This window comes from Nesoenas mayeri (assembly GCF_963082525.1).
Source record: "Nesoenas mayeri genome assembly, chromosome: 2".
Classification (NCBI taxonomy): Eukaryota; Metazoa; Chordata; class Aves; order Columbiformes; family Columbidae; genus Nesoenas; species Nesoenas mayeri.
In genome coordinates this window covers 116404344-116548522 of record NC_137543.1, presented here as the reverse complement: position 1 = coordinate 116548522, position 144179 = coordinate 116404344, and the positions used below count along the sequence as shown (strand labels likewise).

Here is a 144179-nt window from a genome sequence, read left to right as displayed (position 1 = left end):
GACAGAGAAGCCTTCATTGCTACCTCATGACTGGCAGTACTTGCAAACAAGGTCTCCATTAGCAGCTCTGCAAGAGGCTGTTGGCAAAAGAGAAACATCAAATCTCGCATCCCTCAATCTGAACAGTAATGGCTATGCTATCGTTTCAGTAAGCCAGCCAAGGGAGAGTGATCCATGAAAGACTTTCAACAGCTGGAACATATTCATCAGTTTTGAAATAAAATGCAAAGAAATCGAATTATATTACACAAAAAGTGAAAGTAAGTATCTCAAGATGAGGTAGCTACTGTGGAAGCCTGTCACACCACCACCTGTAGTGAAACAAGTATGTAACTCCACAGAATTACGCAAAGCAGCAAACTTTGGCTGCCAAGGGAACCACATTTGTTCTGGGCAGGATACAGAACCACACCACCAAAGAGACATGGTTCCAGCAGCTTTTCTTCCTTCTCTTGGGGAAAGAATGTCCACAACACTCTGAACTGAGATCTCCTGCAGTCAAAGCTCTGTCAGGAGCCTGGCAGGCCTGAGGTGCCGCACTGCAGCCCCTGGGACACAGCAGCCTCCTGGCTCACCTGCAGCAGAGGTGAGGGCGGCACAAGGCAGAGCATCCCCTGGCGAGTCTCCAGCCCCTCGAGAAGCCTTCACTGGGGGGTACCGGCCACCCCCCGGTCCAAGATTGCCCTCAGACCCAAGGCCTGTGGCGGCGGGTCCGTGAGCAGGGCAGGGGCGGAGGCCGCTGAGGGGAAGGGGGCGGGCGGCTGACTGCGCGCGCCTCTCACAGGCGGGGCGGAGGGCCGTTAGGCACGTGCGCGGCCCGTCAGCTAACGGCCGTTAGCCGTCCGCGGGGAGCGGGTGGCAAGCGACAGCCGTACCTGTGTGGCGGGGGGTGGGCAACCAGGCAGCGTTACAGCCGCCGCGCCGCCGCCATCAACCGAAATCGGCGGAACCGCGCCCCCGGGCCGGAGTGTCCCATGGCCGAATAAAAGGGAGGAGGGATTTGGAAATGTCGCGAGGGGAAACTCGTCCCTGCGCGCCATAAAATACACCCAGCGGGAGGGGCATCGGCACAACAGCCAAAGTGGCTCCGGGAGCTGTTTTATTTTCCCTTACTGTAGCATCTAGACACCGCCAGGTTCCACCGGGGTCTATACCCTCTCCCCCCCACGCTGTGCTCGGATGGTCGCAACCCCGCGCCCGTATCCAGGAGACCGGGGGAGACGCCGGAAACGGAGCGGAGCCGCCATTGGGCCAGGAGGTGGATACGTCAGAGCGGGTCCACTCGGACCGGGCCAGAGGGGAGTTCCCGGATGTTGCGGGGCGCGGTCGCTGGGGTGGGGGTGAGGTGGGTGGGGTGGGGGGTGGGGGTGAGCAGCATGTGCCCAAGTGGGCGGGGCGTCAGGGGCGCAGCCGCCCGGTTGCCAGGCAACCGCCAATGGCGGGCTAACGGTCGGGGAGGGCGAGGCGAACGCCTAATTGAGAGACACTTTGTTATGGCATTTTGCCCTTGAAATAAATGTTTTCCATTTTTAGCAGTGGACTTTTCACTTTATTTATTATCCTAGGGTGGTCTGGTTTGGGTTTTGTTTTGGTTTTTTTTTTGGCTGGTTTTGGTTTTGTAAAACCCTTGAAAAAGTCAAGTATTCTTTTCTCTCGCAGGACAAAACATTTAACGATGTTTGGTCTGGCTTTCTAGAGCAAGTTGTTAAAGAATTACATTCTACCTATTGCCCCACCTTCACCTTGACCTCCTGACAGTTTTGAACCCATCGATCCGTTGCAACCATATTTGACTACAGAAGTTGTATAGTTAACAGGAATGATTCAATGTTTCTTTAGGCTGTGTGATAACAGATGGTCAGGGGTTTTAACCGCACTGGAGGTAAAAATTCAGTATGAATGAAAAACAAACATACACACATACACTAACACATACACATCCTGCGCCACACGCACACACAAAAAAATTCACCACCACCATTACCCTATTTGGGAGAGGGATGTCAGAAAAGTGCTTTCTGCAATAAGTGCTTCAGTTTTCTTTCATACCTCCTCAAACAGCAAAGGCTGTAGACACAAAGCACAGATCTGGAGGAAATGAAGCTTCATTAGTTAACACAGGCTGTCAAATATTTTGTCACTGTTCAGCTGTTGAGGGGTTTGATAGAGAGTCTGCAAAAAGTGGTAAGAGATCAGTGCTGCACACAGGTATAATTTCTGCTGGTTTATTGGATATTCCCACAGAATTGACAGGGCTCATAAGCACTGAAAAATACCATGTGCATATGCATGGCAAAATTACTTACTTTTAACAAATTTGGACCCTGTTTATTTTGGAGCATATGTTTTCAGCAATCGCAGAGTTGATCTGTAATTACCAATGAAGCTAGAGCTTTGAAAATGCACAAGCAATATAAATTTTCCATTTCTTATTCAATGTAAATTAGTAGTTGACTAGATATAAATAAACAGAATGCGTAAGTAGGTGTCACCTAGTTTCTTTAAGTAAGCACAAGAAAAGTATGCTTTGAAGCAACATTTATTTAGATTTTAGAAAACAGTACATTTTATATTTGGTTCTGATGAGGGTGATTCTTAGCTCAATCGCAGAACAGGTGCTGACAGCAGTTCCATGGCAGACCTTAGAAAAGTCACTTAATTTTGTTGTCCCTATCCAAGAGGACAAAACTAAGGCACAATAGCTACCAAATTACTGCTTTTGCTTCCAGATTTCTAGTGTTTTGTCCTATGTACAGCTTTCTGTTAAATTAGTCCAAGTTAGGGATTTTTTAATGCAAGAGGGGTAAATATCTCATTCTGGGGGAGTGAGATGATATGAACTCTAACAAAGGCTGTTGAAATCTTCATATAATAGTGACAATAACATTACAAAGTGCAGGGAGAGAAACACAAAAATGCTTTAATAACAAACAAGCCAGAGATTCATAGCTTTTCAAATTAAATGTCTTTGTGATGAAGAATTTCAGTGTCATTAAAGGCAGACATGGGGATATGTTAACTTATACGCCTCTTTTTTTCCAGCACCTCTTAGTTAGGAACTATGGCAATTTTTTTATTCCTGATACACACTTCACTATGTGCCTGTATTTTCTTACCATCTGTATACACAATTTCAATACACTCCAGATGGGTAATTTTTCCCTTTGATTTGGTATACGAGTCAGGAATTCTCTCTTCAAGCATGTCACTTGCTTTCAGTACAAGAGTAATCTTGAACTACTAATTTAAATACAAATACCAATACCAATACCAATACAGATACAAATCAGGGCTGTGATTATGAGACTCTTATCTGTGGCCATTTTCTTGCTGTTTTAGTCTTTCAGTCCTTTAGTCTGTTACTAAACATGACATCAAGCATTGTACTCAACTGCAGTAAACTTTTCTGTGGGAATATTTTCAACATTCAAGAACGGAATGCAAGATATTCTCTCTGCTCTTTGCACAATTTCAATACTCCTAGCAATCTGTACAGCAAACTCAGCTTTGCTATTAGCCTGGCTATTGTATGGGACAGTCAGATGTAATCAAATTCTTGTTCTCAAATAAATATATGATCTAATTTAAGGTAAACTAAGATCTTGTGACTGAAACCACATAGTTCAGGAATGTTTAAACACTTTGCTGCTCTATCCTCAATGGACACTATGGAAGCCTCTGGCATTCTGCATGGTTCCCAGAAGTCTAACTAGTAGCCTATAATACTAACGTATGTTTCCATGTTTTGTTTTCCTTTGGTAAGAAGATCTGTTCTTTAGTTTGCTCTAATGCCTGTTGAAGTTGCTATACACTTGTTTTATTTTGCCACATGTATTGTGTTTTCTCCCAGCTATCATGATTACTCATGCTGCAGCCCGTCTTGCTAGTACATCATGTTTCTTTCTATTCCAGACTGACCCCATTCTCAAGAGAGTTTCTATTCTCAGTATCCTGAGTATGGTGATTCAGTCGCTTGTATATACTATTTTTATGTTACATTTGCCTTGACAATTCTGTCATTCCTGGGAGGCACATGGGGCCACTTTTCTTGTCTTCGATCTTTTTAGCGGAACAATGGACATGAACATAAGCACATCTTTATCTTGTGCTTTTTATTCTCAGATTCTTGTCCAACATCCTCTTGAAACTAGCACATCCTTTCATTGTTTGAGTGAAACTTTGTGTGTTTTTCTTTCTGGATTTCTGTGGTAACATTACAGTTCTCATACTGTGAGTTAGCCACCTTGTTTTTCTGGTACAAGGCTTCTGTGTTCACTGGTCCTTCTCAAAGTCATTACATAAATTCACATGTTACAGTTTCAGTATCATATGCTGCTGATATTTGGAATAGTAGTGATTTTTCAAATTATTTTTGTAGCTTCTGGGATTTTTCTGTTTGGGAATTTCTCTTCTCAATCATGGAGTTGACCTTTTGACTGTGGAAACATTATTGCAAAACAGTCCTTGACAATGTGTTTCATCAGGTGATGCAAAAACTACCAGTGGTTTCTTTTGTAAGAATAGGGTCCCGATCTCACCTCACTGGATCAACTTGTCACCAATAAACACTGCATGCATAGCATGCTTCTGTTGCCTCTTCCTCCATAATGTTCTCAATGCTTTGCATATGTCAAAGGTTTGAAAGAGATGTGGTAAAATACTCTGCAAGTCTTAATACTGACTTAATATCTTTAAAGGCTGGCATACTACAAGCTCCTTTTACCTTCCCAAAATCCTTGTGGTGCTTTGGGAAGTCAGCAACTGCTCTGCATGTCATACTGAAGTCAAAACCAACTTCCTCTCTCTTTGTTGTTTGTATTTAGTTTTATTGACTAATGAGATGGGGTTGTTATGGACTACCACAGTTTCTGCCAGGCGTTCTTCTTATCACATTCCTAAGTATCATCAGCTCTGATGCTGATTGGTAAGGCTGGCTGCCAGAGCTGATATTCCTGTGCTGTAAGGTTCGCTAAGAGCATTCCTAATGCTGAAGTGTCCCTGCTGGCTTCCCAAATACAATGACTACATTGCTCATCCAGGAAAGAAGGCCAAATAGGCCTTGTAAAAAATCTTGCTTTTTCAATGACTATCATACTGTTTATGTAATTTTTAGATTATGTAAAATTCCTAGTGATGCTTCCTTTACCTGAGTATTTCAGTGTTTGAAGTTATTTCTTATTCTAATGCAATAGATAGTGTGTAAAGCAGATGCTGTACTATTTTAATTACTTTCCTCTGTTCTAGGTATAACATGTTGGGAGGACATCCCATTTTCTTCAAATACCTACAGCAATTTCAACTCATGTAAGAGTCAAATGCTCTGCAACTGAGTATACAGATTCACTGTTTCTGTAGAAAGCAATGGCTTTTCTGTTGCATATTCTGAAGATTCAGCCTGTATACTCAGGATATCCTTTGCATCCTGATTAGAATTGACAATGTCTTGAAGGTATTATCATCATTCCATAGCGTAATTTTCATTTGGCTTTGCTTGATTGCACTTTTTTTTTTTTTTCCCTTTTATTGCCAAATGCTTGCCTGGTACATTTATCATTATCTCACTATCTTGCATTTAATTTCCTCTTTGTTTGTGTACTTGTCTTCATCTGAGCTTCACAAACTCTTTATTCCAACTTGCATGTCATTAATATCAAATGTGTGCAAAACCACATCCTCTGAGTCACTGTTTGCTTTCTTCATGGTTTTTCAGACTGTAAGCTCTGGAATAATGCTTTATTTTGCCATAATTATTATATGTGATCATCTCTGTACAGGACATTTTTAATGAATTTTCTCCTTAAGACCTTTTAACCTTCACATTATTTGTCTCCTCTGCTTGTATTTATGCATTAGCTTGTCCATAAACTTTCACTTTCTGATTTAGCCTCTCATTTTCCTTGTGTTCTTTTTCAAGTTAAATGTGTCTGCTCTCCTTAGGTCACAGTTGCAATAACACTTCAGACCAATGCCTTAATTGCTCCTGAAAGATGCAACTCCTTTAGATGAATGAAATTTCCAGTAGAGGAGCAGTTGAAGAAGTAAAAAGCATTGGTGCTGGCTGATGCTCACTGAAGGAAGCATAGAGCTCTGAGCAAGAAAAGCTTTTCTGCTGATTTGATTCTTCCAGAAAAAGGCAACATTGCATAGCCTGTTGTAAAACAAAACTAAAACAAAACCCACAAAAAACCACAAAAAATGATCAAAAGTACTCACATTTTAAATTTTCACATGCTCAGTGAGACAACTTTCAAGATTCTGTGTTTTGATATACAAGTAAAACCAATGTTAGCTTAACAGAAAACACCATTTAAACAAGAAAATATGTTGTGCAGGCAGTGTTATACAGACACTTCATAGACCCTTTTAAAGGACTTACAGCATTACTTATTCCACAGTGATATAAAAGTGTGATAAATGGGGCCAGTAACACCAGGTATCAGCAGGAAGAACAAAAACAGAAAACAGCATAACTCCTTACTTCTTAAATCCATGACCCAGCAACTCAGAAACACATTCATAGGATATGTTTTAGTGATTTTTTTTTCTCAGGTCATTTATTCATGCCCATTGGAATTAATTTATTCTCTGAGACTAAAACCATCCTACTGTACAGTCATAGCTGCAAATGGGATCTTCAGCTGGTAAACTAACCAGAGATTTCTGTAACTGGTTTCAAATGCTTTTAAAGCAACAATGTATTCTTTGATTGTTTTACAGGGACTATAAAAGAAGTTCTAGAGACAGCAAGTGAGGAATATGCAAGAAAAACAACAGCATGCTCACTGAAAAGTATATTTGAGAAGTCTTATATTTTAGCAAGGCAGAAATAAGGTCTCTTCTACAGATGTAATCAAGGAAGCAAAATTGAGAATGTGATAAATATCATGTGATAATCAAGAAGAGAGAGGAAATGGAAGGGATAATGAAAATAGCAAAGAAATCTACAAAACTTTTTAAATTTAGCTGGTTACCATGTCAATTGCCAGCTTTGGAATTACTAGGTGGACAAAGTGAGATAGCAGTAGGAATGCAACAGAGTATGTACTACAGCACCATGCAACAAAAAATCCTAAGGAGGATTTGGTGCAGCACCCACCAAACAACTGCTACCATATCCCTTGATCAGCGTACAGACATGGCCCCTGCACGCGAGGGCTGGCAGTCCCATAGCAGCGGGTTCTCTCCCCAAAAGTACTTTCACACACTGTGTTTGTGTATTAGTGCAGGTCATTGCCATTTGTCCCACTGTGAGGGACTTCTGCTCAACAAGAAATCTCTGGTCAGACTTGTTTCTCTCTGTTGTTGGTGTGGATCTTCACTTTTCTACTTCTTGGTTTTCTTTCTGCCTGCAGATCATCTCTGCTTTCTATTTTTCAACACTGGATTTTCTTCCTGGGCTCTGATTCCCAGATGCCTCTGTTGTTGTCTTCCTCTGTTTCTGTGGAACTTTTTATTTTTTTTTTTTTTTATCCTTTACCAGCCTATCTTTGCTTTTTTCCTGCTTCTCACTGACATGCTGTAAAGCACAGAGCAAACTTGTTCCTCAAAACTACTTCTCCTTCACTGTACAGACCCTTCCTCCTCACTGCTGTCTTGTGCTTATGTTACACATTGTAACAAGTGTCTAGCTACTGCTGAAAGGCTCCATTCCTTGTTTGCAACCGCACACGCTTGTTCCTTCGCTTGGGCAACCCCTGTTACCCATCTGACTCCGTTGTTAGCTATTTTGAGAATTAATCAGAAAACTATCCTTTTTTAAAGCCTCCTAATTTAACTTGCTCACCGGCTAGCTTCAGCATCACATGTATACAAGACTGGGCACAAAGAAAGCAATTGTACGACTCATCCGATGGTGAGAAGTGGAAGAGACCAACCTTTTTAATGATACCTAAGTGCTAGACTTCCTAGCAGCAAAATTAAGTTTCTATTTTAGGCAGGCGTTAGAGGAGACTACCAAGATGATTTAAGAGTGCAGTGTTACCAAAGGGATGGTCCTGTTCCTCCCAGACATATGGTTTCAACTCTTCCATTGTGCTCCCTCCTGATACTTTTATGACCTTACAGTGAAGCTATTTAGTTCACTTGATCTGGCAGAAAACTGACATAAAAAAAAAAAGAAATTAGTTCTCTGTCAGATTAGTAACCTGAGTCACTCACTGAGGAATCCGAAGCACCAGAGGAACCAGCTCCTGGGAAACCCAGGAGTGCCTGGCTCCTCCATGGGAGAAGTGGGGAGAGCAGCCTGCTATTTTCGGCAGCAGCTAGCTCCTGGGTTGACTCACATGTCCCATCTAACTGCACCCTTAGTCTCTTCCAAAGGATCTGCCCTGAACACACGCCTGTTCGGCAGGTGCCTGTGAATCCTCTGTTTCCCTTGTAAGATGCCTCCCCTTTTCTCTGTCACCCAAGCACATCCCCATCTGTGACTCTTTTGTTTGCATCTGAAAAGTGTTGGATCATTTCTTCTTATGGGTCATTCAGGGTCAAGCCCTCGTTTGAGGTTAACACACATCCCACACTTCCGGAATTCTGTCCCCAGCACAACTGCAACTTTTTTGTCTTACCAGCTGTAATCTTGGACACAATTCTGTTCTTCCCTTGGTGATAAACAAAAACAATCAAAGCCTCCTCCAACAACTAGTTCTCTGAGCTGCAGAAATAAGAAGTTGTGATTTCCTCTGGCCTTTTTTTTTTTTTTAAATTAGATTTACTAAGAACCCAGACTGAAGCCTTTCTCTGTCAGTGAGACATTAATGACAAGTCTTTTCTTTTTGGGATTTTCTGGAATCTAATACATCTTAACTTTCTTAACTTTCCTCTCCAGGAGGCCATGGGTAAGATTCCTCTCCACCAAACTTGAAGAAACACGTATTTTGAATGCCTAACTTTCATGGCAACCCTCTCCCTTATTCCCATGTCGGTGTTTCTGTCCACCAGCCTCCCTGCAGCCTGGCTGGGTGCTTGGCCGCGGTGTTGTTCAAGCTCTTTTGCCCAGCTCAGGCAGGCAGCGCTCTGACATGCACCGCAGCAAACCCAGGAGCAGCTTGCCGGGGCAGTCAGCCGGCTGCACCAGCCCGGGTCATTCAAAAGCGAGACGGCCAAGGTAGCGCAAAGAGTAGGGTCTCTCTCCGGCAGAAATCTCAACACTTGGCAGAAACGCAGCGGGGCGAGGGGACGAAGGGCTGGACATAGCGGCCCCTGTCGCCCGGCGAGGCCCGCACCGCAGCGGGTCCCCCTGCGCCTCCCAAACCGGCCCAGGTCGCTTCGCGTGACCGCTACCGACCCAGCTACACCTTCCTCAAGCCGCGGAGCACGGCGGCCGTGTCGGGGCGGCGGCAGCCCGAGGGCGGCGCGGGCCCAGCACCCTTCACCTTGGCTGCCGTGAGGAGGGGTCCTGGCGCAGCAGCCACGGCGCCAAAGGCCGGGGGGCGTTTGGCCACGGGCAGGGCGGTCGAAGCAGCGGTGCGTTACTTGCAAAGCGAGCGGTTCGCCGCCGCCCGGGACGGGACAAGCGACAGCGGGTAGTGCTGCCCGCGGCAGCCTTCAGGCTGCTCCGCGCCTCGACAAACGCCTCCCGCTGCGGAGGGTCCCGCTCGGCGGCGGCGCCGGGCAGCCCGTCCGGGCAGCCCGTCCCGCCGGCCCGGGCCGCGGCAGGGGGCTGGTTGCTGAGCGACGCGCGGCCCCTCCCCCGCGGCAGGGCTGGGCCATGAGGTAATGGCCGCCGGGGGGCGGGGGGGGTCGGCGGGGAGCGCTGCGACTACCGCGCTAGCGGCCTCCGAGGTGGCGGCCAGCGGCAGCTGTCCCCTTCCTGCTGCCCCCCCGGCGGCGGGCGGTGCCGCAGCCCCCTAGGTATCCGCGCCGCCCCGCCTCCCGAGGAGGCCGAGCGGCCCGGGTAAAGAGCAGCGAGGAGCTCCCGCGCCCAACAGCGGCCGAGGAGAGGGACCGGCAGCCGCCCCACGCGTGTTGCTGCCCGGCCGGCGGGCGGGGTTTGTGTCGGTCCCCGGGCGTCGTTTGAGAGCGGGGAACTGGAACGGCGGCGGCCCAGCCGGAGAGACCAGGGAGGAGCGCACATGAGGCGCTGGCAGGAGGAAGGAGAAGCAGCAGCCAGCCGGTCACAGCACCCCCAGCGCTCTGCCTGCGCCGCACGCCGCGGCCCCTCAGCGGCGCGGGCCGGGGGCGAGCGGTGAGGGGAGCAGCAGCCCGGAGGTGGCCGCCGCCGGCAGCGAGGCTCCCCCGGCCCGCGGGGGCGCCGCCGCCCGCCCCCCGCTGCCGTTGGCGGTGCGCGCGCCCGGGGGGCCCGGAGCGGGGTGAGTGGCGGGGCTGGGAGGGGCGGGCAGGGCGGGCAGAGGTGCCCGCGCGTCGCCCTGTGGCGCGTAACGGTTCGGTGCGCGGGCAGGGAGGGGGGACCGGCGCGGCTGCCTCTGTCCCAGCCTGTCCCTCAGGTGAGCGGGACGGGGGCGGTCTGGCCGCCGTGGCGTTGCGCGGGCGAGGCCTGCTCCGTTCGCCGGGGAGCGAAACGGGCGGGTGAGCAAGGTGCAGCGGCTCCTCCTCCTGGGGCCGCCGCAGCCCGGGGGCAACGGGGCGACCTTCACAGCCGGCTTGCTCGGGGGCGGGCGGAGCGCCGTGCCTCTGGTGCCTGCGCTGCTTTGTCCCTTCCTCCCCCTTAAAGGAAGGAGGCAGTTGGGTCTAATGGTTTGCCGAAGGTCAAGAATCGCTTGCAAAATTTGCCCCGTGAATTATTTACAGGTAAACTGCTGCTGCTCTTGTCACTTAGAAGGAACTCTGCTAATAGGAATAGCTTTAATAGCCATCAGGGAGGGACATAAATATATTAACTTGGTTTCTTCAGGATCAGGGATTACAGATAGCTTTCGGAGGTATAGTTTTATTTAAAATGACTAAAATTTTCCTTTTTATTTTTTTTCAAGTTCGAAATGTTAATGTCTGCTTTGGTTTGCAGCTGATGGTTTTGAACTTCATGTTTAGGTGAGCTTTTTTTTCATGCAAAATTAGGGAATAGTATGAAATGTCCAAAAATGGAATATCTCTTAGAGGGTGGGAGGCCAGGCTTCTTTTCCTTCCTTGCTCAGACTTTGGGAGAAGTCTCCTGCATGGACACATTTCTTGGTCTCACAATCTGTAACCTTATTTGAACCTTTCAGTCCACCGAGATTAAATCGTGGGTGTAATGGTTTTAGCAATCAGGAAAGCAGCAACAACAAGCTGAAACAAAAACAAAATAAACAGCAGTTATGATGACCAGTTTGCCATATGTGCGTGTTTTACTGCTGTGTGTTATACAGTTTTATATACTGTAAATAATGCCCTGGCTTCTGACCATACTGGAAGTGAAGCACTTTTAGATGTGCTCGTTCCTGGTAGGGCTCCTCTGGAGTTTTTTAAGAAGCTTGGAGGAAGGAGTGTTGTCCCCCAGCCCTGGAACCATATTCACGAAGCTCTGAGGCACTGTAACCTGCTTTAACTGGGCCAGAGCAACCTATGATGACAAAAGATAAGAAAATAATTTTAGAAGCACATAAGAAAATTATCTTAAATCATGATTATAGCTATTATTTCTCTGTTTTTTAATGAGCATTGTTATAAGGGAGGAAAACCAGAAGGGTACAAATCCTAATGGAAGGCAAATATTTTCAACTTTTAAGATGAGCTAGTGAGTTAAGACCAGACAGCTGTATGTATGGATAGAATTTAAATTTCTGTTGAAGTAAAACTGAAGTTTCTGTCGATTGCGTGAATGAACTACCACTTGCTAGTGGTGTTAACTGTATGGTGGATGCCAGTAGTGGAAATAAGGGGAATCTCTGGATCTAGTGGAAGAAAAACAAAAACAAACAAAACCAACACCTCCCCACCCCCCAAAAAAAAACCCCAACAAACAAACAAAAAAAACCAAACCACCACCACCACAACAAACAAATGCAAACCCCAAAAAAACCCAACAACTAATCAAAAATCTTGTAGTTCTTAACTGAGCTTGGTGCCTGTTCTACAGCACAGAGTAGGACATCAGTATGTTGAGGAACCATTAACGTGGTTAGGCACGTACAATTTATATATGTAGTGTTCCGTGTTTGATATGTGTATGCGTAAAATCTCAGTGAAATCTGAAGTTGTTTTTACAACCTCTCAGCCTTTGACTGGTTTAATCCAGAGTCCTGACTAATGAAGCAGTACCAGCACATGACCTGCAAGTTTTATATTAATGGCTGTTAACTTGGCATTGTCAGTTTGTGCAATGCAGGTGAGAGTTGGTGCGAGTAAGTGAATGTTCATGTACCAGAAAGCAAGATCAGATGGAAAATATTTGTATGGAACTGCTTGGAGCTACTGTTGTTCCTCTCTGCTGCAGCTCACACCTGAGCTCCTTGCTGCTTCACCCGTTCTTGTCGCCTGTAGCAGATTACCAGCTGCCTTTGTAGAAGTCATTTGATCCTAACCTTTCCCTGTCCTCTGAGGATTTTCTTTTGAATTTTGAAATATTGTAGCCAATCTACTTCGGGATAGAAGAATGAGTGCAAGTTAAATATTTGTTTGAAATGTGCATTTGATCAATACCATTGTTTCTTACTGTTGTCACTGTATAAACATGAAATTAGTACTGGGGAAAATGCTAAAACTTCCCATTTTGTCTGCTATGATGTCCAGTAAGCTAAATGCAAGATACTTTTTTTTTTCTAATAGTTCTAATAGAAAGAATTCTCAGAATGAGTGATATTGAGCCAGCATCTGCAATATCAAAAGGCCAGAAGTTAAAAACAAACCTTTCACCCTTTCTAAAAGCTGTATGTGTTTTTCTTCTTAACAGTTTCCTGTGCTACTTAAAAATTCCCTTGAGAAAGGGGAGGTAATAAGGGGAAAGGCAGTGTATGAGTTTTGTTTATTTGAAATCTGTTTATTTCCAAAGTCTTTAAAATTTTCTTTGATTTGCAGGATTGGGGTAGTTCAGTGCTCCTGCTTCTAGGGTCAGAAGTAGCATTTGTAGGACATAATTTGTTTTGTGTTGTTTGGATTTTGTATTTTGTGAGTGACGCTCAAGTCAAAGTTGGTGGAGTATTTCTTGTTAGTTTGCAAAAAATGTGTTCTTTGTTTCAAATTTTGAAACAGATACCTCTCCCCCTGCCCCATTAATGACTGTTCTGTTTGCAAAAATGGATGCCCCATCTAATAAATCTCTAATGTTAGGCTGGGTACTTCAACTGTGTAACTTTTTGAATAGCACCGTTTCAACTCTCACAGAACTGTCATTTGACTTCATGCACTGCTTATTTCACAATACTTCCATACTAATGCAAAAGCTGACAGACCAGTATGATGTGGGAAGTCCCCATAACTAAAATATGGAATTGGCAGCTGTGTTTTAGCTTGTTGGTCAGAGAACTATTATTACAGCTGTGTTTTCCTTTTGAACTAACTATCCATGTATCCCAATGTATGCTGCAGTTCTGCCTCTGTAGGAAGCTTAGTGGTGCCACCAAGATCAAGATTAAACAATAAATACACTTAAATTGCATGGAAAATGACCAAAGGCCTACTGGCATCTTCCTGTGTGACAGTCATATTGTTCCTCGTTTCTGCTGTGAATGAGATTGTCACTCATGTGTTGCGTAAGGGCTGCTAAAAGGGATACATTCCCAGTAGCGGCTACATGCCAAGTGGCTTTCAGAGGTATCATAAAAACATAGTAAGTAGGAGAAATGCTTTCTGCTCACTGGATAACAGCTATTGCATCTCATTTGTAGGCAGCTCACTTAATGTACTGAGCTTTGTAATACTGGAATTCTGGTATGGGTTTGTGATCTAGTGTTTCTTTATCATGTTTGTATCATTAAAACTCCTTAAGCAATGCCATTGCCTTCTTGGAATGCTGCACTTGTATGGAGGGCTCAGTTTTGTGGATTCAGTGCTACTGTGAGAGATAAAAATCTTGCCAATTAACTTCCTGTTAAGGTTGGCTTTCCAAGATACCAGTTGGTGTGTGATTCAAAGCCTTTCTGCCTATTCTGTGGTTTGACTGAGATAGCTGTGTGAGTTTACAAGTATTCTTATTATACTTTGTAGTGAGTAATGTGATATCTCCTAAATAAATTTCATGAGTTCACTGCTAATATTCTGTCTAAAACTGTCCTTTATTTGAACTTTGGTTCATCAATGTGTCTCTTTTTATTGGAACCTATTGATTACGGTGCAGAAAGTCACGCTATATAGTCATCCTGCTTATGGCTGTCCAGCTAAGAGGCTTATTGATAGCACAAACAGATTAGCTCGGAGATAATTCTTAGATTCAATTATACTGGCAGATTTACCTTAGTTAAATCGGTTAGTGACTGTCCTGAAGTAGATTCTTTGCCTTATCTTACTCTGGACAGGATTGTCTAACCTCACAGTCCATCAGATGCGGGAAACCCAAATGGTGCTGCTGCTCTTTAATGGTCCTATTTCCTTGTGTGCCTGTTTTTGGTTTTTAAGTATTCTGGTGGATTAAAATATACTAGAACCTTGTTGCTTTTACTTGCTTTGTAACAGGAGTTCAGAACATTGTAGCAATCAGAGAAATAGAAAGAAGGAAGGAAATGTGAGAAGAGTTTAAAAGCTCTTGCTAAGTTTTATTATTGGCTTGTTTTGATATAAAACTGTTGCTGCCCAGCAAAGCAAATATTTACCTGGCTGTGGATTCCATCTTCTATCCCCTCCTGCATTATGGTGCCGGGAATCAGCTCCATGACTTAGCCAAGAACTGTTTTTAAGGTTAATTTTCAATCAGATTGTCTGTTCTCTGGGTAGTTGAGCAGCTGTTAGCAGTGAGGCGAAGGAAGCAATAGGAGTAAGTGGCTGAGGCTTTGGTGTCAGGAGGAAAAGTCTTCAGTGAGCTTAAGCTGATTTTGAAATTGCTGCTCTCTAAGCTCTGGTATAACTGACACCAGTTGTGTGTTGGTGGATGAGATGCTAATGCCAATATTAGTGTGCCTATGAAATACTCTTGATTCCCTGCACCTGTATGAACAGAAGACAGAAATACTGAGTAGTTGATATTCTTAGGCTATACACAGACATTATCCTTTATGATACAAAATGAGAATATGTTTAAGAATAGATTTGAATAGTTTCATTTTGCTAACTTTTGGTTCAGACTACATTTTTTAATGTTCTTTCTTGAGCAAGATGACCACAAAATATGGTCTCTATTGCGCATAATGCAATCCTCAAAACTTAATATGTAAACCAGAATGATTTTAGATTTATGAAGTAATGTGAACTAACTTTAGGGGGAAAAAAAACCCCAACTGTTTTCCTTGAACCTTCTTATTTTTTCTTAGCAGACTTCTTTGTGGTGTTGGCCCTTCACTGGACTCTCTCCAGTATGTCCATGTCTCTTACACTGGGAAGCCCAGAACTAGACAGAGTGCTCCAGGTGTGGCCTCGTCAGTGCTGAGTAGAAGGGAAGGATCACCTCCCTCATCTAATTTCCCACATATCTTGCAGCTGTTAAAGGAGAAAATGTAAGAAGTGCCCTCCCACTGCTCCCGTATGTAATAATTCCAGTGCTTCAAGCAAAACATGGAAAAACTGCTTATCGTTAATTTTCACTGAAGTTTAAATAACACTGAGTTGATTTGTCCCATCTTTTAATAGAAATCAAAGGTTAGGAAAATGTTCATACAGTGGAAACATTCATAGCCTAGAGGGGAAGAATGAAAACTGTGGATACATTGAAACAGTTACGTGCATCTCTTTGAGGAGATTAGTTGGTTTCTGTAAATTTGAACCAATTAATGCACTTCTGTATTGTATGTTCACATAAGTTCTCCTTTTCAAAAGCAGGTGTTGGTAATGTCATATTTCACTTTAGTTTCACGCAAGTCAGGACTCTGCATGAATTATGGTCTGACAACAGCCATAACTTGGTGTCCTAGAGAATACTGAAGGACAGTTCTGTTTGAAGAGAGGGGTATTTTAAAAAATTACATAGATGTCTGCTGTTTGTGGGAAATGGAGACTTTTACACTTACTATTCTCTTTAATGTTTGTGTAAGTGGAACTTGTGTTACTAACAACACCGCTTGTCCCAGAAGGCCTAGTTTCACCATCAAATACTGTATATTTGCATTATTTGCAAGGGGCCACCAGCCGCTCCTCTGCAGTAAGCAGAAACTTTGCAGTTCAAATCTGTGCAAGCCTGTTGCCCCAGTGGTTCCTGTAAAATGAGCAGAACTGGAAGACACTGGAACAGTGTTAAAGTCCTTAGACTGTCCTTTAGACCTGTCTTGAATGGAATTTTTCTCTGCAGCTGTGCCTGATCATGCTAGCTGTATTTCTGAGGAGGTATGCACTGTTGATGTAAAGTGATGATGAGGAAATCAATCTTTCTGGTGTTATGGTTTCTAATTATAGATCTTGTTCTGTAGTCACAAACTGTGCTGCCTTCAGAAAGGAATGGTTGACTTTTCTTGTGTTGTGGTAATACTACAATAATGATCACTTCCAGGAATTTATGGTGGGGGTGGAGATCAATGTTTACCAAAGACATTACCTTCTTAGAAGCTTTGGTCCTATAATGAATTCTGCAAATGTGCATGTGTGAAGGTCACAGCAAGATCAGTGCTCTTATGGCTGTATTTCCTGAGGGTTATTCAGTCTTGTCAGGTGGTAGGCAAGCATATTACGGTTTGACCCAATGACTTGTGGCTGACCTGAGCGCCATACATTTCCAATGTAAATCAATCTGAACTGAAAGTGTTTCTTTTGATTGTCTGAAATGTTTATGACCATTTGACCTTTGATTACTTTTGTAGTTGTTCCCTAGAATTTTGCTCCATAATGGCTTTCTCAAAAATCTTATTTGGCAGGGCATCCAAAGCTGTTAGAATAAAAAGACCAAGAAAGTTCAGATACTGCACTTATCTGGCAGGATACAATCTTGTCCCAAAGTCCAAAGTGGTCTCTACTGTCATGCTATTGCATGTATTTGTCTGTAGAGAACATAAGAGTTCTCCATGACATGCACTTGTGCTGCTTTTATCTACTCAATGGAATTTAATTTAGGAATTGTTGTACCTCGGGCAAATGCAACTTTCTTAAATACTTTGCCCTTTTGCATTGCAAAGGTTACCAAGCATTCAACATAAACTTCTAATTAACTGAGTCTATTAACATTTGTGAGTGACAAATTCTCTTACTTTGCAAAGGATCAAGAGAGTCAGCAAGATCAAAACAATTGACTGAGGTAATTCAGGAATTGGTGCCACTACTAGAATTAAAGCTGTTTCTTGTAAATCTCTGTTGTAAGCCTATCAGTATCTTAGGATCAGTGGATTGCCACACTCTGTGGTATTAGATGTTTAAGACCTGACAGGGTAGAGTATCTGGCTGAGGCAGCCTCCTCAGTAGACATGAATGCTACACCTGTGCTTTATTTACAGTAGTAAGGTTGATAATGTATGCTATTAATTCTCCTACAACAGAAGAACTCCAGGTGGGCCTGAAGACTCTTCTTTCTTCAAAGAGTGTATGATTTGTTTAAGTAATTTGAGTGCATTTTACGAAAGGTTTAAATACATGTCTGGCAGACAGGTTGTTCAAGGTAAGGTGGTGCTACTATTACGGTAGTGATTTCAGTGAAATTTCTATGTTCTTTTTGCCTTCAATAAAACTGATGGAGTATTAAGCTAACCATGGGGTATTGCTATGAAAAAGATCAGTGTTCAAAATGGGACTCTGGGGTTTTCACAGCCTGGGAACACAGCTCATCCAAGACACACAGTGCTGTCTCGCTTTGCTCACTGATGACTGTTCTGGGTAAGTTGGAGCTCAGAGCTTCTTGGGTCTGACTTACTTCCTGCCTCCAAAAGTAAACACTGCACCCATTTTGTACGATGTATCAACTTTCAGAGGATACATGCTGCATGTTGACATAAAGGAAGAAAAATGGACAGCTGTGTTATTAATGTCCCACTGTACTGCATAGGAGGAAAGAGAGGAGGGAAATAATATTTTTGACTTGAAATGTCCCAATGGGGAAATAAGCCAGGGAGGCAAATTGGAAAAGCCTGTTTTCTTCTTTGTTTGTTTGTTTTTTTGATTTGTTTTTGTTTGTTTGTGTGGTTTGTTTTGTTTGTTTGTTTTTTTGTTTTATTTTTGTTTGTTTGGTTGGTTTTTTTTGTTTTGTTTTTTGCCAGTTTGTGTTTCTCAGGGATTTAGATGAATGCTAGAGATGGCACCAAAGACAAGGCGGGAGTGTGCAGGCAAGGTCAATAGTGTTTAGTTTGCTTTAGGTGTATAACACCACACCTTGTATTTAAATGTGTGTATTAAATTATACAGCTCTTTTTAAAAGTGAGAGTTAATGTTATCAAAATTGCATCATTCACTAGTTGTGTGGGGGTTTCTGCTTGTTGCCTTTTTTAATAAAACAAAGCGGCAAGCAATTTTAGTAATCTTGGTTAGCAGAATTGCATGGGGAAGATTGAATACCGTGTTCCATTTTTGTTATCTGAGATGGTAAATTAGCACTAATTACCTCATCAAGAAGGCTGAGAGGAAATGCCTAAATGTACCTAGCAGCAAGCCTATTGTTTTGATCTGATGACCAGCAGGAATAAGTTAAAAGATGAAGACATGATATAGTATTGTAGCGGGAGAAATGAGTAAGAGGAAATAGGAGGGGCTGCATAGTCAGGAAAATGATTAGCTTATAACATGACTTGTTACAGCAGATGTAATGCTGTGTTCTCCTGTTTGTTTCTCAGACCTTTCTCTGGAAAAGACAAGATAAACAAGCAGTTGTTATAATATGGGCAATAATATTTTTTTAAATTATTATTTATTTAGCAAACGTTTAGGCTGAACCGCTGTAGAACACTTATTTCAGACTGCAGAAATTGGAAATGGAATGAAATTGGAGGGCTTTAGCCTGTTCTGGCTCTAATTTGGATTCTACAACAGGTAATTTGTTTCTCTTCTGAACAGGAATTGGTGATTCTAATTGCCTTGATTTCTAACTGGTAACTGTTGTTTGTTTTGTGATAGAAAACTTACAGTACAGCAATGTGGCGACTCAGAAGTGAGTGTACCTGAAGCTAAAGAACAGACTTTGTGGGGGCAGCATTTTGAACATTGCATTGTTCAATGGTATTGTCAGTTACCACTGGAGAAGTGGTACTCTTGAACTCTTGGGATCTCAGAATATTAAGGCATTGGATGTTCTTAAAGGGTACTAAGGGTACTGAAGACATTTGCAAGTATTTTTTATGAATTCTGACGTTTTGGCTCATCTCCCTGCCTTTTTTTTTTTTTTTTGTAAACCATACTGTTTTATCCAGCTTTGTTTTATATGTCAAGTATTACAGATTTTCCTTTATCTCCTCAGTTAAGAGCTCAAAGAGAGAAATTTTCAATCTCCTTTCCTTTATGGGGGGGTCAGATGATGATTTGTAAAGGTCTTGGTAGCAACTAGTTACACCAAGGCATTTGAAAGAGAGAAATTAACACTGTTAAATGGAATTGATAAAATGCAAGTGAAGATATTATTTAAGATTTAGCTCTTCAAAAACCACAAACCTAAAGTGGAAATAATTATTTTCTAAATTTCTTTTCTAAATATCTTTTCACAAAAGATACTGAGAAGTTGTTGTCTATGAAAGCTTATGCAGGAGGCCCAGATTTTGTGATAAGCCCCAGAGGTGGCCATGATGGTCAAAAGAAGTTTTGCTACCTAACTGTATTCCATGTCTAACAAAAACTTCATAAAATGCCTTGTTAAAACTGATCTGAAAAAGGCATTTCTGAACAAGTGGACTCACTAACCTCTTGAAGAACAGAATTTAATGGAGGTTGAAAACTGATACTTACAAATATAAATGCCTGTTAATTATGAGAAGCAGAATATGGCCCTGTAACTCAGGAATGGTTCTTTGAGTAAAGTCCAAATTATGAAGTTATGGATTACTGATACTTTATTTATTTTATTTTTTTAAGGGTTGGTTCATTTGGGTTGTTTTGTCTTGAGGTTTATCTTTGCTCTTTTGGGAAATAATTGTAGGAAGCAACAAACTGAGTCTAGCTTCAACATATTTTACCATTTACATGCTAGAAAAGCAAAACAAGCCTGAACCATAATGGTTAATCAGGTTCTTACTTACTGCTTTCTGTGTGAAGATCACGCTTAGTGTGCCTGACATGGAAAAGGTGAAGAAGGAGAAAGGAATATAGTGATAAGGTGGGTCGGTGTGTTTTTGGGGAGGGTGGAGTAGAATTTGGAAGGATCCATTATATTACAAGACATTATGTTAGGTCCCAAATGGCTAGCATTTTGTATTTGGGAGCCTATACTGATGTCTCTGCTTTTTAATTAAAACAAAAGCAACCAATCAGCCAAAAAAAAAACCCAACAAACCCATATTACTGTTGTTGGATACAGTAGTGCACGTTACTGAATGTAGTTAGTATATACAGTACCTCAGCTGTGGAGGTAGAAGAGTCTGAAATCCTTGACACCTCAAATGTGTCTCTGAATTATAGTCTCTTGGATCTTGTGTGCTGCAATATATGGACTATGTCAAAATGTCAGCAGCTGTTTCTGCATTTGCAGTGCTGACAATATGACCTTCAGGTTAAGAGATCTTTGCTGACGTGAGCTCTGCCCAGTGTATCCTTGTTTTACACTGCATGGAGCTTTTGTAGTTGTGTGCTTCTAAATGATCACAAAGCAAATGAGAGCATGAATAACTGCGCTTGCAAATGGCTTTTGTAATACTTAAGAACTGATGCTTCCAATTTTTTGTTGTGACCTGAGGTATTATACTTTGTGGGAAAGTACATTTGCATCTTAAATGAGAAGAAGGCATGAAAAGAAGCAAATGTATTTCTTAGTAACACTGATGCTATCTTGGGACCAGTTTCCATTTGCACCTAGAAAGGTGGGTTTGTAAATGAGGCAGTTTGCTTGGGAGATGGTGTAAACAGGAGGGCAAGGTTAGTCTTGTTAACCTTCTCAGCTCAGTGCTGGTAAATGCAGGTGGGCACACCGATGCTGTCTCGGGAATTTTGTCCAAGTTTTGCCTCTTGTCTACCGACCATGCCCAACTCAAAAATCAGTACAAAGTTGCAATAATACCAGTGTGCTATCCACTATGTTAATTATTGCTTTGATACTTTTTGAAGGCATGAGGATGTCAACTATTGCAAGATTCAGACATAATGAAATAGCTGATTATTTGAAGGTGTGTGCTTCTAGGGTTTGTTATTCTTTGAGCTAAGTTTAGACAAGTGATTTTTTCAGCAGAACCTATCACCTCTTTATATAAGTGCTCAGCTGGTGTGAATCAAACCGTAACTCTTAATATTAAGGCTGTGTAAGTTAGGGGACTGTCTTGTTAACCAAGCATTAATTGTGGTTTGAAAGGCCTCTAGGCTACTCTGTGGTTGCATATGTCTGTGATCTGATGTTATTTATGAGCTTTGTGATTACAGTGTTCAAACAGCTCCTTCATCCACCCCCGGTCTTCTGCAGACTGTGTTGCAGCAGTACTGTCAGAGATGTATGGGAATCAGGCCAAGCAGGAATTGTTACAGGTTGTGGTAACTGTGTCTGTCAATTACTGTACTTTGCAGTTATACAATGTTTGCATTGTGTCTGTCTAATGCACTCATCTGTTTTACACCCCAGCTTGTAGTTTCCTGAATAGCAGAATATAAGTTTTACCAGGACAGCCGCTTAATGTTGAAACACTCGGGGAGGGAAAGCTGTTTTCTGGTTAAGTTGCAAATCAAATAGTTCAGAGGAAGGACATAACATGCAGGTGGGCTAGAAAGCACACAGATTAAAATTCCTGGTATTTTCACTATCAGTAGCTTGATCTTTTAAGTACTTGTAAATTGTATGCAAATATTGCTGTATTGCATGAAATAGGGCAACTGTGGTGCAGCACAACTGGGGTCTGTCTCTTTGAAGTGTGGAAGTACTAACCCACTTATAAGGACTCCTTTTCTCTACCTGATTTCTGCCACATGAGACTTGGAGATACAGCATGTGGCACCAAAGAGAAGAGGAAAAGGAGTTCGGGCATGTAGGAGGTGAGGAAACAAAATCTGGAGACAATAGCAGTTGTGTGCCCTCTCTGAGCCAGCAGTTGTGAGCTGACTTAAGCAGGAGAACGTTGTTAGTTCCGCAAATTGTTTGTGCCTCAGAGATTATGCTTGTTTTGTGAACGGTGGTCTTTTCTGCCAAGTTGAAGGGCATCATGTGTCTTATTTGTGGTTACTGTATCTGTTACACAAGCAACAGCACAGCAACAGAAGACTTCTTTAATGTGTCTGATGTCAAATTTATTTTTAAAAGGTAGCGTAATTCATTGGTGCCAGCCCAGATCTTTGCCATGGAGAACACTTGTGACACGGCTGTTGCTGCCGTTGCTTGGTTAGCTCCCCAGTTGCAGTTTAAGGTGGGAGTGAGGCGCATTTGCTTTATTTGCAGAAACCTGCAGCCTGACCAGGTACATCAGCCTTCTGTAGGAATTTGTGTTGCACAGTTTTTAGTATTGCGAAGAATTCATGATCAAACTGATGTTGTTTGAGGCTGTATCTTTTCTTTTCCATAGGCACTTTTCTGCTGCAAGTCTTTGTTTCCCCTTTGATCTAGCTCTTGTTAATGTTGAGATTGTGGTTGAAAAGATGGGACAGTTTACCTGGTTTATTAATTATAGTTTTTTCATTGTGAAGTCTGATATGAGAGCATGTGTGTAGTTTAATAGCCTAACTGTGAGATTTGATGGAAAAAATGCTACCTAAAATGTATCTATATCTTGTAGCTCTGAGAGAAGTTACAGATCAGATAGAGGACTAGCAGAGGAGTAAGGTGCATAACTGATGCAGGACTGCAAGTATGTTTGTCACAGCTGAATTGATTACTATAACTGGGCTAATCTTGTGTATTAGCCTTTCTCAGACTTAGGTGCTTTTATATAAAACTAAAAAGTAACTTGCTCTGCATTTTCTCTTCTCTTTCCCTTTGTAGTTCACTGATGTGGTGCAAATTAAGAAAGATTATCTGCTGAATGGCTCTTATTTTAAAGTGGTCCAACTGGACAGTGTGGGAAATTTACAAAGTGTTGTCTTTATCTGCTTTTGGGTTTTTGTCCCCTCTGTCCCTTATGAGCAACAAGAATGAAAACATTCTTTGAGAATGCTAGTGTCACATATTGGTGTTTTATAGCAGACTGATTAAATGGGTTGTTCTTGGAATTTGGAGCTCTGTATTCAGTCTGTTGTTACTGTGGATACAGTAATTTGCTCAAGTAGCCACCCGTTCATGCTCTGCCAGTGACTCAACTTGGCTGTGGAATGCTTGTCTCTCCTGCCTCTGCTAGGGATGGTGTCATGGTTTAACCCCTGCAACTAGGACCACAGCAGCTGCTTGCTCACCTCCCTGCCCCCCAAGTGGGATGGGGGAGAAAATTAAAAAGGAAGGGAGAAGCTTGTGGGTTGAGATTAGAACAGTTTAATAAGCCAACAAAAATACTAATAATACACTAATACTAATAAAATAAGTGATATTCAGTGCAATTTCTCACAAACTCTGTCCGCACCAAGCAGCCAGTCCTGAAGGAGGGCACCCTGGTCCTGAACGGCCGATCCCAATGAGTGAGAGCAAAAAGGCAGAAAGGCCAAAAGCCAGCTGCAAAATGGCAGAATGGCAAAAGGCTGAACTAACACCGAGCTGTGAAAGGAACTGAACCATAACGCGTCTGAAAACCTAAACTAATGGAACCAACTAGCCTGAAAAGCATGACACTGATGGTAGGGAATATTTCATTGATTGATCTGCATGTCAGTCTAGGTGCTGTCCTGTCTGTAGCCCCTCCTACTAATTTGCACCTGCAGCTGAAAAGCCGAGAAAGTCCTTGGTTTCCCTGACAGCCGCCAAGATATCAGTGAATTCTTACACTCTTTTCGTACCAAATCCCAAACACTGGAAAGCTACTGGAAGAAAATATTGACTTTTATCTTGGGGAAGAAGCAGTGTTATCTCATTATTCTCATAGTAAATCTAAACAAAGGATTGTGCTAGCTGTGAGGGAGAAAAGATTCTAACTGCATGAAGAAAATTAACTCAATTTCAGCTAAACCAGCACAGATGGTTGGTCAGTGGGTCACGTCTAGCCTTTCATGGGTGCATCTGCACCCATTATATTAAATAATAAAGTGTTGGTTACTGGAAGCTACCTATGTTTTTATGTAGATGAAAGAGTAAAGAGAGCTGAGAGTGGACTGAAGTTTAATGAAAGTCTTGGGCACCTCACCCCCACCAAAACATTGCTTTCTTTGTTCCTACCTTCTCACAGACCATTATGTCATTTTGCTAGCCTCATCCTTTGAGCATGGGAAATCTCAGACGTTCTTCTAAAACATCTGCGTGATAAATAACTATTAATGTTCAATACGGACTCTGTGTGATCTAAAACACAGTTCTGTTTCCTGAATTCCTTGTTCTTCTGCTTTCTTACCCCCTGCCTTTAAAATAAATGTTTTCTCCTATATAAACCAGCTTTTGTACATATTTAAAAGAAAATGGGTAGAAACATTAATTTGTAAGTAAACTGAATGGAGAGGAATGGAAGATAGTCCATGAGTTTAGAAAGGCGGGTTGGGGGGAACCCAACACCTCTGTAATACATTTAAGTACAGTTAAAGCACTTAATGTTTCTAGCCCTGAATCACTAAGGCTTGCAATTATTTTCTTGAGTTATCTTCATTTTATGGAATAGGGAATATTCTGCTAAACTGAAATTTAATGAGAGGAGCATGGGGAAATCCTGTGGAAACAGTGACTGTTGAGCTGCTTGAAATGTAAGCATTCCAACCTGCTTTCTGTGTTGGTTCTTTTGTGAAATGCAAATCGAGTTGAGAATGAATGAACGTGTCCAACCTTTGAGTGTTTCTGTGCTTTGCCTGAGTTGGGGTCCAGAGTCAGGAGTGGTCACATGGGTATGTGCTGAGGTCATTAGACTGGGGACACCAGCTGTGCTATTATTAGGGGTTTTAAAGGTCTGTGGCGGAAGTTCTTAGGCTCTCTTCCAGCCCCCACATATGGTACAGTGGAGAACATGGAAAAAGAAACATCTGAAAAACTGTTTTTCCACACAACAAACAGATTCCGTCCCCCACCTCCTGTAACCAGGCAAGATATTTAATGTTAGCTTGCATGTATCAAAAACCAGTTTGAAGTATCTGAAATACAAGAATGAAAAAAGTGATCATATGATAATAAATACAAGTGTTTTGTTTGAAAAGCAGGACTTGGGGGGGCTAGCCAGGACTCAAGTATGTAGGTGCACATGTTCTGCCATTCATGTGGGGGTTTTTTTCTAGTGTCTTTGACACTGCTGTTTAGACAGGGCCCTTGTTTTATTACTTTCTGTGTATGTATATGATGTAAAGCTGTTCCTGCAAAAAGTTTGAATGTATATGTTGAGACATAAGATGAGATGTAATAGAGAGCAAATAGGTATTTAATAGTGTGGTGGTTAAAACCAGTGAACAGAACTACTGCTTGTTACATTGCAGTGATATAGCTTGTAGCACAGAGAAAAGCATGTTTTTTCTTTCTTTTTGTCGTAGTAGGAAAAAAGTATGTATGTCTTCTTTTGAATGTGTAATCTGTATCTCCTCTGGAAGTTAGTTAACCAGTTTCAATATCCTCAAAATATAAATCACAAGGTGCTTAGTGTTCTATGGACTTCCGATATGCTCTGTGTTGTACAAAAGGGAGGTATCTACCAGGAAGATGTAAGACTGACTAAATGGCAAACTAAAGGTACATGAGGAGCTGAAGAATGTGAACTTTTTATAGTCGGTAACAAGTATGTCTCTGTATTTCTTGTGTTACGGGTTTTTTAACCATATAAGCATGTTGTTGCTAAGCAGAACAAGGAATGTTTAAACAATTCCCTGTGCATCATCTTTTCCTTTCTGTCATTAAAGTCTGTGGTGGTTTCTGAGCTAAAGCAGCTGAGATGCTGTATGAGTTGCCGTGTGTTAAGCACAAAGGGAAGAAAATGCAACACTTGATAAGTTTTTATTTTTGTATGTCTGTCTTTCAGCTTCCTAACTCTAATCAGACAGCTCTCTCATACAGAGCTTTCAAGTATGATTAAACAGTACCCAAAATAAGTAATCTAATGTGCAGTTCTTGTTGGGGCTGTCATGCTTTTCCTGTTTATTTTTCTCTGTCCATGTTCCTTTCTGGATGTTACAGGTACAGACCATACAATTGATCAGAAATCTGAATACTCATTCTCTGTCATTGACACGAAAAAAACCAATGTTGATGGTCTGAAGTGTTGTTGTTGTTTTCATTTTAAGTCAGTGAACTGGGATTTTAGTGCTAGGACCCACTTGTAGGTGTATGTTTCTGGCAAGAGATACATCTCTAGATCTCGTCTGAATGTGGTGTCTCCACATCCGCAAACTGTTAACCTTTCTACTTTTTAGTAACGGTAGTGTTTTAAACCACTGGAGACCCATATAGTTCTTTGGGCTGTTCACACAATACAGCGTAAAAGAACTAAGTGCCTCCACTTGTTGCAATGTGGAGAGCCATGAGGTGTGACCCCACAAGTCATTGGTGGTTCATGTGGATGAGTGCTGTTTTGTAGCTTATACTCAGTCATTTGAGGGTGCTGCTGCATGCTTGTACCCCAAGTAAGCTGGTCTATGCACTGAAACCTGAGTGTTGATTACTCACATTGATAGCTGTGGAGAATCAGCTGCTGCATGAATAAGATTTTGACAGTCCACATAGTCACATAGCTCCTATGAAAAGAACAGTGCCTCCTGTGTTACTGAGATTACAGTACAAGACCCAGAGAATATTTTAAGAGGATTAGTCATGGCGTCTTGCATTAAGCCTGACTGCTTAATCAGGAGGATTTTTCCTGAAGATTATTTTGTTGGCAAAACTAAGAAAATCGGGACTGTGATGAGATCCAGGGGCTTGCTCTGAAGGCTTAGAGCAAGTGAAGTCCTACTGTGCCAACAGGGCTGGTGGTTGGAACATGTTTTTCCTGTGTAAGAGATGAACTGTTGTGTCTGCGTGATGTGAGGAGGCTATGGGAAATGTGCTTGTGTTATTATACTTTCCTTAGCAGGTGGCAGTCCTTTTTTGACTAGAATCCGGTATTTAATAACTTCTTACAGTATCAACAACTTTCTGACTGGAAAAAAATTGCTTGGATTAAAGTGGTTGAGTTTTGCACTGAGAGTATTAAGCCCCACTCTGCTCCCCTCCTCCTCTAGTTCTGATTTTAGCAACCTCTCCGATTTTCTGCGCATGAGGTAGGAAGAGTGGAGAAGAGGATTTGATATAAACATGTTACAGAAATGCATTTTCTCCAGTCGAGGGTGTGCTAGAGGAAGCAGTTGTGCTTAGTAAATCTTAACTTCCAGGATTCTCTGCAACGGCAGTGATGTCATCTTCACATACCTCCTTTGGCAGAAAAGGCTTCCATGCAATGGGTTTAAGCTAAGCAGTTGCTAGTTAAGTTTTAATTTCTCTATAACTCTAGAATGCTTTCGACATGCAGATTCTCATGTGGGTGTGTATCTTTGTGGGTAGATGGATCAAAGCTTGACAGATGAAAATCTCATCCTCTCGCTGAACATATGTTCCAAATCTCTCCTGTGAGAATGCACAGGAGCCTACTAGCCAATTTCACTCCCTCTTCAACCTTAATCAATATATTGCAAATAGTGTGGGAACTGCCATGTTAGGGGCATGTGTGTATTTGTTTTATGAAGGTTCATTTTGCTAATTGACAGATTGAGGGATTAATGTATAACCCTGCTTCTTGGTTATAGTAAAGATGGGCTATGATTTTATTTATTTTTTTTTTTTTTTAAATATCACCCCGCCTAAGCTTGACACTTCTTTTTATTGATATCTTACAGTACTGAGCTGCAAGTCAGCAATAAAAACAGAAACTTAACTCATGTCATAAATGAGCGAAGCTCTGAAGAAACAGATGTCCCACTCTCTCTCCCTCCTCCTAGCTTAAAATTAGATCTACTGGCCCAACAGGAAGGGACTTACATTTCTTGCTTATTTTCCAACTGTCAAGCAAAGCATGTAGTCATGCTGAACAAAGCAGCAGCATTCCTGGATTCTTTTAATGATGTATTCAGAACTCCAGTGCCTCCTGATTTAATGAGTACAGTGAATGTATTCACAACTAACAAGAGCATGCTCATTAAACAGCAGTAAGTTAACTGTCCTATTCTCTTCTAGCAATCCAATTCATAATTAACGGTGCCATATCTGAATACAACACTGGGCTGTCAAATGGAGAGGTTAGATGCCTGGTTAGGGAGGATTGTTGGAGTATAACTAATTTAGCTTAGCTTGCTTCACTGATAGGGCTACTTCTCATGGTGGGGGCTTTGTGCTTACAAGTCCCAATCAATCAACCAAAAATTTTAAACCTAAGCAGTTGGCCAAAATGTTAATTTAAATTGTCTCTTAGTTTTTAGCTTTCAATTTTGTATTCTACTGTATTATACTGTTGCTGTTGTGTAAATACAAAGTAGCACAGCTGTGCTAACTGGTATTACAAGAGCATAAGGCAGAATTGGACCCCTGTTTGACTTGACTACTGCATAAACTCAGTCTTACAGTCCTGATGGTTGGGTGGTGGCATTTGAAAATTGAAGAGATCATTTTAGTGTTTTGGATTGGCAGATGCAAGCTGAACAAAGGGTTATGCTGCCTAGAAGCATACAGGAGCTTCTTGGAATTACTTTCAGTGATGTTAAAATACAAGCAGCAACTGGGTTCTTGTGTAAGTTATCTGCCCTCAAAAACACACTTGCCTTAATTTTTCATGGAACTATGAGTGAAAACATGAATATTGAATATTTGTATTTGCTTTTAATCTGATGTCTGTTCTGAAATGTTTTGGTTTTGATAGTTACAAGCACTATTTAATAACAGATTTGGAGACAGAGGAATGGGCCTGAAGGAGGGATAGCATGTGTACTCTCTCTGCTTTTCTACTGGCAACCTCCTGACACTTTTTTGGGGGCTTTTAGCATAATCAGGATGACACCAAGACAATTATAATTTAAAACCAGCTGGCAATCTATTCAGTTTGTGCTGCCGGTCTTTCTTTAACATGATTTTGGAAAAAAAAAGCCACACAGTCCTTAGTACCTGTTTGCCATCTGGATCAGCAGGCTCCCGTGTGGGTAGAGGCAGATGTCCCAATTGTCTGGTGCAGCTTCTGCAGCTGCTGCCTCTTGCCACAGGCTGTACCTGGCTCTGATCTCAGCTCCTCAGCCAGTCCCTGCAGATCCCTGGCACGGGCACCTGGGTAAGTCTATCAAACGTGCTGAATTTTCAAATAATCATTAAAGATTCCTTCTTTCCTCTTTAAGAGCCATTTTCATTCGGATACCCTGAGTAGACATCATTGCTTGTCTTCTATATCTGTCCTTTCACATTAATACCAAATGGCGAGGTTCCTTTTAAATGTGAACTTACTGCTTTGTTCATGCTGGTGTATGTTGTAAAACCTAAGAACTGATTGTTTGATGAAATTCAAAGGAAGAAAGATTGCATGCTGCAGAATAAGGAAGAACTTGTTCTTTCCATCTTTAAGCATGAAGAGTGAGCCACAGTTGGTTGATTCAAACTGGAAAGCACTTACTTGGGGCATCATGTGGAGAGACACTTGCAGTTATTAGTGTCTTGTGCAGTGAGCACACTGTAGGTAGAGAAAGAGAATGGAGGTGGAGGGGAGACTTCAGGGTGTCTTTGTTTGGTTTGTTTTAATCCTCAGTAAAACTTTCTCTGCTGGTGTTTTCTGCAACAGGTGAATTCTGCTGCATGATCTTTTTGTGTAACTTGTCAATGGAAGTGAGATAGGTGCTATCATAGGAATACCATACACAATTGAGGCATGGAGTGATGTTTTGTAATCACTTGCTTTCTACTTCCAACCCCAGGGTTTTTTCTGTCTGTATTAGGCAGATTGGTAAAAGGCCTGAGTGTTTTTCCTCTGTGTGTGTGTTTGGGGGGTGGTTGCTGGTTTTGTTTTGTTTTTTTTGGTGATGTAGGATTGCCAGGGCAGAAATGGACTCTTTGGGGAGGTAGCTGCTTTTCTTTTATCCTTATTTCTGAGGTTGAATTGCTTTAAACTTTTTTTAATACTAGACCACAAATCTGCATTAGACAAGGAGGAAAGTGGAAACATTTCCTGTGTTACAATGCTTAATCCTATTTTGGCAAGATCGTAAATATTTCTAAAATAATTGAAACTTATTCTTTATTGTGAGTTATAACTTTCTTATAGTAGCCACATAACTTATACTTCTAATATGGTCTACTACTCTGCCCATTCGCTGAGAGAATAGTGTGCTGTTCACTGACTGTGACTGGGTATCTGAAAAACTGAGACATGTTCCAGATATTCTAGTTCTGAATAATAATTTACCCTGCCTACATACAGTATTTTCAGAGAAGCTGCAGGGGAAGGATTTTGTATTTAAGGCATATTTGCTCATGTGGGTGTGAAAGGGTGGTGTAGGGGGTATTTTCACTGGAAAAATGACCCACAGTTTTCTCTGTAAACTTTCTTGGCCCATCACTTCAGTTTGGATCTTTACAGCCACCTTACTTAATAACAGTAACTACAAAGGACAAATTTTTGTTACCTTGCGGTAGTAAAGCAACCCTGCTTATTAGCACAGACAACAACTCAGTTCCTCCAACCTATCTGTAGATTATTTTTAAAGATGACAGTGACCTTTTCCGTTCTGACCTCAAGCTAAGATGGTAGTGGAAGTCATATTACAAACTTTTCAAATAAAAAGTTTTAGAAATGCTGAGTTGAAGTACCTTGCAGGTCAAGGAAGTCAATAAATTTTGTGCTTCGCATGTAGGCTTCTTCTGAGGGTGTGGGGTTTTTTTGCTAATTGGGTTTTTTCCCCATTGCAAATGGACTAACAAGGAATAGATGTGCCAAACTGTAGACTTGAGCAAATTTGAATACTGCTGCAGTGCTACCATGAAGCAGACAGTCTTGAGGATATGCAGCTTGAGTAGGTGGATGATGTAGGTCATGCAGTACTGGATTGTTTTTACTGGGGTGGCAAAATGTTTTATGGGTGTGCAGGAGACACCTAGGTAGTGCCTTGAGGCTTTGGAGATCTTATTGTATCAGAAAGGTGACCCTTCATAAAAACAACAACAAAAAAATCAATGTTTAAACAGCACCAAATGACTGTTTGCTTGTTGCTTATAAGAGTCCTATGTTTATATTTTGCAAAACCTGGGGTAATGCTCAGGTGTTACTGTTCTCCCTTTCGTTGATATCTTTTTGTCTTCCAGTCCTTCAGGAGCAGAGCTAATAGCACTTCTGTGAGAATTTAATCTCACTGCATGTACTGCAAGTATCTTAAGTAAAAGGTGCTTCGGAATTTGTAATAATTTTTTGTTTTCCTAAATAAAAAAAAAAAAAAAAAAGATGAGCGGGTGATCATTCAGTAACAGCTTACCCAGATACTGCTCAACAGAATGTCTTGACAGAAGCTACTTTTTGCCTGTGAAAGTCAGATGAATACTTGATGAATCCTTTATTTAACAACAAATCAATTATTTAAATTGGAATGGAGTAGAATGCCTTGAAGGTCCGAGGTGTACTGACCTGGCAATTCACATCCACAGCTGCATACAAAGCAATGACTTGAGATTCATAATAAACTTTGCTAAATAATAAACTAAAGCAAATCTATACAAGGTTTACTATCCAGTCAGCTGTAGAGTTAAATCCTCATTTATCTCGCTGAATATTAAACAGTGACTGAATCTGGCAACGGATAAATAATCTTACTGTCAGTTCATTCTTGATTACAGTCTGAGCAAACCTTCCTGCTAAAGATGCATATGCAAGACAGATGGAAGATGGCAATTACATGGACTCACTGAGAAATCGAAAAGAAAAATGTTGGTTGAAAAAAATCTCAATTCTCAGAAAAAGTAAATTTTAAAATTGAAAAATTAATGAAAACAAAAAATGGATTTTCACAAGATACATTATATGCAGTGATTTCAGGGAAATACCTGTGGAAATCCCAACTTGTACACAAAGAGTATGAACAGGAAAGCTTTCTTAGTTCTGCATGTTGGTGAAAAGAAACATTTTTTCTTTAAAATTTTAGCCTTTAAAAGAATATTTTATTCCATTGCCTCACCACTAATGTGCTGTATTTGCATATTGCTGTGAATGTTGCTCCTGGATTGTTTTTAACAGATACTGATTGCTAAGGGCCTACAGCTGTATTTTTTTCCTTTTCTTTTTCTTTTTTGTACTCCTTGGGGAGGAAAGGGAAACTTTTCTTCTAAAAATTATTTTTCTGTATCTCTGCCTTTTGAAATTCCAAGGTATTGGAAAAAAATGTATCTCCTTAACAGTGGAACTAATTGATATGAATAACATGGGAATGGGAAGATGCATTCTTTGAAACAGGACAGGTGCAGTACTTTTCTCAGTGAAAAGTACTATGTGAAATATTTGATTTGTTATTACATTAAATCTTGCTACTTCACTATCAGGCTCAAATTTAATTTCTTCTATTGCAGGTGTTTGTGTTCAAGCTTAAGACAATGCATAGAAGTACACAAGGGAATATAATTGCATTTGCGAATGTAAATCACCTCATCAAATCCACCGTTCACCATATGGTGAATTTCAGTCTTCTGTAATCACAGCCTGATACTCATAATGGTTCTTGCACTTTAATAAGTTAAAACTCTGTGACTCAGGACTGTTGTGAAGCAGGAAAACAGTTGTGTGAAAAGGCACTGGCAGTATCTGCAGCTCCACTGATGAAGTACATGACTGTTATGTATCTTAAAGGCTGGACGTTATCCAGGCATACAGTTACGCTCAGTCTTGAACTGAAGAATAACAAGATGATTGAGTGCAAATCAATCTGAAAACATGCACAAGTGTAAAGGATTCATGTAGGAAGGAAACAGTCCAAAATGAGGAATCTTCTTTTGATCGGAGTTGGATTGTCAGCATCGAAAAGCTTGTTACAATAGGCAGCACTGTAAATAACCATGAATGTAGGTGTGAGCCTTTTGAATAAAAACAGTTTTGAATAAATACAGCTTAAAAAAATCTAGACAGTTAGACTTGAGTAGGAAAGTAACTTCTAATATGCAAGATCAGATGAGAAATGCTTAAAATTGCATTATCCTTTATTTTGTCTGAAGGAGCATCTGTTTTTGGAGAGGTTTTGCAGGGAGGGAGTCACATTTCATATCTACAAAGATTCAAAAGCTTGTCATTGGTACAAACTTACCCTTGGAAGACAATATTTACACATCCTTTGTTTTGACATTGAGTTGGATCAGTCCACTAAGGGAATTGCTACTAGGAGAACAGGTGGCTGCAACTACAAACTCATTCTGCATGTGAGGGGACAGCAGGCTGTCTGAGCAGAGCTGTTGTGATCTGTCTTGGAGGAGAAATTTAGAAGGAAAATTGCACAATAGTTTTTTTGAGGAATGATAAATTATTTGCAAATTCTTAGAACTCAAGAGTTTGCTGAGGTGACAGCTCATGGACTATATAAAAATGCCATTTTGAGGAGGGCAAAGTTTGTGACTGGCCTTTCTTTGGAAAAAAATTTCAGCAAAATGGGGTTTAATTTGTGGGAGCACTTGCATGATTGCCAGATGAGGTCATAGCTTTGTTTCCTCATCAATGTTTCAAGATTTGCAGCAGAGAGCCTTAGTCTTTTGAAATGTATGCAGTTTAAAATACTGCTTGCTTTTGATCTGTAGAAAAATCTTACTAGTTTTGTGAAGACTCTGGAAACATTTTATTAGTGTTTTCATGATGGTATGCATTTCCCAGTTTATGCTTTCTATGGGATGTTAGCAAATCTTTTAAACATCTCTTCTGTCCAGAGGATGATTGCATATACTTGTCTATGCTGCTCTGTGCTCAAACTAGAAATTTTTGACTTGGTTAAGAATGTAGATGTTGTAAAATGCGCTGGAAAGATAAAAGTTTTAACACAGCAGACTGGAGAGGAGTGGTCTAACTCTTTCTCTTTGACTCAGTTTGGTAGTTCGTGTAACTGGTCTGCCAAGAGAGGGCGAGGAAACTTGTGCGTGAGCCAGAGCTACAATTGCATTCAAATGACCTTACAGCATCAAGAACTGTTCATGTGGGAGAAACACAAATAGAAGTGACACTTAAAGTGAGCCTGCTAGCCAAATGGTGAAATTCTGGAGGGGAAAAGGAGGCCCAGGAAAGGAAGAATGCTTTGCAGATGATCAGGAGCAAAGAGAGTTGAAAACCAGGTACAACAATGGCTGCTGCGCAGCTGTAATCTCTCAATACTGTTTGTCGTTCTTAGAGCTTAACTTTGAATGTAGTATGTATGTAGAGTGTGTGCAGAGGCATTGCTGGCTGTGTTTTAAATTAATGCAGACAAAGGAGGGGGAACATGGTAAATGCTGCTTTAGTACTTTTCAGATTCCCTTACTCTGCAGTTTAGTTGAATGCTGTTTTTCAACTGTTGCGCTGCATAACGCTGCCTGGGCTTTCTCAAATAATGCTGAGCTGCTGTTGTGTTGTCAGATACAGGTTTTGTTCTAGTGGGGCAGGGGGAGAGACTTACGCTTTGCCTTGTGCAAAAGTAGGACATTGACAGTGCACTATGCTTGAATGGGTCAAGGATCACTGTTTATTGTGACCGCTTCCTCCCTCCTTCACTACCTTAAGATCTGAAGTTAGTCCTAGTAAACTGCCATGTTATTTAAAATGCTGCAACCACGAGCTGTGTGTTTGTTTTCTTAGAATAAAACATAAGGAATCTGAGTCAGCTGATATTTTTAAGGTTACAGATTAAACTGCTTTGAGCATCAGGTATTTTAAGTTGTGATATTGTTATTAAACAAGTCTTGTGATGGGGCAGGCACATCAGTACAAGCTGAAATACTTGCACAGTCTTGCAGGCTTTTGGCTGCAAGGAAATTTCAGTTATTTGGGATACTCATATTGTATTATTCATAGGACAATTCATTTGTCACTGATTTTTGTTGGTAATCCTGGAGTATCAGAGGCAGGAAAAAAGTTAATGTTTATCTGTTGTGTATATTAATCTTTATATATGCTGATAGATACTTTGTAAACTTGAAGCCTACTTACTGAAATATGCTGTTAGTGATGGCTGTCTAGCTGGTATCATGGGCTTCATTTTGTTGTTAAAATGGAAATTCCTACAATCTAAGAATCTTAGACTTGAGTGTTTCCTTTGAAACACCAGATGAGTTGTGCTGGGGATGTCATTGTTGTATTAAGCTCATTTTCTGGATATGATTTGAGTTTGCTTTTCTTACTGTATTTAAATTTGAAACCAGAAGTTTAAAATAAAAAAGAAAATGGGTAAACATTAATGCATGAATTTTGATGATATGAACTATTTTCTCTGTATAACTTCTTTAAGAATTTTTTTTTTTTTTTTAATATATCTTGATGTCTTTGAAATACTAGATTGCTTGTGTTCTGGTGGCTGGAAGGTGGGAAGGCTCTTTAGATCTCCCTCAGCATTATTACTGTGAATTTGTTTGCTTACCAGTTAATCAAGTAAGGAACAACTCTTTATAACTTACTAATTTGTTTTACTACTCCATAACTTGGCTGTGTCTGCTAAAAGAATGTGTACATTTATTGTAAAAAAAAAATTTCAACTGCTTCTAATGAAGTTAAAACAAGAAATCGAGTTTAGCTTTATTTTTCACATGCTCTTTGTTACAACACCTGTTTTATCTCAGAGCTAAAGTAGTTTAAATGGGCTTTCCATGGTTGGGAGCTTTTTAGCTTTGGAACAACAGCCATACTAGCTGGTTTTTACTCTTCGGTTGACTTGAAGGAAGCTGGCATTTCTTAATCAAAAGCTTTACATTTTATAACTTTTTAGGTATTGCAGGTAGTGCCAGTCCAAAGCGTTTCTATAATCCTTAACGCTCTCAAAAATCTCAGTGCTACAGCTGTTTTTAGCCTATTGAAGGAGGAAAGCAAATTGATGGAAATCGGATGTTTTTGTAGAGTTGTTAGCATCTGTAACACTACTTCGCAAATTATGGGAGTGTAATTGTAGCTGGACAGAGATGGAGTTCATATCAGGCAGAAAGAATACCCTTCTTGTTAGCTCTTTTTACTCTTCTCTTCTGTTTTTACTAGTTCAGGTAGGATCACATTGCAACCAAAGGGCACTTAAATTCTAGTAGGAGCACTTGTCCATAGGGATTAGACTAAAAAATCTGAAGTGTTCTTGAGTGAAATACTTCTGAAGGATTTTTCTTGTTCATTTTCACATGACACACTTTTTCCTCTTCTAAATAACTGTTTTACCCCCCTGATAAAGAACATAAAGGTAAAGTGAAAACAAGGAGTTTATATTCTCCCTATTTACTTACCCACACTTCTCGTTTCTTTTTTTAAGTCTTCTTCCAGTGAGGCACTTAAATTTCAAGCCACTCTGTAATGAATATGTCACTGCTTTTTAAAATTATCTTTAGAATACAGAGGAATACCCGCCTTGCATAGGTATTGAGCAATTTTCAGTTATTATGAAGTTTTTTTGAAGGAACATGTTAAAATCAGAAATGTTTTCAACAGACTTATTTCTTGTTATCGCCCTCCCCCTGTTGTGTATCCCAGGTGTTGCTGTTTAATGTAGTTACTTTTGTGGCATGGACTGTATGGAAATCAGTTTTCTGGTGAACATTGTCCCAAAACACGGCATTGACACAGACTCTAAGAAGAAAAGTTTGAGGCAGAGGAAAGCATGTGAAAAGTGCTGTTAGAAACTGCCCTGTAGTCGGGGGTCTTGTTCAGAGAGCAGTCTGGTGTGAAGGGAGCTTGGATAAAAGCAAAGGGTAGGCCTGTTCTAAAACTAGCAGTCTTTGCAGACTAGCAACAAGACAGAATAATTTAAGATTAAGTCTTTCAGCAGAACTGAAAGTATTTAGACCAATTTATAATATATTTACCAGCCTTCCTAATTAGGATTTTAGTTGAAAGTATTCTGAGACAACTAGTTTCAAGTAGGAAATAGATGGTCTTTTTTAGAGCAGTACACCTTGCCTTCATATCATCACTAGTCATTGTGAGGCTGTACAGGAATTCCTGGAAAAAGCCCTGAGGATTAGAAGTGGTGGGAACATATTTCAGCCTGTGGTTTCCAGATTGTTAGATTTTTAAATACTGAAACTATTGCCTCATTGGCTGTGGTACTGTTCCCTTTGATCCCACCTCATTCTGAAATCCTTTTGCTCTAAAAGAGATGGAATGTGCTTCCTGATGTCATTTAACTTCACACGTATAAGATTTCATTAGAGAGCTGCAACTGAAGTTGAAAAATGTAGCTGGCAAAGAAGCTTTCAATACAGGAGATGCAAAAGGAATAGCTGCCTAGTTAGGCTCTAAAAATCATGTGAACTTTAAGCCACTCAAGAGTTTAATTTAGTGGAAGACTGTCCTGAGAGGCTTAAAATAGATAGCTCGGATATCATGTGGAAACTCTAATTTAGGCATATATTGATATAAGAGACCTTGGGCTTATTTTTGTTTGTTGCTGGCCAGACTGCTTGCTTTCCTCCCTTAACCTCGCTCTGTATTGCCAGGATGCACAGTACACTGGCAGTTGTTACTGTACAGCTACACCTAACTGTACCAGGGAGTGTGAAGGAAAATCAACCTCCCAATACTGGCGCTTGTTCTGGTTTAGCCGGTTTCCAGTGGAGTCTTCAGTAAACTTGTCTGGTTTGGAACTACTCCTGGTAACACTGGCTGGGAAGGTAAAAGAGGTAGTGGCTCTGGTCAGGATATCCTTCTGCTTGCTGAGAAGCGTTAGTGACTTTTGAACCTGGGTTTTCCTTTTCTTCCCAAAAGTGAAAGTCTCGAAGTGGTGAGTGAGACAACTGATGTGGTAAGGAAAATGCTTGTCTCAAATTTGAGAGGAAAGCAGGTAAGTTAGTTCAGATGGATTACTCTCTCAGTGCTTTCCTTCCAATGTAAAAGAAAATAAAACAAATTTAAATTTAAGTATTTATCTTGAAATAGCGAAGGCTTTAGATCAGGCAAATTATTTGCTTTTCTCTGCCTTTTAAAGAAAGATGCAAGTTCACTGGGATTTGTACTTTTTCTTTTTTTCTTAAGTTGTGCCTAGGAACTAGTTTATTTGCATGTTACCCAATACTGTAAATTCAAATTATAGCTACTACATCAACAGTGCAGTAATTTTTAAATTGGTTCAGAAAACTTCTTGTTTCTGGCATGATCATTAACATCAGTAGGAAGGTCCCAGTGTAACTAATGTTATTTGCCCTCTGAGGAAAGTGTCATGGGAAAAACAAATGGACAAATGGATTTGCTATGTTTACAGTAGCCATGGAAAGTTCTGCATTGCTAAAATCTACCTTAAGCTTAGGAAAAAAACCCACCCACACTCTAAATCTTTAAAAAAATGGATGCTTTAAAATATCACTTCAACTCTGCACAGGAATTTATTTGAGGTAAAAATCTTACTGTTGGCCTGGAAGTATCTGAGGATTTTTCACTGTACAAGAAAAAATACTTCTGAAGCATGTGCTCTAAGCCTGGAGTAGGTGGTGTTGCTATCACTCCCAGGCTTAATATTACAGCCCTTAATGCAATCACAGTTTTTATCATGTAACTGTACTTACGGATCTATAACTTCATAACCAGAGATTCAGTTTGGGAGGTATCATTATGAAAGCTACTGTTGTCTTCCATGTGAAGAATTAAAATACCTCAGCATCCTTACAGAAGCAGAGATGGAGTAGATAGGATACCTTCATATTTAAAAACTTTACAAGTTGATGGTGAATGTTTCACTACTTGAATTCTCTGTGAACAATGCTAATTTCTGTGAACCGTATAGAATAAGGTTGGCAATAAGAGTCAGATGAAGACTCTTTGTGATGGCAGAATTTTTGCTGTAATGACATAAGACCTCTGTTCCATCCACTTTGAGTAAGCCACAATACTGTCTTCTGATAGCAGTGTAGTGGTGGAAGTTGCAGAAGTCTGTGGTGTATGCAGGGAGGATTGATTTGTATATGAGATTTCAAAGTCTTACTAACTTTTTCTGTGTCTTTCTGAGACATGGCAAGTTCCTTTTGAGTTAAAACATCTCCAATACAGGTGATATGAGTTGAGATGATTTTTTAAAGGTGTCTTGAAAGTTTTGGATGGCACTTAAGCATAGTTATACAATGCAGAATGCCATATTGACAAGAAGCATCTTGTCCTATTTTGTTACATTTGCATTTATCATAGCTTTAAGACCAACTTTGAAAGGGGGAAGAGGGAAATATTTATATTTTGTCTTTATTGCACAATATCACATTGCTTTGTTACTGACAGGAAATCAACATCTCAAGTTTTTGAGTGAACATCTCTGAAGAACAATCTCAACTTCTATGATTTATTTTTATTAGAAGTAGGTTTTGTTCCAGCTACTTTCCAAAATGCAAACCAAATGTTTTCACATACAACTCTTTCGAACACCAGACCAATCCCTTATTCATTAAATTCTTGCTGTTAAACTGGAGAACTCTGTTCTAGAGATAGAAAGAAGAACAATCAACTGAGTATTTTTGGTGTTAAAACACTCTTTCATTTAATGGAGTGCTGTCAAGATTGCTCTGCCTTACCAAGGTTTGATGGGAAACATGCCCCGTCCACCTTTTTGAGACTCTAACTGGCCTTTAATTCTGTAGCTCTGAGCCTTGGATAATGGAGTATCTCATGTGCATTTTTCCTGTAGTGATGCAATGAAGCAACAGTATCCACACAAAAGTGACCTGGGCAAGTCTTTTAATTCCTCTGTCTGTTTAATTACTGTAATTTTGAGTGTTGAGAGCATTGCATTTACCTACAAAATGTCACGTACGTTATTGCATGTTGCTTATAAAGACTTCCAGAGAAACAATCGTGGAAGACTGCTGAAATGCAAACTAAGCATACTTCAGATTATCACCGTCTTTCTGGCATATTCAGATTTTACAGTCAGTGTTGCTTATAGTACAAAAAAATTACATTTTCAATCCAATTTTTTGAGATTGCTTGTAAACTATCTGTCACCTGGGGGGGGAGGAATATACATATTCTCTGTGTAATGGGCATACAGTAAGGGCTTCCCTAACTCAATCAACTGTACTTTTGTCTGCCTCTTTAGTCTCTCTTGGCATCAGACTGAGCTGTGGGGCTGTTACTAGGTCTTCAGAAATGTTTTCCACTGATAATATACATGTCTTTTAGTTGAGAAGCTATTTTTAGCAGTCTGGTTAGACTGTTAGAGTCACTGGGGGACTGGGTCCTGGTGGAGAGCTGTAAAAGGGAGATGTCAATGGTTTGGAATGGGAAGGGAGGGGGAAAAAGGATACCTTTCATTCCCAACTGCTTCGCCTCTTTCTGACTGTTGTTACTTCCTGGTAACTTGTAAAGAAAAGGCACATTTCTCAGGATTGCTAGCTTGTGTTCAGCAGCTAGGAATATGTTATTGAAGAAAAATTGGTGGAACTGTATGGAGGAATTTCCTTTTTCACTGTGGTGATGTTCAAAGGCTGCCTGCATCTCAACAAATAGACACCTTTTAATTAGAGTGAATCTGAGAAGTGCTGCTCTTCACTATGCATTAGTGGAATGGCTCTGACCTGGGGCAGTTTGGATGAAATGGGAGTTATATTAATTTGTACACTTGCTTATATACAAGACTTTTTTCCCTATTGCACGATAACCAGGGAAGAATTATGCAGGTAACAATGCCACTGAAAAAAGAAATTGTTATAAATTGTGGAATCTTTAATTTGACCATTGTACTCAGCTACACCTAGCTTTTTAATATTTAGTTTTTTATATTTTAAAAGAATAAGAGCTTCAATTTGATCTGTTTTATTCACAGAATGATTGTACAAAAAGACAGCTGAGGTAGAAAAAAAACACGAGGGGCTGCTGTTTTAAGTGATGATGTGCTACATTATGGACTTGGGTCAAGAAAGCTGCTGTTTTTTCTTGGTGGCAAAATAACTAGTGAGACTCCCCTAAATACATTGTTATGCTTTCCCTGCTTCTTCCTTCCAACACTTTATTTTTAACATGTGTTTTGTTTTAGTGCTAAGTCAAAGGTCAGGTTAGTGTTTGTCTCTATATGCCTGGCTGAGTAAATGTGGTTTTCTTCACTTCCATGTTTATCTTTGCAAATAAAATCTGCAGGTAGGAAATTTAAAATGGAATTTAAAACTGTTTGAGGCATCTCTAAATGACATACCTGGGAACACAGCCACATAACAGAAACATTTCAGTGATGTGTATTTCATTGCTGTGGGGACACCAAAGATAAAGTAAGGTGTAGACTGTCTGATTTGCTCCAGCATTTCATAAAATAACATTCCATGCAATCAAAGGTTTCCAGGCATGCTGAAGTGAAAGATTAGACCTCTCTCTTTTTACTCTTTACTGTTAGGTTTTATATGTTCTTTCATACAAACTCTTGATGTTGGGGTAGTGTTGTCTACCTGATAGAGGTGTGTGTTTTGTTTGTGTTTGTTTTTTTTTTTTCTTTCCCTTTTCTCTCGACTGAAATTATCTTTTGTAAAGTATATATTTTTCTTCCCTCCAGCCAGTCGGAATCAGTTCATGCTGAATCTCATCTTTCCTCATTTTGACTGGTGGATGTTGGTCCTGCCGAGACCATTGTATGGTGGCTGACTTTTGTGCAACATGTGCAGTCTTGCAGATTTTGTTTGGCTTAATTTGGTGGTGTAACTTCGCCTATGTAGGATGTTTAGCTATAGGAAAATTTTGCATACAGCACTTCAACTTTGTCAGGTCAGATATTTTCTGCCCACTGTTATGTTTGTCATGTAGAATGTGTGATGTATTCTGGGTAAGTTGCAAACTTGGTAAGCTAAAGTTCAGTCTCGTTTTTACAACCGTCTGCAATTTGTCTGAAAAACACTGACCCACAGGAGTTAAAACCTGGTGGCTATGGTGGTGCCCTTTGTCTTGTAGTGAGGGGCACTCATGGTGAATGCAAACTGTCCTCTGGTAGCTAAGCATTAAATATTTGATTTTAAAGACTGATGGTATGCATGTCTCTGTCACTGGGCCTGGGAGCTGTCCTGGGAAACATAAGAATGATGTGGTTGATGTCCTTTCTAGTTGCCTTTTACTTTATGCTGTGAATGACCAGGCAGCACTGTGTAGCTATAATGTACAAACTCTCTTACTATCTTAATCTGTAGTAATATAGTTTACCACTGTATATTACAAAAAACCCCACAATAATCCAAGAACTGATCATTATGGATCAGAACAGATCCATATACCTTTAGTGACATATTTGTGATGCATGACTGCAAAAGCAAGGTTCTTATCTAGTAAGAATACACTTGTGCAAGGGGAAAGAGGAAAACATCTATCTGATCTTGGAAACCTACTGCTGCAGCTAAACACAATACCAAAAAATCATGTGTCCACTCTAGTAGCAAGAAAAAGAGTGGAAGTTGTCAAACACCTTCCTGTTCCATATTGACATGGCTGTATTGAGCATTCATGTGACAGTAGGGTTCTGTAGCAGACTATATGTGTATGCCGTGGTGTTTCTGTGCAGTTTCATGGTATGTCCTGGGAAAACCAGTCTCCTATCTGGCCCTCCTGGCATACTGTGCAACTGACCTTAGCCTAGAAAGTTGTGTATCCAAGTAAGTTGCTGACCTTTTCCTCCTGCTTATTTATAAACCTTGGCGTTTCTGCTGCAGACGGGGTAGGTGGAGTGAGACTGAGGAAGAAGAGGGCATTTCAGCACTTGCTTATCCTGCTAAGAAAGTGGCAGCATGCCTTGCTTGAATTGCACAGACATCCTCTGGGCTCTGGGCAGGGGCTGTGCAGGCAGCTGGTGTGGATTTTGGTGGCTATGGAATCTGGACTGAACAGCAGCTTTGAAGCAAGGGTGGAACTGGAACAAATGGTGGAACTGCAGACTTAAAATGAAAGCATGTGGATCTCTTAAAAGAGCGAGCTCTGGGAAGGTTCTGATGCAGCTTGTCACTATCAAGACATTCATCCCAAAAGGGCTGTGCTAGACTTAGTGCTGCTTAAAAGCTGTCTGCCTTTTAAAACTGTAAGATGTGACTTGTTTTAGCCTTGAGGTATCAGGTGCTGTTGGTGATGATGATGACGGAAGTTTACAAGGGAATTATTGCTAGATCTGAGTCAGGGCAAGTTTCCTGTGCTTCCTGTTTTGGCCATAGAGATTCTAGCCTCATGATGAGTATCAGTAGGATATTTTGATGATGAATTTTTATTTAATAATACAAATGAGGTATGTCCACACTGTTTTTATTCCTGTTTCCATGGTGAGGGACAGGTGTGTGAAAACTGAGCTTCAGTGCTGTGTCCCATGGGACCTTGCAGAGATAAAAGAGCACAGGAAAGAAGAATGGAGTATTATAAAGCAAAAATTTCAAAGTGATAGCAGAATATGTAACAGAGGAGAACAGAAGTTAGTTCTTTGTAGAAATCAGGAATCATGTCTTCTCTGAACCCTGCAGTTGGTACAGTTGAATAAACAGTATGTTTCTGAAAACAGACTCTGGATCCAGAACAGCAAGGGAAGTAGGGGTGGTCTAGTGTGCCTACATCGCTACTCTGCAGGAGCAATAACTACTGTGTTTAATTTCCTGCATCCTGGTATAAGCGATACTGCAGTTTTCTCTTTAGGATACAATCTTGTCTTTGGCTTGAACTGCTGCATGAACTGTTTGAACTGTTATGTTCTTGTGACTGAAAGGATGACCAAGAATTTGTCAAAGATAAAACTGTTTATTGTATGGGGCAATGATGACCTGGTCTGGAGATCTCTACTGCTATTTGTCATGCTTTTTAATGTCATTTCAGCATTTCTTGGTGAAAATTCCATTGGCCCCAAATCCTCAGGCAGATACAGTGTAATATGCCAAGTTAATTTTGCTTAAAGCTTGACTAAATTTAAACCAAAAGCTTTTCCGTATGAATCATAGAAGGAGTTAAATAGGTTGACTTCATTTCAGGGAAGTCAGTACCTATATAGAGTATAAAAGTATTCATCTAAAAATTCTCTCTTCTAGTGATGTGATGTGCGGCCTTTTCCAAGCAAGTTCATTTTTCTCTGTCTGCTGCACTAAGTTGCAAGAAGTGCTCTTCAGGCCTTCTTTAATAGCAAGGAGGGTTTCATATTCTCTCTTGACAGTAAAAGAGATGTGATGAAACTTTGAGGTCTGGTGCTAGAACATACTGGATAGAGAATGTAAAATTAATTAAAGCTAAATAATGAAGTTGGGGGTGTGCAGTCTCAAAGCACTTTTTAGAGTTACTGGCTTCAGCTGTCATATCTTGGCTTCTTTTTACCTCTTTTGGCTCAGGTAAGGGTTTGTGCGTAAAACAAGCAATCTACACAGGGAGTTTACAGAGTAGGTAAGAGGTCCGTTCCTTTCAGGAAATCCTGTGTTTATATTCAGGATTGTACCTGTAGGTCTTGCTTTCCATTTTCCTTGTTGATCTAGAAATTTGAATCTTCCACAAGTCCCTTAACAGAATCTCGCTTCTTCATGCACAAGCAAAAAGTGTGAATGTCTTTGAAACAGTCAGTCAGTTACTTTGACTTTAGTGATACTTTCCAATGGAGTCAATGTTTATCATCTTCTTCCTATGTAACTGTGGATACTGAAAGTCCAGAAAATGTTCCAGCCTTAAATCTGAGTAAATGTTATTTTAAAGGAACTGAGTATTGAGAATTGTAACTTTGCTTGTGATAGAGTATGTAAATGAGTTGAGGAAAATCAATCCAAATTGTGGTTCTGAGCCTGATAGGACCTTTGCTCTGCCAAATTTAGATTGTGGAAAAAACCCATTCTGAAGGAAGACGTTTCTAAGTATCATAATATATTTGTATGGAGAGATGCTGTATTTTGAACTGGGGAGGGAACATTAGTGATTCTTCTATATTTTTTTGGTTGAATTTAAAAGTTCTTCAAATGCTATGTTTTCCAACCTTGTACGCCTACATATTATTCTATGTACTTTCATCTTTACCATGCATCTGTAATATTTTATGAAATTTGTCCAATTCCTCTTATTCCCTGAGCAAGGTTGCTTATGATACTGTAGTGAAAAATTTCAGAGAAAGCTTTGAGAGAAATGTTAGTCTACCAATTAAGTTGTAGAGTATGCACAGAAAAAAAAATCCTCGACATATAGGAATAAAGTTCAACAAAGAACTGTTTCCCCTTGCTGAAAGCTGGCTTGGTTGCTTGCCTGAGGCTGTTGGTATCCTCAGAATGCTTTCTGGCTGCGTGCTGAGATATGAATAAGTCACAAGGCATGCCGATAAGTGGGAAACTGAATTGACTGATTGGTGAGCAGGTCGGCTTGCCTAGTCCCCTTACAGTAGTTTTAGCTCTCCATCACCAGATATTTACAATAGAGCTCATGGGGGGCAGTTTGGTCTCCTACTGTCTGGGCTGTGACTCTAGTTAGTAAGTGAAGTTCAGTGTCCAGTCCTATCTGTTGTGTGCTTTGGAGAATATATATGTGCATACAGGAATTTATCTGAGGATAACTTAAAGAAGCACCATGTTTAAAGGTTAGTGCAATCATTTTCCAGAATCAGTTTCCAGATAGTTTGGAAACATTTGATCTGTCTGTATTGAGTGACTTCACGCTTTTATTTTTGTGATCCTTTGGGGATAGCCACAATGCTGGATTTCAACTTCATTGCATAATTGAGATAGTTTAGTCTGCAAATGAAGCAAGAAAATAGCATGTATTACATTTGATTTGCATTTTTACCCCTTAGCTTGTGCTCTTTTGTAGTTCTCCTTTGTAAGGAGATTTTGTTGTTGTTGGGCTTTTTTTGTTGTTTAAAGACTGTATCATAGTCTTGCTCTTGCCTTGCTCATGTTGATGCCCCTGAAATTTTCTGAAAACTGTTCCAAAATCTTTGCTAGTATGACTTTGACTTTAATGGCACTAAGCCATGGATAATTGGCTCAGTTTCCCAAAATTCCACTGCCTGTTGTTAAGATAAACATTTCTAGGTTCCCAAGAACACAGATGCATGTATATGGTAATACACTGGGTATACAGAGCAACCTTTAAACAGCATATTCTTGTTTTCCTATTTCATTTTTGATGTTTACACACAAACTTCATAAGCAGAAAAATGACTTGACAGAATAATTGTGCCAGTTATTAAACTACAGGATAGCATTTTGAGAAGGGCTATGAGACTTCTCTCTTGTTGTAGCCATTAACTTCTATGGAAGCAGAAGGGAAGCAGTCCTGTGTTGGAATGGTGTGTGTTGGGATGTGACCTTGTTAGTCAGCAGTTCGAGTCTCCGTTACTGGAAGTCCATGTGACCAAGGCTTTGGTATAAGGCCCAGAATTGCTGCTTGTTTAGGAATTTGTAGTCTTTTTATGTTGCTCCTCAGCACTGGTACCTCAAGTGACTTGTAAGGCCCAGATATCCATAAGAGTTGGTTTGACTTTCTCTTTGCCCCCAGTCCAAAGCTTTGGAGAGAGTCTGTGATTATAGAGCTTGTGACAGAGCTGGGTTCAGTTCACTTATGTCCTCTCAAATATACTAGTGTATGGGTGAAAGCATTTTTCCCATACATAACTACTTAAAGACGACAAAATAAAATGGATATGAGGCCCAGGGATGTTAAAAGCCAGTTAAGAAATTGAGGAACAGGTTCTGAGGAACTGTGCACGTTTAGGGTTGTAAGACAACCTTGAAGAGTGAGGGATATTCTCGCTCCATTATGCCAGTTGCTGGAGCACAGGGGAGGCTTGCTACCAGGGATGCTGTGAGCCAGAACACATCTTCTCAGCATCTTACTCAGAGCAGGAATTGGTGACCTGACTGTCCTTGGAGGTCAGCTTCCTAAAAGTAATCTTTTAAATTGCTTCTAGCAGCAATAGCGAACTTTCAGTTCTTACTATCTGCAAAAAAATGGGATGTTTTCTCAACAGATTGGCTTTTGATTTGTTTGGGTGTGTGTTAATATTTATGTGTGTGTTTCATTTTGGGGTTTTTGTGTGTGTGTGGTTTGTGGATTTCTTTTTGTTTGTTTGTTTTTGTGTTTTTCTTTCTTCATCATCTCTTTACTTGATCATTCAACTTGATCCAAAACAATAAACTGTCTGACAGTAAGTGGATCAGGACACAGCATGTATGGTGTGTGGGTTTTTTTTGGGAGGGATGTGTGTTTGGTTTTGTTTGTTTGTTCTAGGGCAGTTTGCGAGGAATTTTTTTCCTTCTGTCAGCTGGCTCCTTTCACCCCTACTCTCACTGTCTCTGCAATAAGAAATAGTAAAGAAAACCAGTGGTCTTAGTTCTGTTAGATGATATTTTGTGTAAATGGTTTCAGAAGGACAGCTATTAAAAATTGAAGTAATGATACTTCTCCAATGCTGTAAAACAGCATTTTAAAAAAATCTAAATTATTCCAACTCTATGTAGACTCTTAAAGGCTTTGTAGAGGGTGGGAAATTCAAAAAATCCCCCTGTAATAAGAGCAAAACATTAACAATAGTAATGCAAAGAAAGATTCAATTTCCTCCTTCCTGCTGCCCTCCTCTGGTTTTAAATCGTGATAAACATCTAGTTTGAGTCAGTGTGGTCTTTATTTAGGGCTACTTTGACTAAAACTTTTGGCCCTAATTTGCTGGCAGTTAGATTAATTGTATTTTTGTTTAAACAGTAGTAGTGTTGGGGGGAACCACCATTCCAGCATGGTCTTTCAGCTGTTTTCACTGGTTTCCCTTGCTATGTAGTATTGTCCTGAGGAAGAAGGTATGGCTTTGCTGGCTGATCAGGGATTTGGCTTGGAATAGTAACATATTTTAATCTGAATATCTTTACCTACTGCATACTATCATAGGCCCCAGCACTGTTCACTAGGGTGGTTGTTTTGCTTGCTTTGTTTTCCCCTTTACCTAGCAGCTGTTTCATGTGTGTCTGATGCCGTTTGTGCCTCTCTGTTCTGCTTCTAGTCAAGAGCTCTTGCTGGTTCTTCTGTAGATAGGAGATGACCTGAGGACTCAAGAGCAGACACAGTGCTGTTACCTCCTCTGCTGATTTTCAGAGAAATTGTGGTCATCCCACAGCTTTTCCCAACTAGTGGAAAAGCAATACCAAGTACTTACCTATCTTTTGAAAGTCTTTGAGGCTTAAGGAGAAATAAAGAAGTGGGGAGTTTCATGTTCTTGTGGTGTGTAACCAAACAACTCTTTGCAGGTTTCTTTCATCACCGTTTCCATACATACTATTTGGGGACCTGCTTTGCTGCTGGTATAACAGTTTCCCCCATGCCTGAATTGTTTGACAAATCTTTGATACTTGCCTTTGTTTTTAGTGGTATGAGAAGATATCCTGGAAGGCAGCATATGTGTTGATGTACTGAAGCTGACATTTGCGTTGTTAAGCTTGTGTATTGGCTGCGTAGGAGGCAGGAGTTCATACATGGCAAATACAACAGCAACCTAATCTCAATTTTTATTTTTATTTTTATTTTATTTTATTTTTAATTTTTAAGTTATTAGATCCTTTCCTTCTCTTCAGTAAGTATTGAACCATGCCCCCTGGACCCATCTTATATTGATCTACTTTAGTGAGCACCTTGCACATGCAGGGGTGTGAACAGAAAGTACGTATTTGAGGTATTTATAGTTTGCAGTGTGATACCTCTGAGCTTTGTTACCTGATGAATCCCTTATTTGACTGCTCACACACTTCTCATACACTCTGTACTAGCTGTGATGGTCAAACAGCTTTTCCTTGCCAAGACAAATACACAGCATGTCTAGCTCAGATCTCCTAGCCAGTAGCGTGATGCATGGCAGGAAGGAGAACTGTGTTCAGGTTTATTTGTTGGGGGAGAGGGAGAGGGGCAGGGAGAGGAGGAGCAGGCATGGAGGGCATGCTTGATGGCCTACATTAAATAAAAGGAAAGAGAGCTGTAAAAAGCTCCCAGTGTAATGCAAGCCTTACAGAAGGAAGAACTATTTATAGGATACTGCAATATTTGCCTCAAGGAACTTTAGAGCAGAGAGGGCAGCGTTACACAAAGCCGGGTGAGAGCACACTTGTGCGCTCACAGCTGGGAAGGTCAAAGCTGGGGCTTGTCTTACAGTGAGATTCCACCCTGCCTTGGCCTGACGGGAGAAGAGGCTGACGGCTCCTTTTGAAGGCCAAATCCTAGTGGTGAGAAACTTTGGTTTGTGGAGAACGGTGGGGTGTTTTTCTTTCTTTCTTTCTTTGGTTATTTATTTGTGATGTTTTGATTTGCATTACTTTTTGGAAAAATATGACTCTATCTTGGTTAATGACTGGTCAAACAAGGTCACAGCAGCAACTTTAGGGGACCCTGGGAGTAAGGTTTTATGCTTTACATGTTTACACTGTTACTTAAGGATCTTTTTGGTTATTGCTGCTGTTACTCTAGCTTTTGTTCTCTAGTGGTGACTCTTTTAGTCTAAATGATGTTGCCATGCCACTGGCAGTTTGCCATGTGGTGTTCTGGTTTTAGATGTATTCATCTGCTTAATACTTGTTGATTATGCGGCTTCATAAAAAATTATTCTAGAAACCGTCATCTCTAACTCCAAAACATTCTTTAATGCTTTTATAGGCAGAAAAGCCCCTCATTCGGGAGGCATATACTGAGAAGATCCTTCATAGCATGTAACATAACTACTGCGTATTGGTACTTCTCTGAAAAGATTGCATCTGGCCAGGCCAAGGAGTTCCTAATCACATTATGAAGAAAAGAAAATAGAGGAGGAAAAAAAAATGTTGGCACGGACTATAGTTTAAATGTAATAAAAGGCTTGAGTAAAAGGGTCTGCGACGTTGTGGTAGCAGCCAGCTACAAAAGCGGTTAAGAAAGTGAGGCAGTGTTTCCTCCAAGGTAGTCTGGGGAAGTTGTTTGATTAAAAAGTTCTTAAATGTTTTTAAAACTTTGGATAAGGATGTAGTTTAGAGTTGTCCAAGTTACTTGTCTCTTTAATTTGCTGTAAAAATAGTGGAACTCTTCTAACATGTGACATACCATAGTTGTTTTTATGTAAAGTGTTTGAAGGTAAATAAACTGCTTGTCACACTCTGTCATTCCTCTATGGCACTTTGACTGTTTATTTCCCTCTAGTTAGGACTTTAACTGAGCAATCAGCATTCTACATATTTAAAAGCTAGCTCCTCAGTGGAAAATAAAACCCCATGGTTTATAAGAGGTCATGTAATACAGGGCAAGTTTAAAACAACTTGATAAATTATTTGGGATCAAATTCAGTCTCTATCTAAAAGTTAAATAGTGATTATATATGTGGGTGTGTGTAAAAGCCAGACCTATTGCAAATGGTTTCTTTATGGTCTGACAGAGTGTGTTTAAATGGCTATAGGCATCTTGACTGGCTTTTGAGCCCACCCACTCAGTGAAGAAACTGTTTTCAAGTTTTAAAAAATGCAAACTTTTGTAGATGCAAAATGAAATAAGCAAGTTGAATGCTTGAAGCAAGTCTTAAGATGCTTTGATCAATTCAGTAATTATTTTCCAAAACACAGATTGAAGGCTGTATTCTGAATTACCGAGAGTAGGCCAGCATGTTAGTCTGTTTAGCAGATTAGACAGACATATAAACTGGCTTTGATTTGCTTCAGTGTCTACATGGGATATTTTGCATCTGGAGGAAGTTTTTCATGTAAATAAAAAGTTCGAGGGTTTTTTTAAAAGAATTTAGTAAAACTTAGAAGACTTAGTAAAATAAAGGTGTTTAGTGGATTTACAAAATGATGTACAAATCAGGGAAGAACGTTTCTAGTAGGACTCTTGCAAGTACATTAAAGGGAGGAATTTGCACACCATGAAACCCTTTGAAGTGTTTAACCATCAGTTAGTAGTTAGTAAATGAGAATAAGTAAACTAGTAAATGAAAATACAGGATCAGAACTCTGTAGCTCCAGGCAGATGCTGAGAGTGGGAATCTCTCTCAATCCCTTGGTATTCTGAGGTTCTGTCTAAATTAGCAAATATTTTGGTCAGTAGGGTTAGATGAGTAGATCAAAGTTGTTAGCACTGAAGCTTCTTAAATCTTCATTACTGATTTGGGTGGTTTGCTGTAGATTAGATTTAGATTGGCACCTTGGGCTGAACATCCCAATTATCTGTGCAGTTTGAATCTTTCTGAAAGAGAAAGATGTCATAGGTAATTGCCAGGTGACCTTGCAGTGATGTAGCCCACAGGGTTATTTGAAGTCTCATGTCCATGTTTGGCAGCAGGTTGCATTTGAAGTGCATTGTGCAGCAGAGTTTTCAGGTTCTCTTACTCAGAAGGGAATTGATTGTTCATGTGCACTGTAGTTGTTCTGAAGGTAGCTCACAGTGAATGGCTTTACTTTAAGACTGTATTGCTGCTCTGAACCAAATAGTTAAATTAAGTATGATAGTATGCATAGCAACAGCATGACCTGGTAGAAAGGGAAAGGCTACCATTGGAAGCACTAGAAAGATGGTTTTTGCCTCTGTTAGGGAAGTTTTTATTTAAATTCACAGATGTTTGCAGTGGTTAAGCTGCCATTTTTGACTAATTTAGGAAAGTATTATTTGAAGCACAAAATATGAACTAGAAAGATAACTAAAAATTGTTCAAAGCTTAAAAATCACCACAGGGTGCAGCCTGCAGCTCTTGGGTAGCAGGTTATTTATAGGAGTTCCAGACATTTTGCGACTATGCTAAATTGCTGTTACTGCAGTCGAGGATGGTGATGAAAATAATGTTACAAGATTACAAATGTACTGGTTAGCATTACTGAGCTTTGGGTAGGCACATAAGTGAAGATGTGACGCGTCTTACTGCTTTTGAGGGAGGAAGAAGAGTTAACTCGTTTGTATGTCTTTAGATTCACAGTTGTGTTTAATCCTGAATGCAGAAAAACTTAGATGACTGTGAAACAGCAAGTGGTTTATTTGCATTTTTATGAAATGTGTGGTGTATGAAGCTCAACCCTCTCCTCCCAAAACACATTGCAAACAAACAACAAACTTTTTTTTTTTTTAAAGGCCAAGAACCCAGAAATGGCTGATATGGAGATGTTTTTTTTTTTCCTTTATCTCAAAACCCTAAAATATTGGCTGTTGTCTGATGTAAATGTGTTTGTTAGGCCTAGATACTTACAGCTGTATGACTTTTTTTTAAGTGGAGTACAATACTGGCTAACCGTAACTCAATTTTGACCTGGCTTTTGTGATCTGGGCTGCCAGAGGTACACTGCCATCAGTACCCAAGGTACTACTTGATTGTCCTAGTTGCACTGCAGCCATAGTCCAAACTATTGTGTAGATGTACTGTTAGATTACAGTGGTGTTTGGTGACATCCTGCTTTAACCCCAGCTGGCAACTATGCCCCACGCAGCCACTCGCTCACTACCTCCTGGTGGGATGGGGGTGAGACTCCAAAGTGAAAAAACTCATGAGCTGAGATACAGATAATTTAATAAGTAAAGTAAAAGCTGCACACAAGCAAAGCAAAACAAGGGATTCTTACATCACTTCCTATGAGCAGGCAGGTGTTCAGCCATCTCCAGGAAAGCCAGGCCCCATCACACATAACCATTGCTTGGGAAGACAAACACCATCACTCCAAAAGTCCCCCATTCCTTCTTTCCCCAGCTGTATATGCTGAGCATGATGTCATATAGTCTGGAATATCCCTTTGGTCAGTTGTTCTGTCTGTGTCCCCTCCCAGCTTCTTGTACACGCCCAGCCTACTCACTGGTGGGAGGGTGTGAGGAGCTGAAAAGTCCTTCTCTGTTTAGAAACAACCAAAACATCAGTGTGTTATCAACATTATTTTCATGCTAAATCCAGAACTGAGCACTACAGGAAGAAAATTAACTCTATCCCAGCTGAAACAAGGACAGGTGTATATAGAATTTAAGCTCTTTATCTAGCAATCACACAAACACTGTATTATAAGCATTTGTTGAGTTAAACCAATATCTGGCTCTTGTGCAGAGGAAGCGTGCGTGAGCAAGTCTTTGTGCTTGTGTCATTGCTCTTACAAAGGGCAAGTTTTGAATGAGTGCCTTTCAACAAGGAGCTTGCAAATAAGAGATTTTTTTTTTTTTCCCAAAAAAAAAATATGACCTGCTTAAAAACATTTAGGTGATAAACTTAAGAGAATTGTGCTCTTTTTGTGAACAGTTTTGCACTGAAGAATTAAGTTCAAACATTCCAAATTAAATATTTCTTTAGACCTGGATCTGTTGATTGGCCCCAGACTGTCATTGTATTTAGACTGGTAGAAATGGTGCAATACAGCCACTGAGGCAAAAGCTGAATGATGTTGTATTAGGTAGAAAAGAATTACTTAAATCTTGTGTGCAGGGTGGTGTTGACATTATAGGGTAGAAAGAATGACATGCACAGTATTTTCATCAAGAAAATTCATCTGATTATAAAATTTTGTACTTGTTTGAGAAGGAATAAGTAGGAAACACTGTAATAACAATGTGTATGGTGTTCTCCTTTTGAATACTGTATATGCAGGTGAGACTGACTAAAGAATAATATTAATGTTTCATTTTTCATGGTTAGAGTAGCTACAGTGTATATTTCTCTTCATGGCTGTTTTGGCAATCTGGCAAATACTTCTCAGCTGTAATTTGTTTTTCTTTTCTGCAATGGTAAGATGGAAGTTTAAAGGCAAAATGTGTGCCCCTGGATTAGGTGGTAACTTTTGCCTTGCAAGAGAGGCCATGCAAATAGTACCTCTATGGGTCTGATAGGGGCTGAACAACCTTTTCCCACTGTGTATCTGGAAATTGAGGATATTAAATAAGTCTGAAAGAGAGTAGACATACACATTTATGCCTGCTTTCTTTGCTTTGTGATACAAGGTTTTAAGATCAAGGCAAATTCTTTTCCTTAATCCAGAACTTGACTTTCTGATTTCACATGGGTTTCTGCAGTAGACCGGGCAGACTGACTTGTGAGGTTTTTTGAGGGGTGGGTTTTGTTGCTTGTTTGTTTTTCAAGCTCTATTTGTTTATAGTTTCTATAACTGCTAACGGTGACACAGCTTGTGTGAAGGAAGATCATGGATGACTTTTTGTTTTTGAATGCGTGTGTTCTCTATACTTCCTCGTTCTTACCAGTTACAAGGCAGCAGCTGTTAGAGTGTGGTTTACTGCCGGGGGAAGAACTGGTTCCATGGTATCTCACTGGGGTGAATGAATGTTAAGCTGGGCAAAAGTATTTTTGGTGAGGAGTGTATGGGAAATCAAGTGATGAATGAGTAAAGATGATCAGAGATGTCAGTTCTTAGAATCATTTTAGTTGGAAGAGACCCTCAAAATCGAGTCCAACTATAACCTAACCCTAGCACTAAACCATGTCCCTAAGAACCTTGTCCAAATACATTTTGAAAACCTCCAGGGATGATGACTCCACCACTTCCTTGGGCAGCCAGTTCCAACGCCTGACAACCCTTTCATTTTTGTGAAGAAATGTTTCCTAATATCCAATCTGAACCTTCCCTGGAGCAACTTGAGGCTATCTCCTCTTGTCCTATCACTTTCTACTCAGGAGACCAACTCCCTCCATGTTGCAACCTCCTTTCAGGTATTGTAGAGAGCAATAAGGTCTCCCCTCAGCCTCCTTTTCTCCAGGTTAAACATCCCCAGTTCTCTCAGCTGCTCCTCCATGTTGAATGTCAATGTGTCCAGAAAAGATAAAAGATCTCAGATTCCCAAAACTTACTGGAAGACTTTTCCATGCTGGCCACACTGCGGTTATCAGTATTACCTGGTTTGGGAGTGGTGGTGAGTTGCTGACTGCCTGCAGTCGCTAAGGCAGGACATGGGGAGGAGGGCAAGGAGAGCTGAAGAGTGCTATTTGTACTTTCAGGTACTTATTCCCAGGCATGCCCTTGATCATAACAGACTTATCTAACAGTTTCTCAAAACAAATGTGATTCACACGTATGTGGTATTAACTAGAGCAAAATGAAGCCCCTTTAATCTGTCAGGCTCTTTATTTCCAGTATGTTTTCTTGCTTATGCCTTAAGCTGTTTCTATCTTCAATGCAGAGGGGAAACAAAGATTTGCATTTGGATTCCAACTTCATTTGATGACCTATTTCTAATATCAGTAGCCTCCCTCTTGTTATTCCTAAAAAGCCACTTGAAAGGGGACCATTTACAAAATAAGCAGTATAAGTGACCGCATTGTTCTTTTCTATGTGTACTGTGATAGTGCAGGAATAATGGTTGCTCTGCAGGGGAACTGTAAGTTCTGTTAAAGCACTTGAGTGAAACTTGGGCTTTCTGCACCTGCACTGTAGAGTACCATTTGTATGAGAGTATGGTATCATAAATTTATGATTTGATTTAATCATTTCCTGTAGCTATTATGAATAATACAAAATACAGATTTTGAGCCTCTCAGTAGGAGAGCTATTTCCAGGGTAAGTGATACCATGCAGAAATACAAAAGTGTGGAATTCAGGAAGACTTAATGAAACATCAGTTTGTGTACTGAGGAGGTTTTTTCCCGCAGAGTTATTAACATTGCCCGTCCATTTTCCAGTAGTGGTCTTCTGACTTCAGTGTAAACAAGTCCTTGTTGAGACCCTCTGAAAGGAGGAGAGAACTTTCCTTTTTTTTGTTCTTATGCCTGTGGTGAAAGGGGAAAAACAGTTTGAGGTTTCTCTGAAGTTTACTCCCAGAACATCTAGAATGCATAATCTGTATCTTGACAGAGGCTTGAGTCTTGCAATGAGATTCTAGAAATAGTGTCATGCTTTGGTGAAGCAATAATGTTATTTACTAGAAATGCCAGAATTCGGAGTATAACTTTTAACAGCAAATTAAGATTATCTGGACATATTCCTAGAGATTATAGAGAATCTTTTTCATAGGATTCTCTAGAAAACTTTTGTTTCTGTTTCTCAATGAACATAGCATGTTCTGTTGCTGTATTTGCATATTGAGTTGTATCCACACCTGCTTGCACACTGCTGTGTTTGTATCCTCCGACTGCCTTTACGGTTTTCCTGTGCAGTCGGGGTGTTCTTGTGTGGCCTGTTCCTCAGCTGTTGCTTTTGCCTTGTAACTAGTACACATATAAAGTCTTTTTTTCCTGCCTTTTAGGTCCTTTCCCTAGTCTCATTTTCTGCAGTCTCATGATTGTATTTTCATTTCCTAACAGTAATGAGCATTTACATCTTCTCTTACACTGATAATCACGAAAAGTGGTACCCTACCACCAATTACTGCAGTGCCTTTAGCTCCTTATCCAAGTGGTTCAGTGAAGCTTTTGGCTGGGCAATGTTCTTCTTCATTCCTTCTCTGGCTGATTTGATCTTACTGAGGGTATTAGTGTCTATCTTTAAAAGATTTTTTTTTTTCCCTGTTTTCTGCTTCCCAGTGCTTCAGCCCCAGTAAGGAGACACCCCCTTAACCCAGTGCGTCTTGATTTCTGTTTCCTGAGCAAAGCTGCCAGCTGGCAGTCTGACAGACAAGGGCTGGGCTGTGCAGGGTGGTCCAGTGGAGAGGATAAGCCTAGCAGTGTTACAGTATAAGCTCCTAATCATTTCTATGTTGTTTGGCATCAGTCAATTTCAAATGATGATGTTATTAAAATATCAATAAATGAGCCAATGAGGTGCAGTCTGTGTGCATGGTGTTGCTCATGCAGCAAACTGGGTTACATAGAGCTTTCCCTTGGCCGACGTGAGAGAAAGATAGTTGGTGAATGAGCCAAGGTGGACGGACTGTGCTTACCCCAAGTTGCGTTAGGCAAAAATCTGGATGTTTAATCAGTCATTAACAAATAACACTGTACAAGGAATAGCACTTTCCTACTTGACATGCTTGTGCAAAGTGCAGAGGTAGGCAACTGCTCTGTGAAGACTGTTTGGTTTTTAGTATTTGCGGAATTTGTCAGGTTAAACTAATGCTTAAAGAAAAGAAAATTATCTATTCTGATTCATGCTGTTTGGAATGGCTTGAATTGAGCATTTGTTTCTTTTGTGTTTTGCAGACTTCTTGAAGCCAACTCCAGCAAAGGGAAAGAGTTCTGTTTCTGCCAACCAGACCCAGTCTCCAGTGCTGGTCCCCCTGATGGCAGTTTGTACAGCCCTGTGAAACCTGCCAAGCTGGACGCCACAGCTTTGCACGACTGCACTTTGGCCGCCACTGTGCCTCCTTCCGAGCTGTCGAATCATGCAGTCCTAGCCTGTCCCACAGGCATTCATGAAGAGCACTATGTAAGTGAAGCAGTGGAAGATGATGTGCCAGACTACAGAGAGTACAGAGATGCCTGCACCATTACTGGTAAGCAGTCAAATCTTTTATCTCTGAAAGAATATGGAAATGTATAGTTAAGGTTGTGTTCTTAAGCTGTTGCTGAGATACCTGATTCATGGACAATGCTGCTACTGTTCTGCACATCTTTTTCCTGTTTAAGAATTGATTTCACAAGTATCTGGATTTTCAATGAAAGCACTGTGTAAGGTTTAAGGCTCTTGCAAACAGGCTTTACTGAACTAGAATACTATACTTAAGTGCTTGAAGTTGGTTTGGAAAATAAATCAACAGCAAGTCAGGAACAAGAGGAAGGAAATACTGCAGCTTAAAATTATGGAATAGTTGTTCTGATATTCAACATAATTTAGATTCATATGTTGATATGAGAACCACTTTTTGGGAGAAAGGAGTGGGAAAAAAGAGTATGTTACATGTTTTGACTGTACATATTTTTGATTTTCAAAACCATTCAATTTTTGTTGCATTATTTCTGGAACTATTAATGTATAAGGAACAGCTGCTTCAACATCCTTGTATGAAAGGTTAAATGCCTTTTTATCATAGAGTTCATACAAATAAATGGAATATGTGTTTAAGTGTGGTATTTTAAATAGAATTAGATTTTTAGTCATGGAGTCAGCTGACCCAATTTCTTCGTGTTTGAATAATCTCAGTAATTCAGTTTAGTCATGGATATGGCCATGAAATGACAGGCAGTTTCCATTGCAAATGCATGATTTTTTTGGTGAGTTATGCGGCTTCTTTTAGCTTAAAGTGACCTCAGCAGTTCCAAGGTCTTTTGGGAATGTTTGAGGAGTCAGCTGAGTTTTTGGAGGGACAAATGAGAGGGCTGATGAAAAAAAGAAATAAGGCTGGAGTACTTATAATAGACTGCAATGTACCTTTAACCTTAGTTACTTCCAGCCATTTCTAGAATTGTCTGTACATCAGAGGACTAGTTAATGGTGACCATCAGCAGATACTTTCATAGTATGCCTTAACTTAGCTCAGCCCAACTGCTATGTAGTAGTTAATGGTTGATATTTTGAAAAAAGAAAATGAAAAGAAGGGGAGAGATGTTCTGCATGTGTCTGTCTCTATTCCCTTGAGAAGAGAAAGCAGCAGGCTTAATACTGAAGTCACTTTCAGAAATAAATGTTTTGTTAACAGAAACCAACTCCCCATCCCTCCTCCCTTGTATTCATGGGTTTAGAGCTCGTTTATAAACTGATCACTCTTGACTGCCCGTTAGGTATTTGCTTGGTAGGTAAACTAGAAACTCTTCGCATTATATAGGTGCATTCCTGCTAGCATGTTTTGAAGATTTTGTTTAGGTTTCACTGACAGGTTGATACTCTTTACACTTTAAAACTATTTAGTGGGAAAGAAATTGCTCATATCAAGTCTGGATATACTATAATTTTTCTTCCGATGTCAAGCCTCGACTCATCCAAGAGCAGACGTCTTCAAATTCAGCAAACAGGGTAATCTATTTTCTTTTATTCCAAGATTAACACCTAGAGCCTGTTGTAAAAGTCATCTGGAAAAGTTTTTGTAAATAAAAGGCTTGAACATAGTTAAGAAAAGAACTGGGAAATTGAGTCACAGTGGAACTGGGAAATTGAGTCACAGTGCTGTGTGGTGATGCTTTCTGAAACATAATCAGCTAATTGTAATAGAATTGCAGTCGACTCTGATACAATTTAAGCCTAAGAACCAATTATCTGATATGCTTTTTTTGCTATTTAACTTTGAAGAAGGCCATTGGTGCTCAAAGAATTTTAAATTCTTGATGCTGGCTTTTTTTTCTCTTTTCTTCTTCCCTATTCTGTTTGCTGGCAGTAGAGGGGCACTTTGGCATGCCCTGTCAGCAGCACGGTCCTTCCTGCTGGGAGCAGATGCAGTGCACCTGAGGGTGAATTGCACATCCTGATTGTGCTAAGCATGTTTGCTTGGATACAGGGTTGCCTTAAACATTTCCTGTCCCCAGACCATCCCAAAATTGTACTTGTGCAGTTTTCTGTGGGAGTGCAGCTGGAGGTATTTTAGGCAACTGGTCAGGGTACGATCCCTCCCCTGCTTTTGTGGCAGAGGGATACTTTTCAGCTAGGTCACACCTCTGATCTGTTCTACCCTGTGGCCTAAACACAGCTATGTTGGCATAACCAAAGCAATGAGCACTGCAGGGGTGACTCTGGATGATGAAAAGAAAAGTGAGATGAAAAGCTTCCTTAAGCCAGTGCTACCTCTGAGTTGGGGACAGCACTCTGAAAAACTTCTTCTTTCCCACTGAATTTGACAGTAAAGCAATCCAAAATGCATAGTTGCTGCAACTGAAGTGCATGTGTAGGAAAAAACAAACCACAAAACCAAAAAAACCCCAAACAAAGAAAAACATCACACACAAAAACCAAACCACACACACAAAAAACCCAGCAACCAGACAAAAACATGTTACTGGTAGAGCAGGTGTTTTCTTAATTCTAGTAGTGTTAAAACTGAAAATGGATTCAGTAGTTTTTTTTTCCGTAGTAGGGTTTTTTTGTTGGTTTTGGTTTGGGTTTTTTTAAGCAAAATTTAAGAGAAAAATTCAATGTAGGCTGACTGACGGAGTTTCCACTGCTATTCCTTGTGGAGCTCCTATGCGTAAATGGGCAGAAGGAAACTCGAGTCCTGAGGTTGGTGGACAGTGGGGCAGCATGGTATGACATGGAAGTGGCACTCAGCAACTATGTGTGTGAGACACCATCTTCTTGTCTCCCCCTTTTTTTTTCCTTTAACCTCTCCGTGCTGCCATTCGAGCGTGTAAAGATAAGAATACGGATGTAGCACCATCTAGTGTTCTTTTTGCTAGAAAGGGAATCAAAGTGCTTTTAAAGGTGTTTATGCCTTTCCTGTAATTGCAGTGCAGATGCAGATACTTCCAGTCTGGCGTTGATGGAAACAGCAACAGGGACTCGGGGCATGCTTCTCTAATACCTCCCAATTTTTGTAAAACAGGAAGGGATGTAATCTTTACATGATAAAGCAGAGTATCACTAAGTTGCTTAATAGCCCCAATTCTGTAAATTATAAAAGCCTGTTAGTCTATTTGCCTTTTTTCCTTGTTCATCAGCTGCTGTCAGACAAATCCTGTCCTTCTGGTAATGAAGAGTACAGTGGGAATGGAAATCTGAAATACCACTGGGGTATAGATTTACTTCTGTGACAGATGTCTGGCTGCCAGAGTGTTTTTGTGGGGTTGCTTTTGTTTGGTTTGTTGGGTTTTTTTTTCTTTTTTTTTTTTCTTTGTTCATCTCAAATATGCATAACAGTAAGTTAATGTTCAGTCTGCTTTTGTATTTCTGAAGACTTGCTATTGCAATGATTTTGGCATGATATACTTTAATTCAAGAGCTAACTGCTTAATATGCCATGTAGGTTTCCTTCATCCTTCTCTGGAAAAGGAGAGAATGAATGGACTGTGATTGCCTAGCTCCTTCATTAGTTTGCATGATTAATTTGTTTATTATACTCATTACTCTTTCTGAATGCATGTAGGAATGTGTTTTCTGGCCGTCACGTTCTGGCCAATTTTCTAAAGGTTCTTTGGAAATTCTTTGTGATGATAACCTGTTCTGTGTCTTATTTTGTTTGTAGTTAACATAGGTTGATTTTTATTTTTATTTTTTTTTTTAAATGAAGTTACATCACTGTATGAGTCAAACCATGAAATCCCTGTTTTTCTCAGCTGGGACATATCTCTGAGAAGAGTTGGTATAGTTTTGCCTTGCAGGTAGTGTAACTTCTACCTTGTTGCACTGGCTGCATCCAGATAAACCAATTTTTTCTTGCTCTCAAGCCTCACACAATCTCTGAGCAACGAAGACATTTGGGTGCAGAAGGTCTACCTCGGATTTTTGCCCTGCCTTTATTGTTATTGAGGCTTTAATTATGTTCTTGCGAAACAGAGCTTCTGTTCTCTTCCATCAAATGTTACCACTCTTTATGGTAATGTCAGGCAACTTTGACTGCCTGATCCTAGAGATAACCAATGTAATTCTCACCCTTTTTCCTGTAGTCACTTAATTTTAAAGGGCATGCATAGGGCCTGCAGAGGGCCTTTCATTCGAGTTCTGCCATGGCCCTCACCCAAAAATGCGTGTCTTTGTTTGAAATGCTGAATTTCTGTTCTTTTTGTTCCGAGTCTGAGAAAGCATGACTGCCTCAAGGTAACTCCTTAAGGATTTTGGTAACAGAAGTTGTTACTAGAATGCTTTACTCATGTTACGCTGGAGATGGGAAAATACCAAATCTGTGGCTGTCTTGTTTTAGGTGTGTGAGATACCACCAGACCATGGGAGCTTAGCGTTCTGAGAATATTGAACAGGGTGCTCTGGTTGTGCTTGGTCCCTGTTACATGGGTGGCTGTCCTCCAAGCACTGAACGGTTACAAAAATGTTGATAAAGTAATAATAGTTTTGAATTTCTTCCCTCTATTTGAACCTCTTGAGTTCTGTTGTGGTTACCTTTCTCTTTTAGTAGTTGTTCTCTACATCAGAAACTTGCTTCAGCACTTCCTTCTTTTTCAGTTCCCCTTTGGGGGTGGTACTTTAATGCTTTTCTCAGTTTTCTTGGTATGAGAGAAGAGGTGTAAGATGTTGCTTGGTTGAGCTGGAGCTCAAATAAAGAACGTAAGAAATGTTCTGCTGGATGGGACCAGTTGGGTCAGGACTGTGTTTCTAACTCCAGCAACAGCAGATTCTGGGTTTGGAGAGCATGTGCAGAGCCATTTGCAGTAGTTTATTCTCGGCATAAGTACCACCATCACGCAGAACTCTTTTACTAGGGAACTGTTAAGTTCTTTTATTGTCTACTTAGCGTTGAACCCTCTCCGTGACTTTGTATAAAACCTTTTTGAATCTGCTGATTGTGTTACCATGCAAGTTCATGGTTTTTATTGGTTATGTGCAGCAGTACTTACACCAGTCTCCCACTGGTTTCTACCAGTAGTTGTTTTTCTAGTTATGCAGGATTTTCTGAATATTGGTTCTTCATTCCCCTTATGATTTCATCATTATGATTTTGAAAAGCCTCCATTTTCACACTCGAACCTTGTGTCCCAACTTTGTTAGTCTCTCCTTTAAAACTTTGAGAATGTGTGCTCTTACCTCAGGCTATTTACTTTGCTCTTACTGTCATCAATCTCATCCCATAAGCTTGATCTGATTAAGGTCTTTTCCCGCTTGTCTTTCCTGCAGCTTTCTACAAGCAGCTATTGCTAAATTCTGAGTACTCATTCTTTCTTTAAAACATGCCAGAAGTGCTGGTCCTGTGAACATGAGATAGCTCCCTCAGCATGACTGGAACTATTCCATGAGTCTGACTTCATTTCTGTCTAGCATACTCTTAACAAAATTGTCTTATTCTCTATGCCTGCTGCATTATTGCCTCTATGAATTTTCTGGCTGGCATTTGGTGGATTCTCAGACAACTTCACACAGCTGCTCCCCCCCTTGTTTTTTTTCTCCTTCCTCTGCTTATCATCAGTTGTTTTCCAGCTCTTTCTTTTTACCAATAACTTAGTGTTTTTCCATATTCCTCTCCTGTGACAGGTGGTTATGCTACCTCTTAGTCTGTATCCCGAGCATACTTTTTTCTTTAGAGGATTATCTTCTTGTGTTTCGGTGGAAGTTTTTTGTTTGTTTTCCTCCAAATGGAATTCTGCTGCTACTACTCCTTAACCAGCTCTCTTACTTTACTCCTTTTCTTAGTATTATATATGTTTTTTTGGTGTAAACCATCAATTCTAGAGTCACTGAAACCAACTGTGGGAATTACTGAAGTCCGGTGTGGTGACGTTTTTAAAAATTTGTTTCTAAATTTCCCTTGTTTTGGGAACCACTTGTCGTTCCCTAACATATACTTTACTTGGAGCAGGGAATTTTGAGAACAGCAAGTATTCATCAGTATTCTGGGTTTGTTCTTTGCAGAAGGAACTCCTGAAAGCCCAGTGGACTTTTTTGTTTTGTTTTGTGATTTTTGTTTTCCTGTTGCAGTGCACTTGAATAGTACTGGAAGACTGGTTATTGGTGTATTTAAATATGTGAAAATTTGTCTATTCCATAATTAATCTCCGTAACATGCCGAGTGCAGCTTTACCTTTGTCCTTCAATGTGCATGTATGTGTCCTTCATGAAACAGCATATTTTCCATTTGAAGACAACATCTGTAAAGAGCAAGCTGTGATATATAAAAATTGTTTTTTATGTTTTGCTTGTGACCCTTAAGCTTTGTTGGCAGCCATTGTTAGGATGCTGGCATATTTTAGCTGGACTGAACAACAAGCAAAAGCAGGACAATTGCTTTTCAGGGTTTTCTGTACTCAGTGATTTATCAATGTTTTTTTGAGACATTCTCAGTCTGTCTTGGCAGCTGGAAGATCCTAACGGTTAATGAATGTGTTTATTCTTACTGCTGCTGAACAGTGTGTTGCCAGAATGCATTTGATACATAAATAGCTTTTGTTCTTGTTCTGAAAGAATAGCGATGGTGGTGGAGTTTCCTTTTATTTTTATTTAATGTACAAATAAAAGCATGAATATGCTACATTTATCTGCAGGGAGAAACATTTCCATGCTGAGGCGAAATTCTTTTAAATTTCTGACATAATGTGCAGTAGGGACCTAATAGCTCCATGGCCTCTCATCACCGAGATCTGTCTTACCTTTTTATACCCAGCAGGAATATGTGTGTAGGATGAAACCAAAGCAGGGAGACTTCAACCTAATAAACAATGACATTCCTCACATTGGAACTGCAGTTTCTAGCAGTTTTATCTTTGTTAGCTTTGACATTCCCAGCTTTGTTGCAGTATTTACCTGGTGTGTTTGACTAAGCCAAGTTTTCTCCAAGCTTACTACTTCAATATTCTTTCAATTGCCAAATTTAAGTAGAATTTTCTACCAAGGAAGATAACATGCTGGCAATATTACTGCTTTATGTGCCCGAAGATGCAGATGTAGGCTGAGCCCAGCAACCTATGTGAGAAATTTCTGTGATGTATCCACTGCAGACAGGCTTGGCCAGTGCTTATGTGGTTGAACTGAAGGAACAGCATTTTTTCTTCCACTTCGGCTGACATCCTGGTCAATCTAATGATTTTTCAACATAACATATTATCTTTTGGATAATACTGAGTGATCTTACCCTTCATACCAATTCTCCTCTGCAGTAAAGGAATCACAGAATCACAGAATGTCAGGGATTGGAAGGGACCTCAAAAGATCATCCAGTCCAGTCCCCCTGCTGGAGCAGGAATGTCTCGATGAAGTTATGCCGGAATGTGTCCAGGGAGGTCTTGAATGTCTCCAGAGTAGGAGACTCCACAACCCCTCTGGGCAGCCTGTTCCAGTGCTCTGTCACCCTCACTGAGAAGAAGTTTCTTCTCAAATTTAAGTGGAACCTCCTGTGTTCCAGTTTGAACCCATTATCCCTTGTCCTACTGCTGGTTGTCACTGAGAAGAGCCTGGCTCCATCCTCATGACACTCACCCTTTAAGTATTTGTAAACATTAATAAGGTCACCCATCAGTCTCCTCCAAGCTAAAGAGCCCCAGCTCCCTCAGCCTTTCCTCATAAGGGAGATGCTCCACTCCCTTAATCATCTTTGTTGCCCTACGCTGGACTCTCTCCAGCAGTTCCCTGTCCTTCTTGAACTGAGGGGCCCAGAACTGGACACAATATTACAGGTGTGGTCTCACCAGGGCAGAGCAGAGGAGAAGGAGAACCTCTCTGGACCTACTAACCACCCCCCTTGTAATACACCCCAGGATGCCATTGGGCTTCCTGGCCACAAGGGCACAGTTCTGGCTCATGGTCATCCTGCTGTCCGCCAGGACCCCCAGGCTGTACACCAGGATTGTGATTATGTTCTGTGAGGCTTACCCACGCTTGAACAAATTCTTTAAAACTTTCTTTGGGACTTTACTGATTATAAAGCTGGGTTTGTTTAGGGGGGGGGAAGGAGATGGGAGAGAGAAAGAAAAGCAAACTCTTAAAGTCTTTCTCCTGTCCTTGCTCTTATAAGTGCATGTTTGTATGAATTAAAATGCTAAATGGCAGATAACTTAAGTGACATACCGTATTATATAGAGAAGATCATGAGAATCCCTGTTTGGGTGCTTCATTTTTCTCCATGGGCTGGATTTCTCATCCAGAATTCCTCTTCCGTGATTTGGTGTGCCCACTTGGCTACCATAAACCCTGCCTACCTTTCCCATTGTGCCCCCACGTACGCAAGGTGGGAAGTCCACTTGAGACCCATGTGTGCAAGAGAGAAAGCGCTGTGGGCAGCACAGAATTACAGGTCAGCTCAAGCCTTGCCATGGCAGCCCAGAATGGAAATACCTGAGACTGGCCTGGAGTCGGAAGACTGGATTTGTGTACTGTTTTCCATGTTTAGAGGCAGACGAACCACTGCTTAAGCAACTTTGGTTAAAGGTGTGGCCGGGCTTGCAATTCCAAAATCCTGTCATGCCAGTCAAGTTCCAGAAGCTGCCACGGCTCTTTGAGGAGTCTGAGTTTTAAAGGTATAAGACAGCTTTCTTGTTGAAGAACTTTTCTTCCAGCAGTTTGGCTTTGCATCCAGCAATGAGATTTCTGATATGTAGGATGCAAAGGCCATTCTTTCCTTTTATGCAAGTCAGTGAGTTGGGAGGATGGTGAATTTTCTTTTTATTAGAAGTGATTTTCTTTGATCTAGAAGGTACTGTGTGTACAGTCCTGAGTCACCACTATTATTTGTAAGACTTAAATATAATTAGCCATGTTCTGGGTGTCCTAGAACTGAAATTGAATAGCAATATGGTGAGTTCTGGAGTTTTGTCTATTATGAGTGTATGTGCAGAGTAATTGATAAATAATGTTGAAGAAATACTTTTAATTCTGGACCCTAGTTAATACGTAATTCCTGTTTCTGGTGGGCCTATGGAGCCTGGATGACTACAGGCTCCATTTCCCTCTTCAGAAGACTAGCTAGCAACCTAATTGCAGGGTTGATATTTGGTATCTACCCTTTTGCTCTTCATTTTTTTGTAGAGCTGCTCACAACAGTACTGACTGGTTCACTCTGTTCTACGATTGTCTAAATGGACAGAAAGCGCTGGGCAGATCAGACTGTTGGGCTGTGCCGAGCAGCCAGGGAATATCTGCTGAAAAAGCGTTTAGAGAAACACCACTTGCTTCCATGGAGACCATTGATCCTTGGCTTCTAAGAAGGGACATGAACTTTCAGTTTTTGTCCTTTGTATGTATATATATCCTATGAAGCAAAGCCAGCAGTCAGGATTCACTAGTACTCAGCATGACATAGTCACATGTTTATGAACTTTAATTTCTTGCGTTACATGTGGCTGGACTTTGATCTCCATGTGGAAGCCCTGCTCTCCAGGGGACTGTCCATTTACTTAACTAGTAGGAAACCAGCACTGGAATTGATCCTTTTCAGGTATTGTGTGCTTTTTTAAAAAAATAATTTGCTATTTATTAACCAGCCTTTTTCATAGTTTTTAAGTTTATCTCTTTTAAATTTTAGCGAGCTGAGTATCAAGTGGAAGTGCAATGTGTGCGTGTGGAAATCGGACAGGTCTGAAACCAGGGAGGGGAATAGGTGGTTCCTTATTACACTGAAGAATTCTTCCTGCTGTCTCCAAAGAGTTTCCTTGTTTGTCTCATCTTACTTTTCTTCCTGTGCTCTTATCTACTTCCCTTTCCCCACCTGCCTCAAGAGATTGCGACAAGTTGTAAAGTTTTAAATGTATTGTGGGAAATGAAATATTTTTTATGGAAGTGACTACTAGGAACTTTCATTTTTCCTTCCCCCCCTCCCACTTTTTTCCCCTTTTCTGTTGTGTTCTCCCCCCACTTCTGCCCTCCCTTTTTCCACTCCTTTTCTGTATCGGTGTTTGGGTTTTGTGTTGTTTGGGGTTTTTTTGGTTGTTGTGTTTGTTGTTTGTTTGTTTGTTTTCTTCCTCCTTCTACTTTTCTGTTAGGACTATTTTTTCCCTTTTCTGCTGTGTTTTTTGGGGGGTTGTGGGGTTTTTTCTTTCCTTTTTTTTTTTTTCCCCTTTATTTTCCTTTTCTGTTGTGTAGTGGTTTTGTTTGTTTTGTGTTTTGGTTTTTGTTGTTGTTTGTTGTAGGTTTTTTGTGTTGTTTTTGTTTGGGTTTTTTGTTTGTTTGTTGTTGGGCTTTTTTCCCCTTTTTCTGTTTTTCAGAAGGAGAGGGTATTTAGACTGCACCTTTCTGGCTGTGGGCTGAGTATCAGCTGCTGGGTGGTGATGCAGTGGAGTACCCTGGAAAATATTCAGTGTGGGTGGGAGATACAACCTGATGTCCAATGCCGGGCAGCCCAGCACTTCCCCAGATCACACCTAGAATGTATTAATAGGTGTTCTGCAGGACACACCGCTTCTACTTTTCTTGGAGGAGGCACTTCAGGGGAGCACAGGTGCTGCGAGCTCTTTGCAAGGTGTTGGCTTCCATCAGGACCACAACTTGAGCACAATGCTCCAGGAATGACACCGTCTCTGGGGAGATTTCTTGTGGTCTTCCTCATCTTGACTTGTGTGTTCTGGCCTGTCCCTTCTTGTGCACAACCCTGACGCTGGCATGGTTCATGGCAGTGTTTGGTTTATCAGAAATTGTTTTGCTCCGTTCACAGAAGTGAGCTGTAAACAAGAAACTGGCTGAGAAAATGTCATTGGTGGTTTAGGGGATTGGCTACTAAAGCATCTCTAAACACCAGGTGGCACTATCTACTGCCAGCAGGTCCTGTAGGCACCTGGAAGTCCTTTTAACCTTGAAAGGGTGGCTTCTGCTTGAAAACAAACCAATAAAACCATAAAGATTGAGGATAGCTTGGGTCAGAATTCAGACAGATCTAAATGTTTTATATTCCATGCAATGTCTATACTGATCAGCTATGTTGTGTTGTGTTTCTAAAAATTCCTGGGTAATAACAAGCTTTGAGATCTGTAGAACTTGTCTTCTCAGTGTTTGTTTTGTGTGTGTTTGGGTTGGTTGATTTGTTTGTTCCATACCTCCCCATACCTTCTGGTCCCTTCTCTTTGTTTTAGGTTCCTTTCACTGAATTTATCACTACTTTTATGTTAAGTTGATGCTGAAATAGGTGCTCCTTGTTTATCAGTCAAGCTGGGTTTCATTTCTACAGTAAGATACGACTATGCAGTCATAGGTGTAAGCAGGTAAAACCCAAAAGGCAGGCAGGGAATGGAATCTTAACCAGTGAGCTGCTTTAGGTGACCGTATTGTTGGGAATGAGATCTTCAAATCTGTCTATGTGTGGTTCATGTTGAACTTAGCATGAGTTGAAGTTAGTTCAACTGAGCTTGAATTGCTTGGTCCTGAGGTGTTGGCCTAGTTCTTCCAAGTTACACTTGACAGCTAATAAATGTTTAACACTCTCTGGGAAGTGAGCTAATGTATTGCATGGATGTGTGACTACAGGATGAAAATGTCAGTGGGTGACAGCACCCTTCACAATGTCTCATGATCTGGGTAATGTTATGTGCCTAGAGGGGCAGTGACAGTCTTAGAGGTGCTGTGCTCCTTTGATACAGGCAGCTCCTGTTGTTTTAGACCTCTCACTCCATTTTGTGTTTAATCAGCTCCTTGCTCACTTGTCAGCAGAGGAGGAGTATAAGTGCGCATCCAAAAATAACCAAGGGTACTCTTGTCCTCACTTGTTTGCCCTAAAAATTATGCCTCTTTCTTCCCCAGATATTTTTTTAAAAGCCACCCTCAACTCAGTCTGCACAAAGAGAAGTTAACTTCCTATAATTTTTAAATGGATAGAGGTGTTGACTAGAAGAGAGAGAACAGATGAAGTAAATGAAATGGTAAAAGGTATCCAGATCAACAAGTCTAATAGAAATTCCTCTAAGGAAATCTGAAATAAACAGTGAACCTTTAGTGGCTGTGTTAAGTTGTGGGGGAGGTGGTGGAGAGGTTTAAGATGCTCAGAGAAGGGGAAGTACACCAGCCAGATGCCAATGTATGAAAAGATATGGAACATGCTAACAAAGTAATACATTAATAATTGCCCTAGAGGTACTGAAGTAGGAAGAAAAAATGCAGAAGACAGCTCAATGGGAGTGTTCTGCCCAGTTTTTACATCTTCTTTACTGAAAGAGTGAAAAAGAAAATGAAGCAGCAAAATCATCAGAGGGGAAAAAAAGTGTCTGAACGAATTTCTTTTAATCTTATTTAGAAAACACACGGGAATAATGTCAAAAACTCCTGTAAAGCAGACTGAGGAATAGGGCATGGAGGAATATATTGCACCAAAAGAGGTGAGAGTGTTTGTACATGTGCTGCATTTAAGCTATGAAGATAGCAAAGCACTGGAATGCAATACTTGCAAAAATAATATGGAAAAGAATTAACAAATTTTGTTTATATGTAACTATTTCTAGAAAGCGTTGAAAGCTGCAGATTTCTACAGTATGCAAGAGCATACTTAAAATCTTTCTTAACTCTTTTCTTTAAAAAGCAGGACCTGGAATGACCCACACTTTACCAAGAATTGTGAGTGCATATTCCGTTTAGCTATTTAAGTTTTCGTCATGTGCATGTAGAACTTTGTTTGCTAAGGGTGTCCAGAAAACTGCAAGTTTAGAATTGCTTAGACAAAACTCGAAATCTTGTGAGGATATAGTTCAACTATATTTTGTATCATTTTTATTAATCACCAATTAATTGTCTTAGGCTTATGTTGTTACATTTAACACAGTAAAATGAAGGTACAATTTAGGACATGAGAGTGCAACAGTGTTATGCCTGCTGGACTTCAGTTAACCATAAAACATAAATTATGTCTCAGGTATTTTCAGCAGGAAACTTACTTAACCTACATTACCTTTGCAGTTTAATCAGAAATATTAATAATAACTATCTGGAAGCACAGTCAGGGTCTTCTATAAAATGTACCTGGTGTTTCAGGATGGGTATAGTGCTAATTGACATACTTCCTCATAACAAGTGTGTGCACTCCAGAAAAGGGAGGGGAGGAAAAGTGAAGGGAAAGACTGTGTAATTTTAGCACTGAGAATATTGCTTTGATTTAAATGTTGAACTAAGGTTTAGTCATACACAAGTGTAATTGCAGTATCCTGATTTTCTAAATAGGCAATTACATGGGAACCTGCCTATATTTCCTGCTGGTATACAGATTTTAAAATCCCAATAGAAGTTAATGACAATAGCATCATAATAAGTTGCCTTTCCAGTTATTCATTAGTATCTTTTCCAGTTATTAGGTGTTTTGAATTGCTCAGAAAGACTCAAGATTTTTTTTATATGACAGAGTAGAAAAATTGTCTTGGTTGACTTGTATTCCTCTATAATTCTTAGTTATTTATTCTGTCCTTCATGTTCTGATGGCTTTCTTTTCCACAGTAAAATGGTATGGGTTTCTTTTGTGAGTGGTTTGGTTGGTTTTTGTGATGTTTTTTGTTTTGTTTTGGTTGGTTTTGTGTGGGAGCTTTTTCCCTCTTAAATTTTATGGGTAATTTGCATTCCATTTTCTGCTACTTTTTATGATGCAGCAAACCATTTTACTTCTCTGTACAAAATTATTTGACTGAAACTTCCACCTGTCATCTCTAAAATCAGTCCATTTCTTTTGAAATACTAAGTAAAAGCAGACACTAAAGGTTTGAATTTTTCGAACATTTTTATTTCCTTGTTCCCAAGAAGCCCACCTCAGTCAGGCTGTGTAGACTCTTAGATTCTTCACAAGAGGTGAACTAACATTTCAACCAAAAAAACTCCCACCAAAACCCAAACCCAATAAAAAACCAAACCCCATATTCTTAACAATGAGAGCAGTTGGCTAACCAAACGATGTGTACCTACCATCTATTAAACATACCTCTATATTTGTAGATATATCTATATAAAAAATCTTTGTGAATGCATGCCCCCATGCACATCTTTGAATGTTCAGTAGATATCAACAGGTATTTTTTAGAAGATCATCTGGCTTTGCTGAACTCAGATGGTTGCAAGGACTAGGATGGATGTTATCAGCAATTAAAAAGGTAGCCAGGGAAGAAGCAAGTTTTGTAGTTACAGGTTAGCTTTCAGCTTTGAAAATGTGTGAGGCAGATCTTGTTTCTCTCTGTACACTAGTAATCCTCTGAGGGAGGGCTGCAATGACCTTTTAAAATGATGTGCGCTGGCTGATGCTTATAGTGCATGGAGCTCCATAAAAATAGCATTGCTATACCTGTAAGTACCTAACCCTACTAACTTTTGCACATCCACTGCTGCAGTGAGGTTTGGAGAACACTTATATCTGTACAACTGTTAGCAAAACAGCCTGGATGAAAGCAGAGGAGAATACCTCTTGTTAGATAATAGCAGACTCCCTGAACCATGAAGTAGAGTGTAACTTTCCCAAGAGGATTTTAGTTTTCATCAGTAGCATCCTGTAAAGGAGAGAGGGAGAAGTTTAACAGTATGAGTTCATATTTGTATCCTCTCCTTGTTGACTGATACGATAGTAACTTTCTTGCTATTTTAAGTGCTTGGAATGAGCTTGTGACAATGCAATTTCTGGATTAGAAGGATTAAAAAAAAAAGGTAATTGATGATCTATGGACATGTATGTGTCACTTCCTTGTTTCCTGACCTCTCCCCTAAAAGAGATTAATTCCTCTGGCTTGCAGTGGAATTGCAGGTCTGCATCAGTCTCGCATTAATCACTTTTCTCTCTTAAGAAAATAGGTGTCTGTGTCAGGGTGCAGCAGGGCACCTGCTGAGAAGGGCAGGATCCTTGTTGGCAGAGCCTAGTGCCTTTGTTCCTGTGCAAGGCAGAGGAACTGGCAGTAATGGTTAGCACTGACTCTCCAGTGCTCATCAATCAAATGCCAGGGATGAGGTGGATCTGTAGTCAATCCAGGAGGCCCAGGCAATGAGTCTGTATCAGCAGGGGAAAAAGCTGGGCACAGACTTACCCTCCAGCGCTGCATGTGGTAATCGAGTTAGAATCACAGAATGTCCTGAGTTGGAAGGGACCCACAAGGATCATCGAGTCCGACTCCTGTCCCTGCACAGCACAACCCCACAGTTCACACCATGTGTCTGAGGGCATTGTCCAGTCTCTTCTTGAACACTGTCAGGCTTGGGGCCGTGACACCTCCCTGGGGAGCCTGTTCCAGTGCTCCACCACCCTCTGGGTGAAGAACCTTTTCCTGATGTCCAACCTAAACCTCCCCTGGCACATCTTCCTGCCATTCCCTCGGGTTCTGTTATTGGTTGCCAGAGAGAAGAGATCAGCACCTGCTCCTCCTTCTCCCCTTGTGAGGAAGCTGTAGATCACGATGATGTCTCCTCTCAGTCTCCTGCAGGCTGAACAAACCAAGTGACTTTAGCCGCTCCTCATACAGCTTCCTCTTCAAACCCTTCACCGACTTCGTAGCCCTCTTCTGGGCAGTTTAAATGGGGTTCCTGGCCCACAGGGCAGAGGGTGCTGAGCAGGGTTCTTGATGAGCCTGGTCAGGACAGTGAAGGCCTGTGGGTGCACTCAGGGCCTTAACAGTCTTTGCTGTTTACTGTGGGGTGACTCTTAACAACAGTTGCAAGGGTCATGTCACTGGTTAAAGAAGGAATTGCATTTCACAGCATGTGAGCAGCCTTATTGCTTGCCCTGCCAAAATAGGTTTAGAAAGCTCTTTCTTAGTGGGAAGAGGGGGTGTCAGGCTGTGGTGTTCTTTTTGTCCTGGCATGGAAATGGGAATGCAGATTGCACTAAGTATTTATGGAAAACATACCAGGGGTTTTTGGGTTCCTTAATAATATATAGTAATTAAACTATACATATTTAAAGTGATCACACCAGTTTTGGTTATTCACACATACACACACACACAATTCTTTTTTATAGAAGAATACAGGTTGGAAGGTACCTCTGGAGATCATCTGTTATGCCAACTATTCAAAGCAGATCTTTTAGAGTGCTCATGGCCTTGTTTAGTACAGTTGTCAATCTTCCCAAAGATGGGAGATTTCCCAGCTTCCCTGTGCCCCTGTTCCCATGTTTGACCATATTCATGGTGAAGAAGTTTTTATGTTTAATTGGAATTTTCTGTGTTAAAGCTTCTCAGCTCCCTCTTGTCCTAAATTTGAATCTCCAAGTTTTAATTTCAACATTTTTGCAGTTGTTGATGGCTGTTAGTATCCATTTTTAAAACTGTGTGCAAACCTGATGTATTTGTGAACAGGAGGGACTGATACAACAGAATGCATGTTGAGATTGTGTCAAAAGGTTCCCTAAAATTCTTGAAGCCAACTTTACCAGTGCATTTTAGGTGTAAACTGTGACACTGCTTGCTATTGCAATCCTGGATTTCTTGAGAAAAATCTGCCAGCAGCAAGGCAAAAAATATAGTGGTACTGAATTGTGGTCAAAGACCCAGTTAAGAAAATATGCAAAGCTTGCAAGCTAAAAATAATCTGTCAAGTAGAACATCAAAACCTGAAATTTCTGTATGCGCTAATTCATTCTGCGTACCCAGGTTGTCTGGGTCAGTGATTACTCTGTATTTCCCCCCACCCCACCTTATTCTCCCATAGATGAGTCCTTGCTTCTGAGGTTGGGCTTTTTGTCCTTAAGAGATGTCCTTGTATTTTCAGCTAGTAAATATGCTATTTTGGGGTCATTTGTGCTACTCATATCTTCTAAACCAATTAGTATCTTGCTGTTGTTTACACGCAGAAAAATCTTGCTGATGCCAAAACAGACATCTCTGCTAGCTTGTATGTATAGTTCTCATTTGAAAGCAACTAACAGATTGTATTCCTTCTTTTACCAGATGTGTGCAATAGTACCAATCTTCCTGAAGTTGAAATCATAAGTCTACTGGAAGAGCAGCTGCCTCATTATAAGCTAAGAGCAGATACAATCTATGGTTATGACCACGACGACTGGCTTCATACACCTCTCATTTCTCCTGATGCGAATATTGACTTAACAACTGAGCAAATAGAAGAGACCTTGAAATACTTCCGTAAGTCAAAAATTCAGAAATTGTACTCAAGAACAAATAAAATAGTGCTGGTTTTGCTACCTCCTCTGAAGTATCTCTGCAATTCTGTTACAACTGTGGAAAGCAAGAAAACTGTTATTTATTGCCTTGGTCTTCAAGTTTGTGGTAGACAGAAAACAAATGAAACATTTACTTAGAAACACTAGTTGCATTTGTAATCTCTGCATGCTCTTCTCCATGTTGTCAAATACTGGTGAAACTGAAATACTTATTTTTACTTGTGATCTCTCTGGCAAGAGACTGAGATTTCTGTACATATACAATATAGAAGGCTTAGACCTATTTCATTATTTGCTTTTTTTTGAACCTGTTCTCTGAGTTATTACACTGTTGTAAAATCATTTTTCTGCAGCTTATGCTTCTAGGAAAGACTAGTGAAGAACCAAACTTTGAGCATTTGGTCGAGATGGTTTGTCCATCCATTCTTCCTTTTATTCATGTTCATACTGTTTGACAAGAAGGTACTTTTTCTGCCTGGAGGGAGAATATGCAGTATTGTGACCTTCTGGTTTTTTCGTTCTTTTGTTTGAGCCCATAGATGCTTTTATCATGGTGAATGTATTAATGTCCCTCTGGGTTCTTCCACTGTGCATATCAACTTAGCTATGCAAGTAGAGAAGACTTCTGTGATTAATCCTCTAGTTGCTGATTTATTGAGTAATGTATGATTAAATGATTCTTCTGGTTTTTTTTCCCCTCTGTGATTTCAAATGAAGGTGCAATTTTGTTGCACTTCTACATGTGTTGCAGGTTAAAATAGTCTGCAGAGTGTCAAGCCAATCCCTTTTATGCTAGAACTATGGTAGTTAAGACTTGCGTAGCAGTGGATTTACATAGGTTGTAGTAGTAGATAGATGTAAGTGGGCACTGTGAAGCTCAAAAGAGATGAGTTACAGGGCTCAACACAAACCTTTGCAAAGGTGGCTTCTTTGCATTTTGAAGCACCTGCAGAATTCACTTTGTAAGGAGCAAGTTTGGTAAGAGCATTAAGAATATGGAGAACTGAGTTTCTGACTGCAATAGTTCTGAAGAAGGTGCCAGGTATTTTAGTAGATAGCTTATATATGCCCTTAACCTCATGCCAATCAGACAAAAACAGTGGGAAGGGGGAGAGGCTGATCTGTGGAACCAGTTCTACAACAACTCCTTGTTTTGTATCAGTCCATTAGTGTTATTATAATGGTGGCAGAAGCTGGCTTGAATAAATGTTTTGAAATGTCAGATTTCTAAAGTCTTCAGTAGCTGGATTAGTCCTGTGTCACAAATAAGGTTGTTTATGTGGGTGGCCTTTTGCAATAACCAGGGAGAAGATGTTTTGCTAATAGAGCAAGTGTCATAATTTAGCCCCAGTTCCCTCCAGCTGGCAGCTTGTTCACCCCTCCCCAGGTGGGATGGGGAGGAGAATTAGGAAACAAAAGGCAAAACTCATGGCTTGAGATAAGAACAGTTTAACGGAACAGCTAAGAAAAACTAACAGTAACATCATTGAAAGAACCTGCAAAAAAGCGATGGGCACACAGTGCAACCTGACCACGTGGCGGTCCCGCCACAGCAGCCCCTCTGCCCCGGAAAAGACAAGTGGGTTCCCAGCTGCAGCTCCTGCCCTGAACCGCAGCTCCTGCCCAAAATACAAAAGCACCAAGCTACGTGGTCCAGAGAAAACATCCAGACTGCTCTGCTCCCAGCAGACAGCAAGACTGTCTCCCTGGCCCACCCTTTTTGTAACTGAGCATGACCTGATGTGGTATCGAATACCCCCTTGTGCCACTTCTAGGTCAGCTATTCTGGCAGTGTAGATATTAACGCTATCTCTGCTGACCCAGCTCAGCAAGGATGGCAAAAATCTATGTGGCAGCATCCTGACTCTCCCAGATGAGAGGCTGATGGGCTGTGTCACTCACAATAGTGCACAACTGGGGATGGATACAAAATGAAGCAAGTACTTAAGCTAAAAGCTGAATAAAACAGTTTACAAGTGTAATGACTGCAACTTTACCACGTTGCTCTGATTGAAGATTTCATCTAATCAACTGGCTTGAATGAAAAAAAATTATGAGTGTAATTTCTGCCACAAAGTCTGTTTGCTGCTTTCATTGAGAAATAATTGCTTAAAGAAGAGGAACCAAGCAAGGCAAAATTCCATGAAGAGGTTTATTCCTTACTGCTTATATACAGACTCTTGTGTATAGATAGTAGTTTAAGCAAATTTCAAATGAGCCTGGAAATGGAGTTCTCTGACTTTACCTTTGTTCAGTTTTTGTGAACAAGTCATACAGTGCATCTGTACATGAGAGTGCAAGATCATAAAACTTTGACATGTTTGGAAATTATGACACTGATTATAAACATTGGTTTTTGGAGAAATTAACTATCAAAAGAAAAATATTATTTTAAGTAAGTTGGCAAAAAAGTCCCATGAACTGTACCATCATCACTTTGGAGAGTGTTTTCCAGGGTGTGGCTGCTTGCACAATGATTCATTTTCAGTGCTGCAATTAAGGCACTCCTTCTGTACCTGTTTAGTTTGTTTGGAAAACCTTGACGACGGGGTGAGCAAATACTGTAACTTGTATACAGGAAAGTGTTAGTATAAAAAATCCTTAGAAATCTATGTTATTTTCAAAACAGTATCCTTGTGGTCTAAGAATTCTATGATGTAGTTAAATGTAATAAGCAATAAAAATTCGTAATCTGTCGAAGTTTTCCTTAGCTGAAGGAAGAATTCTTTGATTTTGCTACAAAACAAGTATTTTAATCAGAATTAAAATACACTACAGATACAGATTGTTGCTTTACCTTCCTCAAGCTTCTTAGAGACACACAAAGGTAATTAGAATAAAATTAATATTGAAACTTGAGCTAGTGCAGAATATTTTTAGGTGTGGAATTAAGTATTTTGTTTATAGTTCCTCGTGTTGTAGCGTCTATGAGCTTTGAAACTAGAATGTAACAGGGAGGGAGGGATGGATGGATATGTTTTGGCTTTATTCAGGAAATGATAGCAGACTAAGAAATACTGGACAACATGAGGGATGTTTTGTGGATGTTTTAATGTATGTAAATATTGTGAATTATTAATATATGTAAATATGTCTTTTGTAAGGCTTCTTTTTGTATAGAGACAGAGCGAATCTGGAAGAGCAACATTGTATAACGTCCAACCACACCAGTTAAAGGGTAGCTGCTTAGGTTGGAAATAGCCTGAATGGTAACACAATAGTGACAGTTTTGCACTGTAACTCATTGTTTTGATGATGTTCAGGTGCTTACTGGGAACAACTGGAATTAGGGAATGGGAATACATCTGTCTTTCTGCTAGTTATAATGGTATTCCCACCCCTGCATCCGAGGGCAGTGGAGGTTGATTTTGGGAGGTGGTAATTGAGAGCAGCTTTTTTCCTTCTGCTGTAGGTTTTGAGCACATTTGTGGACAGTTACCATACTCAGTGACTCTTTAACCACTGTATTGATTGTCATCCATATCTCCAACTCTGTCTTGAGTCCTTTTGTAAGTTTTGAACAATATAGATGTCTGAATCTTTGAACCTCAGTACTGGATGACTTAAAAATATTTCAAGGCCCACAGAAGTCAGAAAGTGAGGTGTCCTAAATATACACATATATTTTTAAAGTGTGTATATGTACATATATAGTAAATATACATAGTATATCTGTATCAATGTAGAAATGGATTTGTGGTTATCCTTTATGAAACTTTAAACTATTATGACCAAATTTTAAATCTCTACTTGAAATGAAAATAAAACCTCAAATGCAGTTTTTGGTTAAGTCTTATAAAGTGCCCTGGAGTTGATTAGAAAATGTGGCTGCCTTAAGCCTAGCAAGTAAACTGATTATGAAAATAAATGCTTGTTAAACTGTACTATCATCCTTATTTGTTCCCACTTTAAAATAGCACTAGGAAAGGGATAAAGCTCATTTGGCAAAAAGGTTGTATAAAAACCTCTAATTGATTTGCAACCCCAAACCAAAATTTTAAGCTGTGCTCAGGAAACAATGCTCTAATTTTTCATGGACTTTCTCTCTATGAGAACTGTCCTTCCAAAGGATTTATTTGCTATGTAAAATGTTGTTTGTATATGAATTATGGTACATTATTTTTGTGTTAGGCACATGGACTTAGATGTTCACATATACCCATTCTGGATTTTATAATTTGTTCTCATGATTGATCTAGTATTCTCCTTTTCTATGAAAAAGGCACGTTAATAGGAAACTTATGATACTGCATACCTATTTGGCTGTGATTTTTAGGTTTTTTAATAATACATTTATATTTAATCAGAGAGGCTTTGTGGTTGTTTGGATAGATTCGGGTGTCTCCAAAGACCATTATCTCTGAAAGAATCTAAATCACTTGTAGTGACAGGATTCTCTAGTTTGAGTTCATGTGTGTTTGCGTTTGCTCCCAGGAGAGAATCAGTGAGAAATAATATTCCAGGAGCGATTCAGCATGTGAGGTCACTGGCAGCTGCATTGCTGTCCTTTGATGTGCTAAACTGATGGAGTTTTCTGAAGAGCTGATGGGTGTTTTGAACGTTGTATTATCAAGCTTTTAAAGCATACAGATGCATTTTCATTTAGTTAAAAAGTATAAAAGTTATAAAAGTGTGCTCATGCATACTTGTTTTGCTGTAACTGAACAGGTACTGTTTCAGAGGACAGAGAGGGCTGGGTTTCTTTTCTACCATGGGGAGCATATCACAAGGGAACACTTGAATATAGGAAAACAGTCAATCATATTTGAGTGAAACAAGAAGTTATCTTATTTGGATTGCAAATTGAAAAAATCTAAATGGCCACTGTCTTAATGGGCATCTCCATTTCAGTTCTTTTTTTTTTTTTGATTGCTTCTTTAGGTCTCCTTGGGGTGGTACATCCATCTTTAATAGAGCATAATGACATATTAGACCCTACTGTCAAGGATACATGGAGCACAACTGTTGTCAAAAGTAACTTGATATTCACAAAATGCCATCTGTTTTTGTGTTCTGCTATTTCTTCTTAATGTATGAAAGTGAGCACTGAACATGTACTAGAAGTGAATCACAAGTGTGGATGGATGAAGCGAGAGCTTCAATGCAGAGGAGGGAAGTCACTGTGGTTTGGAAAGGTTTTCAGTAAAATGAAGTCTATTCTGCAGCTTGTGTACAATGACAAACTATAAATTAAAGTAGTTTGATTACTGAGTTCCAGAGTAGAAAGACTCGCCATATAAAATTCTATAGAGGGCAAGTATTTATGCTACACTCATGTTTTGGATGCCTGAGCACTGTACAGCAGTGACGTGCACTTAAATACTGACTCTTTCCTCGTTCTTGAGTCTACTGAACTTGCTCTGCTTCATCTTCTAACTGTGTATGGTGGTTACAACTGAGTCAAGATGTGACCTATTAAAAGCAAAAAGCAACAAGGTTTTTGAGGGGTGTGAATGTGTGTGTGCATATGGTGATTTCAGTAATTACTGAAAAGCCATGGTTCTCTGAGAACATTTGTTCTCTGTCAGTAAAGCAAATTTACAAACTATTTTTTCTTAGTTGTCACATGTTATGTTTTTGCTTACTGTTCTTGTAGACTTATATAAATGTTGTGTAAGTTGTAATACAAGATAAATCAAGGATAATAGTTCTACAGATCCATAAGCTGAGCTAAAATCACCTCTCCAATTCCACCTTCAGATTTCTTAAATTTGTGATGCCTAGATGATATTTTAGTCTTTACAACTGCAAAGTGTTGATTTCTGAAAAAAACTTTGATTCTTGCTTTCTTGGTATTTTGCAGTAATAAGGACTGTTCTTCTATCGTTATTATTAGAACCTTGGGTACCTCTGTGCTTTTTTTCACCATGGAAGGTAGACTTCAAGTAAGAATGTCTCTCAGACACTGCAACCTTATCATGCTGAGGCTAGTAATGTTCTGCCATTTCCAGCAAGGTTTTATACTACCTGAACTCCTTATAATAGAATGGCAGATGTGCATTTTAAGATACCACAGCAGGAGTGGTGGTCTTGACTAGTGTAAGTTGAGTTGAGTTCTCTGCAATGGGGAAGAAAACTGTACCAAGAGAATGTTTGGATCCTTTGTGTTAAATCTCCTTCCACAACCTACATCAAAACTTTTAGGCAAAATACTGATTGCAGTTGGCTATTTTGTTCCTATGGGACTCCTTTTATACAACTCATTCGTTTTGAGTGAAATTCAGATGACTTGACAACAAGGGTTATGCTTGGAATTTTAAAATCTAGCTTTTGACTTCTAACAGCATTTTGTTAAGCTTCATAAGGCTTGCACACTGAATGTTGTCATTGTAACTGTTCTGTATGAACATGTGAGGTTGGAAATCTGAGCAATTAAGCAAGAAGGGCATTTCATTTCTGAATGACTTATGCAAAATACCCTTGCAGTTTCTGGACTACATGCTGAGATTGATGTTGATTTATAACCTACTAGTGGAAATGTGATGAGTTGCCCTCTGTGTTGATCCATACAAAGGATAAGAATCCACAGTGTTGCTTAGCTATACTGCTGTGGCTTGTTGGAGCAGATTTTTCTGCCTTCCTGTAGCTTTTTGTTTTTGAAATCCTCAGTCCAGTCCCCAAACACAAAGGCTGGCAGTCACAGAATCCTGCAGGGCAGCATCACTCAAGCATGGACATAAGGCTATTTAGCCCTACATTTGAATTAATTTTCATAGATGTTAGTATAATAGAAGCATCTATATTTACATATCCAAGCATTTTAAATTATTGGCAACTTGGGTGGGGAGGCAGTACTTAAGCTATAATCTAGGATAGGTGATGCAGAGAATTAGTTTTTGAAATTTAGTTTGCAATTGGGAAACAGTCTTCATGTTTGGATGAAGATACCTTTTGGGAGGAAATTAATAGCTTATTAGGGCTGCAGCTGTTCTTTTACATTCTGAAACTCCAAAGCATGTCTCTGTCATTATTTTCTTCATAGAATTCAGACTGGAGACTAATCCCTGCCAAATTAACAAAATAAAACTGATATAACCCTCAAGCATAATCAATTAAATCAAATGCCATCTCACCGGTCTTATTCAACTCTTGAGGCAGAGTGCCTTTTGAGCCAGTCTAAAATGTGGTGATACAGCACAGTGACATTCCATTTTCCTGCCTCCAGATTAGGGAGCATCAAGCACCCTTTTAGCTGGTTGCTAAGGAGAGGTCTATATAAGAGCCAGGCCTAGAGCACAGTGCTCTGAGTGCAGCTACCAGAGACAGTGAACAAAGAGACTCTTCTTTGTAGAAGAGTCTGGGTTCTGCCTTGAGAGCTGTGGGGGACAGGGACAGGCTCATCTGGGGACTCCTGGGAAACGCTCTGAGAAACTTGAGGGTGTCTGCTGCTGCCACGTAAGTTATATGGGTCTGAGGAAGCTCCAGTGGCTTCTGAGAAGCTGTCAGCTGCCCTTAATCCAAGGGTGCTTGGAACCTTCATTGCTGCAGATCAGGGATGATCAAACACCTTTTTAGCTGGTGCTTGGGAGACCTTATGTAATAGCCAGGTCTGGAGCACAGCTTCCGGAGGTAGCCAACAGATGTGACAGTTTGTGTGGAAGGGTGCAAAGAATGGGTCCTCACCCGAGTTCAGAACAGCCTAAACCTTCAGATGTGGTGGTGATGTGCCACAGGGTGCATTCCCTAGGTTTTGGAGCACCTGATCCTGACAGGCTGGAGACTTTAACCCACACAGAGCCTCAGATGGAGAATGCAGCCCTGCAAGTCCTCGGCTGCCAGAAGTGGCCACAGCCTCTCCCCAAGGTAAGGAGAGATGGCTTTCTTTTATACAGGAGGTGTGCTGCTGTTGAAGAGCTGTCACCATGTGGAGAAGTCAGGAGAGGAAGTCAGCAAGCTACACAGTATCAGGGAGGATGAGAGACAGGATCTGGAAGGAGTGGCTGAGACACCAGAAGGGTGTGCTCTCATTCAGAGGGACCTTGACAGCCTGGACAGATGAGTCAAGAAAAGCCTTGAGTAATTCAACAGAGGGAAGTGCAAAGTCCTGCATCTGGGGAGGAATAACCCCTTGCACCAGTACATGCTGGGGTCTGACTGGCTGGAAGGCAGCATTGCAGAAGAGGACCTGGGGGGTCCTGGTAGACACCAAGTTGAACGTGAGCCAGCAATTTGCTGCTGCAAATGGTATCCTGGGCTGCATTAGAAGGTGTGTTGCCAGCAGATCAAGGGAGGAGATACTTCCCCTCTGCTCAGCACTGGTATGGCCACACCTGGAGTGCTGGGTCTAGTTCTGGGCTCACCGTTTCCATATTCCTTCAGTGTAGTGCAACTTGGATTCATTTACTTTCCAGGGAGATGCAATCATGACTGTCAGTGGGTTTTTTCCTTCCTCGTTTAAAAAATAGGTCACAACCATGCTACTGTAATATTTTTATCTATCCAATTAAGCATGATGTTAAGCTCAACTGCATTTTACAAATGTTTTCACTGTCTCCAGGAAAAATATAACCACAAAAAAAATAGAGATTGTTGCTTACATTATTTCCAGTTGGTGAACAGTTTACAAAATCTGACTCTTCCAAGCTTTAATCTTCTTCATGATGGATAGGGGTATATTTTCTCAAATGTCCAGCTCTTTGCTATCATGGTCTCATTTACAGTATTTAAGTATGCCCAGTGATACCTTAATTAAACCACACAGCTGGTTTTGCAGGCAGGTTGCTGAAGACCCCATCAATTTTGATTTTATACAAATGCAAGTATAGTACTCTCCAGTAATAATTTGGGAGAAGGGAGAAATAATCCTTTCACATGGAAAATAGGGTTTTGTCCTTAAGTAATTTAATTTCATCTGTCTGCTGCTGTCTCTCATTAAATCATTTTGTTTCAGTGGGAAAACAGGCTCTTCTCTGCATTAGAAGAGTCTTTTGTCTGTATCAGGTGAGGTCGGAGTGCCCATGTCATGTTCAGAAGGGACCAGCTCTGTCCCATCTGTAGGAAGTATCTGCACCATTTGAAGCCTTGGATGGTAATCCCATTTTGACCATGGAAGGTCAATCAAATCTGAGGCACCCATTTTTTCTAAATGCCAGTTCTGAAAGCTGCTGATACAATGCTTTCACCAGTCTGGTTTTACTATTTTCTGGTTAGGCAAGCCACAATGACTTCTTGCTAAGCAAAACACTGCACTGGAAGAGACCTTTGTCATAACTTGCAGACTTTTTCGCTCTTACTAAATGTGTAGTCACAGGATGAGTTCTGTTCAGTGTTCTTTTAGAAGTGAGACACCAGTAACTCTTCAGTACATGAGATCCCAGTTTAGAAATAAAACTATGACAGCCTGTCCTTGAAAATAAGTTGGGCTTTTTAAAATGCTTGTTTTCCGTTTTAATGCTCTAATAACTTCCTTTTTTTTAAGTCAGTTTAAAAAAATGCCAGTTTGCAAAGTAAGTGGCAACACCTGACTGTTAACAATATGCATTGCATAGTGGTGGACTGTACAGCACAGCTGCTACTCTGATAAAGAGGACTCCAGACAATATTAATGGGACGGGCAACTTCATCCTGAGTGGCGATGACTGTAGAAAATAATGAAAGGATATGGTGTTTAATTTTCTGAACATCCTGATGTGATGCTGTAGCCAAGAGAACAAATGTGTCCCATAGTTAATCCAATGGGAGGTAACACACCATTGCAGCTGCAATGGAAATACTCTATCCAGCTCAGGTGTTCAAAGGATTCTCCTGGAATTGGAAAAGGTTTGAGAAAAAAGGTCAGAATGACTAAGCATGGGAACACATGATTTATAGTGACATACTATGTAATGACATTCTTTGAATACTTTTTTTTGCCAGCAGAGATGACTTGCTGCTGCTTGGCACTCTAGCAACGTGGTTCACTGCATTCTTGTATGTGCTGCTACGACTTTCTTGAGAGGCCATTCTTATAAATGGGGAACATGAAATTATCTTTATCAGAAATTCTCTTCAAACAAGGGAAAGGGTTTGTGTGAGTTTTGTAACCTGGTTAGTTTTGACAAGACCAGCTTAGTGTTAACCTACGGTGTGAATTTATTGCAGCAGAAGCGAAGGAGGAGAGGGCTCCTGAGCTTTTCAAGCCAACTTTTCTGCCTAACAAAACCCCTTTTTAACTGTGTACTTAAGGAGCGCTCAGTCTCGCTAATGATTGTTGGCTGCCGGAAGCCTTTTATTAGTCTGTATATTTTGCCCTGTGGAGAACAAATTAAAGTCTGTTTATTTTAAAACTAAACATAGAAAAATAGAACAAAATCCAGCAGCTGGAAGGGAATGCCAAATGAATGTGAATTGTTGTATTTAGGTTTGGAATAGGAAGAAATAAGTCCTCGATAGTCACAGATCTATTACCTGAAATCTTTCTTAAATTCAAATTTAATATGAACTTTCAGGCAAGTAACACAGTAGCCCAGTCAAATGCAGTGTTATAATATGGAGAGTTGAATATACAGGGGTTTAATGTTTGTAGAAGCAGTCTACCAGAAAAATGTACTGTTCTGGTAAGTTTTACATAAGAAGAATACAATATATAGCTGTAGAGATGAAAAGTAGAGCTTCAGAGGTTGAAAGATGGTGCTACAGGTATGCAGCTGCTTTCTTGTCCCAGTCAGACATTCGTGTCCAACTTGACAACCCTTCCAGCCCTCACGTTGTAGAGCTACAATGTCTCATGTAATTGAAGGGATGATTGAGTGTGGATACCTGGATATATAGTATTTTGTCTGTCTCCATGCTGGGAAGATCATACACTTGTCCCATCTTTCCAAGTTTTCTGAGGAGTTCTGAAATCATTTGACCACACAAGTGATTTTCTCCACAGAAAGTTAATGCCTTTCTGGTTTACACCAGTATATTTCCAGTCACCTCTGTAGAAAAATATCAATAAAACAAACAAAAAGCCTCAAACACCTGCCTTGAACTGTTTTTATCCTGTCTTATTGAAAGGGAGTGAGCGGGTGGTTGTGTGCAAGGGGGAGGACAGTAAAAAGAAAGTTCTAGCATGTTGAAGATTGCCTTAGTTTTAGATGTCAGGAAATAAAGAGGAAAGAGTTCCTACAGCAACTTAAGCTTGTAGCCAATGTTCATTCTTTATATTTTAAATGCTTCTTTAATAGCATTACTAGACTGAAATTACCTTTTGGACAAAAAAAATGCAAGTGGAACAAATAGCTTATATACGGAGCAATTGAGTTAATGTTGCCATAGGAACCTTTATATTTCTCTAACAGTATTTTAACAGGGTAGCCTTAATTGCATTTAATAGCATGTGCAGTTTTTGCCTTGTGTGTATGAATAACTGAAATTCTGCAAGACTGAGCTAGGGCTGGAGTGCCTTGTCACATCCTCTGGTTAAAGACAGAACAGTGTGAGGGCAGAGTGGTTACACTGGGCAAAAAAGCTCGCAGTATTAAATATATATATATATTTTTTTATATATATATTTTTTTTTTTAAAAGATAATTGTACGATCCTTTCATATCCAAAGGCTTTTAGTGGCTTTTATATAAATCCGTTGTGATTTATTAACCTGAAGTTGATCTACACTTATCGTAATGCTTTCACATCAATATTGAGCATACTAAAAATCTGATCAGCAGAATGAAGTAAAAAATTATGTGATCCCTATAAAAATGAAAGTAACTTCTGTTTTTTAGACCCTTGTTACCTCAGTGTGTGTCTTTATTTCAGGAGGACTAAGGTTAGCTTGATGCAGAAGCAATGGCTGGGGCAGCCTCTCTCTCATCTGTGGGGAAACACAAATGTTTTTATGTCATTCGTATAAGGCTAGAAGCTAATAGGACATGAAGAATTTCCTGGCCTGTAGTGGGGGCAGAAGCAGAAGACAACAGCCTTCATTCTGGCAGCCCAAGCTCAGGTGCAAACTATTTGTTCAGTTCTTGTTGGCTTTGCATTTTTATGTCCTAGAACTGGGTCGGGGAAAATGCCTGTAAATGTGGTGGTTTCTTGATTAAGGCTGCGCTTCCTTCCTTTGAGTTAGCCTGCCAAGAACGGCAGTGCTTCTGGCCTAGAAGACGTTAACTGTATTTACTTGGGTATTACATGAACTGAGTTGTCCATCAGCAATAACTGAAGTACAGACATTGGATCTTCTCCCCTGAAGAGTGACTGATTGCCACCCCTGCGGGAGAGCTGCAGGCCTTGGCCCTAGGTGCTAAGGCTGGCTTGGGACAGGGTCATAAGAGTAAAGTTAAACAAACCCAGTGGTTTAGACACATGGACTGCAGTTTGCTGCCCAGCCAGGAGCATCTAATAGGGACAAGAGGGAACTGTATTTGAGGAAGAGTTCTAGCACTTTACACATCTGAATTTTTAAGGTTCACCGTGCTATTAAACCATGAGTCTTTGTTCCTACTGTCTAGGAAGTTAAAAATAAGTATTTTGTATAATGAAAGAAGTTCAAAGAATCTCAGTCTATGACAGTTAAACAAATTAAATAAATGGGTAGAGGCCCTTGAAGTACAAAATCACAGAATAGCAGAGTGATTGAGGTTGGAAGGGACCTCTGCAAGTCATCTGGTCCAACCTCCCTGCTCAAGCAGGATCCCCTAGATCGGGCTGTGTCAGTGCTCAGTCACCCTCACATTAAAAAAAAATACTCAGGGTGAAGCTCCCATATTTTAGTTCGAGCCTGTCTCCATCCTCTTTGAAGTGTGTAAGTGGTTATATCCATTGATAAGATCCACATGAGCCTTTTCTCCTCCAGGCTGAACAGTCCCAGCTCTCTTAGCTTTTCCTTGTAGGAGGGGTGCTCTGGTCTCTGTATCTTTGTGGCCCATCTCTGGACTCTTTTCAGTAGCTCCATCTCTTACACTGAGGAGCTCAGAACTGGACACAGTATCCCATGTGTGGCCTCATCAGTGCAGAGTAGAGGGAAACCCTGTACATATTGCCAAATATCTTACTATAACATAGGATAAGCGCAGTGATTTGATTTTATTTTTTTTCTTCAGACGTAAAAACATGTTATTTTTCCAGTGAAATAATGTACTTGCAGACAAAGCTGTATTTGAGTTTGTCCCTGGTCTGGAACTTTGGAGATGAGTGAATAACATGGCTGATTTGCCTCTGACAAACATGTTGCAGATGCATAAACAGATTTATTAATCTGTGCTTCATCTGTTGACGTATAAAAGGGATGTGCCTATTCCCAAGCTTGAAATTACTGCAGTGATAGTTTTTTATACCAGTAAAGCTGAAATACTAATGTGGTCATAAAACCGATGTATCTTCCTCTGCATAGCTTGACCATTTCTTACCTGTTTATGTTATAGTAAAGCGAAGTGGTACTAGTCAGGGAATAGAGTAAGTGGTAACAACTTAGAAAAGACATGAGTGAGAGTGATCTTCATAGAAATCTGCAATATCATGAGCAATTGGAAAAGAGAGATTAATTGCATGTTCTGATTTCCAGAGCTGGAACTGTCGAATTAAGTTAGTAAAAGTGAATTGCAAAGCAAAAGGTGAGGGTTTCTTATCACAAACAGTAGCTGAGTGGAATTCCTTGCAAGAGTATGTTGAAGGTGCTAAAAATGTATATAAGCTCATGAATAGACAGGATAAATCCTTCAAGAATTACTAGAAGTGGACACTGCATTGGTTTCAGGCTGTCTCTGAAGCTCAAAAAAATTGGAAGTTGTGAGGGCAGTTGAGGGAAGTATTGGCTGGGTCTTCATCTTTACCTACTCGTGGCTGTTCTTGCAGATGGAGACTTCAGCTAGACAGACACCCCCTTGGTCAGACGCCGTGTGGCCTCCTAACTTGTGTTATTAACATATATTGCAACTTAATCTGTCCCAGTGTTTTCACCGGTGTTCACAAAGAAATACAGTTTCCTAAAAGTGGAGGAGAAAGGGGTGAAGAATATGTGGTGGTTATGAACAAAATTGATGTCAATCAATCCCTTTGGGAACTGTACCTGCACAGATTCAGACATGCTTTTTGAATTGCTGTGCTGGATGATGTGGATGATTTGATGCCATCTGTTTCCTCAGACACATTCTCCTCTAATAGCTTAAACATGATTTTATTGGGTGCTGCAAAAGTAAAGTCTGTTCTTTCCTTTCCAAAATGGTGAGCATGAGCATTAAGCTATTCTGTGTGAAGACCTTGAACATTTTTAGGAATGATGAAAGTTTGCCCTAACCCCTAGGTTTTTGCCAGTGGTCCATGAAGAAGGCAAAAAGCAGAAGCAGATTAGCTTTACTGCAAGGGGAAATGTACTGCTGCCCTGATCTTTCTGATTTGTTCATTTTTTGTTTGCCGCTTTTGCAGTCACAGGATGCATAAATGATTCTATTATATCAGCCTGGGATAATGTAACAAAGCAGTACTGTAGTTTCATCTTCCATGGGGGGAAGGCAGGCTTTTATCAAACCATGTGGAGGAGAGTAGTAATGGACTAGATTTTCATTATTAATGTACTGCATGTATCCAGTGCATTGCAATGGCATGATGCTGTTGTTCTGTGAGCAGTCACCAGAGAGTCGTATTGTCCTTCTGAGCAATGATTTTTGTTCCCAGTATGGAGGGGTACTTCTAGTCTGCACAGCCAGAAACAGCAAAATGCATTTTCTTCCTCTCTGCATCTCTTCTGGAGCCAGCTCGTCGCCATAGCAACGTGTTAGCCTGAGAGAGATGTGGAGACCAGGGAGGAAAGGAAGGAGTCAGAAACAGCCAGACGGTGGTGTGTGTCCCCCACGTCAGCACATCAGCCTTTTGATAGGATGATTTTGTTAACACCCATCCAAGACTCCTGTGCAGAGCTTCTTTATTAGAGCAGCCACCAGGGCATCTGCTGCTCTCTTCTGCATCCTTTTCCTATTTTTTTTTTTTAATTCTATATATATTTCTTCTTTTCCTCAACACACCCTTCACACTCCCCTTTTTTTTTTCAGTTGCAGCCTCCTTGAAGATGTGTAGCTCATTTTCAGCTTTCTGTAAGCTTCCTTGTGATACGGTATTTTGCAAAGGCAGGAAGGCATGGCTGCGTTTCACATGACCTTAGCAGCGAAGTGAAATCTCATCTATGTTGCTGAAGGATACTGACTATGCAGAAATTTATTGAAGCAGATTATTATGAACTGGACTGGTATTATGAAGAATGCACAGATGGTAAATATTTATTTCTAGTCTCTTGTTGCAGAATTTGGAGCTTGTGGGACTGTGGACCGTCGTTATTCAATGGTTTTAAAAATGTGGTACCTTGAAAAAGGCAGCACCCTGGTGTCACGGAAATGCCCGCATCTCTGTTGCACCTCAGCCTCTCTTGTGAGCTTGCTACAAGAGACTGCTGTAGAGCTTTCTCTTTTCCAGAGGGAGTGGCAGAGGAGCCTATGCACTATATGAGCAATATTCGGGCTGAGGGAGAAATGCTTGAAATGCTAAATGTATGTGTAATAATTCAGCTGAATTTAAATACACTTACTGTAGGATTCTGTGTTGGTTTGAGTTTAAGCCTTTGTGTTTTTTGTGCATTACCAATATGCTGTAGTGTGAATATATCTATTGTGTTAGTAGACAGTACGTGTTTTCTCTCTGGTTATTTGTCTGTGAAAGACACTTAAAGCTGTAGCTTCTTAAGTGAGCAGGTTAACTTTTTGAATTGGAGACATTACAAACTCTGACAAGCACTGTCTTCTGGGCCTCTTACGATTTTTCTAGTACTTGCTTGGGCAATTAATTCTTTATCAGAGCACTTGAGGAGGGATAGGGAATGGCTGAAACTGTACTCTCAGCAGAGTAGCAAAATCAAGATTCCTCATTGATGGGACTCACTGGTAACCTGTAAAACAAAATGCAGCCTTTGGGCAAGCAGTAGTTGTATATGGATTTTATTCTGGTTGGAGAGCTTGGCTTAAATGAGGCAGGTCCAAGATCACAGTGAAGGAGTAAGGAGTGTAGGCCCAGGGGATCTTGTACATATGTAGTACACAAAGGTATTTAATAGTGCTTTGATAACAATATCAGAGGGAATGTGAAGAGTAAAGATATGTGTGACAAAATTTGAATTGGTTCTTATGGCTTTTTGAGTAGCACATCTCTATTTATTTGTTTCTCTGTACTAGATTTTTGGAACAGAATACAATTTTAGAAGGTTGCTAAACTTGAATTTATGTTTAATTGATTATTCCAGTCCAGGTGTTCAAAGAGGAAAGGTGCATATTTATTTGAAAGATCTGACCACTTAAGTTGGGCTGAATCCATTATGTAACCTTTATCCTCTAGGTTTAACCCTAGTAAATACTGTAGCATCTGATTAATCCACGTGATGTAACAGGCTGAGTTGGCCTGGTTTTAGAAGCTTAAAAAATAGAACAGTTACACTGTCATTAAAAGCTGTAGCTGATTTTATTTTTTTCCCAGGTTAAATACAGGTATCCTTCTTTTTATTGGTGTTTTTGTGGTGGTGGGTTTTTTTTGTGTTTTTGTTTTTAAGGTCCTTTGTCTTTCTGGTCAAAGTGTCATTATGCACAAGTGTGGCATTGCCTGAATGTCTGAGCTAAGAGCTCATCTCCTTCTCGGTGTTGTCTGAAGGTGTGTACGGCACTGGAGAAGCCATGAGAGCTCCATGGTAATGGAATAAGCAGCAGGTGTTGGGCAAGCATGTAAATACCTTGTGGGATCAGATGAGTGGTTGGTCTGATTCTGGGCTTACAAGTTTTCTTGTGAGTGCTGAGCCCCTGCCCAGCGCACTTCTTCCCCGAGCTGAGATCTACAGAGCATCAGAATTTGTGCCTGCTGGCTTCTCAAAGTATTTGGAGAATTCTCCCCTAAGAGAGAGCAGGGTTTAATGTCTGATAAGGGGAAAAAACATCTCCAATAGGTAAGACATAATGCTTTTTTTAATTTAAAAAATATTTAAATACTACTTTTTACATGATGGAAGGATAGTGCTCTCAGTCCTGTCTCAGCCTCTCAGGTGAATGGTAGTCTTGAAAAGTTTAATGGAACTTTATGGGGCATAGTTCTCTTTTTCTTCTCCTAGTTGAAGTGTGGTAGAAAGGAGGATTTGAGAGGTGCGGTGGAAGGCACAGTCTTCAGTCTTTGATACTGGCATATTAATTTGGATTTAAAATAGTATTGACATTTCCTGTGATAGAGGAAGGTATTCTGATTGTAGTGGGAGACAAAAGGCATCTTTGAAATATAGCGGAAAATGAGCTTTTTGAAAAACCTAGAACAGATGGCGTATTATAAGAGATGCCTGTCTCCTGCTTGATGTTTCATTTTTTTACCATGGATTTGTCAATACCAGAGTCATTTGCCTGAGATGCTTTTTATATACAGTAGAGAGTGACAGGCAATTGCAGCTCAGCTGACCTGTTTTGAATATCTATTTTAAGACGAGATGAAGCGTAGTTAAAGAGCTTATTTCTCTGCTGTACATGGGCTCTCTGGAACTCAGATGTACAGGTGTGTTCAATTGAGAATCCTACTCAGTTCACCCTTTTTGGTAAATATGACATTGGAAGAGAGTCAGTGATACATTGAAACTAATAGAACACCTCATAAGATATTATCTGACATAGTTAGTTTTCTGATTAAATTGTTCATACATTCTTTGTCAAAGCTGCAGGGACTCGAGAGTTCCGTTTGAAAAGTAATTCCATTTTAAGTAATTATTTCAGCAGCGTTCTTCCTCTTCAAGGGAAAAAGCACTCCAAAATTACACCAGGATATAAGGTTTTATTGCTGTTATTTAACTTAAAGAAGTGACTCTAATTTTTACCTCAGATTTAATGTACATTTGTGTGGACCCACATTGTAATGATGTCTTCAACTTGCATTTGGTCATGGTATTTTTTTAATACCTTGCGAAAGGAGATGAACAAATGCTCAAAACTTACAGTTTACATATCTTTACAAAGACTTTCTAGGATTGGAATAATGAATTAATCCCTTTACATAAGGTCCTTTACAGAGTTTATTTTGGCAAGAGTAGATGGAATTAAACAATAAAACGTCACACTCCGTCTGAAGACTGAATCACTGGTGTTAACTAACATTGCAATAAACTGAAACTTCTATGAATAAGAACTATTACAGTGTGCTTTTTAGATATATTCTATTAATAAAATATACTTGAAAATGTGAGTGACAGTTGTCACCTTATTTGGTGTTAATGAAATATATTGTGTAGGTGGAATGGGGAGAGGGCAAGAGCTGGGTGTGTGCTTGGGTAGGTGTGTGCTTAGGTAGGTACATTTTTGTATAGCAGTCATTGACAGAACCAATGATAAAAGAGGTAAATATGAAACTTCTGTAGACTCTTAATTGTGAAAGATAACATTATAAAAGTCTAGGTTCATCTGGGTGGCTTTTTAGAGGAAAAACAAACATTCTTAACGAAACACATGGAATACAGCTCAGGTGCAAAAAAGTAATGCAGAAACACCCACAAACTCCTAAACAGCTAAATAAAGAGGTAAGTATCATAAAATCATGGAATGGTTTGGGTTGAGGACCTTGAAGACCATCTGGTTCCAACTTCCTTGCCATGGGCAGGGACACCTTCTACTAGACCAGGCTGGTCAAGTAGATACCCACAGAAATCTTTGTGTAGCCTTCTCCCTCTGCCTCTTTCTTAGGCCAATATGTTTCATCCTCTCAATGAGCAATGCTTTCTAGAGAAATCTAGGTTGACTTCGGATCAAATTACTTTTTTTGTGTTTTCTTCCATTGCTCATTTATTTCTAACTGAACAATGCATTAACGCCTGAGAGTTCATTGCCTACAATCCCAGATGACTTTGTGTTTGTGCAGTTAGCTTTTTCCCCCTCCTTTTGTTGGCCATGAGTTTTGGTAGTTTCTTGTGGAGAAAATAGTGTCCATTCCTTTTTTCCTCTGTAAATGACACTGTGTGCCATGTTTGCCACATGTGCCAAAGCTTCGAAGCACTTTTACTTTTGCCTGAGCAACTTCATCTCACTCTCTAGGTCATTCTGGCACCTCCTATCCTGCTTTTGTTCTTCTAGAACTTTCAATTGCTACCTGTATTTTTCCTTTTGTTCACATTGAAATGTCTTGATCTGTTGTTCTGTTTGCAGTTTGAAGCTCAGTCTCCTGTTTGTTTTCCAGTCTACTGAAACCGTTATCAGCAAGATCTCCAACTTTCTTTTTACCTGAAAATAATTAAAAAGGCTAATGCCTGTTCTCCTTGACCTCTCAGCACCTTCAAACATGATTACTTATCTTTGCCTTGCTTGTATTAGTGCTTCTTTGCAGATATGAGACTGTGTCCTGGGTATCTGTTGCTGTTGTTCACTCCTTTCAGGTAGCTTTAAAGAATATTTCATATTCCCTGCAGCAGCTCTTTGAAAGTTCTTGGTTATCCATGTTTCTTCTCTGTGCCACTTAGTTACAGGTAACCTTGCAAACACACATCTGCCAGCTCTGTGCATGGTACAGTCAACCTTTTTACCTAAAATATGCTTCCCTTGATATCTTCTCCCTTACAGTAGGAGCTTGACTGATGGTTGACCATTTATGATGAGTCATTGTGTCCCTCATACACCAGCCTGTTTTGTCTCCATCCCTGTGGACAGAGCAACCCTGGTGTTACTCTGGATGCCGAGTGGATGCTGACTGTGGGTGCGCCATCTAAATCTGTGAGACTCTTACGAATGCTTCTGTCGTGCCCTCTCTGAAACAGCCCTTGCTCTATAGGCATGCAGCTAAAATTCTCATTCAGGTGGTTCTTGGTCTCCTCCTATGTCTTGTATCTCTATACTTGATAAATATAGTTGAACTTTGCTTATATTAAAATGATCATTATTATTTTCCTAGTTTTGTTCTTTTTGCCTTGTCACTTTTTTTTCTTTATTCCTCTATTGACACTCTATTCTTTATCCAGTGAGACCTAAGCTACTTCTACTTGTATGTTGTCTTTACTTGACTTATTTTTCAGTATACAAGTCTCTTTTGTCCTATTCTGCTCAGCCGCTGAATTTCCAAATAAGTGCTTTCCCAGTTCATCCCATTTCGTTCACTTTCTGCAAAAGTAACATGTTGTCCATTTGGTTGAGTTCACAGAAAATAATTTAGTTGGGCTTTTGAAAGAGTGGGAAACATGCAAAACTTGTAAACATTTGAAAAAGCCAACTTGGACTGTATATCTTACTAGAAAGTACATGTTCAATGACCAATTTATCCCTTCTCCTTGAAAAGCCCACCCCAAAACACCCACATTTCTTAATGAACATAGTTTTAAATGTGGGTGCTGCTATTTCAGCCTCTGTTTATAGGACTTGTTAGCTTACAGAGAATCTCTTTGTTCTAAATGCAGTATTGTTGTTAGTTAACTGTAGTTGAAATTAACGTGTTTAATTGTGCAAAAGTCTAGATACTTTTATTGATAAGAGAAGGTTAAAATGATATGAATGCATTGGATGGAGTTCCTTGGAAATAATGAATTAAGATAAGAGGGTTTATTTGTATTGTGTCCAGCCTCTCCCTTCTGCAGACTGGCTCCTGGTCTGTGTGTTTCCTGCTTGCTCGCAAGGTGACTGAAGTCGGTCTGTACCTGGCTGCAGGCGTCACTTAAGGAATGTGCTTCTTTGTGCTTTCAACATTGCAGCTCACTTAGCAAGCTTCCTGAAAGGAGCTAAATGTCTTTAGCCACTAATTCAGAGCAATGATTGCAGCAAATACGCCAAATTTGCTTTGCAGTGGCAACCCGTAAAACTGAATGTTCTTTCATGGTATGTTCTTCAAGTCCCCGAGTATGTGTTCACAGGAAATATTATAAATCTCCTTTGAATATTTCCTGATTAAAATGTATATTTTTAGATCCATATACAGTTTAAGGTTGTTGGTTTTTTTTTTCCATTGCTGCTTATTGTTTGGCATCTGCTGGAAACCTGGCTCTTAATCTTCAATGAGTAAATATTCCTGCACTAGTAAAAGGGCTTAATGCAGAATAACACTAAAAATGAGTTGATAGTGTGAGGGTGTGGTACACATTCCTTCTCCGCCCAATATGAATTTCTGTCAGCATTTATGATATGCTGATATCAGTATAGTCATTGCAACACGTATTTCACTCACCTTGAGCCCTCCTGTGTGGTATGAGGTGACATGGGTCACAGTTCAGAAGTGAGCTTGTGGGAATATTCATTAACTCTCCTTATAGTGTCATGTTTTCAGTGTGTTGCCCACTGCCCTACTCTCCTTTATAAGCTACTTGGTTAACTACAGGTGAACGCTTGTCAGCAACGTTAAAATCAACAATGTTGTCGGGGGTGGACTTTTCTGTCCTAAGCTTTAAAAGGTGCTTCTGGCATTCTGTTAAAGATGTCTGAATCTTATTATTTTGGTTACTTGCTGAATTTCCATTCTCTAGCTATTACCAAAATGTGGTAGATGGACAAGTGGGTACTTAAGATTCCTACCATCTGAGGGTTGTGTTTTTAGTGGTTGTGTTTTTGCTTGTTTGCGTGTGTGTTTTTGGTTGGTTTGTTGGTTTGTTTGTTTGTAAGAGTTTTGATTCACTGTTACAAGGGAGTAGGGAAGGTGCAGAAAAGCTCTAAGGAATCAGAAACTAGACATAGTTACATTACTATTAAAATTATATATTTTAATGTCATGATTTGGGAGCAAGGGACAATCCTCAATCCTACTTTTTTCCCCAAGTTCTTGAGGTTGCTGCTGAATATTGCAGTAGATTTTGGCAGTCAAAAGTCAAGTTGTTAAGTTTGAGGAGCAAATTCTTTATTCAGAAATGAATGTTCGTTCCTCAGCAAGCACCTATGTGTATTTCACATTCTTTGGCTATTGTTTATATAAACATTGTTACCCTGTTTGTATATAAATATCAAGAGTTCAAAACTTAAACCAGAAGAATTCATCATGATTGTATAAAATTAGTTCCTTCCCATCTCATACTGCCTCATTCTTTCACAGCACTAGGGAAGCAGTAATAGAGAAATTGTTCTTACATGACCCTAACTGTTATGTTGTGCTGGCTGGTGATGTTTGTTGTTCTCTGTCCCTGGCAGTTATGTCCCCTCAAAGGGTGACAAGCTGCCTCTGCCATGTAGTGTCCCCACTTTGCCTTCAGCTCCTTTGTCCTGTGACACAGACAGGAATGCTTTCTGCAAGCAGCAAAGGGCACTACGTTGCCATTGAAAGTGTGGGAGGCAACCTGGCAAACATTAGGTATCTATAGCTGCAGAAAGCTAAATAAGAAAGTTAACCTGCCCTGTGTGTGTAGTCAAGTTTAGCAAACAGAGCCCGTTGGAAATAAAGAGGTCTGAGCACAAAGAGTTTAGTTTGTTGTTGAACAGAGAAGAGATACCTATATGTCCTTGGAAAGGCACTCGGGTGCCATATGTGGGCTTGAGGTATTCCATCTCACACAGCTGACAGGAGAGTAAAGATGATTGTAGAAAACAAGGTGTTTGACAGCTGTTGCGGTATGTCATCTAAATGCTTCATAAAAGCTCTTTTTTTTGTTTGTTTGGTTTTTGTTTTGTTTTGTGAAAACAATTTAAAAAAAGCCCCAAACACCCACTCCCTTCCCCCCAGCCCACTTCTCCACACAGTGGTTTTAGCATGTGGGGGATGCTGCAGTCAGACCACACCATGCTGCACAGCACCTGCAGCTTTGGAGATCTCCCCCTCTGTGCGGGATGGGTGTGTGTGGGCTCAGGCTGCTCACTGCTCCTGTGAAATCTGTTCCGTGCAGCATTAGGCAACCCGAGAGGTGATTTAACTCCGCAAAGGTGCACACCCTTCTCCAGACGTGACAGCCAGAGGCTGGGTCAGACTTCCGTGTCACTGAGACGCTTGTGGGAAGCTACCACTTCACTAGAGGAGCTCAGGCAGAGGAGAGAGAACCTTGACGTGAGGAGTGCCGGGGAGGGGGCTTTCAGCCCACTCACTTTGTCTGATATATGCTACTGGAGCTGTTGAGCAAAACTGGCTACCCTCAGAGATGGTATGAGGAACAACATAGATCTTCTAGTAATTATTAGACAGATGGTCTCTTCCCTCCTCCACCCCATCTGTACCACACAAAGCTGTTGTGCTAAGGACAAATTCTCAGTTGCTTGGGAGCTCCCTGGCTGAGCATGTGAGTGAGGAAAGATGGTATCCGGCTTTGTGGAGACCTTGCTTTGCTCTCCCCAAAAATACAGCTTCCGAGGGAATGACTTCCCGTCTCCTGTGAGACTAAGGCGGCGTATTGTGTCTATCTGGAATAACTTCGGCAATGTCAGGAAACGAAGAGGAAAGCTTTGAGTATGACTATGAAGAGGAGAATAAGAGAGAATGCACTTGTAACAGGCAGAGCCTTGACATCTTGGAAGAAGGTATTTTTCACCTTTTGTTTTTAAACCTCTATGGTAGTAGGATATGGTAACATGTAAGTGATTTGAATGATTTGTGTGGATTTAAATTACAAAATTTTACAAGTCTTTACTGTGTAGCCAGAATATTCAGATTCAATATGAAGAAAATACTCTTATATGAATAGAATTAATCTTAATTTATGTACACTTCTTCAAATAAGAAATACATGATCAACAGATACAGACTATTCAATAACTATTTTTTTAATAATGAAACTGGATTTGGGAAATTATCTTTCCTTGGACACGTAGTGTGGTTTTTATATGTACAACTGGTATGTGTATGATGAGACTCTGCATGTGTGGTTGTCATTCCCAACAGGTACTTCTAAAAATGAGGAAAAGAACAGGGCAACAATTTTGTACTCATTCAGGAACTTGAAAACACATAGATTGAAATAATCCAGGTTGTGGCTCTTGTGACTTAACCTTTCAACAAAACAAACTACTCAAAAATCTTGTAATGTTTTGTTGAAATAGTGAACATCAGCAGTATTGCAGACAACTGGCCTGTTAGGATGGGAATGTGGATGTATGTACATTGAAAATCCCCTTGTGCACCTTCTGTATGGAGCATGTGCCCATCCAAGGGCTGATTCCCGCCATTCTGGCAATTTTTTCAGGGTTTCAGGTACCAAAAGCTTAACACACCATCTGTTATTTCATGTGCTGTGAATTTCACTCCAAAAAAAATTGTTTTGTTGTAGAGAACTAGTCCTTCCGAATATACTAACAAAGCTGGTGTGAGGATGCTTTGGAAGATTGTTAGCACAGCAAACGTGACCTGCTGTGAACTTACACCCTTATTCACTTCTTGGGAAAGAGGTCTTGTGTCCAAAGCCTCAGTGGATATGACATGCTCTTTGAACCCTGTTGCATAGGGCTTTCCTGTAAAGATTTCCTCAAAATCAAATATTCCACCTAGATTTCATTTATACTCAGTCAATAAACTATCCATCTCTCCTATTGTGCATCTCTGAAGGAAGCTGAAATAACTTTTCTGTTTGTGCAAATAGAAAGGTACTGGAGAGAATACTGGGAAAAGGAAAATTTAAAACTGGGCATTGGGGTGGGGAGGAGACTTATTGAGAGAGGCCAACTGACATGTTTGATTCTTGGGTTTTTTTGTGTTTTTTGTTTGATTGCTTGTTTTTTGTTTTGTTTGTTTGTTTTAGTATTTAAATGGTTGCTGATACATACATCATGCTGTTCTTATTCTTCCTGCTGACTTTACCTTTCATGCAGTTCTAAGTATCATCTGAAGTTGTTCTTGTTGATTTTGAGATAAAATACTGAGTTGTATGTGGGATAAATTTGGCCTTGTCTTTCTACAGTACCTTCCTCTCAAAAGCTCTAAATGGATTTTAAATGCCTTTTAAAGAAGTCTTCTCTCCTCCACCTATACATTGAAGTCACCTAAACACTCAGTGTAGCAGTGAAAAAGATGCATAAAATGATATATGCTATTTCTGTGTATCTTTGCACGTGGGCACACTTACAAATGACAGTATTTCTCTTGGGGATGAGTCAATCCATTCTATAAGTAAAGCAGATGGAAACACCAGCATGTAGCCTTTTCATGCTGAACAAAAGAAACATTTTAGCTTTATCTGGCTATAAATTTGGTATCAGAAGTGGAAACTCTTGAGAATATGCTCCACTTTAACCATTTATAGTTATTGAAAATAAGAGGGTAGAAAGTGTGTAATTAAGACTCCTTAGCTGTTTGGCCTGTTCCATGAACAGAACCTGTACTCGCTACTTGTCTATTATTTCCGTGGTCATTTTAATGTAGTAAGGTTTTTCCCTGTCCCGACAGTAAGATCCTAGAGCCTACCTCACAACTAGCGTTACACTCGGCGGTATTATGGAATCAGTTCTCTTGATGAGGATGGGAAGCACCTTTGTAAAGGTGCAGGCAGAATGATCCTGGAGTCAATGGTTTGCTTTGGAGTTGTGAATTTGCCTGACAGCAACATGTTTACTCTTCATCTGATGAGCTGGTCTTTGAGCTGACCAGTGAAACTTTGTGCAGGGAAATCTGTTCATAGAGTCTACTCAGATTTTGTTAGTTAAAGAAACCTGAGCTGTGGAAGGACAGCCTCTCAGTTTTCTTTGGTTAGTGAATTGTTTGGTCAGCTATTGTAATTCTGAAACTGGGCTGTGTTTTGATTCTTGCTTTTGCAGGTAGGACAGGAAAATACTAGTACCTGTTTAGGACCTGTGGTGGCAGCTGTCCCTTACTATTTCAGTTTACTAGTGTAACAGTTAGATTAAAAAGTCTCCCTTAACTGAAGCAATGAGGAAATGCAAGCTAAGAATCTAGCTTAAGTTTTGGGGTTTTTTTTAAAAAAATAGTCTTGTGGTCACTGTTAAAATCTCAAGTTCAGGCACTCTAGGGATCTGACTTATAGAGAATGAAAACCACCTGGTTTATCTTACAAAGTCATTGACTAGAACGGAGGCTGTACAGGGCTCTGGAATCTTCAAACACTAAAGCAAAGAAAATGGAGACTAGTACAGCCAATTGCTCTCAGAGTTGAATGGGAAAAGATCCCGTATTTAAGAGAGGGATACTGCTGATAATGCATGATTTATAACAGGCTTATTAACTTCATTTTAACATTTTTGAAAGATTTACTGTCCAGATCCTGGTTTAAACCCTACACCCATTTATTAGTTGCATGGACTGCAGTACAGACATTTCTTGACAAGAAATGGATGGAGGAAAATGTCAAGACAGTAATTCGATGGCTAGTCTTTGAAAATCCTATAATGAAAGTTTTACTTCTAACAGAAGAGCTATGCTGAGCTGTGTAAGTAAATGGTGTATGCATTATGATGATGGTAAGTTGTGAGGCCCAAACATGGAGACAATAATAATGTAAAGCCTTTGGTTGTCTCGAGCTGTTTTTCCTTATCTCTTTAGTTTTGCTTTGTGTCTCTTTTCCAAGTTGCCACATTTGATCTGTGTTTATGTTAATAGAAGTGATCAGTGTGTGACATTCTTGCTGAAATTTCCTTTAACTCCATTCTTCATTCAGCACAAGAAAAGTTGTTGCAGTTCATGCTCTGCTTAGAGAACGTACTTTGAAATGGCTGCCAACCTGAGTGTTTGGGCATTAAACTTCAGAGAGGAAATAACAATAGAGTTTTATCCCAAACCTGAAATCAAGTAATAACAGGTTTTTATGTGAGGCTATAATATTGGATTTACTATGCTATTTGAATACTGTATGAGATACATGGCAGTAAACAAACACTCTTCAAACCATAGCTTAAATAGCAAGACAAAAATCACTTCTTCTAGGAGAATCAGTAACTGCACCTTAATATTAAAAGATTAATTTGCAAACTACACCATTGAAATCACCACAAGCTGGGCTGTAACATTTTAAAAAAATGTATTGGCACCGTTTATTGAACTTACGGTAGTTATTTTTCACCAGGCTAAGATGTACTTGCTGACTGCGTACCCCTCACAACAGGATGTTCTTGCAGACTCCCCCGTGGAGCTCGCCCACAGTGTGACGGGGCAGTCACGCAGCAGTTGGTGCTGTGACCACTCCATGTCCCTCTGAGCAGGGTCACAGCCACCCACTGGCCTCCCCATCTGCATCCTGCAGGGGAGTGGTGGGGGAGGCTGGAGGAACTGCTGGCCTGTTATGTTGAAATTTGGACTTCTAGCAAGTCAAGCCTCAGAAGTACATTTTTCAGGCTTTAAAGTTTTTAAGCTCTGTAGATGAACATGTTCTCTCAGGGTCATCTCAGATGTGACAGCCTGGAGCCTCTGCCTCAGTTTAGACAGGGCTGCCAAAAACTCCCCTTTATACCATATTTACCTTTAAGCATGTGAAATCTTCCTAGTCTGGGTCAGTAACAGGGCTGACAGCACATTTGAGGTATGATTTTCCAGAGTTTATCTGAAAAGGAATCTAGGTAGTACAGTACAATTTCAGAACTCCTCACGTGCTTGGCTCAAGTTGCTGCAGCACTTGCGGTAACCAGTGCCAGATCATAACTGTCGGTGGCTAAAAATCAGAGCTTTGGTTCTAGAGCAAGTGCTTTCTCTTTGGAGTACAAAAATAGCCTTTCAGACATGAAACCAAGGTGAGCTGAGGAGTCCTAGTCTGCCAGCATCTCTGCTTATGTTTTCCAAGCGGTACTGGTCAGTCAGCGTCACTGTGTCTGTTCTGCATGTCTCAATAGGCAGCATTTAGGATGCAATGAACTTGGGTTATGTCTCTGTGTTCAGAGAGAGCTCTCACTAGAGGGGAGACAGAAGCAATTTGTGAGGCAGGGCTTCTCATGACTGATCAAGAATATAGTAGGCCCTGACATAGTTAAAGGCTTTGGGTAGGGAACTGTTAGGAAAAAAGCAGTGAGTTTATTCCCTGCTGCCACCTTCCCAACAAGAAGCATCAGTATTAAAATTGCAAGAGATCTGTGTTGTGTGAACAGTGTTCTCTTATACTGAAGTACTTTCTGAGGAAACAAATTTTGGTAATAAGGAACTTCCCATGCATTAGGTCCTTCCCTGTTAAACTCTATAATTATACCAGCGAGTGTTATCTGCTCCAAAAGTGAAACTTCACCATTAACATCCCTCTTCTGTTTCCCAGTAGTTGGAAATAGATGGGAAGATGAGCAGTGGGAGCTGGAATTTCCTCTTCCGCTACAGCTGCTCTCTTTTGGTTCTTTAATTTGTCCCTGATTGATAGGTCTCAGAAATGAAGAAGAGGGGTGTGTCTCAAGGAGGGATGCAGGGAGCAAGGGCTGAGGACACCTGTGACAACTGGCTCCTGTGATATTTTTTTCCTTCTTCCATTTCCCTTCTACCGGGATACCCAGTTTGGTGGGTGGTGGCTCATTGCAGCAGCTCCCAGTACTGGTATTCTTGCTCTGCTTCCTTTCCATGGCTCTTTCCTTTTCCTGGAAACATACTTTTCCTCTCAGCAGCATACTAGATGGCTGTTTGACTTTCAGGGAGCAATCCAGGAAGATACGTACTTTCCTCCCTTCTCCCTGAGCATCTTCAGCTTAGGAGTTGGTGCTTTGGTCAGTGTGGAGCTCAGAGCCTGGAAGAAGCTCCTAGTCAGATGCTGCATTAAATAAATGACAAAAAATAAATGCAGGATACATCCTTGCAGCTGGACTCACATTGGGAAGTGCAAGTATGTGGGTACCCATAAATTGGGCAAGCTTTAAGACGGTGTGAAAATGCTGCCCAGGTACTTTAAGACAGAGGAAATAGCTGATCTGTGTAGCATTTATCCTTTTGTATGTTTGGCTGCTAAAAAAAGCCTAAATACTTTGAATTGCACATATGTCCTTGGTAGCATGTATTTAATGCAGTCATAAAAATAGTGTGATAAAAGCTTTCTCTGTCCTTTGTTTCCTGTTTTGGATCTGTGACATTAGTTTCAAAGCAATTATCAAAACACATTTTCTAACTCTGTGTTTCACAGGATCACAGAATGTCAGGGATTGGAAAGGATCTCGAAAGATCATCTAGTCCAATCTCCCCGCCAGAGCAGGAACACCTAAATGATGATGGTTTCTGGAATTCTATGGTCCCTCCACTTGCTGTAGACATATTTTTAAATTATTATTATTCTTTCTTGCTTTATTATCTAAAAGCCTTCTCCATAAACAGAGAAATACAAAGTGCATTTGATTTGGATGTTTGTGCGCATCCATGCGTTTAGATGCTGTGCTTCTTATCACCCCCAAGCAAAAATACTACTGATTTGCGAGTGAGCAAAAAGAGGTCAGTAAATTGCCCTTCTAGATTTTGTGTTACAGGGTGTTGTCCTTCATTTGCTGTTGTTTTATCTTTATGGTAGTGTTACCAGGCTCTCACATTCATCAGAAACTCCAGCAGGCTAGGAACCTACTATGCAGAATCCATTAGATATGGAGTTTGTTGGTTTTGGTTTCCCGCCACCCCCTTCATACTTCACTGATTTGAGGTCAAAATGATTATTCAAATAGTGTGTCTTTTTCACTGGTAGGTTTTGGGGATTTTTTTGAATGCTAAGCAATTGGCTGAGTATTATTTTGCAGTTTGTGGAGTCTGAATACCTACTTAATACACTGTCTCGAGTTTGTTTTTTTTTTTTTAATGATTCTTCTGAATTGTTTTCTCTCCTCTTGCTTTTCATTTTCTCCTCCCCACACGCCTTCTGAGGGATAGAGAAACACCTCCTTGCAAGTTTGCCCTTCTTCCAAAAGGAAAACCTTCCTTTTAGGTACCAACTCCATGCTTCTGCTGTATTATATGTTGAACAGCGATGGGAGTTGGTTGGCTGGAACAGGCCTTTTATCATATACAGACTGTGGAAGTTTGTTTCTACTGCGATGTTCAAGAGGATGCATAAGGTATCATTTCTGCTTTGAAGCCCTTCCAGTTTGACAGAGCAGTACATGAAGACCTCTGTTTTAACAGTGACCAACAGAAGACTGATGGAAATTTTGAGATATAAAAGCTATTGGTGACCGGGTCGCTACAGCTTGGCTGGTAATAAGCCTGTTGTGGTAAGGCTGTGGTGTTACCCTGCCACGTGAAAGATTAAAGGGTAAGTTCTGAAGGAACGCCCAAGTGAGCTGAATCAACCTTTATCATGCTTTCTCCCAGCTGAGTGACTTTATCCTGTCTGTGGGAACACCATCCTTTTATCAGCTTGGATGTTAGGAAGCTTATAGATTCATGAATTAGGATGATATGAAGTGGCCATCATCGTTATCAATGATGATTTATTGCTCAGTACAGAGTTAAAATGAGCTTGCTAATGATAATCTCAAACATTGTTTTATAGTAGTGAGGGAATGTTGTAACCAAGGCAACTATTTAGTGTGTAGTTGTTTTGGAAAGTAAACTACTGGCGTCAGGGTTTCTGACAGACGTTTTACTGCATGACTTATGAACTTACTATGTTTGAAAATACTGGGTTTATGGTGATGGTTTTTTTTTTTTTATTGTGAATAGGCTTCTGGACATCACACCTTTGTCCTCATGTGAAGTTTTAATAGAAATCTTCTATTTAGCCACTTTGCTGACTGTAGTTGATGTTTCCTGCAAGTAACTTCAACCCTGATTAGTCCGCATTTCACCAATATAGCTTGTGGTTTACAGACATGCTGTGGTTTTGCTTGTGCAGTGGTATAGTTGTTCTTGGTATTGCTGTGTAATTTTTGTCAAATTACTTACTTGAAGAGTAACCTTTTTATTGTTACCACTTTCAGACTTATTTGGATAAGTGTAATTATATTTTGAATGGCATTCTTTGGAGGTCACTGGCACTGCTGACATCACTGAGTATTTTTAATGTTTTCAGGATTTGATCCTCAAAAATAGAATTTGAGATACAGGAAAATAAACAGAAACAAATTGTATTTCTTGCTCTAGTTCAAGCAAAAAAATAAACTTCCAGTGTTTCAACAAATACCTAAGTACTGTTCCACTTGATGTATTATGTGTCTTAGTAATGATCAACTGTGTATTTCTGTATATTGTATATTTTTGAATGGATAGCATTGTTTCCTTAGGGTGATAAACTGTCTCCTGGTAATCTTACTATACTCAATACACTTTTTTTTTTCTTTCTTTCTTTTTTTAGATCTAAATCTTATTAGGCCTCATCTGTCTCTTCCCCTGCCTTAAGGCACGCTAAAGCAACATTAGCCAATCTGTCAGATGGAGCTTTAACTGACATTGTCAAGGGTAAATCCCCTGAAGAACAACTTGTGCTACAGCAGCCTTATAACCACTCAGCTCCATTAACAATCCCTTTTTTCAGAATTACAGGATTTGAAGAATAGGTGTAGCTGAAAATAGAAAGGCTGTAAGGGTAGAGCAGAAAGTGCTGTTGTTTCTTCTGATTATTGGTGGATTTTTAGAAAACGTGCACGCTTATAGATAAGTGAGTGTAGCTTCTTAAAGGATCACCTAGTAGATTAAACTTCCTCATGCTTTCTTCAGTCTAACAAAACTCCTGGTTCCACCTTAGTGATTAATCATCTTAACCAGCCTTAGTAAATATTTTCATGAATGATACTGTGGCCACGGTGGCGTGGTCTGGGTGTTATAAGAATAGTTTATTATGTTGCATGCATGTTATATTTACTTCGCTGACTCATACCATAGAACCCAGTTCTTACCAACTTAATATGATGTAGTATCTTTGTGTTGAGCAGTGTTACTAACAGTATTGGAGTGGCTAATTCCTTGAGTAATTCTACTTCATGTAGTACAATGACTAAGTGACATGATAGAATTCTAATTATGTATCTAGGAACATCCATTTTCACTTCTTCCTTGATTGTTTTTTTAACTCAAGGCATTGCCCTTCTGAGAAGAAAATTTTATCATTTAATGGTTTGTTCTGCCACTGACAGAAACAAATACTTATCACAAGAGAGAAACAATTATAGTCTTTATTTAACTTGAAGCTCCAATTTATTTATAGCTTTTAATATGCTCAGTCAAAAGTTGATATAAGATGAAAACTTATGCAAACCTAAACTCTTTAAAGGATGTTTTCCCCCAATAGTACTGCAAACATGATTAATGTTTTCTTTTATTTCCTCACAGTTTTATGTGCTGAAAGAGTGGGCCAGATGACTAAAACATACAATGACATAGATGCTGTTACACGTCTTCTTGAAGAGGCAAGTATTTCATCTCTTTAAGAACCTATACACAGTATGAGAGAGTAGTACAGAAGTTGTGTGGTACCACTACAAAAGTGTTTGTAGACTGTACTCAAATGAGGAGGAATAAGTGCTCTTAGTGTATGTACAATTTATCTCATTGGTAAGGTAAATATAAGTAAAGGTCATTTGTTTACCTCAGTCATATGGATTCATTAATTGTGCTTGTTTTTCAGTAGAGGACATTTAACTTGCTCTTGGCCAAATATTTGATATAATGAACAGAGAGGGAGGCGGGGGAATAATCTCAAAATGACACATATTTTTACAGGATGTCTAAAGCTAAGAGTATTGTTATTGATGCATTTATTCTTCTTTTATAATTTAAAAATAATCACAAATAGTCTTCTATTAATAATTATTATCTCAGATGATGTCTTTCCAGAGAAGTGCATAGACACAAAATTAGAAAATCTCTAATTCTCAATTTGTCTCCAAGCCTTTTCTTCTTTGCCTTATGTTTGGGTGGTGGGTTGTTTTTTTCTTTTTTTGTTTTGGTTTGTTTGTTTGGTGTTTTGTGTTGGGTTTTTTTTGTTTGTTGGTTTGGGTTTTTGTTTGGGTTTTTTTGGTTTGAGGCTTGTTTTGTTGGTTGGTTGATTTGTTTTGTTTGAGGTTTTGTTTGTTTGTTTGTTTGTTTTAAATTTTAAACATCTTTATTATGGAAATTGTTTTTACTGTAATCCTTGGCATTCAAGAAATGGCAAATAGCAATTGTCAAGCTACAATGCTTCTCTTCAGTACATATAATGATAAATTGTTTGACTGAAATTGGCTGCTTTTCTGCAGTAAACTTGAGCAATGATTTTCCAAATAATATTTATGAAAAATTCTTTAGGTGAAAACCGTTAGAATTGCATTAATTCATGACTATATGTAATTTAATCCTTCATATTTATTTGCTTGTATATTGCGATAGCAGCATCAAAAATGGGGTCTGTCTAGCCTGAATACATCATGTGGTCTGTTCTTCCTCTAATTCTGCAAGGAAACAAGCGTGGGAATGCTCCCGTCTCGCACCCTTGCTTGATACATCTGTTCTCAGTACCAAGTCCTGCATTTTGTGCTTTGACCTGGACTCTTTTGAACAACTTTCTATAAAACACCGGTTAAAAATGATGCTTTACCGAAAAGACTCGTGCTGGAATAATCCATTAGCTTGTACAATAGTGACAGTTCTGGTACCTGGTTTTGCCCTGTTCCCTTTGTCTTTTTTGGCTCAGATTTACTTGCGTTTGTTTCCTTGGCCCCTTCCAGTAATGATGCAGCATTCTGCCAAACTGTTTCCTCCCCTGAGTCCGTGTAGCCAAATGTCTGTAGATCCAGAAACCACACTCATGGGAGCAATGCTAAAAGGACTTAAAGTTTCTGGTGAACTTCCCTATTGGTACAATAGCAAAGGAAAAATGGATGAATGTGTAATAGGTGAACCTTTAATAAAACAAATACTTTAAGTGAACTTTTTGTTTTATTTGACCTCATTTCTGATTAATCACTTTATTCCTAGGCAGAGATATGCTTACAGCTCCTTTCTCTGTTCCCCAAATGATGATTATCACAAGAGATTACATCTGTTTGTAGAGCTTAAGGTGTAACTCCTTCGGCTACCTTCACACACAAGCAAAAAACAATACCAAAAGCTACTTCTTGTGTGTCTGTCTTGTTAACAAGCTTCCAATGAGTGTATTACAGAGTTGGCAGGGTGTAAGGTGCAGCATTTTGGCGGGGAGAGAGGAAAGACACGAACAATGTGCATGTCAGTATTTTGAAAATCTGTGCCTATTGCCATGAAAGTCAGCAAAGGGAGTGCCTGGGTATGTGGTAAGAGCAGGAGCAGGTCCTTCTGTGAGCCTACTTTTTCATCCCTTCCTAATAAGTGTAAATCGATTTAGCTTCAGTATTTTCTTCGATATTGCTGTGATAAATCAGTTCCTTCTTACTGTAAGAAGCCTGACCCCAAACTGAGATTTAGAGCTGAATTGCTGATTATTGTGTAGGAAGTCTAGGGAGGTTAATTTAAAGAGCCTGGAAATAAACTTACATTCCTCATCTTTGAGGTTAGAAGCCTTGCTGCCAGATAACTCATCCTCTCTAGAGTCAGAGATGCAGCAATATTTTTTTTTTCCCACTTTGTATTATGAAGAGAGCTGATTTACTGAACAATAAGTTGGCTCGATACATAAACCAAATATTTTTTTGATAACTTTGTGGGACCTATTGTTCTGAAAGATTGTATGTAAGATTATGTAGAGATTTTATGGCTAGATAATAATAATGATAGATAATAATAATGTATGCCTGACCTTCAGAAACCATTTGGAAAATGCTATTTGTAGATAAGTGCATGCTGTGATCAATAACCTGTGTTTTTATTTACTGATTATTATGTAACTTCATTTTTTTTTCCACTATGAAAGCCTCTTCATTCAAATTCATTGACTTCAAATCCATGTGATCAGTAGCTATAGGTTTTTTGATGTTTGTCATTAATGTACACATGACACAAGGTAGCTTTTAGTAATAAAATCTGGATAGCTGTCAGGGATGGGAAGTTATCCCCAAACACTATTTTCAGTGATAGGGAGAAAATTCTTCCTCAAATGGTGCGGAACTAAAAGTAAGTGGGAAGTTTAGCGCCATTTTCCCACTATTGTAAACATCCAGTAATTGAATAAGAAAATTATAAATAGATATGCTTAGTGAACGGTGCGAAATTTTAGGCAGTTTATTATCCTGTCCCAGGCAGATTACAACCCCATGTCTCATCTTTGCTGAAAATGAGACATGTATTGGTATATGTCAGCACCAGGATAATCTCCTAGTTTTATTAGTATGTGTGGTGAACTGTCTAGATCAGCTATTTCCAATTCTGTGCACACAGAGATGGGGAAGAAGGGAACAAGCAAGCATGGTGTGAGAGTAGCCACTTAATGTAGATCTGGGCATCTGCGAAAAGGAAAGGGGTAGGACTTCTTTTTAGACAAAGCACTAGTGGATGTTTATATATGAAGAAGATAGGAGCTCAACCTACATTGTGGTGAAATTGGCTTCTGTTCCAGCTTACTGCCTTTTATTTCAAGGTGGAGCAAGTGAAAATAGAAGAATGCTTTGAAATGCCTGAGTTCATTGCTACTTTTACTGTGCCTCTTTAAAATTCTTTAAAATGTTACATTTAAAGCTCTGTGATTGCATTCTGCAGATTGTATAACAAAGTAATGAAATAGTTTCTCAAATAAAGCTGTAATGGAGTACCAGATCTGGTTTCACTTATGTTGTCTTACATTAGACCTTGAAGCTGTGCTTTCATGCATATAGTTCAGTAACTCTGTATGGGTCAGTCTTTTCTCAATAATATGAATGTAACATAAGCAGGAATATAAAAAGAAACTTAGCAATAAAACAAACAAACCCTCACAGAAGGAAAAAGTCTTTTTATTGTTGAAGTATTTGTTCCTTCCCTTTCATGACAATTTTACCCTCCCACTAATCCATTGTTGAATAAAAAAAATGAAGTTAGCTTTCTTTTCTTAATGTTTCACAGAAAGAACGGGACTTAGAATTAGCTGCTCGGATTGGCCAGTCGCTGTTAAAGAAGAATAAATCATTGACAGAAAGAAATGAGTTCCTGGAGGAGCAAGTAGAACACATCAGGGAAGAGGTAAGACTTTTATGCCCAAGTGCTGTATCTGTAGGGATGGGGAGAATTTTCCCTCCAGCTTCACCTTGTCCATACTTAACTTTCTTGGGCATACTTAACTTTCTTGGTACATGGCTCAAACCAGGTTATTTGAGAGGGAAAAAACAAACACCAAACAAAAACACAACCTGAAACCATCAAATTTTACTCTGTCTCAAATTTTGTTTTTCTTTGAAACCAAGCACTTGTCTAGTTTTGGGTGCCTATACCCTCTGTTTTCTTCTGCCTATTTTGACCTGGTTCCCCTGCTTTATGCATAATTCCCCTCTGTTTTGATTAAGTCATCACTCTTTCCCTTCTCCTGCAGCTTGCTCTTCTTATTTCTCCCCAAGTCTTTCTCAGTTTTCACCTGTTTCTTCCTTGACAATAATTGCTTTTTCCCAAATGCTTTTCTGTTCATACCTGAGTTGGATTTTTGACCCTTAGAATGCAGCATTTGAATGCTGGGAGTGCTTCCCTTCGCTTCTCAAACTGAATATGATATAGGTATCGCATATAAGGTAAATCACTTTTTTGTATTTATGAAGATTTCAGGAGCACATGCTCACTGAGATCATGTGCATTCTGCCTTTTCCAAGTTGGACCAACTTCATAAATGCGTTAAGCTTCCATTGTTCAGGCGGGTCAGGTTATGTTTTAGTGACTGGTAATTTTTATTCAACATGCTCTGTATGTATGAACTTGTCAGTGTTAGGAAGCATCAGAGCTATGTTGGGAAGCAAACGGGGATAGGCTAAGACTTGCCACCTATCTAGATTACTAAGATCTTACAGCTTCTTGTGATTTTACTGTATGTCTTTACAGGGAGCCATGATAAAATCTGTTGAAGCATGCGTCAGTAGCCTGCTGCAGTACATAAATTTGTCTGAGTCTGACTGCAGTAATAATGTTTTAGACATTCGATGAACACGTTTAGGATATAATATGATGGTGCATGTGTTTTCTGATTTGGTGTGATCTATAAAACATACCTGAAAAATTACACTTTAAAGTAACACCTTGTGTTTTCCACATGCAATTGAATTTTTAATCAACTATTTATACAATTGCTATTTCTTACTATTCCTCTGAATGGGGAGTTGGGTGCCATAGGTATTGGCAGATTCTTGATGGATGTATCTTGGATGAAACTGTACAAGATGCTTTAAAAGAGCTCATTTTCTGTACTGCAAGTGTCACTAAGCTCTGCTGACTTACAAACTGAGCTGAAGGCAAATGTTTCTCCTGTTTTGGGACAATGACCTTGGTTTGTGATTTGGTATGGTCTCCTGATACGGTCTTGTCCATATGTAGCTTTGAGCAAAAGGGAGAGAAATCTCATGGTTGTAGGGTGAGCAGAAGAACAACGAACCACGGTGGATTACAAACTTTAAAAAAGGCTGTTAATAAAACTACTCGGGGCTGTGAGGTGTTGAATTATATCCGAGATGGGTTGATGAATAAAGTATGGATGGAGGGATCCGAGCTGTGCGATAAATGGTGGCGGTGCACACACATAGAGATAAGACCCTTTGGTGTGGCCTATGCTTTTTGGCAAGTAAAACTAATTCTCTTATGTCTGCTGCTCAAGTCCCATTGTGTGGCAGACCAATACGTTTGTGCAGTGGCTGATATGGCATTTACTAGGCATGTGCATACTGGCTGGGCAGGGCAGTGCATTCATACCATACATCCAGAATGGAAGATTTGGTTGAGTAAGGTGGGTGATGGGTGGGATGCTTCTGCCAGGTCTATTTTTATAGAGAGGGACTCAGAAGCAGCATTAGGAACAGGACCACCAGAAATAAGCTTCTTAGCAGGTGGCTTGGTATGTTGAGCCATATGTTCTATCAACACCCAACTTTTATATTGCTATTTTGACTCTTTCAGAAATAGATGCTTTTGAGGCAGAGGTCATCAGGCTTTAAAGTCATGACATTTTTGTATGTTGAAAATCTTTCTTTAGTAGGTTCAAAGGCTTCCATTAATGCCAAGTATTTGAATAAAATGGTAACTAAGACAACTGTCTCTAAGGCCAAGGCATAAGAGAAGAGGATTGAATAGGTACTTTTTAAATTCTGCAAAAACTGCAGTGAGGTCTTTATTCACATTTCACAGCATGGCTGAGGTTGGAAGTGAACTCTAGATGTCATCTTTTGCAATCCCCACTGCTCAAGCAGGGCCACCTACAGCCTGTTGCACAGGGCTGGATGCAAACAGTGTTTGAATATCTCCAAGGATGGAGACTCCACCACCTCTCTGAGCAGCCTGTGCCAGTGCTTGGTCACCCTCACAGTGGAAAAAGTTGTTCCTGATGTTCAGGGGGAACCACCTGTGTTTCAGTTTGTGTCCATCGCCTCTGGTCCTGTTCCTATAAAAGGTCACCCTTTCTGGCTGTTCACCTTCCTTTGGAGAAGTGGAATGCTTGGAAATGGCAGTGAAAATAGTATCCTCAGTCTTTTTAATTCATGGAGAAAAAAGTGTAGCAAAAGCTAGAGATGATCTGGTGCCTACCCACTATGTGAATCCTTGCTACTTAAAAATGCTGAGCCATAATATGCTGGAGGGAAGTAAATTGTTATGTTTGGCTCAGGTTTTTAGCTCTTCCTGAAACTGGGAAACTGAACCTCTTAAAATTAATGCATGGATTTTGTTTCATGGTTTTTGGAAATGTAGTTGGCTTGGGTTTTTTCCCCTTTTGCATTTTAGAACAAGTGTCTCAGGAGGACTCGGTGCCTCAGTGCTTCTGATTACACAGAATAGCCTTAGGAAAGTAAATGACCTCATTTGCTTAAAATTCTGCACTGTTTAAGTGCTTTATTGCATTGAGTCGTCTTCGTGTTTGAAAATGCAGCTTAAATCTATTTTATTGATATTCTCTAGGTTTTTATCCAGTAATAACTACTAATATAAATATGCCTACAATACAAAAAGCAGAAGTCTAAAAAAACAAATGTGCTCTGCAATTTGTTTATTGCAAAGTGAGAACTGAGGCCAAAGTCTTGCAGTGCAGGTGGAAGGACACAGATCTGTCTTATCATTTATGCTATTTTTGCTGTGCAAGGAAAATAAAAATTAATCTCTTTCCACTGAAGTCTTAAATTGCAGCTGTGAAGTGGTGTGAGTGCTACTGTGTAACTGAGGTTTTTAACCCTTTTCTTGGAGAATCATAATATGAATTGATCAAGCTTAAGTTTCTGGAGCTCACAGCTACAGGGTATGTAACAACTCGGTTTGGATGTTTTGTTCCTTTTTGATACATGTGTACTAAGTATGGGGTTCCCATATCCTGCTTCACTAGACTCATGTTTTGGAGTTGTCGAAAGCCCAAACTGCACTCAGAAACTGTCTACAGCCTCCTTTGTTGCAGCAACCTCAGAACTGCAGCCTGCTGCTGTGGGGTGGTGTTCTGCAGCTCAGCAGGCAACTGAGTCCCAAATACAACTTTACTACACAAGCACTTCAGTAATTTTGTCTACAGGTTCTTGGAGAAGAATAAATGTCTGTATCTAATGTCTGTATCCAAGCCAGATGGTGACAGTCATCACATAAAATGGATAACAAAACAGTGTTTGTCCTGATTGTGCCACATTAATTTTGTGCAGTATCATTGTAATATATTCATCTCTGTAGACGTGAATCTAGACTAATGCAATAGTGAGTCAGGATTACTCATTTTAGACATGTTTTTCTTTCACCGTCTTTAATAGCGGTGGATAATTGCATTTTTGAACTTCTGAAAAAAAGGGATTGGACTAGATGATCTTTTGAGGTCCCTTCCAATCCCAAACATACTGTGATACTGTGTGTAATTTAAAAAGCAACTTTTTCCTTCTTTCTAAGAAGTAAAGGAACTGGTTCTGCTCTGTTCCAGTTTTGGCCTCTTGATGCAGTCCGAAGATGATGCTTAGAGGATTAATAACTAGGGGGTTTACCTAAGAATGTGCCTAGAAAAGCAACTTACTGACCTGCAAGCTCTTTCTCTGTGCAGGTTTCTCAGTTGCGGCATGAGCTCTCCATGAAAGATGAGCTGCTCCAGTTCTATACCAGTGCTGCTGAAGAAAGTGAGCCAGAGTCCATCTGTTCCACCCCGTAAGTTATCGATCTACAACATGACCCTTCATCTGGTACTAAGCAGGGGTAGTTTGGACAATTTGATAGCTTTGAAGTTGTAAGATAATCCCTGTATTAGCTGGAACAATAAATGGGACTCCGAACTTGGTGCATGGCACCGTCTGGAAGGATTTGCGTTGGACCAGCTGGCTCCAGTGGTGCCGACAAGAGTCGGGAGAGAGAAGCACATGGGGAGGCTGTTGAGGTAGCCCCATAACTTTCTCAGGAACTAGGCCACTGTGGTGGTGCATCAGACATAGGTCCCACTTATGGTACCCCACAACACTGCATACCTTTTCATGCTGTGCTACAACGTACTATGTGTGTGACCTCTGTGCTTGAAGGACCTGAGGGCATTGTGAAAAATTCCAAGCAGAGGGAAGGAAATAAAGCATGGCTCGTAGCGTGGGTTCCTGGCAATTAGCTGCCTAAACAGCGTCGCAGGCTCGGAGGGGTGATCTGCCCTTGCCGGTAGAGTTACTGCTGCGTTGTGGTGAACATCCAACACAAATCAGGAAGCTATTGGGCTGCTCCCTGTAGTAAGGTGGTTTCATTTCTCATAGCCTTGGCTGAGTAACTTTTCCATAGAAAAGTGGGGAATAATAAAGAAGTTTGAAAGTTCTCTCTTAAAAATCATGGCAAATACATTGCTGCCCAAACATCCTGGCATGATCAAAGCTGTATTTCATGTGGCTCTGACAGGTTTTGAGACCTCTGTTCAGTCTGTTCTCCTGTGAGATTGGCCATAATACAGGTAAAAATTGGTTAAAACTGTTGTTTTCATTACAAGGCTGAAGAGGAATGAATCTTCCTCCTCCGTCCAGAACTACTTTCATTTGGATTCTCTTCAAAAGAAACTCAAGGACCTTGAAGAGGAGAATGTTGTGCTTAGATCTGAGGTGAAATTGCTCCCTTCCTGTTTTGCTTAATACAGTTGTTCATTTAAACACCAGAACGCAGGTATTGAAAAGCGTGTATTAAAACTTGAATCTAATTAAGCGTATATAATTCCACATATGACACAGATCCCTTGTGGCCATTTAATCACCATCCTTTGTCCTTCTAAAAGAAGGAAAGGCTGAAACATGGACGCTACGTTGAAGCTACTTGCAAAGCAGATTCCTTGCCAAAAAAATGTGCAGCAGCATGGGCAGGTTTTGGCAGCCAGAGCTGCACTTCCAAACAGGTGTTAAAGAGCTGACCTGGTAGATGTGTGTGACTTCAGATGCAGATCTGAAGTTTGTAGGCTGGCATGGTCTCTCTGGTACAAATTCAGTGTTTGTCAAAACAACAATTGCTAGCCTAAATTTGCATTAAATACCTTCAATTTGTGTTTCAAGTCAGGCTCTTAGTATTTTAAGTTGAATGTGTTTTTCAGGCCTTTTATTTCTGATAATATTCCATTTTGTTTCACAGACAACACAATGTTTAAAAGTTTACTTACTGTGCCTTATCTGTCAGAGATAACACTTAGTAACTGAATATCCTATGAATAATTTTCTATTCATTTTCAGTGCAACTTTAAGACTTTGGGAGCATGTTACAATTTTGCAACCACGTAGCAGAGTATAGCACAAGAAATATTTTGAGCAAATGCAGGGCCCATTGCAAATAGGTAGTTTCACATCTTTGGACAAGACACCACGTAATGGAGAGTGCTGTATACTTAATTGAGAAGTCGCTCAGGGAAGATGGGCAATAGATGGTTTGAGAATAATTCAGGTAGGGTTAGAACTAGGAGGGCCACTGCTTCAGGAGCTGATGGGAGAACCCTGTGTACCAATGACCTCCCTTGCAGGGGGATGCAGTCTGTGCCACTGAGGCACAGGATGGAGCCAAACCTGAAACCTCTGAGCTACGCATCTCCCTACAGGTGCAGTCAGTGAGTGTCTGTGCGTGTCCCCAGCATTGGGAATAGATTACAGACCCACCGAGGTGGTACCAGCAGAACCAGCTGGTTGTAGCCACGGTACTCTGGGCACTCCTAGAATGGGAGGGGAAAAACCAAAGCAGGGAAGAGAGGTAGCACTAAGGCTTTGTGTAGCAGATATGGATACAGTGGCAGAACTTTTCAAATACTGTCTGCATGTTTTTTAAAACACAGAATCATAGAATGCCCTGAATTGGAAGGGACCCACAAGGATCATCAAGTCCAACTCCTGTCCCTGCACAGGACAACTCCACAGTTTACACCCTGTGTCTGAGGGTGTTGTCCAGTCTCTTCTTGAACACTGTCAGGCTTGGGGCTGTGACACCTCCCTGGGGAGCCTGTTCCAGTGCTGCAGCACCCTCTGGGTGAAGAACCCCTCAGTCTTCTGCAGGCTGAAGAAACAAAGTGACTTTAGTGCTCCTCAAATGGCTTCCTCTCTACACCCAACCTTGTGGCCATCCTCTACTTGATTGCTTAATTCAGTTATTTAAACCAAGTATTTAATTAGTCTTTGAGGATACCTGGATTTGCTCAGGTGACCAGATCAAGCTCTGCATACTAGTCTTCTGTATGTTGAGAGCTTTTTCTTAATTTTACGTGCGAAATACTCAAGTGACATCTAGTGGGGTATGGTGATAATGATGCAAGTTTATCTATACAGTAATGTTTCTGCTGAGTGTGCACCTGGCCCCTTTTTCCAGAAGATGAGGGTGGGTAGGCAAAAACTGTGGTTTCTCACTGTCTTCCTGGAGGAGTGATTAGAAAAGCTTGACTTTCTTAAGCAGATGGAAATGCAGCAACAGACTTGGCAAATTACAAATGTGCTAATATAGAATATTTGATGTGGATTTCTTCAACAGGCCTGTCAGCTGAAGACTGAAACAATTACTTATGAAGAGAAAGAACAACAGCTTGTCAATGACTGTGTAAAAGAGCTAAGTATGTCCTTATTTCTTTTCCTTTCTCATTCAAGATTATTCAGTAAAAATAAAAGACAACTGAGTCAGATCAGTCAGTCATGTTTTTCTGTGGTACTTGTTTTCCTTATGTAAGTGACTTTGAGGAGAAAATTTCTGGCTGAAATTTCACAGCAGAAAACTCTGGCTGTGAGCTAAATCTTTCTCAGTTGCAAAATAGTTTTGCATAGAAAATGTTGAGGGGAAATAGAGTCTCCTTTGCTTCCTGAGCACTTTGTCTTTCTGTTTTTGTTTCCTACGGCTGTTTTTCAAAAATACCTTGCTGTGTATTGGGGAAGGATTCTGCTGAATCAAGTGGTGTTCCGAAAGAACGTCTTTCTGCTTACTTTTCTGCTTTGGGGTTTGTAATATTAATTGTAATTGCTTATCTTAAAGGGGATGCAAACATCCAGATTGCCAATATCTCTGAAGAGTTAGCAAAGAAAACTGAAGATGCTGCCCGGCAGCAGGAAGAAATCACCCATCTTCTCTCTCAGATAGTCGATCTCCAGAAAAAGGCAAAAGCTGTAAGGAATCCAGTTGCAATACTACTGTTGTGATTTGCTGTTGTTGTAGCTGGAAGACAAGTTGCAGTCCTCTGTATACTAGAGCCTAAAGGACATTTTGCACCCTCCTTATCTGAGTAATCGTGTTTGATATTTTATATCTAGCATACTTGACTAGAAAGCATCAATTTATTAAGAGATGCATGTATGATATATCAAATAAAATAGTCAAATTTATTTTAAATATTAGATGTTAAATTCTACACTAAACTTAATTACTTCAGTAAGACAAGAATGTTAGTACAAATATTTCAGTGAGCACATACTTATTAGTTTTAGGGTCTTGGAAGTTCATTTAGCAGGGCACAGACTGCTGGGTGTTCTTGTATTAACGTTTTAAAGTAGTGTTTAAATGCTTTTAAACTAATGTGTGGACTAATATTGGTACAGAGAGGGTCTTGAGAAAACTTAGACTTTTCCTACTTACCTATAGTATAGGATATAAACTTAATCACAGGACAGAACATCACAGTATTTCTAACATTTCTGGTCATATTTTAGTGTGCAGTTGAAAATGAAGAACTTGTCCAGCATTTGGGAGCAGCCAAAGATGCCCAGAGACAGCTCACAGCAGAGGTGAGCACATTACTTAGTATTACAATAATTTAGTAGTAGGGCAATAGCTGTTCACTTTACCATGGAGGTTTTAGTCTACGCTAGACCCAGAAGTATTAAATAATTTTGCCTATATATATGGAATGAAGAAACATTTATGTTCCTCGTAGAGTTCAAAACTTTCTCCTTCCTGTTCTCCAACTAGCATACATTTTGAAAAACTGAGGCTTATGGACTATATGGGAACCCATTTAGAAGTTGGCGTCTCTTGGCTGGTAGCTTAAACCTGTTTTTAATAGTGAGATACCATGGAAGAGCTTATTTGTAGTGTATTTGTTCAGCAAATAAACCAAAGACAGTCCAAGACTTTTGACTGTCTTTTGAGTGCTACTTTCACATGAACAAAATGGACAAAATAGAATGACTAAAACTTGATCCCCTTATGATGTGTCTTGTATTTGAAATACTTGGTGTTCAAAGTGGGAATGCCCATGGAAACTTTTTCTATTGATGAGCCTTTTGTGTCTGTGGTTCTCCACAAAGAATTGAGCTCATGCTTCTCCATCCCTTTCTTGGGACAGGATCTCTGTTTCTAAGTCAAGTAGCTTATTTTAATGAAACTTATAGGAATGTGGTATTTCAGACTTCTACCCCTTTGCCAAAGTCAAGCAAAAAGTGAGGCATGGTCTTAGGTTATTGGAGGTTATATGTACATATATATAGATAGATAGATATATGTACATATGTAAGTCTTGGTTTTAAAATTCATAAGTCCTTTGGGGCACTGTGAAATGTCTTGTCCTTTTCCTGTGCTGTTTGCCACTGTGGATGTCATGGCAGTAATTAGGCACCACACCTGATTACACTAAAGATACTTTTAGCTCTGTATCTTCTTGACAGTGGTTTCATGTAGTTACGTAGGACAGGAAATGGATAAAGCAGTTCCTCCCTCTTGGACCTTCCTGTTACTAATCCATGTTATTTATTATTCAATTATATTCTGTCTTTGAGGTTCTTTTCCTTTAAAGTGGGATATTTTCCCCTACACCTTTGTCCTTTACCAATGTGAAAAGAATTTGCAGGCTTTTTGTGATGGTAGTGCAGCCCATAAGGTCTTGAACTGTTTTCTGCATGTTACAGTTGCGGGAGCTGGAAGACAAGTATGCGGAGTGCATGGAAATGCTTCATGAGGCGCAAGAAGAGCTGAAAAACCTTAGGAATAAGACTATGCCAAATGCCATATCACGTCGGTACCACTCTCTCGGTCTCTTCCCTATGGTAAGCAGATGTAAGAAAAAAACCTGCACACACCAGAAAACAACCAAACAGAGGAAACATGCCTGTTTGCATCTGACTTACAGCTTCAGGGATGGAATGCCAGGCCACAGATGGGCGTGGCTGAAATGTGTATTTATATAGTGTTAAAGGTATACCCAAGCCATCAGTTTTGCATACCTGGTTCTGAAACTATGGTGCTATGTGGTTACTTGGTTTTGCTGCGATATCCTATACAACCTGCAGCTGGCTGTGCTTATACTGGGAATCTTGGGTAGCATTAGTAGGTTGTTACACAGTTCTGTACATCTTTGTTTTTCATCTCCTGGACTGTGGTGGTTGAGTTTCAGTAGGAGCCTCTTGTTTATTTCCAGTATCCTTGGAGATGTAACTTCTTGATAACGTAACTAATGATTTCTGGACATGGCATCCTTCTAGTAACTTCTTCAGTACTTGAATAGGTTACACCTATATTTTGTTCTTAGGTCACTGAAAATTCAGTGCTTCATTAGAATAATATTTGTTGACAGTGTGTATTATGGTAACATTAATTATGGCAGTGTCACTGGTGTTATCAACTTGGTTTACCTGGTTTCATTTGATTATATCATGGTACATTTAAAGCATGGGGAGTATGCAGTAATGAGGTAATTCAGTGCCTGGCTCTGTTTGCTCTAGAGTAATTCCATTACTTCTGAAGACAATTACATCAGTGGAGCTTCTTTTGAGTTAAATTAATGTAATCAAGCAGTAGAATCTGGCCCTCCTTGTCTTTAGTCGTGTCTTAACTGCTGAGGAAGAACACATTATATTTGTGCTCACAAGAAGTAAGCTTAGCTTGCCTTTTTGTGTTCCCTTTGGAGACTGAACACAGACCATTTAGACATTGGGTAATATAAGTTGTACTTGCACAAATGCAATTTAAAGCTGTGAAAAGTGTGCTTGTACTGGGATAGGTTTATGTTTTGTATAAAAATGATTTTCAAATGTTGAATCGTAGGACCAAAGATCATTTAGTTTTGTGAATGACTGACACTTAGGCCTTGGACTTAACTACATTCAGGCAGTAAAATTTACTAACCAGCAGTGGTAAATTGATAGCCTGTCACCTTTAACCCTGGGGGGAAAGTGTATAATGCTCTATGACAAGAACCATGTCCTGTGGGTGGGTAATGCTGTGAAGAGTGTTTTCTGTTAATTTTAAATGAAAAAAAATTAAGTACAACTTTACACATGACAGATGGATGTTACTGAGTAGGGAATTTAGTCTGGGAAGCTGGAGTACCTGAATTCTGTTGTTGCCTGTGATTTTTGGGAGGATCTTTGACAGACATTATATGATGTCAGATGGTAAGTACTGTAACAGTATAAGGCTAGCCTGTAATTTGTTAGTGATTTAGATATATTCAATAATCTTCCAGCTTTCCAGTCAGTTTTTATTTTTAAACTTTTTTTTTTTTCCTGGAATGACACCTGATTAGTTATTAATAATTTAGTTATTAATTATTTTATAAGTAATTATTTTCTGCAATTACAACCTACTAATACTATGATATTTGTTTTTCTTTTGTGCTTACTTTGAACAGGATTCTTTGGCAGCAGAGATAGAAGGGTCAATGAGGAAAGAACTGCATTTAGATGAACCAGACTCTCCTGACTTGGCGTATGACTGAAAATAATTGTTTCCTAATTAATTGGCTATATCTGAAGTTAATTATTTTTTGATGGGAAAGGAAAAGACAGTGTGGTACCCATTACACCTGTGCTAAAGTTCTCTTGAATTAAACAAGATCATGGTTTGAAACAAGTACCTGTGACAGTCTCAAAGCTGTAGGTAGATACAGCTTGTCAGAAATGGCCTTACTGACACCAGCTGCATGTGTACTCCAGTAGGTTTGTGTTGCCTGTTTGTACAAAGCATGGACTGGTTAATTTGAAACAAGTTAGTCCTATTTGGAGGGTCTATTAGAGAAACAGAGTTTACAAAGAAGGGACATTTAGAGAAGGTATAGTAGCCACTTTCCAGAAACCTTCTAAAAAGCTTGACAAATACTTAAGCCCTGTCTGAGCCCGAGCCAAGAATTGTAATTGATACTTCGACAGAGTGGAACGTTGATTAGAAAAATGTAACATTAAAAAAGATGTGAGCATGCTCAAACCCCTTTTGTCCTTCTGGAGTTAACTAACTTAGGATAGTTTAACTTCTTTAGAATGTCTTTTATATTGCTATGCATGTACCAAAGAGGAATAGAGTAGGGGGTTTTTGGTTTTATTTATTTGCTTAACGGAAGTAATTGTAACCTCTGTGGGACCGTTTATTGATAGATGCTCTTAGATTCGGCACGTTAAAGATACACACCTGTAGGCTTGGAGCCTACACACGAAGAATGCAACTGTTGAGCACTCATAAACAGAAGGAAGAAATTTAAATGACATTAAATAGTATAAGGCATGCTGTCCTTGTCATACTCTGGCAGTGTTACCTTTAAGCTGGAAAGGATGTGCTGTTCTCATGTTCAGCTGTTGTTGAACTGTAAAACAAAGCAGAAATGGCACTTCTGTAGCATGATGTAGGGCAAGTTTATTTTGTCAAGAAATTTCTGCTTAAGTGTCATCTGATCTGAGGCTTGAAGCAGATGAACAGTGTTTGTTATGGTATCAGGACAATGGTGATAAAGAATAAGCAGTAGAAGTAGGTCAAAAATTAGGTTTCCAGCCTCGACAGCCTCTTTCTAGACTGTGGGTCCACTATATTCACTATATTTCTATTTTTTTTTTTCCTTTAAGTGCTACTTAAGGGGATTGGAAATTGGTTTCATAAAGAAAAGATACAAGACTTACTTGGACAGAGATACTCAGTAAATTCAAATTCTCTTTTAAAATGGATTAACTAGGTCATAGTTAAGAACTGAATGGAGGTAAATTTTCTTTTTTCGAAACTCATTTCCACACAATGGCCTTAAGGCATTTGTAGCTGATGTACTGAAATGCTCTTTCACTTAATTTTTGTCGATATTTCAGAGGATCCATGCACATAATTCTCAAATGTTCTGTCTAAAATATTCTAGGATGATGAAAGTTTTATGTTGATGGGTTAAATGTAAAGACCAGACTGTAGCAAGTATGAGACTCTATGCATACTACTTTACCAAAACTATAATGATAAGGTGGTTGGTGGAGCTGTCAATAGGAAGGGTTGTTAACAAGCTGTTACCTGTTTCTCTGTTCCTTCTTAAAGTAAGAGGGCACTGTGTGATTATTAACTGTTTGTTTGTCTTACCAGCCATCAGAAGCGGGTCTTCGAGACGGTGAGAAATGTAAACCAAGTTGTCAAGCAGAGATCCATGACTCCCTCACCAATGAATATCCCAGGCTCTAACCAGTCCTCTGCTATGAACTCAGTCATTTCTAGCTGTATCAGCACTCCACGTTCCAGTTTCTATGGGGGAGACATCTCTAACATTATGATAGACAACAAGACCAATAGCATCATCCTAGAGACTGAATCCTCTGACAATGGGTCAGTACTGTAGCCCTGGGCTTTGCTTTTGCTTTGTTTCTGACATAATATGTTTCTGGTTTCCTGTCCTTGTCTTACATTGTGCAGTTAACACAGTGATGTACATCTCCCAAAGTTACTTTATTTTGTGCGGATAGTTCTTGAGCACTCAAGTTTATTTAAAAAGGAAAGCTTTTAGAAAGTACTGTGTATCAGTGTCTGCAACTTGGCACCGGTTCTGGCATGCAGCAGCACCAGATGATGTAAAAACCACTCTTTGTCTTTGCAGCTGTGGGTCAACCTTTACAACTAATTATGTTTTCACCATTTTGCTAGGGTGTTCTGATCTAAGTTCTGATCTACAGCTAACTCTTTTTGATCCTAAAAATAAATAAAATGTGTGTGTGTAGGTTACCTAATATGAAAACTTGTGAATGAAACCAATTGGAACTTGATTGTTCTAGCTTGTTTCTTCCCCAGTACAGTTCTACACCATACTGTATACTTTCCAGTAAAAATGACTTAATATCTCAAAACAATGAATATAGCATGCTCTTATGACTCATTATGGTATTCTTGCAGCATTTACCCTGTAAGATGTGGCCTGCTCACTTGGGTTTGTGTAACTGTAAGAGAGCCGCAACAAGTAGGCATCTCTCATCTCCTTGTAGGAGGAAGCTCTTAAGTAAAGCACAGCTTTTCCAACCAGGAGTTTCCAGGCAGGAACTATTACTCAAAATGGTTTTAGTATGAAAGAGAAAGAAAATATTGCCTTTGAACTCACAGAACAACTAGCAAGTTGTTCCCAGACATAGTAATTTAAAGACATTGGTGCATGTCTCAAAACTGTCATGTGGAAATTTTCAGCATCTCTAAGAATTGTTTTCTCTCCCTCTCCTCTTTTTTGTGTGTATGTGTGTCCCCTATTATGTTTTAGAAATGAAGACAGGATGAAGAAGCCTGGAACTCCAGGGACTCCAGGCTCCAGTGACCTAGAGACTGCCCTTCGTAGGCTGTCCCTCAGGCGGGAGAATTACCTCTCAGAGCGAAAGTTCTTCGAGGAAGAGCAGGAAAGAAAGTTGCGGGAACTGGCAGAAAAGGGTGAACTCCATAGTGGTTCTGTTACCCCCACAGAGAGCATCATGTCACTGGGAACTCACTCCAGATTTTCAGAATTCACTGGATATTCAGGAATGTCGATCAGCAGTCGTTCCTACCTGCCAGAAAAGCTTCAGATTGTGAAACCACTAGAAGGTGATAACAAAGGGCCTCGGCCTTTATCTGTTCTTCTTAGTGACTCTTTATGGTCTCTTATCCATCACCAGAAAGCAGGAAATCTTTGCAACACATATTCATTTTACTTTAGAGACAGTACTCCACGCTGTTGGTTTGAAATCTTCTAACTACTACATTTTTCCTCAGGCCTTAAAAGTGTTGAGAAACAGTTCCAGCCATGGCAGTAAAATAAATGTTACGGGCCACACATGCATCAGCAGTGCAGCCTTATGTCTAACCTAAATCACAGTGCTGCCATTTCACACTTAGAAAAGGAAGGTGGTTGAGTATCTGAAATCTAAGCAACAGGAGTATTAGTTCATCAAATCTCAGTTGTGCAAGTCAGTGTCTGGAAAGACCTTTACCTACTATAAATAGTCCAGTTGGTCTAATAGGACTATTTTTGTGATTAAAAATGACCTCTGGACTTCAGTTGGCAGTTTGAGGGGCCACACCTGAGTGTCTATGGCTTTGGTTTCATGTGTGAAATGAGGTGGATATTTTAAAGTCAAATTTCCTCCATATATTTTCTCAGAAGGAGGCAAGATATAGATAGATGGTAGTCAGGGCTAGAGCTTTATGTCAATTAAGTGCATTTCTGTAGTCTAACAAAGCTGACAGAGCACAGAGTGTAGTCTGCCTGCCTTTCTTCAGTCCTTTCAGGTTGTTGCTGCAAATTAAAGTTTAGTATATTTCTTCATGTTTTAAACAAAACGAAGCTGTTTTCCAAAGTACTTCACAGAGATGCTAGCCACATAATTTAGCTTTGGTTTCTTTTTCTCTCTTTTCTTTTAACAGAAGTCTGGTGTTACATTATATTGCTGATGTGTGTTTTAATTGCAGGAGTTCCTTTTTCCTTCTTTTTAGAACAAATTTATTTCATCTATAAGGAGCATTTAGCATGACACATGTTCAGAAGCAAAAATAACCTGTCTTGTGTCCTGAAGAAAGTTATGTGCTGTATCTACCTATTCAAATGAAACTATAGCCGTAGCGCACAAGTCCATACTGTTTAGCAGATTTTAGTAGTTTGTTTTCATGACTGCTTTTAAATGGTCATAAAAAAATTCTTGTATCACATGAGGGAAGGGATGATCCAGCATTGTTTCAGTTACTGGTTGCTACCACTGTAAGAGATTTCTGTCACCATCCCATTATATCTGCTTTTTTCTTCCAATAAACTCTTGAAGTCTTTATCGTCTTTCTATCTGTCTGGGTTTTTTTTTTTAATGGTTTTGTTCATTATTTTCACGAGGTCATTTTTTCCTTAAAATTATTGCACCTTTTGAAGTACTTCTCATGTTTGTTTTTACAACTCATTTGTAGTATGTTTGTGTCTGCCTGTTTCATAAGTTTAGCATTTCTTATCTTTTATTAAATACATGTTTATGGTTCTGTTCCTCACTTCAGCTTAGTTTCTTTCCCAAGTATTTTTCATGAGATTTAACTTTTTATTTTCTTCAACTTTATGGATACAATCAAACTATTGGGGCAAAATAGTCTGCAGACTTTTATCAGTAGTCATGCCTTTGGCTTTTATTACTGTTTCCTAAGGGTGCTCATGCCATAAAATGGGCAAGGAAAAAATCAGCTCTGTACTACTTTTCAGGTTAGTGGCTTATATTTCTTTAAAGCAATCTTTTAAATCCCACAGTAAAATAAATAGAGCGATGTACTAAGAAATGAATCATCGTCTTTTCACCTTAAAAAAAAAAAAAAAAAAAAAAGTTTTATTTTGGCTGAATAGAACGATTGCTTGATTTAACTTGCTTTAGTTACAGTCTGGTGGGTTTTTTGGCTTGATTTGGTTTTTGTTTTTAAACCCTGCATCTGTAGCTTGTTGCTCTGTAAGCACAAAATATCACTCCCTGTATCCTGTAGAAAAACTACAACTTTGGACTGATTATGTCATCATTCACTTTATTACAATTGTGGCAGCACACAGAGTCACAGAATGTCAGGGATTGGAAGGGACCTCAGAAGATCATCCAGTCCAATCCCCCTTCCGGAGCAGGAACACCTAGATGAGGTTACACAGGAAGGTGTCCAGGCAGGTCTTGAATGTCTCCAGAGAAGGAGACTCCACAACCCACCTGGGCAGCCTGTTCAGTGCTCTGTCACCCTCACTGAGAAGAAGTTTCTTAACATGAGAATTTTCAAGCTTTCTCTGCTCCCCGCACTGTGCGTGCAATGATGCAGGTGTCAGGAAAAGAAAAATAAACTTTATTAATGTACTTTATTTTGCTTTTAAATTTCTTCTCACTTTGGCCTGGCAGTCCCACACTGTTGCACCCTCATGCCAGCTTTTTCTGATAGCATGATTTACAAAGCTGTCTGGTAGGAGCCTGTGACTGAATAATAGGCCAAGGTGTTGTGTTGCCCCCTTTAATTTAGTGCCTTTTATGTTTTTTATTAATTATCAGGCAGTTGACAACTATTGACTTGTTTATTTCACTAGTGTTAATTTTCAGTTTGGAAACGTTAAAGCTCCATTTCACACATTTTATGAGATCAAGATAACAGAGGTGGGGAGAAACTCAGACATCCTTATTTTTGTCATTAAGCTTAGGCCACTTTGATTTCCAGTTTCTGAAATAAGCTGATAACATGAAGTGTCAATAGAAATGTTAAAGATCCAGATACAGATATTCTGGTGAATATCTTTCCGTAGGATAGATACAAAATGTTATAAATTTAATGATTATACCCTGCCAAGCTTCTCTGACTATACATTTTGGTGAGCTTTAAGGTAAAAAAGATTCTATCTTCAGAAGCTTGCATCTAGAAGTTGATCAGCAACATGATTTTATACTTGCGTACTGTGCAGAAAGAAGTTTTGATTTCTGGTATTTTTCTGTAACTTTTGAGGGTATTGTCATACTGCAAAGCTTTACTCTATGTTTAAGACTTGACAATACCTGGCGTTTGTCCAGGTTCTGGAATTTTTCTGCTATGTAGAAGCAAAAAAACCCGTTGACCTTTGTGACAATTTAGTAATGAAAACAAGTTATATAAGCTATAGGGATACTTTCTTGATTAGTTTTTTAATTTTGGTGGTATAATAATTTCTACTTCCTTCAACCTTAAAGGTACCAGTCTGAAGGTACTCTTCAGGCACTGTTATCCAGAGTAATCTAGCAGGTTCAGTTATTCTTGGCTAAAAATGACCCTTTTAAAACAGTGAGATAGACTTAACTAAAATGCTACTCAGTGATCCCAGTCATTGCACAGACGGATGTTTTCCCTGTTCACTTGTTAGTAACTATAAAGCTCCGTGTAATGCAGTATCCTTATTGTGAAATGATAATTTTTCCCATTCCATAGGATTATTCTCAGATGCAAAATAATGTAAGACCCATCCTATCCCTAGTTATTACAGTGGTTTAGAATGTATTTGAATGTTCTTCGCCTTTGAACGCTGGTGAGACATTTGCATGCCGGCTTGTGGACTGAGTTCAGTATTTTGCTTTGGGGAGAGGGGACAGGAACAAGACAACAAAAACTGCTCAGATTTCAGCTGACAGAGATGAAAATAAAGATGTTTTGTTTGTGTCATAGGACTTGGAATGAATAGGTTTAATTTGCACATTACAGCATTACAGTGGACATGCAGGAAAACATAGGCCTTTGCGAGCGGTGTTTAATCACTGCTTGCGGAATCAGATAAATCCTCACTGTTTTAGTCTGCCCATCTCAGTGTATTTATCAATTTAACCTGGTGTGTTGCTGTTTCCAACTCATTGTCTCCTATTGAACTGTGAACATCGAATGTTTTTCTCCATTAAATGTGCCTCTTTCCTCATTTGAAACAATTTTCTGCCAAGGATGAAGCTACAGGTACAGTAGCATTTAGTTATGTAGTAGTTGAGTTCCTGTAGCATAGGGCTCACGTAGGGGCTGTAAAAGTATTTATGCTTGATGTATAGGTCAGAGATATTATCTGCTTAATATGTGCTTAGAGTTGATGTGGCTTTCTAACATACGGTAGAAAGCTGAAACTGCTTTGCAGTCTGTGTGACTACTGTCCTGTTAGCCACTGGTAGTAAGTTATTTCTTAGTGCGAGCTTAATGTGGGAATGTGTGGTATATGTTCCTTTTAGAGCTTTCTGTGATGGTGCTCAGGTCAACTGTTAAATATAAATTCTTTCTATTCCTGCTTACTCGTGTGAATTTAGGGGGATGAGAATATGGACGAGGAGGGGATGTGCATATGCACAAGTGTGACACATCTTACCACTGGCCTGTGCCTATCCAAGTGCTGATGTGATCAGTTTATTTCATATTGATCTGGAAATGCTGAACAGTAGGTGAAGCAGTTTTGCCTTGTAACATGTCTGCCTAGAAATACTAAACCCAGAAACATTAAAGCTTCGGAGCTCCCAAGCCTTTGGTCTTCTGGATGAACAAAGTGGGAATTTCTGCCTTTTAGGTCCTGGATTGATTACTAATTTATTTTTGCTTGTCTTTGTGCTCACTTTCAAGGTTCTGCCACTTTGCACCACTGGCAGCAGCTGGCTCAGCCTCACCTGGGCGGGATCCTGGACCCAAGGCCTGGGGTTGTCACTAAGGGCTTCAGGACCCTGGACCTGGACCTGGATGAAGTGTACTGCCTTAATGACTATGAGGAAGATGAGACAGGTGACATTTCTTACAAGGGCCTAACTACCTCGACGCCAGTTCAGCACACAGAGACCTCAGGTGAGAGGTCACAAGCACAAGTGACTGTTTCAGACAGCAAGAATAACCCCCGCCAATCTCAGGCTTTCACAGAGGAGATGCAGGAGTCCGCGACAGACGATGATGAGGGGTCTGGTGAGGGAAACTCATTAAGTCCAGTAAAACTGACATCTTTACAGGATTTTGATTATTGGGCCATACTCACATCTCTCCAGAACAGCATCCATAGTATTGCTTTGTGTGTGGCATCTGCGCGTTAATGCGTGCAGTAGTTAGAACATAACCATTCTAACACTGGCTCAAAAATCTTTTCTCTAATAATCTTTTAATTTGATTTTTTTTTTTTCCCCAGTAACAGCATCTGTGGTCAATATTTTACTCTATTTTGATAAGAGAAGGCTGCTAAAAGGAAGTGGTGCATTCACAAACCTTTGTGTGGCATGTATGCGACTTGTATGTGTATTGAGTGCACGGTCTTCAGTGTATATAATGTATGGACCATATATGTGTTGTATGTTTATACTACAGATATTTTTCTGACTGTTCATAAGTGGTGGTGCCATGCTTTAGATTTTGTACTTTGGGGAAAAAATCAAAGATGAAATTATGACAAAAGTTGCATCTAAATTGGATTTGCTGAAACAAATGGAAGTGCCTTGAAAATCAAGCAAAGAAATTCTGCAACTTTAATTCAGTTACCTCAGATACAGTTACCTGTTTTTAAAATCTCTTTGAGATAAAGAATTAAGTGTGCTTTTATACGAAGAAAAATGATGTGTCCTTTATTCCCTCTCCACCACGCTATTAAATTCTAGCCTTCTTGTTTATACAATTTTAAGAATGACACATTTTTAAATGCTGCAGAACTGCAGGAGTTATTAGATACTCTGAACTGACACTAGCAGTCTGTTATTGCACAAGGCTACACGTTCTCAGACTATAGATGTGTTTTGAGTTTGTGTGGTTTGTTTTTTTTTATTGTTGGGTTTGGCTTGGGAAGGTGGTGTTTTGTTTTAATAAGCTGTATAGGAGTGATAGTCTTCATTCAGATTTGCTGCTAGTAAAGAATTATATTTAGTCCAGAATCAGGAAACTACTAGAACTCCTTTTTCTTCAGACTTCATGTTTTTACATAGCTACTTTAAATGAGGATACTTCCTTCCCCCTCCTTTTTCTGGAATAAATCATAATTTAGTATTTGACTGGTCTTTGGAAGATTAGATTGTCTCAGGGCTAAACAATAATGTTTCTGTTATTTTTGCTAAGTGCAAAGTATCCTGAGCTCTTGCTGAAATGGCAGTTCAGTGCTTTCAGCTATTGAATATAAGCTACTTTTTGCAGTCAGCTCTATTAGGAATAAGCTTAGAATCATAGAATTATTTAGATTGGAAAAGACCCTTAAGGTCATTGACTCCAACCATTAACCTAGCACTGCCAAGTCCATCACTAAACCATGTCTACAAGTCTTTTAAACACCTGCAGTGATGGTGACTCAAGCACTTGTCTGGGCAGCCTCTTCAAATGCTTGAACATTCAAACCCTTCAACTTTCCTTTCCATTGGCAAAAGTTGTCTTTATTCTACAAGATGTATTGCCCATGAATAATGCTTATATTAACCTTTTGTAATACTATGGAAATAAATAATGGCTCTGCAGGAGCTTTGTAGAGTTTGGGGTATTATCCAGGTGTTTATCACTTTGAAGAGTCTAAATAACAACAGCAAGAAAAGCTAGAGATCTAGGAAACAGGGACTAAAGTAATTGAATAAATAACTCTTTTCAGTGGTGTCCAATGATACAATGAGGGGCAATATGCAGAGACTGAAGCACAGGAGGTTCTATCTAAACATGAGGAGAAATTTCTTTACTTTGAGGGTGCCAGAGCACTGGAACAGGCTGCCCAGAGAGGTTGTGGAGTCTCCTTCTCTGGAGACATTCAAGACCCGCCCAGACACATTCCTGTGTGATCTGCTCTGGGTGAACCTGCTTTAGCAGGTGGGTTTGACTAGATGGTCTCCAGAGGTCCCTTTCAACCCCAGCCATTCCGTGATTTCTCTCTAAGAAGTGCTATGCAGGTAGGGCTGTGTAAGGATGTGTGCTTTCTTGGAGCACTGTCACAAGCGCAAGGTTATGACCTTGTTGCTTGCGTGATTCCCAGGGAGATTCCAGGCAGCAATGTATAGCACAAGCTCTTGCTTGTGAAAGTAAAATAAAAAGGGAAGGAGAAAAATATCTTGGATATGATCTTTAGTGGTAATGCTTTTGCGTGCAATCCACGATAGCTCTGTTGTGGAAAAATCTAGTTCAAGAGGTTCATGAAAGCCAGAAAGTATCTTCCTACAGTTGTGCTGGCAGTCCACAGAGCATGCCAGTCTGCACGTACAGCTCTTCTAACCTGAGGATAAAATGTGTTTGGAAATACAGTGCCCGCAAGGACCATTCCCAGCAGATGTAAGTCATCTTGGTCCTTTGGGTAGGTACCTGCATCATTTGATATGTGTGCTCTGAGGGTTGTGTCTTACCATTTTTTCACTGGAGATGTTCTCTGGCAGAGTGCTGTGAGGTCCCATTTTTACTGCTGCTTTGTGGGTGTGTGAAGTGCTGCTCAAGATGGGCCCTAACAGAAGTCATTTTGGCATCGAGGGTCAGGAGCACAAACGTTGCTGGTAGTTCCAAAGATCTCTTGTAGCCAATATAAATGTCTTCAGAACAGAGTATCAGTTACTCCATGTTGAGTGATGGGTAGAGTCAGAAATCATTCTGACTACACTTTCTGAACAAGTTGTCCTTGGATTTTTCTGTCCCTGTGTTGAAATCTATAGTATCCATTGACAGGTAAAATAACTTCCTCACCCTATATGCAGATTGCATCCCAATTATGGCACTGAACATTTCAGAGGAATTAACACACATTTAGGACCTGCAGTTTCTCTGTCAGAACTGCGTACTGTGTGTGGGCTCAGTAATTTTATGGAGGATTGTAAATTCCAGAATTGCAGTTCTAACCTAATAACCAGGAATCATTTGACATTTGTATATCACTTGGGTAGACTCTCAGCCTAATTTGAGTGTTAAAGAAATTATAGGACATGGCATTGTTAATACCATCTAGGACAAGTAATATTTGCAGCACAGATTTTTAGTGCCCTCAATATCTTTTTTTCGTCATTGAAAGAAACTGCAGTATATTATAAAAATGTTCAGAGGCTGTTTTGGGGGGAGAGGTTGGTTTTTTTTTTATTTGTTTTGGTCTTAATTCATTGCCTTTCAGGTTTTCCTTAAACAAAAATCCCAAGCCATTCAAAGCACATAATAATGTTGTGAGTGTTCTCATTTAGAATTTGGAAAGGCTACACTTGATTCAGCATGTGCTTAATTGCATCCTAGTTTTGGGTGCACCAACTGGTCTTTCAGTACTTGTGTTTGTTAGTTCCACTAATGGATTGCTTCAAGAGACACATGTGCATCATTGCAGGATCAGCCCTCTTGTATTTCATGTTTTGACCTTAATAGTGATGAGGAGATCTTTCCAAACAAGTGCCTGAAATCACGAAAACGTATAATGAATGTCTTATGTTTGAGTTGTTTTTAGCAGGATTACTATACATGCTTCTAGGAGGTTACCATTGTACAGAAAAGCAATAAATTTTGTAACTCTTCTTAGAACTAAGGTATTGATGCATATTTAAATATATATATATATATTATTTTTTTTCAAATGGCATGAATATTTCAAAGTAATTATTTCCTTAAGAAAAATCTGTCACCATTTGCTATCTGTGCTGTTAAAATGCTAGAATTTTATTCTGGGATCCTAGCCTGCATAAAATCCTGTTGAAGCCTCATTAAATACATTAAAGTCTTTTTACATCTATGCTCCAGGGTTATATACATATGAGACAGAGACCTCAGCCAGAAGAAAGCTAAGAAAATACTGTTCAAAGAATACCTGCCTTTGTTTAGTTTTTCATCTTTCTGTTTACAAAGGCAAAATTAATGGGAAGTATGGAAATGCAGATATTTGGAAAATAATTTTTGTCATCAATTGTTTAGGTAATGTAAGAGGAGTAACACTCCTGGTGTAGACATATGGATTCTTGGAGGTTTTGAGCATTCACGATTCACACCTTTAGCAGAGCACCACACTCACATTTTACAGCTGTTGTGTTAATTGCCCTTCTCCATTGTGTTGTAGTAGTTAACCCAGGCATGGGCTCCAGCATACCCTGTATTGTCCCTGCTCTGTCAGCCAGGAGTTTTCAGTACAGGTAGCACCTCATATCAGAGCTTTGGGGTGAACTCTGCTGAATGTAGAGAGAACATGAAGCAGCTGTCTTGTTCTGTGGATCCTAATGGGATTTTGTGACCTAGTTTTTAAGAATTTCACCTTACCAAAGAGTGGAGGTGGTGGCATAGACTGGCAAAAAGTCAAATCCATGGTTTGTATCCCAAGTGATGACACTGTAGGAAATAAGTGCCTCGTAATGGTTCTTGGTTAGTATCCCCTTCCAAGTCAGGTAAAGCTTTTTTTTAAATATTCATCAGTAAGATAAGATAAACTCCTAGTGCTTTAAAACACCATCTCCATCTGTTGCTCTAATGTCTCCCCAACCTGATTGTCATTCCATCCCTGTCTTATCAGCCTGTGCTAGAGGTGTCCAAACTCCACTGCTCTCTCTGCTGAAAGGGCAGGAAAACAGATTTCTTTCTTTAGTTAAAATGTGCCAAAGAAACGGTGAGCAGAATGGCTTGCTTCAGTGCTGGGCTAAAACTTTACCTTTGTGCCAGTCTTGATCAAGCCATATTCTTAACGTTTCTGATTTGTTTTCAAGTTCATTTTTGCATAAATGTGTATTTGCCAAAATAGGTGTTTCTACAAAATGCAAGGATTTACTGGCTGCTGTGAGCTCTCTGCTTCCTCAGCGTTCATCTAGCACAGCACTGAATTTGAGTTTGGAACCAGTGGTACAGGTGTTGATGGCATTTTAGTATAGCTGCCTCTTGCAAATCTTTTTCAAACTCAGTTTGTCCTGATGCTTTTTTGTGGATGAGACAGGTCACTAATTTACCTACTGCAACTTCATACCTTTCTCTGCATGAGCTGAGTGAAAATCCAGATTGAGCAGGCTTTTGATGGTTCCCTCAGCAGATCATCATGTCCTAAACACATCTGGATTGCTGTTTGCACCCAGCAGGATGGCCTATAAGCTGCATACTGAAGCTGGGTCTGAAGCAGCCCAGAGCTAATACATAAAATCAGCTTTTGTGTTTTGCATGAGGAAAGCTCTGTTTTACCAGAAGATGGAGCTCTCTGCAGTCATTTCGAATAGCACGTGGCTTTTTTTGCAGTATGTTAACACATTTTACAAATGTTTGTGCTTACAGGAGAGTTGCTTTCAGCTATAATGTTTTCCTTTTTTTTTTTTCCAAAATGCCTAAGAATCGATTGAGAGAGCTTAGTGAGGTAAAGAATCATTAATTACTGAGAGACAAAATACAATCCAACAGCAATCTAAAATTTAGCTTGAATTTTAATTTAGGGGAAAAATGCACACACAGTTTAGTTTATGGTTTCCTGATGGATAAAACGACACGATGTTTCTGTAAAGTTTGTTAAACACTGAATTATGTACAGGTTCTTTTTCATACAGGTGTGAAGATTCATTGTTGATCATCTACTTTGAAAAAGAGGGTATAAATAAAACATTTGGTTTCAGCCACAGTCTCATGGAGCGGATGTTTATATTTAAAATAATACTTTGGTGTATGTACATGTGAAGATAATATCTTATTGTAAACTTATATATTACTTCCTCACGAATTTATACCAACTCAGGATATGGCCATTCTTATGTAAAATTCCTAGGTTAGGAATGAATTATTTTGTTTCTATTTTATAAACTTTGTTCATTTACAGCAACAGGTTCTCACTCTCTTTGTACTGTGTCCAAAGGATGGAAAATGCTACGGCAATATGATACACCCCATTGTTGACTGATGGAGGATGAAGCTGGTACAGAACTTTCTTAGTGGTATTTGAGGGTGGAATACATCCTTGGAAATTGATTTTTCTTTTTTTTTAACAATTTTGATTTGTTTCCTCTTATTAGAATCGGTGATTTCTCTACTTTTAGCAGCCTTCTCCTATCTCTGACTCATTCATAGCAATGAGTCTTGCTTTTGCTAATGCAGCTATATATCTTCAATGTGCCTGTTTCCAATCTGAGGGGATGCCCAGTGGATATTACAAATGGGGAAAATGCACTTAATTGTGTTATAGCTATGTGCTTTGGGTTGAGCTTGCAATCTTAAACTGGCATTGCTTTATTCTGTTCTCTATTCATCATCCAGGGATAATTGCTTTGTTCCTCTTGATTTACGTCGAAGTCCTTTGTTTTATCAAAATAACCAATTTTTTCATGTCCAGTCATTTGAGCTCTTTCTCCAGATTTTCTTTTAACTCTCTACAATATGGAGAAAATCATGATTGCTAGGCTGTGCTCCCTTGTAATAGCTTTCATAGTACTCACACTAATCTCTAAAGCAACTGGATTCCTGAAGCATCATAATTGCCGTCTCTGGAGGTGAAGTAGAGCCTGTTGTTATGTTACGCTGTGCTAACATTTGAGTGTGTTAACATGGCACTCCAGTGAGTTGTTAGAAATACTCTTCTTCAATGTACAGCAGCACATTCCAGCGCTAAATATAAGTTGCCTCACGTTGTTTGCACTTCTGCTTCCACTGTTCACACTCCCCGTGCTCTACCCTTCACACTCTGCTTACGTGTGTTCTCAAAGGCCTACCGAACCGCACGCACGATTTTGGAGCTGTGATACTTTATACATGAAAAAGGGAACACAGCCACAATTACGACTTGCCTTGCTTCTGCTAAGCATCTCTGGAAGTTCAGAGTGGTGTCTGATCTAGTTGGTCGGTCTGTCTGTCCTTCGCAATGTGTTGAATAGTTGTGTACTGTGGTATTAAAGTGTGGCTTAATCGGGGAGTGGCTCAGAGGGTTGGGTAGGACCGAGAGGGAGGGAGCTGCACACAGTTTTTATTGTGCATGTCTTTTGACCACTGCTAAGTTTGGTTACTAAGTAAGAAGAACCTATGCAATCATGATATCTTTGATGTAATATTTAACTCTGGGTGTTTTTCAACCAGCTTTTCAGATGCATGGCTCTTAAATTTTGTAGTTATTTTGCAATGGCCACAGCTGCATTATACAGCAGGTTAGTATATTCACAGAAGTAGCTCTACTGAGAAGAAAGAAATTGGCTTGATTACTTAATTTTCTTAAATTGAGCTGTGTTGCTTCTTTCCCAAATTACAGATACACTGACAGTGGCACCTTTACAGCCACATTTGTGGGGAAAATTACTTAATACACTGTTTACAAATATGTGAAAACTGCTGTATTGTGCAGCTGAGGATGTACATTCTTAAAGAACCTAAACACATGCACAAGAAAAGTGTTACAGATGTACAGTAGTGGATCCAAAGAACTGCCACTTGCCCTACTATGGATGTGAAAAGAGGCAAGAGAAACAGTAATATGTGTGTCCCCTCCCTGCCCCAACAATCTACACTCCTGTAGTGTTAGCAAGCTGGATCCATTACTGAGAAGTTATGAGGATACCTTTTGGTGGATCAATCTAAAAGCTGAAATGCACAAATATTCAGAAAGTCTTAGTACTCCTGAGCTGGTACTAGAAAATGCTGCTTGTAATTTCCCACTGGCGAAAGTGCTAGTTTAGCTGAGGACTAGCATTTCACACACTGTATTGCCTAAATATGTTTTGAGCAAGACTTACCTGTGGTGTTAGTGATGATGGGGAAGTTTCAGCTGACCCTTTTAGAACTGGCCGTTGAGCCCTGGGTGTGTTTGTTTCGGAGAACAAGTGTCTTTTGGAACTCTGTAGCTTCTGTATTTCACTTTTGTTGCATTGATCCAGTCCGAGGTACCTCATCACTTTTTGCATCTGCCTTATCAGCACACAGAAGTTTGGTTTTCCCCTTTTCTGTGTAAAATGCAAAGAATTTGCTTTTTTTTAATTTAGTACCTCATCCTGGGAAGTGCATGTCACAAACCAACTCCACCTTCACCTTCACCACCTGCCGCATTCTGCACCCTTCCGATGAACTCACACGAGTCACACCAAGGTAAGGGTTTCCCATGGTGGCAAAACCTTCAGCTCTGTCAGAGTTTTTCCTGTAGGGAAATGCTAAGTAGTGGCATAAGCAAAAGCATTAACTGCACTGGTGAATTACAACACACCCCCAAATTATTCCTCCCATTTTGCGTTACCTCAACCTGATTTTATTTGAGAGGCATGTGTAAAGTTTTAGGAAGCCAACCAAAATACCTTAAATTTTGTTGTCTCTTGTTAAAATCTTGCAGATCAGACATAACTAAGTTAGCTTCCAAATCCAAAGTCCCAAACTAGTTGTAGTCCTCATGTGTGAATGCACAGAATATGGTTTGTCACAAAAAATATGAGATTTTTCCAGGGAGGAAACAAGAACAAGAAGGTACAGAACAAGAAGGGATGTGCAGGTAAAGAAATCCAGGAAGTACATGAGTAATGGAGGAAGAAATATGCCTAAATCCAAAGGAGGGAGCCATCTACTTTGTTCCTTGGTGGAATTGTTGAAAATGAGTTCATAGTAGCAAGACTGAAACTAATGAACTAGCTTACTAGTAGCAGTTGGCATGTGTAAGCAATACATACTGAGAAAAGGCAATTCTGGAGCCTTATAGAAGGTGATGATCTGAGAACCAGAGTGAATGAGTGAATTTCATACCTAAAGATGGAACTTTCCTTCCTTAGCAAATCCGTATTTAAAGAATGTTTTTTCTGTTTCAAAGGACAATACCTCACTGCTTTCTCTGCCTCTTATGGCCCCTGTGTGGGAGTGTATGATTGTGTAGGTCCCCATTCAGAGATTATGTGTCCAGACTTGTTTAGACATGAGATGAGCACTGATTACCTAAGGAACACATGAGAAGTAAAGGTATTACAAATGAAAACCTGTGAGTTGCAAGGGAAATGGATGATGATTAAATGTACCTTTTCTGCTTCCCTTTCCGAACTAAGTTAATCATGGCCTGGCTGCTTTTTCTTTGCTCTTTTTGGTCATCTTTTCCCTTCAGCACTGTTACCGCAGAGATTGTTTTATATCCTGCAGTTCCGTTTCATTTTCTTAATGTTCAGCTGCTGTTAATTGTGGTCACAATAAGCTCCTCGATTATGTTGGTTACTAAATCTAATAATTTGACCATAACTGACAGCTAAATTCAGTGCATTTTCAGGCACCTTAGTTAGGTCAATGTTCTTCATTCAGGCGGAAAAAAGAGCAAAACAAACAATACGATTTTTTCAGCAGATGTGTTTAAGGAGCTCCCCCTTACCAACTACAAACGATTCTTCACAGGTCATGTGAGGAGGACGAGGAAACTGCATTATGTCTCGTTATGCTGAGAGGAGGTGTAGGGCAGAGACTATGACCCAGCGTGGCAGGGGGTGAGCAGCGCTGCCAGCAGCATCTGTGTTGGCAGGGTCATGTGCAAGGAATGCGAGTGTGTGTGGCACCAGCTAACCCCAGGAGTTTTGGTATTTATCTACCTGGTTGCGTTTTAACCTAGCCTCTAACCCAGGTGATGCTCTAACCTGACTATGTTTCATCCAGCTAAATGAGGTGCTCATTTATTTGTTTCTTTTCTCGATCTAACTCTGAAACTGTCACTGGGCTGAGTTGCTGGGGCCAGTTTGAGTCTGTTTCTGTGGTGTGTCCAGGCTGCTCTGCAGTGTTGATCAGTTTGATGGGGAAAATATTTCCCAGTTACAGCAATACCAAAATGACCAAACAAAGAAAAAAAGCAACACCTGTATAACACCTGCTTTCTTGCAGGGGTGTCCTTTTTGTTGTTGTTGTTTTAAATTGTGCTGTACCAGTACTGACAAATTAGTAGAAATATTGATCTAAATATTTGTGCAGCTGAAATCTGGAGCTGGAAATGAAGTTGTTGGAGTTAATAAGCCATTGGAATGCTGTAGTTTTCATCTCGTGACTAGGACATCTTAGAAGCCTGATAATTAACACGCTATGGCTGGGTTTCTAAAATGTGCTTAGCCATAGTCTGTAGAAAGTCAGTTTACACAGTAAGTTCTCTTACTTTTTCCTCCCTCATGCTCTTCAAGACTTCTAAACTTCTGTGCTTAGCCAGTGTGGGAGATGCAAATCAGTGGCTGTCACTGCTCTTTAGTTCTACCACGAGCTGGAATCAGAGCTCTGAAGGTCCAGCTTTAATCAATGCTTAAGAGAAGAATTGAGATCTAACTTCTCCTTTCTGCTCAGCCTTGTCTCCAGAGTGTGTGTCTATGTGCTGCTGCAGTGGCATGTGTGACCTCCTGAGCTCTTCTACGAGGAGCCCTTCTCCTCTGCCACAGATTCAGTCTGGGCAGAATGCGGAAGACCTAAGGGGAACTTGCTTAGCGCTCCTACCACATGCACTGACAGCCACAGCACACTGGGCGGTGCAAGAAGATCATTTCCAGAGCCACTTAGCAAAGCTGCTTTTCCAATTACACCACCCTTAATACTAGTTTTCTCAAATACGTGTTTCAGTGCAGGTTACAGATAGGTATATATGGGATTACTCTTGTTGAATTGCAACTGAAGGGTAAAAATTCTTTGGCGGTTTCACTTGCTTTTGGTAGAAGTTGTTGTGCATTGCTGTAGAGACCATGTTGGTGAGATCCTATTTAGCCATGGAGAGAATACATGACTTGAGACTTCATAACATCAGGCTAATATTTCCTTAATTAAAGATGTGCCTTAAAGTACTGCTGATTTTTAGAAGGTCACTGGACAAATGTTTATAGTGTTGGGTTAACTATGTCAGCTGAGTGCTGTATATCATTAGTCAAAGTTCAAAACTCATCAGAAACTGGTTCAGAACAAAACATTCCAGGATGTCTAACCTGGCATTCACAGTAAATCTTGGCTTTCCGGAGTTCATTAATGTAAGGTGAAATGGGACTGCAAATTCCAGTCAAGACATCATTTAGGCCCTTTCATCCATATTGGCAAAAAGGATACAATTCATTCATTGGCCTGAGGCTTCTCTGTACCTGGAAATTCAACCAGATTGTCTCAGTGTGGCTTTTTGGTGCATTTCTTGGTACAGAGAACCCAATGTAAGTTAAAAGTTGCGTAGGTAAACATGCTGTAGCTGGTCTGACCTATAAGGAACAAGTTTTCTAAGGATGCCACTGCAGTGCCAGAAAAACTCAAAGCTCAGTGTCCATGAGATCTCATATTGTGGCACAAGGGATTTGGCACATCCTCTTTGTGTTTGCAATTCTTTGGAAGTAGGTGCTGTGTTGAAACTGCCTTCATTCAAATGATCAGCTTATGGGAAGAGGATAGTCAGAATTAATGTTATTTGATACACCTCAAGAAGTCCCAGCCTCTAATAACTAGCAGTAGTGTGCTTAAGGAAACAAAATGCAGTAGGTAGGCACTAAACATAAGTATGTAATGCCTGCCGCTTGTAAATGTGCAGATTATTGCCCATTTAATATTTTCTTGTCAACTGCCTGTACAGAGTTTATTTTGAGAAGAAAGAACTAGAATTGGAAAGCAATTTAGCCATGTTTCAAACTATAGAAAATAATGTTTTACCTAATTAACAGTAGAATGGCACTTTGTAACATTTGGTTTGCTGCTAAATTATCAGTAACCTGTTGACCAATTAACAAGCAAGAGCTTGACTGTATTTTCTCATCTCTTTTGATGATTACTCACACCACTGCACATCTTCATCAAAAGACAGATTCCCACACCCCTTTCCCCATAAATGAAAGTAAATACAACAGAAGACGGGTTTGACCTTACAGAAATGCATGTTGGTGACCATGGCAGCTTCCAGCAGCTTTGCTACAACTGCTTTTGTAGCAAATAGGTTCCCTTCCTCCCTTGCTGCTCTCTCTGCTGTCACCCAGCAACACTAGAAGGACTAGTGGTTTCGTGTGCTCACAAGTGACACTAAAAAGTAAATCTTGCTTATACTTTGCTTATACCATCCATCAAATGCCCCCCCAATTTCCTTGTCTCATGGAAGCTGCTGGGAGTTGTGACGACCCAGTAGATCAAGAAGGAAAACAGAAGGTGTTGATCACAAACCTGTCCATTTAGTAGTTTATCAGAAGAAATGTGGTGATGTTGGGGAATACACTAATCCCATGGGACTGGGGAGTGAAGTATGCAAAGCAGAGAGGTGTGTTTTGTAAGAGATGGTGTTTTTTGCCCTTGTCATCGCATTTCCGAGGAGCTGGAAGCTGTCAGTTTTCTCTCAAAATGGATAGAAGACCCTGTTCAGGGTTAAAAAATCTGGTTTGTAATACGTTTTCATTCCTTAGTGGAGAGAATAATCTGCCTGCTCTTTTGTTTTCAGCCTTAACGCAGCACCTACTCCAGCTTGTGGCAGCATTGGCAATTTGAAAGGCACCCCGGTGGCTACTCCCTGTACTCCTCGGCGCCTGAGCTTGGCTGAATCCTTCACTAACCTCCGGGAATCCACGACGACGATGAGCACGTCTCTGGGGCTGGTGTGGCTGCTGAAGGAAAGGGGCATCTCAGCAGCAGTGTACAATCCGCAGAGCTGGGACAGAGCCAGCAAAGGCACCCTCCTGAATGCATATTCCCCTAAAATGGCGATCATTCCTTCCACTCCACCGAACTCACCTATGCAGACACCTTCTTCCTCCCCTCCATCTTTTGAGTTCAAGTGCACCAGCCCACCTTACGACAACTTCTTGGCTTCAAAGCCTGCTAGTTCAATCTTGAAAGAGGTGAGGAATAAAAAGAACATCAGGAACAGTGAGAGCCAGACTGACGTGTCTGTTTCCAACCTTAATCTCGTGGACAAAGTCAAGAGGTTTGGTATCGCCAAAGTCGTGAGTGCAGGGCAAACGTCAGCTCCTCCTTTAACTGATGACCAGGGACCTCTTCTCTGTGGGGCACAAGGACCAGTGAGGGCCCTTGTTCCTGGAGGCCTGGCACCAGACGGTCTCCCTTTGGGCTGCCCCGCCGTGACCAGCGCCATCCAGCTGAATACTGGCATCCGAAGGAATCGGAGCTTCCCCACCATGGTGGGTTCCAGCATGCAGATGAAAGGCCCGACGTCTCTCACTTCGGGGATCCTCATGGGAACCAAGCTCCCGAAGCAAACTAGCTTACGATGAAGGACTTTATTTTTACAGCTAGTCTTTTTAAATAAAAATACTCGGGATTCTTTCTCCGATCCTCTTTCCCCACCATCCCTTCATTGCCTCTTGAGTTTGACAAATCAACTTTGTGCCTAATGGGAGAAAAGTGTAAACTTTGTATAAAATCTGTAAATATGTACCAGATCTATTGTAACTAATTGGATTATTTTACTGTTCAGTTGAGTGCAAAAGGCTCTGTGTTATGATTTCTGTATTAAGGATAACTTGCTAACCTTCTCAAAAGGTTTTCTTTAAGATGCACTGAAAAAAATAACAAAACCAACAAAAAATAACTTGACTAGGAAGACATGAATTCTGTAGCTAGCCTAACTTGAGTCGAAGGTGCATGGGAAGCTATCGAATGTGTTTTGTGAGACCTCACATGGCATCACTTGAAGCATGGGAGTGTTTGTGCTTCGTTAAATGCTGAAAAAAGCACTCGGTTTAACATGCGGTAGTTCTAGTTTTGCTTCTGTAGATACGTTGAGCTGAGTTATTGGAGTGCCTGGCTATTATACCTGAATGGATGAAACCTTTTATTTTTTTCCTGTTTTGTATTCTCCTCCTTCTGGAGGTGCTAAACTTGAACTAATACTGTGTGGAGGTCAGCAGGCCTACTGGGTACCTGGAATATTGACATATTCCTACCACCGCCATTTCATTTGGCACGCTTGCACCCTGTGCGACTTCTTCTTTGTTTTGTTTGTTTTTCAATGCTGCACTGGATTGTGGAAGGGAAAATGCTTTACTCTGTGTTGCTGCCACCGAAACAGGCTTTGTCAGTGCCCCCCAAAGAAAACAGTTTTCACAACTCATGAGCTAAAACATGGCAGTGACTTCTTAGAAATCAAAGTTGTGGCACAGATTGACAGATAAAGAATGTTTTAAAAGAACATGTAGCAAAAAAAAGTATTAGGAAAAGGTGTGTCCTGGAATCCTCCACAGAGAACCACAAAAAACCATTTAGTAATGGAATGGTACAAGTTGGAAAGAGCAACTTGCAGCCCTCGTGCTGATCTTCAGGTTTGGTGCACATTGAGGACCATGGCCTTGTCAGCAGGGTGGGAATATTCCCCACCCATTTTCTGGTTTTGTTTTTCAGAGAAACCTTTTTCATCTGAAGTTGGACCGTAGCAGAGGTAAAAGGATGGGAAATGCTTTATCCCACAACGTTTTTAAACTGAAAAACCACCTCCTAATACCAAGCCTTTAACCCCCACTTTTTCAGAAAAGAAATAAAAGACCTTGCACAACCTTTAGTTACAGCCAGGTGATCTTAATTTATATTGCGATTTTCTTCTCTGTTTCTCCTGAACTTCTGCTGAGTGCTTATAGAAAGAATTGAAACATCCTGGAACTGGAACAGACCGAAGGGAGCTTGCTCCTAGAGCTAAGACCTAAAAATTTTGAAGGAAGGATGGAGAAGAGCGAAGAGGGGAGGATTTAACATCCACTTTCTTTTCCTTGCATTCCCTGTGGCATCTAAATCAAGCTCCATGTTTGTTACCGTAATCACACTACACATAATTGCCATGAACTGCTGTTTGTACCAGACTGTTACTAAATCATTAGCACTGATAATTTCTTGCATAAATGAAACTGTCTTTTAGTCTTTGTGACGAGAGATAGGTGGGTGTTTGGGTTTTTTTTGTTGGGTTTTGTTTTTCCTGAATGAAATAGTTCTTGCAGTAGTACT

General features: G+C 40.0%; 1 protein-coding gene across 4 annotated transcripts; it reads left to right on the top strand.

Annotated features, from left to right (window-relative positions):
• Nucleotides 1–34298: 34298 nt before the first annotated feature.
• On the top strand, nt 34299–142459 carry TRAK1 (trafficking kinesin protein 1; the record flags this gene model as incomplete). 4 transcript variants are annotated; one of them, XM_080339808.1, is made up of 15 exons in its annotated part: nt 34299–34384; nt 57202–57494; nt 74341–74535; nt 106572–106648; nt 110229–110345; nt 114355–114455; nt 115267–115375; nt 117267–117345; nt 117759–117889; nt 118430–118504; nt 119624–119761; nt 121345–121421; nt 123042–123278; nt 124195–124511; nt 129015–129621. In XM_080339808.1, the coding sequence occupies 15 exons, from the start codon at nt 34299–34301 to the stop codon at nt 129467–129469; spliced, it is 2487 nt and encodes an 828-aa protein (XP_080195934.1). The 4 variants fall into 4 exon arrangements, with proteins under 4 accessions (XP_080195934.1, XP_080195933.1, XP_080195932.1 ...); XM_080339807.1 differs by lacking the exons at nt 34299–34384; nt 57202–57494; nt 74341–74535 and adding exons at nt 89169–89741; nt 137270–137372; nt 141670–142459 and having other exon boundaries at nt 129015–129170; XM_080339806.1 differs by lacking the exons at nt 34299–34384; nt 57202–57494; nt 74341–74535 and adding exons at nt 89169–89741; nt 137270–137372; nt 141670–142459 and having other exon boundaries at nt 129015–129230.
• Nucleotides 142460–144179: the final 1720 nt, after the last annotated feature.